The 144179-nt window shown below is 38.3% G+C and overlaps 1 protein-coding gene across 1 annotated transcript; it reads right to left on the bottom strand.

The window, feature by feature from the left end:
- Nucleotides 1-26537: 26537 nt before the first annotated feature.
- On the bottom strand, nt 26538-97506 carry LOC149256996 (Divalent ion symporter). Its single transcript, XM_089413413.1, has 3 exons — nt 96007-97506; nt 94875-95064; nt 26538-26986 (listed from the first exon to the last, which is right to left on the bottom strand). Exons 1-3 carry the CDS (start codon nt 97183-97185, stop codon nt 26724-26726), a joined length of 1632 nt encoding a protein of 543 aa, XP_089269539.1. The 5' UTR covers nt 97186-97506; the 3' UTR covers nt 26538-26723.
- Between the last annotated feature and the right edge of the window lie 46673 nt (nt 97507-144179).

Here is a 144179-nt window from a genome sequence, read left to right as displayed (position 1 = left end):
CAGATCCATCTTTGCATGTTAAATAGTATGAGCAGAGCCCCCCGTTGCTAGTTCGAAACGTCAATTATAAATAAACCTAATGCGATGTATCTGGAAGATATGCTACAGAATCATTGATGTAATAAATTGATAAACTAATTGGTTCTAAAATTGTAAAATTTTAAATACTAAATTAGTAAATTACTAAATAAATACCATCACGATTCATATCTGTAGATGTTCTAATTTCTAAAAAATATGGATCAAGCACTATATTTCAGTGTTTTTTTAATATATATATATATATATATATATATATAAAACGTGTCCCCCGTGTCATATTTCCGACGTTGTGTGTCTCGTGTTGAATACTCATATTTACTTTTCCTCTGTGTCCCATATCCTCATGTCATGTGACTTAGCCTCCTAAGGGTTGGCCCTTAGGTCTTTGTTAATGCTCCTCTATGGATCCCAATTTTCATCTTAGGGCACAAAAATGGTCTCATAGGTATCTGGGTGGTCAAAATGTCTGTCTCTGCTCTAACGTTGGGGGCTTTCAAGGTGTTGCTAGCCCTCATATGTCCCAAGGTATGAGACCATCCTCCTATGGGCCCTAGATCAACTACCCTCCATCTAAGAGTGCTAAGCCAACCAGGGGCATTCTAGGTCGAGGTGCATCATCCCATAAAAGTCATCAATGTAGGGAAAAGTACTAAAACATTGTGGGTGATTGAGGTGCCCATGGGTAAGTGTGATGCTCTGCTAATACTTGGAGTCCCATGGCTCTCAATTCTCCACCTGTGGGTGTCAATATGCTCCTCTAAAAGACTTGGGCCTCGGTTAAGTTGCCCAAGTCATTGTTATGGAACTACCTGACAATTACACACAATATCCAATGCTAACAACTACATCATTAGGTACAATTAATTATTTTTGCATCAAGTGAACCAAGCTTGAAAGTAATGGGAAATTTGACACTTCAAATAAGGCTTCCTTCCAAAATTAAGGCTTTGAATTCATAATGGTGTTACCTCTCTAGGTAGGAGTGGTTAATATACCACCTTATTAGGCGTTTCTAGCTCCCAAGGGGAAGTGACATGTCCTTGGTCCACCTTTCAATATATAGGTGTCATGTGAATAATTATGGAACAAAGGGGAGAAGTCTTCATGGACAAATGTCATGGTCAAAGGGACTATCTACGATGGACTCCTCATCCTGAGAGTACAAATGTGGGGAGGGAGTAATTGTGGATGCATGAGTTACCAACTCGATCTTTGTTTTTCCACCCGTCTTGTGCGCCTTTTACTTTTTTCTTGATTTTTATTTGTATTACTACTCGTAGCTCAAAGGGGTAGAGCTTGTTTTGTATATGTATAGAAGTTATTACCCCCTTAATGACAAGGAAGCTCATTGCCCGCCAGGGATTGGGAAATGCAATGGTTCCTTCTCATAATATGAAGAGCAAAATGTGCTCAGGAACCAGGTGATGGACATAATGAGTGAGGTAGAGCTCATGTTAGGCTTTTTCCCACGTGTTAATGTGCATGTCCCAACCATCTTTTTCATTTTGATCTTCTTTCATTTTTGATTATGGCCATCATATGATTTTTTTAGTTCTTTTAGCTACATGAAACTCCCAAGGCCAAATTCTGAGCCTTACCTAGGTATGAGGATGTATGGTGCCAAATCCCAAAGAACCAATTGTTAGTTGAACTCGATGAAGGGAGGTGGAATATGGGGCTTGTAATGTAAAATGGACAGTACTAAGTATGGAATAGGGGAAATGGGACTATGCATCTTGATCAAGGTTTCCCAACTAGTGTCCCTACTATACCCATTGGGCCATTAGGGGTGGTCCCATTGGACTAGGATGAAATATTAACCCCCCATTTAAGGTGAGGGAACAATATCATGGTCAAAACCCCTCTTCCTTCTAGGTTACCCCATAATCCATTTCAAATGCCCAAAATACAAACAAACATAAGAACCCAATTGCAAAATGACTAAAGTACTTTTTGATTAGATGACCACCTTCCAACATGTGCTCTTTCTAGATGGGCGAGGAAACATATGATTGATGCAGATGGAGGAGATATGAATGACACATTGTCATTGGCTATTAGTGGTTGTTGGCTAGTCGACTGGAAGAGATGATATGAGCAGAATTTCTCATATGGGGTCACCCACTTTTGGTGGGTAACATCTAGCTCCAACTGGGACATGAGCTCACTGTAGAGCGCATGATCCATGTACATGAATGGGGATTTCATGAGAGCTCCAGCAATCTCTTGGGACCGTAGGCCTGTAACCTGCACCAACAAACCCATTTGGGAGCATGTGCACCGGACGTAGGGTATCACCCATGTTTTATATCAAAGCAATAAATCCATATAGAAAGTCTAAACTAAATGCATTCTAATCTACATGAGAACATAAAATCAATGATATTAGCATGTGAAACGAATATGAAATGCACCTACACTACCATGCATAGCATGTGAATGTCAATCTCCCATGAATGAGGTGAGGCAACTCCCTTTCACCAGTGAAGGTAAAAGTTCACCATCAAGCTTGGCAATATAAAAGTATCCTACACCCACTTTCCCATGGATCTTGATGGGGACAAGGTCTTTGTCAACCAAGACAAGTTCTCCTATTTGGAAATCCTTCTTTGGTTTTTGGACCCATTGCTTCTTAGTAATGGTCGAACTTGGAATTGACTTCTTAATATGGTAGACATCCTGAGAAGGGGGAGGCTCAGCTAGCTTGGATGACTTGCTCGAATGGTTTTGGTTCATGGTCTCATGTTGATGATTTGGAAATGGAAAGGGGTCAATATCCTCCACATGGTTTGCGAGTTGGGACTCCCTATAGAGAATGAATGGGGCCCCATTATGCTTGGGAATAGTGGCATATGATAGATCCATTTGTAACTAGCCACCAACCGAGGCACTCCATTTCCTTGATAGTAACATCCCCTAAACATCAGGCACATAAATGACAACATCCAAGAGCATTGAAATGTCTTTGTTATCAGCCAAAGAAACCTTAAGATCTTTGATAAGACCATAAACGAGGATTGACCTAGAATCAAAACCACACACATTCTTATATGGCCTAGTGATATCCAATTCCAATTGATGCATGACTTTTAATGGCATGACATTAGCAGAAGCTCCCGAGTCAAGCATACAATTGTGAAGTATAAGTCTATCGATCAATAGGGATAATAAGAATGGCTCATTACCTATGTTTCCTGTGTCGAAGTTCATGTTTTGCAATATAACAGAAGGGTTATCAAGCTCATCATCGAGACTTAAAGCCTTCTTGATTTGCCTCCTATGAGGAGGGAGTTTAGCCATCTCTTTTATGGGGACCTGCATAGTGGCTTTAGCCACCACATTACCTGCATCTACATCCAACTCAATTTCATCATTTCTAGGCTTGGGTTTTGGCTTGCTTTGAGGTGACCCTTGGGAAGTGTTCTTCCATTAAGATGGATTTCATGAGATACAACATTCTTGGGCTTGATCATTGTTCTTCATAGAGTATTATAGACCTTTAAACCTCCCACTATTCTCCACAACTAGGACAAGCTCAGTTTGATTAGTGTTGATTTGGGCTTGGCTAGGTTGTGGGTGAACATAAGAGTCCCCAAGCAGGATATCTAAAGGGTGAGTATCACCTATGACATTTAAATGCTCGAGATCATCCTCCTCTTCATATTTCTCATAAGGACTATCCTCTTAAGGATCCTCAGAAGGTTTCTCCCAAGGTGACCCTCCCGGCCCTACCAAATTGATTGGAGCAAGAGTGTTGGGAACATTCAATTGCACAATGTGGTCCCCTTTGGTGACCTTCTTAGGAAATAATTTGTCCTTGAATTGATTTATGGGAGGAAAATTTGACCTAGACCCTCTCTCTCTCTAAAGCAGTCATTCTATTCATGAGATCCTTTTGGCCTTGAGTGACCTCAGTGGTAAATTTCTCTAATTTTTGAGCAAAGTTTTTTATAACCTCATCGAGATGAGACTTTGACTTCAAGTTAGATTCAAGTTTAATCCTAGGATAGTTGAACATGTCAATTTGTGCAACATTAAAGTTTTTCTCAACTTCCATCACTATCTTCTTGGCTTTGGGCAAGGAGTTAGTGGCCTTGTCTCTAAGGACATAAGTCATGTGCCCTCGACAACATTTAATGAATCTATCAAGGATAATGGCATTGGAAGGCTTGAGTCTGTCAGGAATTTCGTTAAGGTGATTGTCAAACTTTTGGATGAATTCTTTAATATTCTCTTTATGATTTTTTTTCATAGTTAGGAATCTATCAAGAGCCATACTCACATCCAACTCAAATGCCCATCTCTTCTTGAATGCATTGTGAAATTGATCCCAGTTAGTGATGCTTCCTTGAGGTAGGCTAAAATACCAGTCCCTGGCATAACCATCTAATGATAGGGCAAAGAACATCATGATGCCATCCTCATGGTCAATATGCTTAAGACCCACAGCCCAGTAGGAATTGTGAACATGTCTTTCTGCGGTGGTGACATCATTACCATTAAATTTAGGTATCCATTCATGGGACTTATCACGCAAAGGATGAGGAGCATCAGAAAATTTACTAAAGTCTAGAGGCTAGTTCCCAAGGCCTATCCATGGTTGGAGGAGGATTATTAGGGGAAAGTTTCCTAGCTACAGGGGTAGGTTGTCTAATAGGGGAGGGGCTAAACTCAACACCCATCCTAGTAGAAACTCTAATTATTGGATCTATGGTTATTTTAGGACTCTCTGGGGATTCAGACCAATTGATATAGGAGTCAGCAGAAGAGGATCTATCAATACACGTGAGACAATTGTAGAGCTAGTTGCAGTGCCACATACAGTGCGAATTTCCCAGTTGCAGTTGCAGATGCAGTTCTAGCCAGACGATTCCCAGTGCAGAGCTATGCAATTTAGTTTCCAATGCAAGAGGATAGTGTGAGTTGCTATGTGGGAGCAGAGTGATTTCCCATAGGGAGATCGAGACTCAGAGGGAATCTAGCTTCAAAGGGAACAACACTATGGAAGCTAGGGCTTCAGGATCTAGGGAGATCAGACTCATTATTACAGTAGTTGCAACAACAATAGCGACAATAATATGAGTAGATTAGAGTTCAAAGTTGCAGATTTGGGCAGGGTCCAAGGAGGATAGCATCGAACAGGTATTTCCTCATGGATCATTACCTCAACTATGGGGGGGCCACAATTTTCAATAGCAGATGGATCAATGTTAGCATGGTGCAGTGAAATCTTGAGGGACAGTTGTAGAACTAGTTGCAGTCAATTACTGAGGGGCACAAAACAAGTCAGAGTGCAGACAAATACTCATAAGACAATGCAGGGGCTAGTTGCAGTTAGAGACTCAGGAGACAGTTGCATAGCCAGTACAAGGACATAATTGATTCAAATTTTTGTTCTTAGTTATAACAGTAGCAACAACATGAGATCAGTTGTAGCGTAAAGAAGTGTTGGCACCAATACAAAATGGTACAGTCTAGTGTCAACAACAACACAAATGCAGGATGGTTATGCTATAGAGTGGTGGATGAATCAGAGTACGCGTAGTGGGTTGGTGGGCAGTGGTAGATTGTCATAGTTGTCAGACATTAGCAATGTGAGGGAAGATGTTACAGGAGAAAGACAATAGAATATCTTCCTCGCTAAGAGAGAGTGGTAATTTTTGTAGCATCAAATAGGTGTTCTAGTCTCGACTTTGGTCAGAGAGGCTAAGAAACAAAAGATCTCCAAAACCCAAAAAATGTTTCGGGAGAAAACACCCAGAGATAACTCAATTAAATTAATTGATCAATAACTAAAAAATGCCTAACTTAGGGAAATCGATTAATTAAAGGGAATAAATTGAGAAAATTGAGATTGCTCTAGAAACTCACAGGGATTGAGTTAGAGATGATTTTATTTGTTGATGGAGATTAAATCAATCCCGTGTTGAAAAATGTGTAACTAGGTTCAGTCTTCATTAGTATAAAATGTATCCTTGTAAATATAAAATGAAAAAGAAATTATTATTATTATTGAAGCATGGGTTTCATGCTCAAGTTCTTTTATTTTATAGGTCAAGCACCCATTGACTGCTTCTCGGGTTTGTCCTAGGTATAAGAGTCATTGTCATATATGGAAGACCCTATGGGCACATTGTATAATGTAAAGGAAAAAATATTTTTTCTTAAAAGTTTCAAAATACCTCCAAGATCAAGTCAGCCTAATGAGCTGTCAAGTCAGCGTACATGAAGAGAAACACCCACCCTTGAAGAAGCCTATATATAAGAGGAACTTGTCCTCCATTTGGATCATTCTATCACTCATATCTCATACAAAGAAGAGAGCAGTAGAAGGTCGAAGAAGTGCGAAGAAGAGAAGGACAAGGAAAGTTGAAGTGTTTGGGTCTCTCTACATTCTTCTAGGAATGCAAAGTTAGGGTTTCTGCATTGGGGAAGTCTAAGGTTTGCTTTTGAAAGCAATAAGAGAAAGAAGGCAAGCGAAGGTCTCTTAGGGTTTCCTACTAGCCCTAAGATCCATATCAAGGCAAGCGAATTCAAGGGAAAAGTAGTTAGAGGGAGATTGAAGCCTCCTAGAGAGGAAGCGACAATTGTTGGGCAACAAAATTTCAGATTTATTGGGAGGTCGAAGATATTGCCATTGGAGGTTGAGGAAGACTTGATATTGGAGGGAATTTTTCCGAGTCTAGGTCATGGTATTCGTCAATTGAAAGATTTGAAATATAAGAAGATATTTTCGGGTTTTCCCCTCAAGAGGAGGGGTTTGGCCCTGACTTGTAGCCTATGTTTATTTTTGGGTAGCATCAAATGTGCTCTAGCTCCGAAATTTTGTGGAGGGGCTAGAACGCGTGAGATCTCCAAGACCCAGAAATCGTTTGGAGAAATTCCATCCGAATTGTATTTTATTAAAATAATTGATACTTTTAATGGGGTTCCTAAGTCTAAACTTAGGAAAATTAAAATATTAATGGGTATTAATGAAAATATGGGTGAGAAGCTCAAGTGTAATTTAATCTTAGCTGTTAATTAGAGACTTAATCTTGGTCGTTGATTTATCAACAGGAAAAGTATAAATGGAGGCTTGGGGTTAGTTGGAGAGGAAACACAAAGAGATTGAGGAAATAGATTTTCTAAGGAAGAAAATCGATTGGGGAAATCTTGCAGCTGAGGGGCAGAGATAGTTCGGGAATATTGACAGAGAGAAGCTTGTGGAGGCATCACACTAGCCAGGAGAGCTAACATTGGGACAGTATGGGCCCATGCATCCTTTACGCAGAGACAGAAGGGCCAGCACAGAGGGAGAAAGCTGCCTTCCACGTAGAAAGCCAAAACTGCCAAGAACTGCTGGAACAGCAGGGAAAGATGACGTAGTGGGCAGAAGAGTTGACGTAGAGCCGACACAGAGACTTAGAGAGCTCCACGTAGGCCCATGCAGTTACTGCAAAGGGATACCACAGTTGTAGCTGGGGCTAGCCGGTTTTGCTGCCGAATCAATCGGAATCTGCCGGGTGAAGTGAGGTAAAATTCACTCGGTTTTCCGCCATTGTATTTCTCTGTCATTGGTTTGCTGGAGGGAAACCAAAATTTGTATTCATAACTATTTCTTAATAATAGAAAACCCTAAGGGCTGTTGCACCGGTTTTCCCGCATTGAGTTTTTCCAGGGACGTTTAATCCAAAAATAAGTGTCCTTTGTGTGATTGTCTCATTTATTTTTCAGTACTTGATCAGTATATTGGTGTAGGCTGCAGTGTATTTGCATTAATATTTTATGAATACTTTTGAAAATAACTTGTTAAATGAAGAACACAAGTAGGTAATGCAAACCAGTTTACTGCAGTAGAATTTCTGGTTTATTAGATTCAAAAATTTTCACATGGTATCAAAGCGATTGCAAATCAAGGAGGACTAAAGCCACCAATGAAAGGACAAAAGAAAATCTATGTGAAGGCAGCTGTCCCAAGAGACAACACAGTTTCTGGCCGAGAGAGCAGAGGATGGGTGATGCAATCACCAAGGGAGGCTCACATAGAGCATGCGTCAGCCTGATTAGGTGACGTTGTCGTTGTAGAAGGCAACGTAGTGGTTACTGGGCTAGCATAGAGATTATTGAGTCTCATTTTTCCAGTTGCCATGGATAGAGGTGCAGCGCAAATTTCATATGGAGTTGCTGGTGGGGTACTGATTCTGTTGGTGCAGAACAGTACCTAGTGGGGCAGAAGCAAAGTAGAGGGAATTATTTCCTCAGAAGATTTCTTGCCAAGAAATCTAGATCCAGTGCTGAGCAACAACAAAGAGAGATCATAGAGGGGTGGTTCAACAGTGGTTGGAAGAAGGATTTCCATGAAGGAAACCGAAATTCAGAGGGAGCTTGTTCCTTAGATGATTTCTAGTGCCAAAGAAATCTAGATCCGAGTTTTGATGGGGCTGCAACGAAAGAGGGAGAAGAGAACCAGTTCAACATTCATTTGAGAAGAGATGGCCATGAACGGACTGAGGGATCAGGACAGGTTGGATGGAGCATTCAACTTTGTCATTTGGAAGGCCAAGATCCTAACAGTTTTGTATAAAAATCGCATCAAGGATTATGCCTTGAGGACGGTTGCTATTCCGGTGGATGTTGATCCTCTCAAGAAGTATGGGGAGGCTCAGGAAAAATCAAAGTGCATGATCTTGGATAGGTTCAAGGATCATGTGATCCCATATATTGTTGAGAAGAACACAACAAGGGGAATGTGGGAAGCCTTGACCACATTGTACAAGGGAACTTCTGTTCAACGGAAGATGTTGCTTGGGAGTCAGCTGAGACAATTTCAGATGCAGAAGGGAGAAGAAATTGACCCCTTCCTTCTCAGGTTACAAAGGATCCATGACCAACTAACTTCCGTAGGGGCTACACCAGATCCTAAATTTATGGTCAGGACTGCCCTGAATGCAGTCACTGAGGACTGGGAAACCTTTGTCCAAAGCATCTTGGGCAGGGCTTCTCTTTCCGGTTGGGAGGAGATGTGGGAAACTCTTTGATAGGAAGAGATCAGACAGTTGACCAAGGCGGGAATCAACAGCAAAGGGATCAAAGTCAAGGAGGAGGAAGTGGAGGATGCGGCTCTCGCATCAGCGGGACTATAAGGGAAACATAAGAGAAAGAAAAGGGACATATCCAAAGTCAAATGTTTCAGATGTGCAGAAATGGGTCATTTTACCACACAGTGCCCTAGGAAGAAGGGAAAAGAAGAGAACTCTGAATCAAAGGTTGTTCCAACGCAAGATGACAAAAAAGATGATGATGATTGCGCCATGAGTGCTCATGCACCTCTAGAGAAGAGGTGGGGCAATATTGACCTGTAGTCGAGAGGACATGTGGGACAAGATCCTTGAGGTGCCCAAACTCTTGGATCACATACGTCTACATGAGCCGTTAATGACAGTAGCAAAATGACAGGAGTCAGTTGGTGTGAGGGATGATGGAGAAACAATGGCATAGCTAGAGTGCCAAATTCTGAAGCGATGCAGTGGAATGTTGCAGTGGTACGGGAGGCACAGAGAAGATACAACAATAGCACAATAGCATTAGAGGGTCAGCACATATTAGCAACAGAGGTAGCTTCAGCGACCAGGGACATCTAGACTAACGAACATGTCAGCTTTTTGGTGGATTTTTTCAGTTGCTTACTTCTTAGCAACTGAGTTGCAGTGCAACAGTTAGTAGTGGCAGTGCTATGGGCAGCATGATGCAACATATTGAGAGGGAGTTGCAGTACAGATGTAGCAGTGACAGTGGCAGTGTCATGGGAAACAATACAGATTGTAGCAGCGCAGTGGATGAGGGGCAGCAGGCCGAGCATCAACAACGCAGAGGACCGATGTCGTGGATCAGTGTGATACTTCTGCTGGGAAGTATTGCTAGAGCACATTCCTCGCTAAGAGGGAGTGTTGATTTTTGGGTAGCATCAGATGTGCTCTAGCTTCGAAATTTTGTGGAGGGGCTAGAACACATGAGATCTTTAAGACCCAAAAATCGTTTGTAGAAATTCCACTCGGATTGTATTTTATTAAAATAATTAATATTTTTAATGGGGTTCCTAAGTCTAATCTTAGAAAATTAAAATATGAATGGGTATTAATGAAAATATGGGTGAGAATCTTCTAAGAGACGAAGATCAAGTCTAATTTAATCTTAGCCGTTGATTAGAGACCTAATCTCGGTTGTTGATTTATCAACAGGAAAAGTATAAATGAAGGCTTGGGGTCAGTTGGAGAGGACACACAGAGAGATTGAAGAAATCGATTTTCTGAGGAGGAAATCGATTGGGGAGATCTTGTAGTTGAGGGGCAGGGATAGTTCGTGAATACTAACAGAGAGCTAGATAGAAGCTTGTGGAGGCAACGCAGTAGCCAGGAGAGTTGACATTGGGCGAGTCTGGGCCCATGCAACCTTGACGTAGAGTCAGGAGGGCCAACGTAGAGGGAGAAAGTTGCCTTCCATGCAAAAAGTTAGAACTGCCGGAACAGCCGGGAAAGCTAACGCAGTGGAAAGAAGAGTTGACGCAAAGCTGAGATAGAGCCTTAGAGAGCTCCACACAGGCCCACACAATTACTGCGAAGGGGCAAAGCAGTTGTAGCCGGGGCTAGCCAGTTTTGCTGCCGAATTAGTCAGAATCCGCTGGGTGAAGTGAGATAAAACTCACTCAGGTTTTCCGCCATTGTATTTCTCTGTCACTGGTTCACTGAAAGGGCAACCAACATTTGTATTCAAAACTACTGCTTAATAATAGAAAACCCTCAAAGCTGCTACACTGGTTTTCCCGCGTTGGGTTTTTCCGGGGACGTTTAGTCCAAAAATAAGTGTGTCCTTTGTGTGATTGTCTCATTTATTTTCCAGTACTTGATCTGTATATTGGTGTAGGTTGCAGTGTATTTGCATTAATATTTTATGAATACTTATGAAAATAACTTGTTAAATGAAAAACACAAGTAGGTAATGCAAATCAGTTTACTGCAGTAGGATTTCTGGTTTATTAGATTCATAAATTTTCACAGCCTATATACTATGTCACTATTCTTACTGTTTTGGTAGCTGTTTGATGTATTGCACATTGGAATAATAAAGATCAAAGCTAATAAGTAAAAAGGTAACACAAATAGTTATCAAGTTAAGAGAATTAACATATACATTGCCCTATTGAATTCTCAACATGGTATTAGAGGCTAGGTTCTCTAAGGGCATCATGAAGATCTCCTCTACAATGAAGAAGGTCATCAAAAGGATTGCAAGCCATCTCAAGCGAGGTATCAAAGAAGTATAGAGTCTCATATTCTCTTCAAAGAAGGTATCTCAAAGAAAAGGATGAAGGAATTTTCTTGGACATTCCAAAACGAAGATATCTAGGTGACTGATATCGGTGCATCAACACACATGACTGGTCACCCACACCAATTGAAGACCTTGTCAAAAGGAAAATCTGCATACTTTGTGGAACTTGGAGACAAAAAAAGCTATCCAGTGAAAGGCATCGGAACATCATTTATAAAGCTTGAAGATGGAAGCAACATCCACTTCAACAACATTCTATTTGTTCCAGGTTTGCACAGAAATCTACTTTCTATTTCGATCTTAGAAGATAAAGGAGATAAAGTAGCTTTCATTGATGGAAAATTAGTTGTATGGGCTAAAGGCACAAGCATAGAACAAGCAAAAGTAATTGGCATCCAAGAAGGAAGGCTCTACAAATTAATATCTCTCATAAATCATGCCCTAGTCCACACTGAGATTAGTCCATGTGAACTTTGGCACCGAAGGTTCGGTCATTTACATTTCAAGATTCTACCAACTCTAAATTCCATAGTAGATGGAATACCAAATCTAAAGGAGGATCATGAAGGTGTCTGCAAAGGATGTGCATTAGGCAAGAATACCAAGAGACCATTTGGAAGCAGTGCTTCATGGTCGAAAGAAATCTTGGATCTTATTCACTTTGATGTATGTGGCCCTATGTCTCCCAAATCACTTGGAGGTCATCTTTATTATGTCACATTCATAGATGATCATTCAAGAAATACCTGGGTTTACTTAATGAAAACCAAGGATGAAGTATTTACTAAATTTCAAGAATTCAAAGCAGAAGTGGAGAACCTTACAAAAAGAAGAATCAAGATACTAAGATTTGATAACAGAGGAGAATATACATCCAAAGAGATTATAACATTCTGTAAAGAATCTAGGATTAAGAGGGAGCTGATAGTTCCATATAGTCCCAAACAAAATGGAGTTGCAGAAAGAAAGAACCGACCCATTGAACAAAGTGTAAAAGCAATGTTACACTATCAATATCTACCAAAGTTTATGTGGGGTGAGTCAAAAAAGACAACAATGTACATACAAAATCGATGTCCTCACAGATCTCTAGACAACAAGACTCAGGAAGAAGCGTTCACTGGGAAGAAACCATATGTAGATTATCTCCAAATCTTTGGGTGTCCTGTGTATATACATATACCTAAAGACAAAAGAAAGAAGCTAGATCCTTCCGATGTGAAAGGTACATTTGTCGGATATAGTAACTCATCTAAAGCCTATAGAATCTACATGAAAGATGGACATCACATTGAAGTTAGTCATGATGTCATATTTGATGAAAGCATAGCATTCAAGAAATCAAAAAAACTTTCTATAGATTCTAATGACGAAGAACTTCCTATATTTGAGGAAGAAGCTAACAAGGAAGAAGAAGGATCTCACCATGAGGAAGAAGGACCTAGTGAACCTGTTCAACTTGTGGTCATTCAAGAAACAAGGAAAAGACCTAATTGGTTGAAGTCTACACTAATTGATGCAGAAGGTCATGGGGTAACTCAAGGATCATTTAGAGAAAGTAAAAGACCCAAGAGATATTATGGGTATGTTGCATACATGACGAAGTTAATAGAAGCAGAACCATCAACATTTGAGGAGGCTACAAAACATCGAGAATGGAAAGATGCCATGAATGAGGAATATCAATATATAATGAAGAATGGAGTCTAGGAGATCATATCTAGGTCCAAAGACAAGTTTGTGGTTACTTCCAAATGGATCTATAAGATCAAGCATACAGTTGATGGAAGTATGGATAAATATAAAGCAAGATTTGTGGCCAAAGTTTTCTCTGAACTCGAAGGCATCGACTATGAAGAAACATTTGCTCCAATAGCAAGATATACTACAATTCGATCATTAGTCTCTCTGGCAGCATCAATGGGATGGAAAATCCACCAAATGGATGTCAAGGATACATTTCTGAATGGCACAATAGATGAAGAAGTGTATATAGAACAACCCTTGGGATTTGAAGCAAAGGACAGGAAGGCATATGTTTTCATATCGAAGAAGGCACTATATGGCCTCAAGCAAGCACCGAGGGCGTGGCATGCTAGGATGGATGCGTAACTACAGAGATTAGGCTTCACAAAAAGCTTTGCTGACTCAAACCTCTACATCAAGGTTGTCAACAATGAACTTGTAATCATTCTTCTATATGTAGATGATCTTCTCTTGAAAAGTGTAGGTCCAATTGAAGAATGTAAGAAGTAATTGGCAGCAAAATTTGACATGAAGGACCTTGGGTTGATGCATTACTATTTGGACTGGAAGTTTGGCAAAAACCTAATGAAGTATATTTAAGTCAAGGAAAGTATGTGATCGAGATATTGAAGAAGTTTGACATGATGGACTGTAAAAAAATGACCACTCCAATGATCACTAACTTGAAGAAACTAAGAAGTTCTGAATCAAGCCCTATGGATCCCTCCAGATACAGACAACTCATTGGCTCACTAATGTACTTAGTGAATACTAGACCAGACATATGTTTTGCAGTAAATGTACTTAGTCAGTTCCAAGTGGAGCCAAAGCATGACCATTGGATAGCAACAAAACATATTCTGAGATATCTACGAGGAACCATCAACTATTGCTTGAAGTATGATAGAAGGAATGATGTTCAACTAACTGATTATACAGATTCCGACTGGGGAGGTAGTGAACAGGATGGGAGAAGCACTACAGGAGGATGTTTCAGCTTAGGATCCTCTATGGTCTCATGGATAAGCAGAAAACAAGACACTGTTGCGTTAAGTAGTGCTGAAGCTGAGTATGTTGCAACATGCGAAGTCAGCAGGGAAGCAATTTGGTTAAGGAAGCTGCTATCTAACTTGTTTGAAGGACCGATGAACCCTACAATGATACATTGTGATAACACTAGTTGTATTCGTTTGTCTGAGAACCCAATGTTCCATGGGAAGACAAAGAATATCAACAAGAAGTATCACTATATACGAGAGCTAGTACAAAATAATGTGGTGCAACTACAATATATTTCCACTAATGAGCAAGTAGTTGAGATATTGACGAAATCACTTCCAAACAAGAAGCTTGTATACTTAAGGGACAAGCTTGGTTTGGTGGATTTGTCTTCCCTAATTGAGAGGGAGAGATAGATACAACATTCTTGTCTTCACTTGGGAAGAAAAATGGAGGATTGGGTAACCATCTGGCATTCGATACTTTTTGAGAATATGGTAGGGCATTCAAAATAAGAGTAGTTGTGGATCGATATTCATTGACAATTAGCTAACCAAGATAATAATAGTCCAATGGAAGATCATACTCTGTGAACACTCGGGTGGGGTATATACCTTGGAGAGACAGTGATGATGGTGTCTATACATCATTGGTCTCACCAGAATTGTGCTCTGATCTTGTGGAGAGATAGAGTTGTTAGTCAGGGCCTTGCTATATGACAATGCCAATTATTATGATGCTAGATAGATGGGTTACCAATCCGACTCTTCTTATGAGATCTCTTCAGATTGAGAATGACCATGTACCAATAATGAATACCTCCCTAGTTAAGAGGGAGTGTTGAAAAATGTGTAACTAGGTGTTTCATGCTCAAGTTCTTTTATTTAATAGGTCAAGCATCCATTGAGTGCTTCTAGAGTTTGTCCTAGGTATAAGAGTCATTGTCACATATGGAAGACCCTATGGGCACATTGTATATTGTAAAGAAAAAATTATTTTTTCTTGAAAGTGTCAAAATACCCCCAAGATCAAGTCGGTCTAATGCGTTGTTGAGTCGGTCTACATGAAGAGCAACTTGAAGAAGCTTATATATAAGACGAACCCGTCCTCCATTTGGATCATTCTCTCACTCATATCTCATACGAAGAAGAGAGCAGCAGAAGGTCGAAGAAGGAAGTGCGAAGAAGAGAAGGACAAGGAAAGTCGAAGTGTTTGGGTCTCTCTACATTCTTCTGGGAATGCGAAGTTAGGGTTTCCGCACTGGGGAAGTCTAAGGTTTGATTTTGGAAGTAAGAAAGCAAGAAAAGGTCTCTTAGGGTTTCCTACTAGCCCTAAGATCCATATCAAGGAAAGCAAACTCAAGGGAAGAGCAGTTAGAGAGAGATCGAAGTATCCTAGAGAGGAAGAAGCAGTTGTTGGGCAACAAAATTTCAGATTCACTAGGAAGTCGAAGATATTGTAGCTGGAGGCCGAGGAAGACTTGATCTTGGAGGGTATTTCTCTGAGTCTAAGTCATGGTATTCGTCAATTGAAAGATCTGAAAGATAAGAAGAGATTTGTGGGTTTTCCCCTCAGGAGGAGGGTTTTGGCCCTAGCTTGGAGCCTATATACTGTGTCACTGTTCTTATTGTTTTGGTAGTTGTTTAATGTATTACACATTGGGATAATACATATTAATAATAAGTAAAATGCTAACACAAACAATTATCAAGTTAAGGGAATTAACATATATATTTCCCTATTGCATTCTCAACAGGTTGTTGGTTCACCAACAAGAGATTATAAGAGCAACTCGATGGGTAGAGGGGAAGACACATTGAACATCAAAGGAAGAGGGATTTCCTTGGCATATCAAGCTATTCAGCTGCAGAGGTTGAGCAGGGAAGAAGAGTTCGATCTAGAAGGAACATAGAGGCAAAAGGGAGAAGAGACAATGATTCTGGTGGAGATTTCCAGTGTCAAAGAGTCAACAACAAGAGGGTCGAGTCTTCCTCAATGAGGTTGCGCAGGAATTACGCCGGAAGCTTTTGACGAGGGTTCGATTTAGTTGGAAAGACAGTTGATTCAGTTGCTAGTGGTCGAGAAACATTCCAGAAGGCCAAGCAAGTCATTCTCAAAGGTTGAGTCGAGCATAATGACAACGTTAGAGCAGTTCTAGAGATAGTACAAATTGGCCTACACAGAGACTACATAGAGGCTGATGCAAGGGTGTTCAAGTAACCAGTTTGACCCTGTTTTAGAGCTGAGATCAGTGTTGGGTGAAACAAAAATTGTCTCACTTATTTTTGGCCAAATTATTTTGCTGAGGATTGCTAGGTTGGCATCCAATTTTTTGTACTCAGAATTTTTGTTGTTGAAGAATAATAATAAAGCCCTTATCTGTTGCAATGATTTTCCCACATTGGGTTTTTCCGTGGACATTTGTCCAAAAATAACGATGTCATTTTTATTCTATGTGCTCTATTTTTTCAGTGCCAATTTTTTAGTTTCCGCAATATTTTTATCATGAAGAAATTGCAGTGCGATTTATTTGTTATTTTGTCGTAACAAAATAAACTACATAATTAATCAGTTAGAAGAATAAAATTCCAAGCGATGCATTTCAAGGAATTTTCACATTATGGCCCCATGGCATGGAAGAACTTGACAAGTTTTTCCACCACCTTAACATCTCCAAGGACATCAAATTCACTATGGAACTGAAAGATAGCGGAAAAATCGCCTTTCTTGATGTTCAGATCATCAGAAAATATGATCGATCTCTTGGGCATAAAGTATATATGAAAAAGAATCACACTGAAAACTAACTTAACTTCGAATCCCATCATCATCCTTCCCAAAAGAATGGCATTCTTCATACCCCAGAAAATAGGGCCATTAGGATGATCTCTGATAAATAACATCTTGACAATGAATTAAATCACTTCTTCAAAAACAATGGATACGGGAGCAAAGACATTATGAGTGCCATAAGATATAAGAAGAAGCTAGCAAATAATGTTGATCCAATGATAATAACAACTATGGTAAGACCATTTATTTGCCATACATCCAAGGGGTCACCAATAAGATTGCTAGAGTCCTGAAAAAAAGAAATATTGGAGCCTCGTTCAAACCAATGAACACCATCAAATAGAAAATGAGATCGATCAAAGATGACTTGGACCAACTCCAAAACAAGAGGGTATAAATGGTCGAATTTTCTTGTGGAAATGCTACATTGGTGAAACTAGGCGTTCATTTCAAGTTAAAATTAAAGAACACAGTGTTGACATTAGATATGAGCAAGCCTAGAACTTGGTACTTGCAAAACACTCCCTTAACACCAAACATCAAATGTGCCTTGAAAACATGAGGATTCTGGCCATAGAAAACCATTATTTTAAACATAGGATCAGAGAAGCTTTGGAGATCAAAAATCACCCTAATAACATAAACAAAGATGGGGATTTAGACATTAATGAGAATTGGCTCCCTCTTATCTTACCCAAGAAAAAGAATTGACCTAAAATTTACCTTCCTCCTCTTACCCTTTGTCCTAGTTATTCACCTTCATTGGTTTCTCTTTTCTTCCTCAACGTTTTGCCTTTTTTTTTGGCTTGTGTTCCCCTTTCTCCCTGCTATAATTTTTCTTTTCCTTTCTTCATTTTCCTTACACTATACACACATTACTATTATATAATATAACAATATAGCATCAATATCATCATGTTAATAGTACCATAATATAATCACAATGCTAACATTACAATACTATTATAATATATTGTTATTATTACCCATGCTTTTAAAGTTTCCATCTATTTATTATTTATTAGTATCATCACTTTATTAGCATTACAATATTACTACACTATTATATTAATATGATTATTAATTATTACTATTTTCTAATTCTGGTGTCTTTAATGATTATGTTTCTATGGTTTCTATCCATTTTACTAATACTATCCATTCTTATATATCTATTTAATAATATTATCATTACATGAGAACATTATATATTATTACAATATTATCAATTACTATTATGGATACTTTATATATAATCATTACCATTCATAGCTTTATCCAGTTACTTCTATTATTTATTTTTTAGATTCTTTCTCCCCTTAGGGTTTTTGACTTTAGGTTTTTCTCTTTTTCATCTTCTCTTTTGTTGTTTTTCACCTTGTGCCTTATCTTGCCTCTTGAACTAGGTGACTTTACCCTCTTCTTCTCAGTCTCTCCATTATTATTAATTGGTTCTACATCCCTTCTATCATTGACTAGGTCTTGAAGATGGACTTGACTTTGTGCTCAATAACTTCTGTGATTGTCGCTCTTTTGACCTTGAATATGAATCAACACCATATAAGTCTTGCTGCTATTACATGTTGTAAATATACTTATCATTAAAACCTTAACTTATAACAACCTTCTTTTACTTTACTACAGTTGGTGGAAAGTGTAGTTGAACATCTGTAAATCTTATCTTGGCCTTCTAGGCTTTGGTGGTAACTTTTGCCATAACCATTAAACTCCCATCACCCCTAAGCCTTCTTTTATTGAAGATCATTCTAGGTGATTTTATCTACAAGATTTCTAGAATGCCATTGGGCTTGGAAACCTTAGATCATCTAACCTCTAAGTTCTACCAAGGAAGCCTCATGTCTTGGGATAACATCCAATCAAAAACAACACAAGAGAGGCCACTAAGGCTACACTGGTCGTTGATCTCTTTGTTGCCATAAGACCTAGATTGTCTAGTGAAACAAACAAGAGGACGATGAAAAAGAATGAGAGGTGGAGCTATAAAAGAATGTTGTTGAACAGTCACAATGCAAGGAAGTGCTTCTAGCATGGTTAGATAAAAATTTGGATCTCAAAGCTTTCCTATGACTGCCTCTACTCGGTATTGGCCCACGAGCGATCTAATCATCATCCAACGATAGTGAGGATATTGTGGTTGAGAAATCTTCCTAATATGCCAAAGCAAATGTTTTGGATTGGATCAATATCATGCAAAACCTCTCACAACTCAACAATTAGTGCCTAGTCATTTGCCACAATATGCATAATAATTTTATATATCATCTCAATCTATTCTACATGGTATTATTCTGTTATTTGGGCCAATGTCAAAGGCTCAAATGGGTTGTTTGCAACTAACCTCATTCAAAAATTAAAAGGGCCCTCTTTTGAAGAGCCAATACCTCTCCAGATGCCTTATTTCTTGCTTCCACACCAGGTTGATGATAAGCATCGACATTGATTAAGCTAGCATATCGCTGTACAACATGTTCATAAATTTGACCAAAACTTGCTTCAACTCTTGTGATTGTTGTCTCAAAGAGTGGAGGCACTTCAAAAACTAGAAATGGATTGTCGGAAGTGAAAAAATCATTCTATGAAGGCAGCTTTGATTTCTCCAAGCAAAGACAATAATATAATGCAATATGAAATAAGTTGGTTACAACAAATGGTGGGCCCTCCGAATGGGGGTTCCATAGATTTTGATACCCAATGTGGTTACTAAGAGACAAAGGCATCCCAATGTTCATTTGAATGACACTGACAACTAATTTTAGACTATTACTTGAAAAGTACTAGTGGAAAACCTTTAGGAAAATTGAGGTTGAGGATTTTTGGCCTTTCTTGGAAGTTGAGTCAAGGAGAGACAATTTGTTGCCACTATCTTGACATGAGACAAGTTGTGTGCAAACTCCAAGGCTAGTTGTGGAGTGAACTCATATCGACAACCTCAAGGTGCCCAATGATCACTGACAGAGCCTAGGCTAGGAAACCATATGCATGATATGCCGAGTGATAGAAATAACACACCACATAAGAGGAGACAAACTTATGGTATTAGATAGAGGGAATAAATAGAGGCAAATCAAACCTAGGTTAAGATGTGCAAACACAGACGTGCACAGAGAAATGTTGAGGAGAGCACACGAGTTTCTTCAAGCCAAAAAAATGTGTGGAGGTAGCATACAAATTTGAGATGGGGACACAAATAGGTAGAACAACATGTAGAGAAAGGGCACAATAATGGTGAAAGCATCAAGGTCGAGGGCCACAAAACCAATGGCTCAAAATATCAAGCACAGTAAGAATATGTTGGCTCTGATACCACTCTTACAGTCACGGAAATGGAAGAATTGATTAATGATAAAAGTGAGATACATTATCATTGATATGATACTCATAAATACAATATTTTACAACCCTTGGTTTCATGTTCCAAGAGGTATCTTGGCTCCTCACATTTACTTGTGGCATTTTGCCTTCATCACAAGTGAATACTCCAATTTTTCATAATAATCTGTAAGGATTACATTTCCAACAACAAATAACAATCAACCCAAATATTGCGACAAGAAACCAAGGATAAGATGGAAAATGGTAAGTATGGATTACCATGGGCAATCAACATCAATCAATACGTCCTACTCATGTCCCTACTAGACAATGGAAAGAAATGCCTCAAAAAAGGTCACACTGGACTAGGATCAAGGGATAACCACTAAGGTGAAGCATGGGAACAAGAATACAACCAAAAACAATCAATTATCCAATTCAACATGTGATTCATGCCAATATGCTCTTAACATTAAAGGAAAGCACTTGATCACAAGCATGAATAATGTAGCTTACAATGAACGACCCACCTTCATTTGATAAGTAGGCTAGGTGTCACAAATCATTTACCACAGAATAGGTAGAGGGCCTTTGAAGTTGGCTATCTGTAGATCACATAAGGTTGTTCGCTAGAAAGTTGCATAGAATGGGAAAAAAGTTTTCTCCCAAGGGTCATCCACTTGGGGGTTAGTAGTAACCACCTATTATCACATAATCTTGCACCCCAAAGTAAAGCCTTCACAAGGTACAAAAGATGAGTGTAACAAGAAATTGTTTCCAAGATGAGTGTAACAACAAAGTGTTTCCATTGTCACCTAGGCAATTGCTTCCCTCTTTTTAATGTGAGACAAACACAACACAATGGAGGATTCCCTAATAGCGCCTAGGATTCCTAATGCAAGACAAGTCAAATCTAAAGTCACCTATGTTACTACCCAATCGCAACCAACTTATCATGATATGAGAGTTCAGAATTAAGTTGGTTTTCTAATGTAAATTCCAGATTTATGATATGAGTCTTCTAGGGTAGTTTTAGGGGGTTTATTAAATGATTATTGAGTGTGACTCACTCCCCAAACATTATACTTTTGAAATTTACTATTGGATGTTATAAAACTTGCTTAAAACATGTGGAAATTGCAGCAAGCGACAAGTAATAACAGTAGCAAGTTTTATCCCCTTAGATTTAAAAGTGATGATTTCTAGGGCTAAGACCACAAATAAGCCTAAAATTTATGCAACTTGTTGAATCTGAAAATTTAGAGGAACATAACAACAGCAAAAGCAAATTGTTTCACTTTTAAAATGCAGAAATATGGACCAGCAAGACAAGTTTACAAGATAGAATATTTACACCAAAAACACATGCAAAACTAGCCAAGATGTCTAGGTTTTTTCTGGCTGAAAATTTAAATGCAAGCAATAAAATTCATGTTTACTCTAAAGCAAAAGTAAAAATTTGGATTTTGAATTTATAATTGACTAAATAATGAATCTACTAGTGCATACTTGATTTACTGGGCATATGCGGTAAACTAAGGCTTTTCAGAATATGTAAGTGAAACTAGGGTGATAGTTAGGGCTGTCCACTACAAACCCTGGCAAATAGTCCTAGCGCCTTGCAAGCTTCAAGATGATCAAAGGGAAGATCCTCCACTAAAAATCCTCTAATAGATTTGAGAAGGGACCTATCAAGAAGAGAGACAAAGGGTGTGCCACCAACACTAGAGAAGCACAACCACATTTGCAACAATTCAAAATAAAAAATCTACTATGATTTAAAGATACCATCAAATCAACTCTGAAAACCATTTCATCCATGAACATCCACAAATTGCACAGCATCCACAAGACTGAATCTCCAAAAGAGCTCCATAGCTAACCATCCATATAGCATAATCCAAGTAGACAAAGTTTTCTCCACAAGTTCTAGCAATGAATTACAATGAGAGGTGCTTCTCTTTTTATAGGCAAGAGATCTAACAACCCTCACGATATAAGAATAATATTCTCCTAGATATAGTTTAGAAAAATGCAAAATACCATTATCTCCACACAAACCATGGAGATATGGTCAACAATGAGTAAACTATGAGGTGCTTATGCCACTTACGTAATAATATCCATAATACATGAGTAAATGAGCCAAAAGATCCTCAAGATGTCCCCCAAATCAAGGAAAGTAAGCTCAAAGTCATCCTCCTTAAATGCATGAAAGAAGTCCCATGTGTGACACATGTGGGCTCTAGAAGTGGACAGCTCACTTAACAAGCACATAATAGGGCATGAAATAGTTTCCAAACTGCAACAGTCCCCTCAACATGAGCAACGGTCCTCTCAAAAGATGGAACAACTTCTTAAAAAGCCTCAACGATCTCCTCCAAAGGTGCAAATGGTCCCATCCAAGTGTGCAACGACCCTATCATCATCTCCCATGCAAGCACAATGTTCCATGTAATGTATAACATCCAAGGCAAGGGCTCACAAGACACAAGGTAGTCACAAATCCTAAGGCATGTTTCATAGATCCAAAGCAATCACATATACCAATGTAGTGCACAGATCTCAAGGCACGCACACAAATTCCAATGCAACATAAATAATGAGTCATGTTAAAATGCAAATGCCATTAGGTAGAGAAACATTCAATATCATCCTGTAACTTCCCAATAGCTCATAGAAATTATATCATTTGCCAAGTTAATATTTGTTAGGGGCAACATCAACCGCTATTACATGTACCTACCCCTAGGATAATAAGTAGTTCCTAGGACACTAGGCAAGGAGCATGTGTAGTGATAACTTGACTATGTATGACTTGGTGGGTAACTTCATGAACTATATTGAATAGTCAAGCAAGGTCTGTTAAAGATATTCATCCACATAAATGGCTTTAAAATATGAGGCTCTGCTTTTGCATTGAGCTACCCTTTCTTTTGCATTGTTTTTTTTTTTTAATGGAAATGAGAATTTCTGGAGAATCACTGATTTTGATTTGAAAAATCGGCTGCCGCTATTACACCTGATACAACTATTTCATAAAAGCCACAAATGGGCCAGTTACAACATGTCTCTGGTGACTTGAACCCACGTAGCTAGGGAAACAAATTGTTCACCAAACCACTTGAGCTAAGATCCTTTGACTCTTTTATATTGTTTCTTACTATTCTTACTACACATTATTTGCATTTTTTCTTTATTTCAATTAGTAATTTTCTATAATTATGCATTGTTAAGCATGGGACTTAGGATAATGTCCTGATAGCAAGGGGGCATTGCTCAAGCTTTATTTTGGCTTTGAATTTTTTTTTTTTCACTACGTCAACCTCGACTTGATTGCTCATTTTAAGATGAGGATTTTATCATGGGACTATGAAGCACTAACCTTTTATAACATATGATAACCAACCATGAGCATAAGAACGGAAAGAGAGAAATGCAAAGAGATAGCAAGGGGGCATTGCTCAAGCTTTATTTTGGCTTTGAATTTTTTTTTTTTCCCTACATCAACCTTGACTTGATTGCTCATTTTAAGATGAGGATTTTCTCATGGGACTATGAAGCACTAACCTTTTATAACATATGATAACCAACCATGAGCATAAGAACGGAAAGAGAGAAATGGAAAGTGTTAGGTATGGATTGAAATTTGGAATATGGCCACACTACAATTCTCCAAGCACCTAGTAGTACAACTCAACCCAAGAGTGACAATCACTTATCTAAAGGATGATTATGATCCACCATGGCAAAACAAGGCAAAAAGCATAAATTTAGAGCAATATGATTCATTATCAAACTTAAACAATGGTCACTACTTTCATAACAAGTATATAAGACATTAACAGCATATACGAGCAATGAAATGAAACATGACAATGTAAATTGTAAACATGCATATCAAGCCTTGTAAGACTAATCATCAATGAGAGTGAGCTGAGCAAATATAGGGAAAATCTCTGGCCAAACGTCCATGGAAAACCATAGATCTCATAGTGCCAACTGTGATAAAAATCACAAGCAAAAAATATCCTCTAGTTACTCCTACATGTGCGGGGTAACATCACCAATAGTTGAAACATTATCATGTGGTAGAGATCGATTACAAGTATATAGAGAAAGAAAATGAAAAGGTTTTTGGTCAGAGGATAAATGAGGAAGATAGAGTTATTGGGATTTCGATCAACACCAGGGAAAAAGGAGATCCGCTGGTCTTCAAAGGGGTTGGCGTTTTTCCCAAGCAAAGAATCCAAGGAGAGATAGTTGGGAAGAAGACAAAGTGAGCCCCTACATGAAATTGGTTGACCTTTTTGTTGATGGAATCATTTTGGTTGAAAACAACAAATGGTCATTATGGACATAGTCTTAAACACGTTGAATTGGGAAATTTTCTTGAACAGAGAAGAATCTACAATGGTTGGTGGAAATAGTTGGCCATTGGAAGGAATCAACTTGCCTCAACAGAGGTATATTTGCATTCCTAGAGAGAGATCAATTTCGGGGAATCCAATTATGCTGTGAGAGGAAGAGGACAGGAGTGAGTATTCTCTTGGTTTGGCAATAAACAAAGAAGGCCCCGGCACTAGGAAGGGTAACAGAGAGAGAGCCAATTCAAGCTATCAGAGAGCTTGAATTCTGGAATTACATAAAGACACAATTCATTGAGGCACTAAAGGTCATTTTGGCAAGCTTCCCATTCTGCTGTAGTGAAGGAAACAACCATTGGATTGACTGTGAAGGAGATCTAGTATTCGTGTACAAAGGGAGAGGGTTGTCCCAACTTTTGTAGTTTCTGCTACGGTGAAATTCCAGAGCATAAGAACATTGTGCCTACAACAAAACATCTCCTACAGTTTGGATGGTAAGTCTTTCTTCTGGGTATGAGAAAGCCATTGCGGATTGGTTGGTCATAATCCATGGAAAATAAGAATCTCTGTTGTACACCAGGGTTTGCCTAGCTAAGTGTATGAAGAGTAGATTAAGGGTGTTACCCCTTTCATTTTTCCTTAAGCCATTGGCACAAGAATCAATAGCTCTAACTACTCCTGATTTGTAATCCATTGTCCCATGAGAATTTTTTAAACCAAGCAAGCCTCCTCTCAAATGCCAGTTTATTTATTTGGGTTTTCAAGGTAAATCGTCTGTGTTTTATATTGGGTGATTGCATGAGTTTGTTGTTTCAGACTCTTGTTTAAAAGCATAGTAAATTCTACGCAGCTACGGATAGTAACAGCGCAGTGACTATCTAATTACGCAGCTGTAATTGACAGAAATAGTGCACCGCAAGATTAAATAAACCAGAATAGTAAAGATCATCTAATTTCTGCATTTAAAAAGTTAAAGTGTCCATATTGGTGAATTGGCTTGGTCAAAGGCTAAGAGATTCTGGATCACCTTACAAGTAATTGTTTAGAACAGATCTAAAACAGAAACCAGTTACCTATACAATTCTGCAATACGAAGTCAGCTCCTGTTAAGTGTCTATTCTTTTCAAAAACAAGTTAATGCTCAGGAAGAGAGGTTGATCTCCAAGGGACAAATAAGACCCACCATAAAAGCACAAGAAAAGTGAATTGCACTAATTCACTGTTGATGCCAGCAGTGGTTAACTGTAGGCATAACTTGAAGCATCTTGCTTCCAGTTGACCCCTTTTTATTTGAAAAATGTTCTAGAAATGTCCTTCAGCTTTGTTTCTAGAACCCAAAACCTACTACATAAAGCTATTGCAAGCATCCATTCAATCAAACTGGCCTAATCCAATTCATGGAAAACATTCAAAAGCCTCCTCAGTAAAGAATATTATGGAAACCAGCTAGAATGAGCAGACCCTTCAGATATAAAACAAAATGAGCTGGTTCTATTTCTCTCAATTGTTGTAAGAGCCCCAAAGCATGGCCCAAAATAAATATGCACGATTTAACTAGGGACAATTTATAGCGATCAAATATTCACCTGCAAGCATTGCTGTCTTTCCCACCTTTCATCTCTTTTGGAAGTTAAAACTTTGTTTAGTTCGAGAAAGGTGGGAAAGACGGCAACACTTGCAGGTGAATATATCCTTTGGAAGTTAAAATTTTGTTTAGTTTGCAAAAGGCCTTCAACCTTCATCACTCAATCAAGCACTTGAAATCACTATAATCAAATATTTATTTTGGCAAAGGCCATGATGGATGTGATTGCCTCATGATATTTAATTTTTAATTTGACGAGGCAATGATGGGTCATAGTGCGCCCCATGATATCATAAATGTCTTGAAGCCTATTAAACCATACTACAATCTCTGCTTTGGATCACAAGAAAAAAGGTTCAAAGGAAAACAAATATATATTGCATCCATTTCATTTAGACGGAAGTTTGGATATCCCTACCTGATATCATTACCTTGAAACAAATCATTTGTGGAGCAACATCAAAACCTTCTTTATTCAGTGCATGCTAACAATACACATATGGTTAAAAACAACCATAGTAAGAACACTTGTTCAATTTCTTTAGCTTTCAACTCCTTATAAGGGGTAAACCAATAAACACAACAATTAATGTTGCCAGAAGTCCAAATCGCAAATGACTCCAAAAAGAGAGATTATAGCCAAAGAACTGTGCTCTTCTGGCTTGCTCACAGACAATTAGGTTTGCAGCTGAACCTACTAATGTTAAATTGCCTGCAACAGTGCTAACCCATGCCAAGATGAGCCATGCTTTAGTCACACTTGCTCCAGATGCAGCTGCGGATGCTGCTACTCTACTGCCCAACAAAAGCACTGATACAAACAGAGTAACCCATCAAAAAATCCATAAGAAATATAGAAATTGAGCATAAAAGAAATTTTTACCGTTATAAGTTATTGTCAAAATATAGTGGAAACAGTTCCTGCCTAAATATTATTCATACTCAGAACCTGAAAAATGAAGAGATCAAAGGAATTATATGTCATAAACATATGCATATTTTCCAGGTTGACAATATCAATCTTAGACTTGTCAAAAGATTCTATAGCATTAAGAAAAATCTATAGCAGTCAATTATACAGTACACTATTTTTTAAAGTTGAACAGCACAGGAAAGCAATTCAGAAGATTACAAACTGAATCGTGTGCGCTTTTCTGGCCAAAATCAGCATCAGGGCAAGCAATTCATCCTGGACCCCAATTTACAAGAAGAATATGCAACGTTGAGCATTATTTTCACTCATTCCAGGTGATCAAATATCACCAACGTGCTCAAAAGGATGAACAAGAAAGAACAAAGGGGTTGGGATAACTATTCTTATTCCTTTCTTATGTAAGGATGCCCTGAACACATTTATAAACTAAGGACCAGGGAATGCCCATGTTTGCCTCATCAGAGAGGCAATTGGAAAGAAAATAACAATATAAGAAGTGGAAAGGGCTAATCATGTATTTTAACTAAAGTGGCCCAGAATGCAGAAGAAATGCATCTCAAATGCTTGGTGTCTAGACTAGGGAACTTACAGAAGCAAGTTCATTTGCAACAGGTATTTGATGAGATATTCTCTGAGAACAACTCAATCTTGACGATAATAGGCTAACACTTAAAAAATATTATGTCTGAGGATTCATTTGTCTGCATGGTCTACAGCTTACCTTCATGGGTAATAGGAAATTTGTACAATGGGAAATCCCAATATCAAAATGTATGATAGACAGATAACAAATAGATTAACAATACATATATACATTTTATGTCATGAAGATAACCTAAGCTAATTTTAATAATGTTCACTAATGACCAAGAAACAGGTCAACAGGACTAGAGACTATAATCAGTGGCTACTAAACAGCAGGAGTGCCTAGAACATCCTAGAGCTAAAATGTTATAAATGTACATGAGATCCAAATAACAATAAAAGAAAGAAAAGAGCAAGAGCCAGGTAATCCTTAATACGTGGGAGGCCCTAGCTCAACATCAACATCATAACTGGAACTAAAAGAATACGAAGAGGAAGGATGTAATATCCCTTATCAGGAATATACCTCAAACACAAGCAAAATCCAACCAGAGATGGACTGGGAGGGCATTTACCAGATATGTCGCCTCTAAAAAGAGGACGAGATCCGGAGGCTACCTGGCCCTTTCCAGACTCTGTCTAAGAGTATAATAAAAACACACAAGTGGTATAATAGCCGAGAATGCTCAAAGAGATACAAATAACAATAATATGATATATATCAAATAAACCATAAGCAGATACACAAGAAATGCAGAGAGAATGCTAAGCCATTTTATTATACTGAGTAATAAAATGAGTACAGGAGGTGATCAGGAAGATGACACCTCTACTTGCACAAGGCAAGTGAAGATATACACTCAGAATAGCAAAGGAATTGCCCTTATCTGATCTGCGTCCAAGTTGTTGGGAAACTGCTGTGCTACTGCTGTTAGAAATCAAATGAGAATTTGGGGCTGCTCCCCTCCTCAAAAAAAGCTGAAACTCTGGAATCGGACTCTACTCGAGAAACCCAGAAAACCCAAAAAGCTCTCATGGAATGGCCAACCCCCAAAAATCACCCCCTTGGGGTTCTGCGCAGTTCCTCACTGCTCTGTGCTGACACTAAATGAGATACTCCAGAAACCTGCCTGAAATCCCTGCCAAAACTCCCCAATATGCAAGGGCTGATCCCCTGCTCTACCTCTCAGCACCAAACCTCCTGCAAATCCTCAACCCAGAACTGCGTCCCTCTCACAGTACTGCGTGGTCCTTCAAAAATGCGTCCCTCTCCTAGTGCTGCAAAGTCCTCCAAAACACTACCACTACTGCTGCAAAAAGGCTGATGAAACTACTGTTGAAATGCCAATGGGAATACCTTGCCCGAGCAGGAACTCGAAGTCCCTCGGGCCTAAAGGTGAGATCTCTGAACAGAGACACTCAATGCACTAAACAGTGCTGCAGACTAGCTAAACAACCAGCGTGCTCCATATCAAAATGACTATCACAAATGCTCATAACCGAATGATCAAAATGAGGGGGCTCCTCTCTCATTTATAGCCTTTGCCTCTCTCAATCCCAAGGCTCACCTCCTCTTCTGTGATTCCCCTCTTGCCACGTGTGTCTTCCCTCCTGCACAGTCTCTCCATGTGTCTGCATGGGCTCCATTTCTGCGTCCCCCTTTGGCCCCCTTGGCTCCCCTTTAAGTCACAACGTTGTGCTACTAGGAAGTGACTTTTTATTCTAAAAGTGGGTTATGTCCCCCTTCCTCACCTCTTTTTTTTTTTTTTTTTTTTTTACAAATAACTATATAAGGCAAAATTTGGACAAAATCGAATATTCCTATTAGCCATGGCTAATTAGGAATACTATAGTCTCCCTCAGCAAAATGTTGCTTGTCCTTAAGCAACTGAAGTGATGGATGCTATAAAATCTTCTCACTCTCCCAAGTGGCATCCTCATCCGGCAAATTCTTCCACCTCACCAAGAATTCCCGGACTGTCCTGTTCCGCAGTTGCCTCTCCCTGATATCAATGATAGCCTCCAGCTATAAAATACCAAATGCCCCTCGTCATCCATGGGTGGTAGCTCATCTGTCACCATCACCTGCTGCCCCAATGCCTTTTTCAGGCACGATATATGAAAAATGTTATGAATCTTGCTGCCTTGGGGCAGCTCCAACTCATATGCAACCTGTCCAACCCTGCGTATCACCCTGTATGGCCCATAAAAGCGGGGCTTGAGCTTCTCAGCCCCCTTCTGCTTCAGTGTCGACTGTCGGTATGGCTGTAATCGTAGGTAGACCATGTCCCCTACCTCGAACTGTCTCTCCACCCGACCCTTGTCGGCATACAGCTTCCACTGATTCCGCACTGTAGCCATGTTATCCTTGAGAGCTCGGAGGATATCCTGACTTTCTTGGATCCAAATCTTGGCTTTAGGAGCCCTATTATCACCAAACATCATGTCAACAAAAGATAAAGGATGATACCCATACAAGGCATAGAATGGTGACATACCAATGGACATGTGATGTGAAGTATTGTAGCAGTACTCCCCCAGATGCAGCCACTTCAACCATGCTCGCTGCTGCCCGCTGACATAGTTACGCAAGTAGCCCTCCAACCACTTGTTAACTATCTCTGTCTGCCCATCCGTCTGTGGGTGATAACTGGTACTCGGTGTCAACTCCGTCCCTACCAATCGGAAATGCTCCTGCCAAAACCCACCCATAAAACGGCTATCCCTATCACTGACGATGGTCTTAGGAAGACCATGTAGCCTGAAGATCTCCTTGAAGCACATCTCGGCCCCCTGTGCTGTTGTATAATGTGCGGATATGGCAAAGAAATGTGTGTACTTCGTCAGCCGATCAACGACGACAAAGATACAATCCTTGCCCTGTACCGTGGGCAATCCCGTGATGAAGTCCATCGAAATGCTCTCCCATTTCCCCTCCGGAATGGGAAGAGGCTGCAATAATCCCGCGAGATGGCTCATCTCCCCCTTGTTCCTTTGGCAAACATCGCACTCCCTGATATGCTGGAGTACGTCCTCCTTGAGGCCCTTCCATGAGAACCTCTCTCTAATGGGCCTGTAGGTTTTGGTAAACCCCTGATGGCCTGCCAATGGTGAGTCATGTGATGCCTGGAGTATCTTCTTCTTGAGCTGAGACCCCTCAGTCAAGAAGATTCGATCCCTGTAATCCGATCCCTGTAATAGATGATCTCATCGATCACCCTGTACCTGTTCCCCACCAAATACTGTCGGTACTTAGTCAATGCATGCATGACAACCAACATCTCCTTGTCGTATATAGAATACAACCTCTCGTGCGGAAGGAGCTTCTAGCTCTCAAAAGCTATAGGGTGACCTCCCTGCATCAATACTGCGCCGATCCCTTCTCCCGACGCATCACACTCCAAAACAAATGGTTGCGTAAAATTTGGCAATGCAAGCACTGGGCAGCTGCTTATAACCTCCTTGAGCCTGTCAAAGGCTCGCTGTGCTGTATCCGACCAACTAAATGCCCCCTTCCTCGTCAAATCTGTCAGGGGTGCAGCAAGCTGTGAGAAACCTTTGACGAACTTCAGGTAGTAAGTACAAATGCCAATGAATCCTCGAAGTTCCGTCAAGTTTCTCGGCTCCAGCCAATCTCTGATGGCTCTAATCTTCTCCTCGTCAACCCTCACTCCGTCCACTCCAATGATGTGTCCCAAGTATAACATCTCTGTCAACCCGAACTCACATTTGGAGATCTTGGCATAGAATTGTTGCTCCTCCAAGATGCGGAACACTGTCTCAATATGCTGGAGATGCTCCTCCCACGTCCCGCTGTAAATGAGTATATCATCAAAGAACACCAACACAAACTTCCTCAAGTGACTACAGAAGATGTGATTCATGCAAGATTGGAATGTAGCTGGGGCATTAGTTAGCCCAAAGGGCATCACCAAAAACTCAAAGTGCCCATAGTGACATCTGAAGGCAGCCTTGGGAATGTCCTACTCCCTCACACGAATCTGATGGTACCCTAATCTCAAATCAATCTTTGAGAAGAGCCGTGCTCCTCTCAACTCATCGATCCTGGGCATGGGGTACCTGTTCTTCAGTGTCCTCTTGTTTAGGGCCCTGTAGTCAATGCACATCCTCAATGTACTATCCTTCTTCTTCACCAACACCACAGGAGAAGCAAAAGGACTCGTACTCGGTCGGATGTGCCCAAGAGCTAGCAACTCCTGAATGGCCCGCTCTATCTCGTCCCGATAGGCCTTGGGATGCCTATAGGGGGTAGTAATCACTGCCTGTATACCCTGTTCAAGCTCAATAATGTGCTCAAACCCCCGGTCCGGTGGTTGACCCAGCGGAATCTCCCCAAATACTATGGCATACCGGTCAAGGATGGACTATATCTTCGGGTGCACTGTTTGCCCTGTAGTCCCTGCCTCCGATGCACGCAGCTCTACTGCCCACTCTATGTCTCCCTTCCAGAAGACTGCCTCCATCCGATGAGCCGAAACAGTCTGAGGCAGTTACGTATGCTATCCCCGTATCTTCTCATGCCTCCCTGTCTTCTCATCATCCCACTCCATCTCTAGGGTCTTCCAACCGTCGTGACCTTCCCTAGAGTGATGAGCCATTGAACACCTAGTATCATGTTGGTGTCCAGAATATCGACCACGAAAAAGTGGTCAGTCAATGTGTAGGTGCCCATCGTCACTGAAAGCTCTGGAACATATCGAGCACACGTCATGGTCTGATCTCCTGGGACCAAGATTGAAAACCCATCGAAGCTCTCTGTCTGTATACCTCTCCGCTCAACCATCTGTGCATCGATGAAGTTGTGGGTTGCCCCACTGTCAACCAAAACTGATACTCGCTAGCCACGTAATGTCCCTCGTACGCGTAGCGTCAGATACTTGGGAACTCCTCGCAATGCTGCAAGGGCCCCTCCGGTGGGTGCAAATGATGCACCTCCTGCTGGTGGTGGTGGAGGTGGTAAAGGTCCCTGTACGGCATGGCTATCTCCGGCCTCCCCATCATCCTCGTCATCCTCTTCTCCACTGCTCTCAGAGAAGACCTCAATAAAATGTGCTTTGGCAAAAGCACATCTATGTCCCGGAGCCCACGGCTCCTGATATGTGAAGCACAACCGCTTCTTCTTCAGCTCCCTCCTGGCATCATCATCAAGTTGTACTCGTCCTGGATTCCCCTTTGGAGGTGGAATCCTCACGTCCTTCCCCTTACACTGGAAAGTCTGTCTCTGGGGGTAAGGTGTCCGGGTCCTGGGTAAGACATCCTGTAAGTCCCGGGTCCTGCTGATAGCGTCCTGGAGTGTGGCTGGTCTAGTGGATCAGACTAAACCCCGAAGTGGCTCTGCTAACCCCTCAACATACATATAGACCCTCTACGCCGTGGATAGGTCTGGCACCATCATGGAGACCCTCAAGAAATCTGCAATGTAGATCTCTAGGCTCCTCGTTTGTTTGAGCCTCGTCAACTCAACAAAATGCTGCTCTGGATCCCTCCGGTCAAATCGCTCCATCAATCTCCTGGTAAACTCAGCATATGTCGTCATTGTAGAATGCCCAAGTGTATCCATCCCATGAAACCACCAATCCTGGGCCTCACCATCCAAATGCAATGTTGCCACCTTGATGGCCTCTGTCTCTGACATCTGGTTAAGCTGGAAATAAATGTCCAGCTTCTCCACCCAAGACTTTGCCGAACTTTTTGATGAACCATCAAATGTAGGCAAGTGGAATCTACTCGCTGCACGGTGGGTGTCACCATCATGGTAATACCGGTACCCTCTGTGATGGTCACGGGGTCTGCTATCCTGCTGGAGCTAAACAAAATCTCTGAATGAGAGGGCGTCCCTGAACTCCTGCCCATAGGCTTGGTACTTTGCAAAATAATCACCCATGTGTCCGAGCTCTGCCTCCTTCTGGGCTATGGCCCCCGTGTCTGCTCCTAAGAAAGTGGGCATGGTAGAGCGTGTGGGGGCATGTGAGGCCACCTACTGCGCAGTATCACACTGCTCTGGCAAATGGTGGGATGCGCCCGATCCCTCACCAACCTGGAAAACCCATGGGCTCTCACGCTGTCTAGCCTCTACTGCCGTGAATCTCTGCCCCATCACCTCAATCTGCCTCGACAGATCCTGCACTGATTTGAGGAGCATATCTGCAAATTTCTTCCCATCATCATCTACCATCGGAGCTTCCTGCTCTGCGTCCACCATAGGCTCCCTCTGCTCTGTGTCCACTATAGGCTCCTCCTGTTCTGCGTCTACTACCGGAACACAGTCTCCCTCTCCGTAAGTGTTCTCCAACCTATGCCCAGAGTCTCTGTATCTCCGACCTCTGTAACAGATATAGGGTTTTTCCCCCGGTGTCATAGATTGCTAGCTCCACAGGCTGAGCCAGATCTATGCTCTGATACCACTGTAATATCCCTTATTAGGAATATACCTCAAACACAAGCAAACTCCAACCAGAGATGGACTGGGAGGGCATTTACCAGATATGTCGCCTCTAAAAAGAGGACGAGATCCGGAGGCTACCTGGCCCTTTCCAGACTCTGTCTAAGAGTATAATAAAAACACACAAGTGGTATAATAGCCGAGAATGCTCAAAGAGATACAAATAACAATGATACGATATATATCAAATAAACCATAAGCAAATACACAAGAAATGCAGAGAGAATGCTAAGCCATTTTATTATTTTGAGTAATAAAATGAGTACAGGAGGTGATCAAGAAGATGGCACTTCTACTTGCATAAGGCAATTGAAGATATACACTCAGAATAGCAAAGGAATGGCCCTTCTCTGATCTGCGTCCAAGCTGCTGGGAAACTGTTGTGCTGCTAAAAATCAAACGAGGATTTGGCGCTGCTCCCCTCCTTAGAAAAAGTTGAAACTCTGGAATTGGACTCTACTCGAGAAACCCAGAAAAACCTAGAAAGCTCTCGTGGAATGGCCAACCCCTGAAAATCACCCCCTTGGGGTTCTGCGCAGTTCCTCACTGCTCCGTGTTGCCACTGAATGAGATACTCCAGAAACCTTCCTGAAACCCCTGCCAAAACTCCCCAATATGCAAGGGCTGATCCCCTGCTCTACCTCTCAGCACCAAACCTCCTGCAAATCCTCAACCCAGAACTGCGTCCCTCTCATAGTACTGCGCAGTCCTTCAGAACTGCGTCCCTCTCCTAGTGCTGTGCAGTCCTCCAAAACGCTACCACTACTGCTGCAAAAAGGCTGATGAAACTACTACTGAAATGCCAATGGGAATACCTTGCCTGAGCAGGCACTCGAAGTCCCCCAGGGCTAAGGGTGAGATCTCCGAACGGAGACACTCAATGCGCTAAACAATGTTGTAGACTAGCTAAACAGCCAGCGTGCTCCAAGTCGAAATGACTATCACAAATGCTCATAATCGAATGATCAAAATGAGGGGGCTCCTCTCTCATTTATAGCCTTTGCCTCTCTCAATCCCAAGGCTCACCTCCTCCTGCGTGATTCCTCTCTTGCCACGTGTGTCTTCCCTCCTGCGCAGTCTCTCCATGTGTCTGCATGGGCTCCATTTCTGCGTCCCCCTTTGGCCCCCTTGGCTCCCCTTTAAGTCACAACATTGTGCTACTAGGAAGTGACTTTTTATTCTAAAAGTGAGTTATGTCCCCCTTCCTCACTTTTTTTTTTTTTTTTTAAATTTACAAATAACTATAAAAGGAAAAATTTGGACAAAATCGAATATTCCAATTAGCCATGGCTAATTAGGAATATTACAAAGGAGAAGAGGGATCCTTGTCCTCATCAATCACTGTGATGTGTGACGTAACTGATGCAAATGTTGATGGTGTTGCCCAGACAGTGCTCAAGTTATTCCAAGCAAACCAATGTGCCCAAATTCCCAAATCGTGCAAGGCATTGGAGACCTAGCATTTGGCTCATCTAAATTGAGGGGTTGGCCTGCATATGTGAAGTCCTTTGAGCCATTTGAAGGGACAAATCTAGTTGTTGGGCTAAGTCAATATTTAAATGGTCAATTACTCAAATAAATTTAAGTTTCCAAGCAAAAGGAAGTAAAAGATTTGCAAGGAAAGGCAAATAGATCAAGTCGGCCTACTTAAGGTAGTGGTTTGACATCTCAAGGGAATGATGAAAGGTGCAAAGGTCGCTCCAAGTGAACAATGGACCCCAAGTGGACAAGGTATAGTTGTTGGAGGATTGAGGGAGCATCTTTCCAAGCAAAGTGAGACTCATCTTTACAATAATAGAAACATCAATTTCATCTAAGAAACTGCTAAAAGAATAAAACTAGCAACAGCTAAAAGAATGAGCATTAATAGAAATATTCTAATACCCTCCCTTAATGCTCAATCTATTTACAACACCAATAGACCCTCGAAATTTTACAAATTTATCAGGGCCAAGACGCTTGGTGAAAATGTCGGCGGGCTGCTCTGTTGTGGGAACATATTGCAACTGAACTGAGCAGTCTTCAACCAGCTGGCGAATGTAGTGGCAATGAGTTTCCACATGCTTTGTTCGTTCATGAAAGACTGGATTCTTGGCAAGTTTGAGCACTCCCTGATTATCACAAAACAAAGAAGTAGGCCCTGTCTGGAAAACATGCATATCTGCAAGCATACGTCGAAGCCAAACTGCCTCACAGGATGCCTTAACTGCTCCCCGATACTCGGCTTCTGTTGAGGAGAGAGCCACTGCCTGTTGCTTCTTACTAGTCCAAGTAACAGCACCAGATCCTAGACTAAACACATACCCAGCTGTAGATTTACGGTCATCAACCGAACCTGCCCAGTTAGAGTCAGTGTAGCCATTGAGAATAGGATTGGAACTGCGAGTATATAAGAGGCCATAATCAGAAGTACCACACACATATCGTAGCACCCGCTTTGCTGCTATCCAATGATCAGCTTTAGGAGCTGACATGAAGCGGGAAATGTAGCTTACTGCAAAACTGATGTCAGGTCTGGTAGCAGTAAGATAGATGAGACTGCCCACTAATTGCCTGAATAAAGTTTCATCCACAAGGGGAGAGGATGACTGTGCTGAAAGTTTGAGCCCTGGTTCCATAGGAGTCGTGGCTGGTTTGCAATCCTGCATTCTGAACCGTTCCACAAGATTTTTGGCATACTTGCACTGAGAGAGAAAGATCTGATTTTCAGTCTGCCAAACTTCAACCCCCAGACAGTAATGAAGAAGTCCCAAGTCTGTCATCTCAAAAGTGCTGCATAGATCTTGTTTGATCCCAGGGATCAAATGTGCAGAGCTGCCAGTAATGATAAGGTCATCCACATAGACAACCACAAACAAGATATCATTACCAGTATGCTTGATATACAGGTTTGCATCAGATGGGCTCCGCTGAAAACCCTGATCTGTCAGGTACTGATCAATTTTCATGTACCAAGCCCGAGGAGCTTGTTTCAATCCATAGATTGCTTTAGCTAACCGACACACTTTCTGTTCTTGACCAGCAACTTTGAATCCTGGAGGCTGCATCATGTAGACTTCTTCTTGGAGATCACCATTTAGGAAAGCACTCTTTACATCCATTTGATGAACTTTCCAATTGAACTGAGCTGCTAGGGCAAGGACAAGCCTTATGGTACTCATCTTGGCTGTAGAAGCAAAAGTCTCCTCATAGTCGATGCCTTCCTTCTGTGAGAACCCTCGAGCCACAAGACGAGCTTTATACTTGTCTATGGTTCCATCAGCGTTGTATTTCACTTTATACACCCATTTGCAGCCTATGGGCTTTTTTCGGCAGGAAGATCAGAGAGTGTCCAGGTGTGATTCTTCTGAAGACTCTGGAATTCGGCTTCCATAGCCTGTTCCCACTCAGATGTACCCTTAGCCTCTGAATAGGTTTGAGGCTCAAAAATACTGTGTAGGTTAGCCATAAGAGCAAAATTGACTGTAGACTGTTGTCTGTTCTTATGTCTAGAAGTTCTACCTTCAAGGAGCTCATCATCCCGGAGATCACCAATGGTTTTAGCCCACCATTTAGGCCGAAGAGTAGAAGAACCAATATCAGGAATAGAGGAACCAATATCAGGAGGAGGTGGAGAAGACTCAAGAGCAATAGGGGCAGCAAGGGGAGGGTTAGTTGCTGTAGGAAGCTCAGATAGAGTATTATCAAATACTGATGCTACATCATCCCTCCCATCAAGTGGACCGACCGAAAGAAGAACACTGTGAGGCTGATCCTCAGAACGCTGCTCAGAAGAAGAAGACTGAAAGAATCCTCTGTCTTCATCAAATACTACATCTCTACTGAAGCTAAGACGACCAATGGTTATATCTATCAGCCTATAGGCCTTGTGATGATCACTGTAACCTGTCATCATGAGTTTCTGGCTTTTGGAATCCAACTTAGAGCGCTTAGCAGGTGGAATCCAAACATATGCAACTGAGCCAAATACTTTGAGGTGACTGATCTTAGGCTTACGACCAGACCAAACTTCTTCAGGAGTCTTCCCTTTAACAGCCTGAGTAGGTGATCGGTTAAGAAGGTAAACAGCAGTAAATACTGCTTCAGCCCAGAATTTGTTTGGAACACTCCTGTGTTGTAACATGGAACGAGCCATTTCAACAACCGTGCGGTTGCGACACTCGACAACACTGTTCTGCTGGGGAGTGTAAGGAGTGGTTAATTGACGTTTGATGCCATGAATATCACAGAAGTTGGCAAAAGCTGAGGAACAAAATTCCCCCCCATTGTCGGTCCTAAGGGTCATGATATTATAACCAGATTCTTTTTCAACTAAGGTTTTAAACTTCTGAAAGGTACTAAGAGCATCAGATTTATTTTTTAAAAAATACACCCACATCTTTCTACTGAAGTCATCTACAATAAGTAAAAAATATTTGCTAGCAGTGATAGAAGGTGTATTCATAGGACCACAAATATCAGCATGAAGTAACTGAAGTACCTTAGATGCTCGCCAAGATTCTCCATTTTTGAATGAAGACCGATGTTGCTTTCCCACTTGACAGGCGCTGCATACCCCCAACTGCTGAGTCTGAATATCAGGTAATCCTGACACAAGTCCCTCCCGAGAGAGCTGAGCGAGATACTGCATATTTAGATGCCCATATCGCTGATGCCATAGAGTGCTGATGGGAGAGATACGTGCTGCTAGAGCCACTTCTGGAGAGTCACCGGTGTCAAGTAGCCTGTATAGACCATGGTCCTCTAGGCCAACAGCAACTGTTAGACTGGTCTCCCTGTCAATGATGGAGCACTTGTGTGCACTGAACACAACATCAAGCTGAGGAGAATTCCTCATAATCTGGCTGACAGATAGCAGATTAATCTCCATACCAGGAACATAGTATACATTCAGAAATATGAGTGTGCGTCCACCAGACTGAATTTGAACTGTACCCCTGCCAGCTATAGTGTACTTTTCACCTCCACCAAATACCACGGAATCAATGAAAGGTGAGAAGTCAATAAACCAGTCACGCCTGTGAGAAAAGTGACGTGATGCACCAGAATCAATGTACCATGCAGAGGAAGGAACATGTTCTGAAGACCTTTTAGCCATAAAGGCGTAAAAGGCAGAATCTGTCTGCTCGGAATGTTCTGCAACATTTGTTGTCTGATGTGGCCCTCCCTGTTTCTTCTGTTCAAAAGCAATCCTCTGTCGGCAATCTTTCTTCATGTGACCGAACCTGTGACAGTAATTACACTGCACACTTTTCTTCCTAGCAGGATCAAAAGGCTGAGAAGAGCCTTTCTGCTGAAAGGACTGAGAGGACTGGTATTTTGCAGCAAATGCATTTTCCGAGGGCACTGATGAAGCACCACTACCAAACTGCTGTTTCCACCGATCCTGCTGCAGAAGTTTGGTACATAAATCTGGAAACTTCAGATCAACATTTGTGGTCGTAATGTTGAGTGTTTCTATGAAGTGTTCATAAGATTTCGGTAGACTTTTCAGAGTAATGACTACCATATCTTCTTCCTCCATGGTCCGACCAATGGCTTCGAGCTGATCTCGAATGTCTTTAATTCTGTTGAGATGTTCCTGTAAAGACATATGTTCATCCATCATGATGGAGAACAACTGATTTTTGAGAAAAAATGCTTTGCTTTTGTCAGATGTCTCGTGCAGTTCTTTCAACTGTTGTCAGATTTCGGCAGCGGTCTTGCCAGAAGGAATCTGTGGTAACTGATCATTAGCGACAGAGAGCTTGAGAAGCATAACAGCCTCTCGATTTCGATCATCAAATTTATCTTGATCGGTACCAGCTATACCGGGACGAGGCTCTTTGCCCAAAATGAGCTGATCAAGACGCCTGTATTCAAAAATGGTCAGCATTCTTTGTTTCCAAATGTTATAGTTGCTGCCATTAAAGCGTTGATTTCCTTCTAACATCAGATTGGTGAGCGTGGCCATTTTCCTAAAGACAATACAGAAGTCTGACACAAAAAAATGTAGCTGCCTGCTTAAAATTCCTCTTTCAGGATGACTGTACCAAACCTTAACAAATTTTGCTTTGAAAGAAATAGGCTTGCACAAAAAAATAACTCAGATCTGTACCAGATCAAAACACCAAACCAAAACACCAGATCAAAACACCAGACAAGAGGTCACATGTATCTTTATAAAATTAAAGCTGATGTGAAGAGAAAAAAATACGTAGACTGACGCTGTCCACGCTGTTCTGGTCCCACCGCTTTAATGGAAAATGCCGTCACTAAAACTGATTTGAAGAGAAAAAAAATACGTAGACTGAAGCTGTCCACGCTGTTCTGGTCCCACCGCTTCAATGGAAAATGCCGTCACTATAATCTGGAAAATGGCGTCCGTGGAAAGTAATACACGGGAGGTAATCCCTCCATCACCTGTCCGCTGCGGAGGGCGTCGAGAAACGGAGCTTCGAGGTCGGAGAACGTGTTGACGAGAATACCCGAAGCCTTGGGGAGATTGGTGCCGCTGGAAAGTGCCTTCACGTGGTGCAAGCGGGGCTCAAATTTCTGGAGGATCTCGATCTGTCGAATACGTGAGCGAAAATACGTGAGCAAACAAAAACGATTTAACTTTGATTTCCGCTACCGCTTCCGGTTCTGATTCAAGCTCTCGATCTGGTAGAGGAGACGGATGCCAAGTCAATAGATTGATATTACTGAACTTGATATGTTTCGGGCGTGCGATTCCAAGTATCGTGACGGAAGAAGACTGTGATGCCACGTTCCCGTGTGGCGAAGCAAATCCTCAGCTGAGACGTTAAATGAAGGATTCACCGTGAAAACGAGGGTTGAAGCCAGGCCACGCCTCGCAGCGAACACTGATATGCTCAGTGGCTAGGCTTCACGGGCCACGAAATAAACAAGACTTCAAAACAGATAAACTGTTCAACCGACAAATCGACTGCTGCCCCCGGATTCGAAATGCCGAATTTTAATTTCAAGACAGTTTCACGATTCCGAGCACCGCCACAAAGTTAATTCCTCATAAAATGATACTGCAGGAGAAGAATCCCTTTCTGTATCGAGATTGACGACTGTAAGCTTTTATCACAGTGAGCAAAGCCGAGGCTAAGACTCAGTGAAGGCTACCTGGCTTACAGAGGGCTCGACCTTAGAAAGGAATGAAGGAACTCAAGAGATTAGAATACGAAGAGGATAGCTGATCAAGAAATCTACAGACCCTGAGAGCAGTTTCGAAATGAACAACCGAATTTTTCAAACTATGAAAAATTATTTCGAAAAAAAATCCCTGTGCTCCGATACCATAAAACAGTGCGAAACACGCATGTAAAAGAATATCGAATGAATTGATTAGGAATGAGCCAACAGCTCAATGATAATACAGAGATATTTACAATAATAGAAACATCAGTTTCATCTAAGAAACTGCTAAAAGAATAAAACTAGCAACAACTAAAAGAATGAGCATTAATAGAAATATTCTAATACTTTCAAGCAAATCAAGTCAAATCAATATAAATCGAGCCTCCTTTAAGCGAATTCAACCCTCCTACAGGAGCTGTTTTCACCCTGGAAACAAGTCGATGCCACTCTTGAGGGTTATGTCTCATGTAAAAAATAATTTTCATTGTAGATATTTAGTTTTCGAGTTGTGGATGACAAGTCTAATCATTATTTTTGGGAGAGGGTTTCAAACTAGCCGTTAAAAAAATTATATAAGACTAGTCTCTCATCCCATTTCGGTTGTTGTATTGTGAGATCATCATGCCATAATAATAACTTTTTGGTGCAAACACTTGTCTTGTGGATTGATTTTTCTATTCTTCTTCTTCTTGATAAGAATTTTGCATTTTTTCCAACTTATACAATGCTTTTGAATTGATCCATTGAGGGCCTACATAGTCATATGGAAGAGGAAGGTTAGGACACTAGTCGTCCCTTTCTTTGTTGGATTAGAAATTATCAAAATCTGATTATTGGACTAACCCTTATCGGGGGTTTCCTCTTCAAGGACAAAATCCCTCCTAATATCATAATTGATCAATTGGCGGGAGGTATTTCAAGAGGAAATTGCTCCTAGTTGGATTTGGGCATTGTTACACACCAAAAGTGGGTGACCCCTAGGAGAAAATTTTCTCCTATTCATCTCTTCCAGTTGGCAGCTAGCAACCCCTGGCAGCCACCTCGTAGCTGATGTATCGTGTCATTCATAACTCTACCACCTGCATCAGTCAGCGTCTCCTTGCCCATTTGTCAAGAGCACATGTTGGAAGGTGGGATTCTGATCAAAAGGTACTTTAATCATTTTTCAATTGGGTGCTTATGCTTGTTTGTATTTGGTCATTTGACACAGATTATTGGGTAATATGGAAGAAAGCAGGGTCATGGCCATAGTCTTGTTCCCTCACATTAAATAGAGGGTTAATCTCCGATCCTAGTCTAGTGGGACCTCTCCTAATGGCCCATGGATTTAGGAAGGGTCATTACATGGGAAACCATGATTGAGATAGTGTAGCCCCATTTATCCCTATTCCATACTTACCACTTTCCATCTTACATTACAAGCGCTTATTCCACCTCCCTTTTTCGGGTCAAATGGCCATTGGTTCACTGAGATTTGGCATTTGCACATCCTTATACCTGGGTAGGGCCTGGAAATGCACCCTGGGAGGTTGATCACGTAAAAGAAAAAGAAAGAGCATATGATGGCCACAAGGGCAAACAAAAGAAAAATCAAAATGCAAAAGATGTTCGGGACTTATAAATTAGCATGTGGGAAAAAAGCCAAGCATGAGCTTTACCTCTATCATATGGCCATCACCTCGTTTCTCGACCAATGTTGCCCTGTCTCAGTGAAAACAAGGAACCCTTACATGTCCCAATCCCTGATGGGCAATGAACTACCCGATCCTAAAGGGGGTAATAACTGCTATACATCATACAAAGCAAGCTCTCTTTCCTCAAACTACAAGCAGTAATATAAGGAAAAATCAAGAAAAAGTAAATGACAAGATAATAAGGGTGGAAAAACAAAGGCCGAGGTAACTCATGCATCCATGATTGCTCCCTCCTCACATCTATATACCCAAGATGAGTTATTCCATCATAGCTAGTCCTTTTGACCAATACACTTGGCCATGAAGTATTTTCTCCTTCGTTCCAACATTATTCACATGGCACCTATGGATTGAAGGGTGGAACAAGGACATGTCACTTCCCCTAGGGGGTTAAGAACACCTAATAGGGTCATCGGTTAACCACTTCTACCTAGGGAGGTAACACCATTATGTGACCAAGGCCCCAATTTTGGAAGAGAAGCCTCATATGAAGCATAACTTTGCCCGTTTCTTTCAAGCTTGGTTCACTTAGATGAAATAATGATTAATGTACCTAATGATGAAAGTTGCAACACTGGATATTGTGTGTAATTGGCGGGTGGTTCCATCTATAGGTCTAGGCAACTTGACTAGGGTCCAAGTCTTCCATAGGGACATATTGAAACCCATAGGTGATACGTTGAGAGCCATGGGACTTCAGGTAGTTGTAGAGCATCATTCACAACCATGGGCACCTTCAGCACCCACAATGTTCCTACATTTGCTTTATTATTCATGGGATGATGCACTTGGACCACCTTGACACAATTGGCTTAGCAATGATCACATGGTTTGGCAATTGATCCAGGGCCCATATGAGGTTTGTCTCATGCCTTGAGACATGGGAGGGCTAGCACCATCTTCAATACCCTCAACATTGGAGCAAAATCAAGCTTATTCATCACTTGGAGACCCATGAGACCCAATTTTGTGCCCCAAACCCACATTTGGGGGCTACAAGATGATTTTTAGAGAGATCTAGGGGCCAATCCCTAGACCTTGATTTTAGGAGCCCTCTACACTTGTCATGGCACCAAAGGAGCTCAACGCAAGCCCTAGAAGGGCCTATGGTAGGATGATGTCAGCTTTTTGGTCCTGTTGTTGGAGATTTTATTATATTTCACATTAGCTACAAGGTCGGCTTGTGACCTTGATTAGTGCTTGCCCATTATTTTAATGTCTTGGGGGATTTTAGGCATAATTAGACATTAGTAGCACACATATATATTATAGATCATTCATTTGTGATCTCTCATCACTTGGAATTTCAAGCCTATTGAGCCATTCACTCTTCTCTTGTGGAAAATTTGGAGTAATCTCAATGCACTTTGACATTTGGAGCTATTTTGTCTATCTTTAGAGCTATTCTTTTGATTCATGGAATGGATTATTTGCATGTTGCCTTGTAAGTGTAACTAGATGTTGAAAATTTATCTCTTACATGTCTAATGTATGAAATTTTGTTGATTCTAGTAATTGCAATTGTGCCCTAATTTGTTGAATATTTATTGAATGCTAGTCTAGATGATCCATTGCATGCATTGCTCATAGATAATGTGTAAATGAATGTCCTTCATGGTGAACTCTTTCGTAGTTCGCTCATGAAAAATCCATCTTCCATTGCATAGGTAATTATTGGAATTTTGCTTGCTAGGGCATCAAACTTTTGGCCTCCTTAGAATCTCTTTGGTTGATCTAACGCATTAAGGACTCTGTACTCCCAAGAAACAAGGGACTTGTCCATTTAGTTGGTGCTCACATCTTAATTTTATCCATATTTTATCTCTCTCAATTCGGCCCTTTCAAGGCTAAGTTAGGAAACTAGGGCTTCGTGTGAATCCCTAGGCAAGAGGAGTTTTGGTGATTGGAGAGCCTAAACATCAAGAGGATAGTATTTTCCACTAAATCTATCATTTTGTGGGCGTCCACTTCAATTTCATCCATAAATTTCCTTGCCTTAGTTGCTTGCCCAAAAGGGAAACCCTACTTCTCCTTCCTTCAACTTAAGGGCTTCCTTGAAGGTTTCATGAGCCTTGGCCTAGCTCGTATACATTGTATGACACTCTAAAAATTTCTTTGACTTTGCAGCAACTAGAAATTTATTATTCTCACTGATTAATTATGCAGTTTATTCGCTACAACAAACAACGAATAAATCACACTGCAATTCTTCACAATAAAATTACGCTACGGAAAATAAACTGGAACTGAGAAAATTGATGCACACACAATAAAATTAACACCAATATTTTTGGACAAAAGTCCCAGGAAAAACCCAACTGGGAAAACCGGTGCAACAAATGAGGGTTTATTTTAGTATATGCAGCAGCAAAATCTGAGTACAATATTTGGATGCCAATCTGGAAATTCTCTAGCACGATAATCTGGCCAAAATATCTATGAGACAATTTGTCTCACTCCACACCTTATTCAACTCCAGAAACTAGCTCTACTGGGCCACTCAAAATACCCCTGTGTGAGCCTTTGCGCAGTACTTACGCAGGCCTACTCGTGCTCCTCCTGGAATTGCTCGGAATCTAACGTCATGGCTAATTCTGCATCTGGAAGTGGCTTGCTTGGCCTTCTGGAAATTTTCTCGGTCTCTACCACTTGAATCACCCTGCTCCTCCGTTGAATCAAACTGCCTCCTTGAGGCTTCTGCGCAACCCCTATGCAGCCTCTGAATGAAATAACTCGGTCTCTTTGTTGCTACCTCTTTGGAACTAGAAAGGTCCTTCGAAATCTCTTTGCTGCTTCTCCTCAATCTCTGCTACCTTCCTTTGGCTCGAACTCTTCTTACTGCACTGTGTCACAACAACTCGATAGCTTGATCTGCCCAAGGAACTCGCTCTCCTTCTCACTCGATGTTTTAGTGTATCTTCTTCATCCCAATTGCCCTACTCTTATAATCTCTCGTTGGATTACCAATGAACATGATTAAATCGTTATCAATAGCTAGGATCATCTCAAACTCAATCCACGTAAGTTTATAGAGCTTTCTCACCTTTCCTTAATTAATAACTATTAATTAACCAATTTTCCTAAGTTAGACTTGGGAAAATTTAAATGATGGTTAATTAATTCAATTAAGGCATTTCACAAACTTATCTCACAAAACCTTTTTTGGGTTTTGGAGATCTCATGTTCCTTAGTCTCTTAAACACAAATCGAGACTAGAACACTTGTCTGATGCTACAAAAACTAACATTCCCTCTTAGCGAGGAAGGTGTTTTGTCTTCTCTTATAACATCTTCCCTCACGCTATTGATGTCAGACATTTGTAACAACTTGTCACTGTCCATCAAGCCACTGCGCATACTCTGATTCATCTACTAACCTTGTAGCTAAACCACCCTGTGCATCTGCATTATTGCCAACTCTACTCTGCGCTGCAACTAATCTCATGCTACTACTGTTGCAACTACTGCAATTGAGAAATAATCTATTGATCCACTGTGTCCTCATACTGGCTCTGCAACTGTCTCCCGAGTCTCTAACTACAACTAGTAATTGCACTATCTACTGAATAACTGTCTGTGCCCAACTATCTCTGCGCCCCTCTTATAGCTCCCTGCAACTAGTTGTTGATTTGGGGTAGCATCGGATGTGCTCTAGCCATGAAAATTGGTGGAGAGGCTAAAGCACATGAAATCTCCAAGACCCATAAATGGTTTGGGGAAATTCCACCCGGTTAGAGAGATATTAAAATAATTAATATTTTTAATGGATTCCTAAGTCTAAACTTAGGAAAATAAAAATATTAACGAGTATTAATATAAAACTGGGTGAGAAGGTTCCAAATGACATGGATCAAGTCAAATCTAATCTTAGCTGTTGATTAGAGATTTAATCTCGGCTGTTGAAGACTCAACAGAAAAAGTGTAAGAGGAGGCTTGAGGGTCAGTTGGAGATAAACACCAAGTTGATCAGTCAGTTCGATTTTCTAGAGAAAGGTTTGCTGAGAGAAATCGAACCAGTGATCAGAGTTGCAATGAGTGCATAGTAGAGAGGCAGAGATGGTGCCGGAAGACCAATGCAAAGGCAGAGAAAGCTACGCAGAGCCAACAGGAGCCACGCAGAGGGCCATAGTGACTGCAGAGGGCCAGAGGGCCTGCGTGGGTGACACAGAAGGCCAAAGAGCCAGTGCAGAGCATCAGTGGACTGACGCAGAGGGTTCTAGGCTGATGTAGAGGCCAGGAGGGCTGACATAGAGCCTCAGAGAGGCATTGGAGAGACTTTCGTGGAACAGACTTGCCAAATATCTACTGTCGAAGAGAGATATTACTACCAGATTGATTTCTCTGTTAGGTGAGCCAGTTTGGCACCCAGTTGTACTTAAGAACGCTGCTTAATAATAAAACCCTCAGAACTGTTGCACCGGTTTTCCCAAGTTGGGTTTTTTCGGGGACAATTGTCCAAAAATAACGACATCCCTTGTGTGTTTGTCTATTTCTTTCAGCTGATGATCTGTAGATGGTTGAGACTGCATTTGTGTTTATTTTCAGTATTTATATGGTTAAACAACTTGTTAAAGAATAAAACAAGTAGGTGAATTAAACCAAATAGTGCAGGAAAATTTCTAACGGGTTAGACTTAGAAATTTCAACACTTGTCTTTGCAACTATCTCTCAAGAACTGACTGTGTCCTTTGCCATTGATCCTCCCGCTACTGAACACTGTGGGCCCCTATAGCAAGGGTAATGATCCATGAGGAAACACCTATCTGATGTTGTCCTCCTTGGACCCTGCCCAAACCTACAACTCTGAAGCCTCATGCTCCTCCTCCATCTAGAGGTATAGCTACTATCAATGCAAACTCCTCCAACCTGGAGGTCAACTCATCTATCTCTGTCAAAGCTGCTATCTGCTGCTCCCCCTTCTTGTCCTTCTTCTTCTTGGGACACTGGGTGTTGTAGTGACCAAACTCACCACACCTGAAGCATTTGATCTTCGATAGATCTTTCTTCTTCTTCTCTCCTCCCTTTGAGCCTTGTCCCTGACTAGGACCTTTCTTCGCCTTCCCTTTGGTTGCAAGGGCCATGTTTTCCTCATCCTTCTCTTCTTTCGGTGTCTTGTTGTTGTTGCTTGTACCATTTACAAGACTAAGTCTCATCTCTTCCTAAGTGAAATCACTCCACAAATGATCCCAACTAGGTAGTGTATCTCACCCAAAAATAACTTGGACGAAAGTATGCCACTCCTTGGTGAAACCATTGAGAGTTGTTTTGACTAGCTCACTATCTAATGGTTTTTCTCCAACGGTTGCAAGCTCATCTCTGACACTCTAAATCCTGAAGAGATAGGATGTAATGCCTTCACCCTTGTGCATTTTTGTAGCCCTCAGCTTCTCCTTCAGAAACATCTTCTGGTTCTCGGAAGTATCCTGATAAAGCTTTGCGATGGCATCCTACATTTCCTTTGCTGTAATCTTATCTGCAACATGTGGAATGATATGATCTCAAACCCCATCGAGAATCATCCTCTTAGCTTTGGCCATCTCCCTGTTATAGTTCGCTAGCTATTTCTGATCTGTCGATACGGCTATAGTGTTTTCTGCATACATCTTTAAACCATACTCATCTAGCAGGGAGGTCATCTTGGCCTTCTAGATGCCATAGTTAGAGGCTCCATCAAGCCTATCCTGATCACAGAGCCCTGTTGTGGCCATCCCTACCAACCTCAAAACTCAGGAAATAAACCTAGAAGCTCCCTCTCTTCCTTGCGGCCCTATTGTTGTTGCTCGCACTCCTTGAGAAATGTGCAAATCTGCTTCTGCTTGCCTCTGGATGTCCTTTGGCCAATGTTCTGCCTTCAGCTACTCACCAAGACCACTCGCTCAACCATTCAAATATCCTTCTCTGGGAATTGGCACATGATCTGCAATCTCAACAACTCATACTAGCTACTCTCACAAATTCGTACGGCTTGTTGCAACTGGAATTTGTGGATTTCCTCCTAAACCTGGATTTGGAAACCCTCTAAGAAAACTGGAAGTTTCCTTCTGTGTGCGCTTTTCTCATCCACCCAGCGCTAATCTACTGCTGCAAATCAATTGTGCCTAGATCTGCTCAACGACCTCACTGATTTGCTCACTAGAACCCTCTATTTGAAAAATCCACACCTGCGAATCTTTGCAACTGAGGCTGATCGAATTTTCTGTCGGCTGCAAATTGAAAGTCAAACCTCTGCCTCTGCAATTTGCACTTCTTGGTGACCTGCACAAATCTAGGAAGAAATTCGCTCAGAACTCCCTCTAAACTACGAAATTTCTCTCTCTTCACTACTGAGCTCCTAATTTGATCAACAATGCTCTGATACCATGTGAAAATTTCCTTGAATTTGCAACAACTAAAAATTTATTCCTCTAACTGATTAATTATGAAATTTATTTGCTATGCCAAACAATGAATAAATCACATTGCAATCCTTCACAATAAAATTACGTTGCGGAAAATAAACTAGAACTGAGAACAATGAAAACGACACTAATATTTTGGGACAAAAGTCCCCGAAAAAACCCAACTGGGAAAACATTGCAGCAGATGATAATCTGGCAATCCTCCAACAAGATAATCTGGCCAAAATATATGTGAGACAATTTGTCTCACTCCACACCTGATCTGACTCAAGAAACTAGCTGTACTGGGCCACTCGAAATACCCCTGCATGAGTGTTACTGCTCAAACTAGCAGGGGTCTTAAAAGGGATCCTTGGAGGGCTACTACTAGGCTAAGGGCAATAATGGAACAATAGCCCATGGTCACCTCGGCTAAGGCTCCCTACTCTTTATGAACTTTCACTGATGGGAGGAGACCCGTTATGATGAGGATCACGAAATGGATAGACCAATGATAGGGTGAGGGGTGACCCTGGAAGCCTATTCACAAGAGAAGCTCAAATATGTGGCTTGATTGCTTTGGAGGCAAGGTTTATAGCGCTCAAGGAAGGGCTTAAGGGGAACTTCAAGGTTTAGGTTTAGGGTATATATCTTATTATGGAAATTCCTAGGCTTTGAAATTCTCGTGAAAGCTTGGATTCCAAGTGATCCTTGAAGAATTACCCTTACTAGTGTATGGGACCACACGAGACCAAGTGGACCCAAGGGGTAGGTCAAGGGGGTAGGGTTTAGCGACCAATGATATGCTTGACCTATTCCGGAGGGAGAAAGGGACCAAAGAAAGAATTTTTAATGCAAGACAATGTGAGGGTCCCATTGAGGCTTTTAGCTTTTAAGGAACTAAGGGCAAGATTCAATCTCAAGGCTAGGGCTTGACATATCTCAAAATCTCACTGTCGGAATTTCTTCAAAATTGGAGGGCACCTAGGAGACACACCAACACAATAAGGGCCAAGAGATCGAATTTTTTTATGGGTGGTTTGCAAGATAAATGATGCCCTAGGGGACCTAATGGGCTAGGCCTAGAAAGGATAGGAAGTAGGATGAATAAGGTTTAAGGTGATCACCTTTGGGGATATTGAAGTCAGGTAGAATTATCACTATGGACATTTGAATTTTCTAGGTCAGGAGGCCTCAAAGACAACTTAGTTTAGCACTAGTGCAACGACAAAAGCAACTTCAAAGACTTTATACTTCATTTTGCAAGATAGATGGCTTATCAAGATGAATTTCAGTAATGAAACATCCCTAGGAACATTCATTCATTATACATGGCCCATACATGAAGCATTCACTATCTAGAAACAAAATTTCCACAACTTCACATAAAGAGATGCAGCAAATAAGCCCTAGTATAGCGAAATCCCAACAACAATGTATGTGACAAAAATAGAAAGAAAGAATAGCATTAAATTGTACTTACATGTATAAGAATATATCCAACCATCCAAAATTTGTCATTCAAGAAGCTCCAAGACATGAGAAAATAATCCAAACATCAAAATTCATTCCATGCTCCAAAAATTTGTCCTCCAAGAAGGATAGCAAAGATATCTAAAGAGATACAAGTTTCAAATCCCAGTGATGATGCTAAAATGAATCGTCATCACTTCTATTTATACACCTCTAATGAATTCGATTTAGCTAATTAGGCCTACATTAGCCCCTAAAATAAAATAATGTGCAAAATAACTAACTTTTGGTGACAAATCCACCTAACTCGCTCATAAACAAAAGAATAAGGCTCTTCAGAGGTCGAATGATCAATAATACATGTCATTGGGCCTTCTAAGAAGCCTGATGATGTCCATAAGTGCCATAATGATAAATATGACTCCCAAAAGTAGTGGACAAGGGGTTGGTCCCTTGTTCTCCAAATAATAAACCTGTGGTGCTCTCAATGAGTGTGGGGGCACACAAGTAACCTCATGGGTCTCCAAGTAGGTCGAAGATGCCTGCAGACCATCTGTGAGGGCTCAAATGATGGTGTAAGTGATGCCACATCAGCATACAAGTCCTGGACCATCTGCCAAGTGCATGGTACAACTGTGGGGTTGGTTGGGCATAGTGAACCAGGTGCATCTTCCTCGTCCAATAGGTGAATCTCGAGCAATCTCTGAACATCTCTGGGGATCCATGGAGTGTTGTCTATTGTTGTGAAGGTCCATGGCTCTCTACACACACCCTACATGTGCCAATGTAGCCCTCTGAAGGGTTAGGACCCCGTATAGGCCAAACACAAAATGGAGATCATCTGCAATCCTGCATAAGATCCAATGTGTCCCATAGCCTTCTGGCACACAAGTAATTTAAAGTAATCGAGCTAAAGAGCTTACAAACCATGGACAACAGGTGGGTACTTCATAATAGCATGCCCTTCCATACTGGGCTTTGGCATGTGCTAATGTCTCCAAGCTCCAAAGGGGTTTAACCAAGTACCCTATTAGGTGGTTTCTACCTTTAGGGGGGATAGTATGTCCAAGGTACATCCTTCAAATGGTGGTGGCATGTGATAAAGAGATAAATGGAATAGGGAATGAAAGGGGCAATCTTGGGCCACATGTCAGGGTACAAGGGTAGCTAGTAAAATGGAAGCCCACACTTGGGTATATAATGTATAGGAGGGAGCAATCGTGGTACATGAGGTGCCCCAATCTTGATTTTTCCACCCTTCTTTATATGCCTTTTTCCTTTTATGATTTTTATTTGATTAACTACTCGGGGTTCAAAGGATAAGAGCATGATGTGTAAGGTATAGCAGTGGATACCCCCTTTAAAGTAGGGTGGCTCATTGCCCACCAGGGGTTGGGACAATCATGTTGATTTGGGGTAGCATCGGATGTGCTCTAGCCATGAAAATTGGTGGAGAGACTAAAGAGCATGAGATCTCCAATACCCAGAGATTGTTTTAGAAAATTCCATCTGGATGAAAAGTTATTAAAATAATTAATATTTTTTGAGGTCCTAAGTCTAAACCAATGTTGCGAACATCTCGATAGCACCCCGATTTTATCTCGAAATCACAATTTTTTGGCCTAGATGATGTTTGCCGATTTTTACTAATATTTTGATGGTATCTTGATTTTGTCGATTTTTACCAATATTTTCCCGATTTTTACAATTTTTTGGTTTTCCAGAACCTTGCCGATTTTATCCCAATGCCGATGTTCATAACATTGGTCTAAACTTAGGAAAACAAAAATATTAATGGGTATTAATAAAGATACGGATGGGAAGCTTCTAAGAGATGAAGATCAAGTCTATTTTAATCTTAGTCGTTGATTAGGGACTTAATCTCGGCTGTTGATTCATCAACAGGAAAAGTATAAGAGAAGGCTTGAGGGTTAGTTGGAGATATACTGAGGGAGACCAGTTAGTTCGATCTTTGGAGTGGGGTTTGTTGAGAAATTCGAACTAGAGGTCTGGATTACAGCAAGAGGTAGCGAGTATGCAGCAGAGAAGCAAGGACAGTGCCAGAGGATCAGTGCAGCGGTCAGAAAGGCAGAAGCAGAGCCACTCAGGAAGACGCAGAGGCAGCAGTACTGCGCAGTCACTGGAGGGCCTGCGTGGGTGAAGCAAAGAGGTCCAATGTTGACATAGAGAGGCAGAGTGCTGACGCAAAGGGTCTAGGAGCTGCAAAAAGGCTAGCTGGTCTGACGTTGAGCCTAGGAGAGGTGCCGGAGAATTTATCTCAGTTGGGTGAGCCAGTTTGGCACCCAATGTACTCAGAAAAGCTGTTTAATAATAAAATCCTCCTCTGCTGCACCGGTTTTCCCACATTGGGTTTTTCCGGGGACAATTGTCCAAAAATATCTGTTGATGTGTTTGATTCTTGTGCATGTATTTGTTTCTGTATTATGGTGTGATATTTGCAGTAGAATTTATTTTAATATTTACTGAAGGGTTTTTGTAAATAACTTATTGGAAAATAAGTAGACAAAATAAATCAGTTGCTGCAGTAATAGAATTTTCACAAATCACGGGTTCCTGAATGATAAAGGAGGCTCATCTAGGGCCTATGGAACTAGGGTGATGGCCATGGGTATGGGGTAGAGCTCATGCATTGGCTTTTTCCCATGTGCTTAATATGTTTGTCCCAACCATCTTTTGAATCTTGTGGTACATTTTCCTGTTAGATGTGGCCAATTATGCTTTTACTTTTTCTTTTCAGCTGCATCAACCTCCGGGGCATCATTCCAAGCCCGACCCAAGGTGTGGGCAAGGGGAAAGGGAAACTAACCCTATGTGGACCCAGGTGGGAAAGATGATGGATGAGGTTATAATAAAAGGAATGAGAGTGATATGTGTGGATGGGGAAGCAAGACCACGCAACCAGAATTGGGGTTTCTCATGTAGTACCACCCCAAAACCAATCGTCAATATGGGACTAACATCCAAAAGAGGTCTAGGGGACAAAAGCACAGACCTAGCCCACTCTTTCCACTGAATCACCCCATTAATCCATGCTAGAAGTATCCATGATAAGCAAACCACAATACTCAGTTACCAAATGACAAGGAAAACCTTTAGGTTCAAGAGGCCCACCTTCAAACATATGATCATGACAAATGTTTGAGGGACCACATGGTTGGCTCAGGTGGTAGAGAAATGGCACAACAAGCTAGTTGGTGGCTGCAAGGGGCTGTTGGTTGCCCGCTGAGGACCATCTTGGAGAAGATTTTCTCCTAGGCATATCACCCACAAAGTGGTGGGTAACATCTAGCTCCGACTGGGATGTGGACTCCCGAAAAAGTGGGTGAAGCTACTCGAACGGGAGGTCACAAGAACTCCAAGAATCTCTTGGTTACTGTAGACCTGTTACCTGCACATATCAAAGACTAAACCCACAAGGCAGAATGTTTTTACGGTGTCTTATGGTCACCCATGCTTAATGTTAGGCCGTAGAATCAACAAATAATAAAAATATGCAAAGTTTAATCTAAATACAGCTAATCTATCATGAGAAATATCATATGACATTAGCTCTATTGCAAAAATCATCATGCGATGCATGCTACTCTAACATGCATATAGTACAATGTCAAGTATGAAGGAAAGGGGTGATATGACTTAACTTGACCGACTGTGGCCATAGTTCGTCTTTGAGTTTAGCAATATAGTAATATTCCTCACCAACTTTCTCATGGATCTTGACAGGCATCAACTCTTTATCAACCAAGACCAAGTCCCCAACCTTGTATTCTTTCTTAGGCTTCCACTTTTTGCTCGTTTTGTGGTTTAGTCGTTTGAGGATGCGGACTTCCATTGAAGGGAGAATGGGAGAAGTCTTTTCAACCTCACATGTTTCATAATAGGGGATTGCTCCAGGCTTGATCACATGAGATAGATAAGTCGACTCTCTATAGAGGATAAAAGGGGTTCCATCGGATTGCGGGATAGTAGCATATGACAAGTCCATTTGAACATGACCCCCAACAGTGGCTCCCCACTTCCTAGACAAGAGCATTCCCCATACATCAGGAATATCTATGATGACAACATCCATGAGAAGGGATATATCAGGGTTCCTAGCCAAAGAGACCTTAAGATCCTTTATGAGGCCTTCCACCTCTACAGGCTTAGAATTAAAACCACATACCTTCTTATATGGCCGAGTGATGCTGAGACCTAGTTGCTTCATAACCTTTAAAGACATAATGTTGGCGGAGGGTCATTGATAGCCAAAGTGAGCATAACTGGTTCATGTCTGGGGTTACGATCAGGAATATGAATGTTTTGTAAGTCTTTAGGTAATTCTTCCTCTTCAAAACCTAGGGACTTCTTAATTTGTTGTTGTTGCTCAGGAAGTTTTGCAATTTCCTTTAAAGGAACGGGTATAATTATTTTCCCTATGGTAGTCTCCAAGTCAATGTTAAGTCCAACCTGTTTGCCCTTCTCCTTTTTAATGTTCTCTTTCTTTGAGGGATCCTTTTTAGGGTTAACCTTTGTTTGGGGATCCTTTTTAGAAGGATTTTTAGAGGGGACATCCTTTGGAGGGGCTTGCTTGGGAGGCAATTCGTCTATGTTGGTTTCCTCAGAGGTTGTGGGATCCTTATGGTTATCCTTTCGTGAATATTGCTAGCCCTTTGAATCTCCCACTATTGTCAGCATTAAGAATAGGCTCCTCCTTTTCTTCTTGGATTGTAACCTCACTAATGGGAGGATGAGTGTATGAGCCTCCCAACAAAATGTTGAAGACATCAGATTCTACAAGGTTGGCCTGCTCATCTGTCTTTTATCATCACTCTCACTTTGCTCGTCCTCGGAGGATGAATCCTGCTCTATAGCATTGGTTGGAGCCAAATTATTCGGGACTTGAGATGAGCTTGGTTTCTCTTCATCACTTCGCTTTTTAGGAAAAGGTTTGGCCCTTGGAATGTAACTAGACTTTTGGGCCTTTTTTAATGCAGTGCCTTTGTTCATAACTACCCTATCCCGTGAATGGAATTCTTCACTAAGTTTTTCGTCAAAAGGGCTTCTTCATGTTGATCTTTAGTCTTTTCCTTCTTGATCTCGACTTTGGCTTTATGAATGTCATTGGCATCCATTCTTGAAATACGCAGGTTCTCTTCAACCTCAATTACTATTTCTTTGGCTTTGGCCAATGTGGAAGGTTTATTGTCTCTCAATGTATAGGTGACGTGCCCCCCAACAACTTTTATGAATTTGTGAAGGATGTTAGCATCATAGGGTGTTAGGATATTCCGACACATAGGAAATAGTTAAGTATAACTTGGTCTAGTATAGAGTTAGGTAAAGTGTGTTTCTTTACTATGTACATTTTGTAACTTACAATTCGACGGTCACGATATGTATTGATCCGACGGTTCATTCTTATTACCGACACTTGATCCGTGGCTTAACACCCGATTGGTCCATGATCTCTATTTAAAGAGCATGGAAGGTCATTTGTAGGTTAACCGTCCATGAGAGAAGCTTATGTAAATTTTCATTCTTTTATTAATAAATTGCCTGAAGTGGCCGTGTTGGCTCAGTTCGTGGACTGTTTCCCTCTTTGAGGGTTTTAACCACGTCAAAATACTGGTGTATTGATCTGTGATCTGTGTGTGAGCGGTGTCCTTTGGTGTTCTGTCTGAGGAACTTACCCTGTAAATTCCTACATGGTATCAGGGCTATTTGAGGGCCGCGTCTGTTGGTGATCCAAATCTGAAGCCGGTAGAACTGCATCCGAATGCAGTTTCCTAGATCTACTGTTTCTGACCGCTTTCGGGCCGAGAGGACTGCTCTGTTGTGTTGGGAGCATCTGTTCCAGTGAGGAACCCCTTTCGTTCCATGCGAAAAGGTTTCCGGTAGCCCTAGCTACGTCATTTTCAAGATCTGGAGGTATACAGTGTTTATTTGCAGTTTACAGTTATTTTCTCTCTGCTTATTTCGGTTTCGGTTTATTTAGCTTTTTGCCTTTTTTATTTTACCGAATCTATACCTTTCATTTCTGCATATGCTCTTTGCCCCGCGACTCTATGCGATCTGGGCAAATCAGAAACAGAAAGGAAGGATTTTTCTCATGCGTATGCTCTTTTCCGCTGCGCCTTAGTGTGATCTCGGAAAATCAGAAACATTAAGGAAAATATTTAGTTTCAGGCTAAAGCTAACTTCGAGCCGCAAGATTCGTTTTTTTTTTGTATATCCGTGTTGGTTTTTTTTTTGTTTTGTAGGGAAAAAGAGCTCTCTCAAAGCAAGCACGCAACCCAAAGCTTCAACCCCCCCCCCCCCCCCTCTCTCTCTCTCAAACTTTTAGTTTAGCTCACTTGGTCCAAAGCTAATTTATGGGAGTAGAGGTCTTGAGTTCAAGTCTCCTTTTTGAGGGGGCGGATTTTTCATTTCCGCACATTCCCGCACTTCGTCGGCATCTTCATCAATTTTTCTTCAAAAAGCCATAACTTCTTCATCTGGAAGCCGTTTTCAAAGCCGTTTTTTTTGAACCAGCCTAATTTTTCGAGATCTTTCCATTGGAACACTTAGTTTCAGCATCTATAGTTTCAATTTCTGTTAAAATAGAAAATCCATGCCAAGTTATTCTTGATAGCACCAACTACTTCCAATGGTGGTCCTACATTGTGGATTTACTTAGAAGTAAAGGTCTCTACAGAATAGCCTCAGGCCAAGAGACCAAACCGAAAGATGAAGATAAGGCAGCTAAATGGGAAAATATGCAAGATCAAGCACGTGGGTTGATAGGGATGTCTATTTCTCCAGATCTTAGATTCCATATTGCAGAACTTGATACTCCTGAGGAAGCAATGAAACAAATCACTAAAGTTTTTGGAATTAAAAATGAACTTAAAGCCCATCAACTTGAAAATGAGTTGCTTACATTGGACCCCAATAATTTTTTATTTTTCTTGCATTGAAGATTTTTTGTCCAAGTTCAAGACCCTTAGACTTCTCTTGGAAGGTGTTATGATTAAGAAAGAAGATAGTAGCCTTATCTACTCCATTCTTACTAAGTTGGGACCAGCCTATTCTATGTTTGTTTCCACCTTCCATTCTACAAGAGAAGCCTTCATTTCTCAAGGACAAGCCTACAAGTCCCCTTCCTTTGATTCCTTTTGTGATTCTTTAATAAGAGAACAAGAAAAACTCTTACACCTTGGTCTTCTTCATCTTGGAAACTCTTCTAAGAAAGTGTTAGCCGCCCAACAGCAATCAAATTCAAAGAATCCTAAGAAGTTGTATCCTAAAAGGAATGGTCCTAAACCAAACAAGGGTCCTAAGCAATTTCAGCCTCAAAATGAAAAATCATTTCAACAAAATGATAAGACAAATAAAAACAACGGGAAGAAGACTGATAGACATTGCAACTTTTGTAATCGAGATGGCCACTTAGAATCCAAATGCTTTAAGAAGATGGAAGCCTTGGAAGCAGCAATGAAGAAGCATAACATCCATCTCGAGCAATCTTCAACTTCAACTTCATCTTTAGGAATGGCACTTTCTGCATGTGGTTGTCAAGCATCTCGGTCTGGCTATGCACTAAATGTATCTTCTTCTTCTCATTCTCATGAGTGGCTCATTGATTCTGGAGCTTATCACATGGCCAAAAACAAAGCCATGTTTTCTTCTTTAAATGATTGTAACACCAAAAATATATATGTTGGTGATGATAGATCTCTCAGTGTTGTAGGGACTGGAACTGTTCATATAGACAATGGTCAATTTAATGATGTATTATGTGTTCCAACCTTATCCTGCAGCCTTCTATCTGTATATCAGATAACTCATTCAGGTGAAGGTAAAATCGTTGAATTTTCACCTCACAATGTTGTAATTAAGGACCTAAGAGATCCTAGACAAATTTTAGCTATTGGCATTGCTGATGATTCTACAAGGTTGTATAAGTTTCACAACTTTGGGTCATCAAATCTTCCCTCAGTATTTGTTGCTCATAACGATGAAGTGAGCAAACTTTGGCATGAGCGATTTGGTCACTTAAACTATCGCTCCCTTCAGAATCTATGTAAAGAAAATATGGTGACAGGTCTTCCAATGGTATCTTGCAGAGATGGAGTTTGTTCCGGATGTGTACTCGGAAAACATCATCGGGATAGTTTTGAAAAACGTGCCTCTTGGCACGCCCCAACCCCTTTACAGCTCGTGCATAGTGATTTATGTGGTCCACTTCCAGTTGTTTCATTCTCTGGCTACAAGTATTTCTTAACTTTCATTGATGATTTCTCCAGACACGCTTGGGTATACTTCTTAAAACTCAAGAGTGAAGTATTTAACATGTTCTTGGCCTTTAAGGCCTTTGTTGAAAAACAATCTGGACATCAAATTCTTAAGCTAAGATCTGATAATGGCGGAGAATATGTTAACAACAAATTCATCAACTTTTGCACTGAGAATGGAATTCAAATGCAACACACTGTTCCATATACTCCACAACAAAATGGTGTAGCTGAAAGGAAGAATCACACCTTGAAGGAAATGGCTAATTGTATGCTTCAATCTAAAGGACTTAGTCTTAATTATTGGGCAGAAGCAATTAACTGTGCAAATTACATAATAAATCGCACTCCTACTAAGGTTTTAAAGAATATCACTCCAGAAGAAGCATGGAGCTCAATTAAACCAGATGTAAGTCACTTTCATGTTTTTGGAAGTGAAGCATGGGCCCATATTCCAGATGAGAAACATAAAGCTTTAGAACCTAAGAGTGAAAAATGTATTTTTGTTGGATATTCTGAAGATGTCAAAAGATATAGACTTATTCCACTTAAGTCCAAGAATGTTATCATTAGAAGAGATGTAAAGTTTGTTGAAAATATATCGGCCTACGAGCCTAGTTCGGCGGATGTGCCACCTCTTCCTATCTCTTCTACTTTTGAAAATATTTCTTCTTCAGATGATGAAAGCGAGGATGACAATCCTCCCCCACCTTCTCAGGATCCTCCTTCAGCTCCTCAGCTTCCAAAATGGGTCTGTGCTACTCGGGATGCAGCAAGTGATCTTGCCAGTGATCCTACAAATCAGCGACGTACACGTTCTCAGTTTGATAGAGCCTCTTCTTTACTGGCTCAAGCTTCAGTGAATTATGATCCTGACACCTTTACAGAAGGTTCAAGCCATCCAGATTGGGAAGCAGCTATGAATGAAGAATATCATTCATTATTGGCAAATGATACATGGGATCTTGTTCCTCTACCAAAGGGACGAAAACTTGTTAGATGCAAATGGGTTTATAGAACCAAGTATGGACCAGATGGGAAAGTTGATAAACATAAAGCTCGTCTTGTTGCTAAGGGTTTTTCACAAGTTGAAGGCATTGACTATACTGAAACCTTCTCCCCTGTTGCCAAAATGAACTCTATCCGCCTTGTTCTTTCCCTTGCTGCCTCTTTCAAATGGGAAGTCCATCAGATGGATGTTAAATCTGCCTTCTTGCATGGGGACTTGCATGAAGAAATCTATATGGAACAACCTATTGGCTTTATACAAACAGACTCCAGTCTTGTATGTCGACTTAAGAAATCCCTTTATGGTCTCAAGCAAGCTCCTCGGGCTTGGTATACCAAAATGCATAGCTTTCTTTTAGAATCTGGCTTTTCTAGGTGTCATTCTGACAATACTGTCTACACCAAGAAAGTGGTCAAGTCTCTTATCATTCTTGTTCTTTATGTTGATGATCTTATCCTCACTGGTAGTGATCCCAACCTTATCAACCATGTGAAGTCAAGCCTTAAAAAGAAGTTTGAAATGACAGACTTAGGACACTTACATTATTTTCTTGGTCTTCAGGTCTTGCAATCCAAGGAAGGTATTTTCCTTTCCCAGTCCAAGTATCCCTGTGATATTCTACTCCATTTTCACATGGAAGACTGTAAGCCAGCCCCTTCTCCCTTTCAGTCTGGAGTCAAACTTTCAGTGACTTGTACTTCTCCTGAAGTTGATGCTACCTTATACCGTCAACTTGTAGGAAAATTTTTGTATCTAACCCATACTCGTCCTGACCTTTCCTTTGTTGTTGGCCTTGTTGCTCGGTTTATGCAAAACCCACGTGAAAGTCATTGGAAAGCAGCTAAAAGAATACTTCGTTATGTTCGAGGTACAGTTCAGTTTGGGATTCATTACAGTGCCGAAGCATCTCCTCTATTGGTTGGTTTCACTGATTCCGATTGCGCTAGTGACCCTGATGATCGAAAGTCTACTGCAGGTTATGTGTTCACTCTTGGTTCAGGACCTATTACATGAGCTTGCAAGAAACAAGGTGCCATTTCTCTTTCTTCAGCAGAAGCAGAGTATCGTGGTGCCGTAGAAGCCAGTAAGGAAGCCTTGTGGCTTCGTCAGATCCTGTCAGAGTTTGGCTTTCAACAGCAGCATCCGACTACACTTTGGTGTGATAATCAAAGTGCCATTCAACTATGAAAAGATCCAGTCCAACATCAGCGCAGCAAACACATTGAACTACACATGCACTTCATCAGAAAGCTCATTCACGACCATGTTCTTGAAGTGCAATATTGTTCAACAGATGATCAAGTTGCAGACATCTTTACAAAGGCTCTCACAGAGGCGAAGTTTACTAAACTTCGATTTATGGTTGGAGTTCAGGAAGTTGTCACTAAGGGGGGATAGGCTCTAGTGCCTCCTTCCTTCTCCTATTGTGCCATATTTGTAAATCCTTCAATCCTATCCCAAGTTGTTCTTAAGGGGGGATGTTAGGATATTCCTACACATAGGAAATAGTTAAGTATAACTTGGTCTAGTATAGAGTTAGGTAAAGTGTGTTTCTTTACTATGTACATTTTGTAACTTACAATCCGACGGTCACGATATGTATTGATCCGACGGTTCATTCTCTCCTCGGTATTACCGACACTTGATCCGTGGCTTAACACCTGATTGGTCCATGATCTCTATTTAAAGAGCATGGAGGGTCATTTGTAGGTTAACCGTCCATGAGAGAAGCTTATGTAAATTTTCATTCTTTTATTAATAAATTGCCTGAAGTGGCCGCGTTGGCTCAGGCCGTGGACTGTTTCCCTCTTTCAGGGTTTTAACCACGTCAAAATACTGGTTTATTGATCTGTGATCTATGTGTGAGCGGTGTCCTTTGGTGTTCTGTCTGAGGAACTTACCCTGTAAATTCCTACATAGGGTTTCGAGTGACCAGGGATATCTCAGACTACCCTATCAAACTTTTGAATGAATTCTCGGATGTCTTCCCTCCCCCCATTTATTTGATAGAAATTTTAAATGTTAAAGGTTCCTTGGGCATTGCATGACCACCTTTTCATGGATAGGTCTTCAAAATCATCAAAATCCTCAATGCATGCCGGGGGAAGACTAAGGTACTATTCGCTTGCTTGTACCTCAAGTGATAAAGCAAAAAGCATCATGAGCCTATCTTCATCAAAGATCATTCAAGGGGACATGTGCTAATAGAATTCTTCAACACGGTCACGGGCACTCATAGTAGCATCCCCTTTGAATTTGGGTAACCAAAGGTTATACTTTTCAGGGAATGGTTTGCGATCATCAATCAACTTCAAAGGGGCAAAGACACTAACCAAGTGTCTTTCACTCTTGGTCATCTTAGGACAGTCAATGGTAGAACTAGTTGCCATCTTTGGGGTAGGATCACTGACCTCCTCAAATTCAGGGAGGAGCATGTTGCAATTTGTAACTAGGTTTGGTCTTCATAAATGTATTTGAGATGTACTTATCAAAAGAATGAAGAAAATATTTTTATTATTATTATTATAACTTATTAAAGCATCGGTTTCATGCTTCAGTGATCATGTTTTAGGTCAAAGTCCCCATTGAGGACTTCTAGTTTATTCTGAGTCATTAGAGTCATTGTACATTAGAAGAGACCCTTCTTGGGCTTTCAAACCATGTAAAAAGAATTCTTTTTGAGTCGAAAATTAATTTAGTCTCCTCCGCACCAAGTCGACCTAAAGAAGATCAAGTCGACCTCAAGACAAATAATTCAACCCCCCTGGAAGGCTATAAATATAAGACAGTTCGAATTCATTTGGAGCATCTCATTCTCTCACACATAGTTCGATCTTTTAAGCTGGAAGCTGGAAAAGTGCGAAGTTGCTTAAGGGCTAGAAAGGAGATGGAAAGAAGTGCGAGTTTTTGGAGGAAGTTAGAAGACCTCAGGATCGAAATTTTGGGACAACGCTCACTCTATTTTGAGATGTATCAAGGGAGATCAAAGTCTCCAAGGTTGGTCGAAGTTGATGCTGCTGCTGCTGCTAGGTCGACGCTGCTACTGGATCAAAGCTACTGCTGATGCTGCCAGGTCGAAGTTGCTTGTGAAGGGTTGCCATCTACAAGAAGGATTGAGGGTTGATTTGGTGTGGAGGGAGTCCCTGTCTAGGTCTAGAGTCTTGGATTATCTCGAGAAACTATTGAAGGAAGAATTGTTGACTGGGTTTTCCCCTAGATAGGGGTTTTCCCTAGCTGTCCGCCTACATTTGTTGTCCTTGTGTTATTGTTTTGGTAATTGCTTGATAAACTAAAAGATAAAAGAATCACAACTAATTATCTACAGAGGAAAATATTTCTGCCTTTCTAATTTTCTAACATGGTATCAGAGGTAAGGTGAAGAAGGAAAAACGCAGTTTTGAGTATCTACTAGAAGGGATCTAAAGGATTGATCTAGGGATCATATAAGGCGCCGTTATAAGAGATGACGCTCACTATCTTCAAGGACAATGTCTAAAACATTAAAGAGTAAGAACAAATTGGAAGGAGCAATAAACTACAAATCTTGGAAGAAGAGAATTGACCTCATTATTGAAAAGAATAAGATCTTGGATGTGGTCAGAGGAAAGGTAAAGAAACCTACCGAAGAATCTAGTGATGCAAACAAGGTGAAGTATAGAGAATTGGAGATATTGGCTATGACTCTGATGGTAGAAATCATAAAGAACAATCTTGTCCCATACATTTCCAATATAGACCATGCTCAAGAAATGTATGAAGCATTGACAAAATTATTCACTATCAAAAACATCGGTCAAGTAGCAAGCTTGAAGAATGAGTTAAGGACTACAAAGATGACAAAGGATGATATTGTGGCTTCCTTCTTTGTAAGGATATCAAGGATTAGAGATGAACTTCAAGCCATAGATGAAATAGTACTGGAGAAGGAGCTAGTAATCACTGCACTATTGGGATTACCACCTACTTGGAGTTCTTTTGCTTCAGGTCTCAATAGTTGGAAAGAAGCTCCTACCTTTGAACAATTATGGAATGCTTGCACCCAAGAAGAAATGAGAATTTCTTTAGTATCCAACAACGAAGAAGAAAAGGTCTCAAATGCATACTCTACTTCTCACAAGAAAGGACACTCCAAGAAGTCAAGAGGGCCAAGAAGGAAGGTTGATATGTCCAAGATAGAATGCTACCAATGCCACAAGATGGGTCACTATAGAAGTGATTGTCCTGACAATCCAAAGAACAAGAAAAGAAGCAGGGATCAAGCCAATGTAGCTGAAGAAGGATCTCCAAAGAAAACTAAGCCCGAAGAATTGGATATAAAGGACTTACACTACTAAAGTCCTTTGACCTAAACTTTAGTTGTTTTATTTTTTGATTTCTAGTTTTTAGGTTTAACATATTTTGGAAAAACATTTTTTATTTTTCTTAAGGTTATAGGTATCCCTCAAGCTTGGAGGGAGCCCTCATCAATCTCCAAAGATAAGGATCCTATTACCAATTTCATTTTTAGTTACTTATCTAGCTTTTTTTGCATTAAATACTAATCACGTTTCTACTCTTATTTTCCTCATTTAGGAAAACCTGTTGAAGACACAAGTAAGGAGGCTTCACAAAACAAAGCATTGGAATTACAAGGTTTGTTAAGAAACAAAAGGTATGTTTTGAATTACAAGTTTTGCTCTCTCCATATCACTCTTGATAAACTATTACTAAAATCACTTTGTCTAGATTTCTTGAATCTTAAAGATTCTTGACTGGGTGATTCATCATTAGATAAATCTACCCTCCTCATATCTTTGATTACTCTTGTGTAACCCTAGAAAGGTTCACTGTGAAAACCCTAAATTAAGGGTATGTTGATGATTATGTGTGAAACCCTAACCTATTTAGGGTTATTAGAAAATGTCTGATGTTTTGATGAAGTCATGTTTGGGGTTTTTGGTATGGTTATGGAAAGCCTAACTTGTTAGGGTTGAATAGCGATGTCTAAAATCCTGAACCTTTGAAGTATTGGTAATTTAGGGTTTGCTATGTTTTGTATTGAAACCCTGGATCATTAGGGTTTGGTAGGGTGTATAAGCAAGACCCTTGTGATGTCCTAGAAATGAAATTCTTGGCATGTGCATATTTGTCCGATCAAACCCTAGTCTAATCAAGTTTGTTATATGTCTAACTCTTATTGATATTTATGTAGTTGGGTTTGACAATCACATGTTATGATATGCTTGTGCATGATGATGGAATCCTAAATGTATGAGTTGACCTAATTGTTGATGGTCATGAGTCCTAGGGTGTGGAACTAAGCCCTATTCGAAGCTTGATTCTCTAGGATGATAGTATTTGTGAATTCTAGGGTTTTGTAAACAAACCTTAGTAGAAGTCCAAATCTCTAATATATGATGACAATGTTATAATTTGAGATTTGTATAAGATTGTTGAAATCTGAATTTGAGTTATTACGATTTAGTAAAATATGGGTTTGCAACAAACCCTAGCAAAAGCTAGTCATGTTGTTGACTAAGTTGTGATTGGTTTTTTGTTGTTGAATCTCATGTATGAAATCTAGGGTTTGTATCGAATCCTATTAGGAATTCTAACATATGAATTCTAAAAGTTGTTAGATACATTGTAGATCTATATTTGTTTGAAATTGTTTCTAGGGTTTGCAATATGTTGTAATAGGGTATGCCATACCTCTGGAAGATACATTGAAACCCTAGATGTAATAGAAGTTGTTATGAAATGCTCAAAGTCTTGTTGAAGTAGTATAGGGTTTATGACAAAAACCCTAGCAAAGAAGTTGAAGTGTATGTGTTTCTGGTGTGTAACTAAGTATAAGTATTTTGATGTGTAAAGTTGAATGCTTCCATGACTTTGATATGGTTAACTTCATGCTTCTATAGATTAGGTTGTACTTGCTATCTAAGTTGTGCAGGAACATAATCTTCAAATATGGTGAAGATGTTCGTAAAGCTAAGTTGATATAATAAGCATGGCAAAGAGAGTTATGTGAAAGGTGATGGTCATGAACTCTGATGAAAAATGATGGAAGCCATGAAAGATTCTCTGATGTCATAGAAAAGAAGTAGAACTACCTAAGTTAAGAGGGAGCCTGGATGAAATCTCCCTAGGTTAAGAGGGAGCTTGAATGAAAGAAATCTCCCTAAGTTAAGAGGGAGGTCATATCATGGTCATGATGGACACCTTGAAAGAAGAAATTAGAGAATGTGTTTTGAAGGGTTGCTGAGATAAGAAGAGCCAAATCTATTTGTAGAATATGTCTCTGCATGAAAAGTAGGAGAGGAAGTTGTATGGTTGAGGAATCTTCTGTCAAGATTCATCTAGAAAGCTCTAAGTCCTACTGTAGAAAGTTGAGGAGCAATATCAAGTTGTTTGGAAGACCCCTTAGGTTTGCATCTATTTATGTACATTTGAAAGTCTGTTACTAATTGGGGTTGTGTTTGTGCAGGTAAATCTCTCAAAAGTTTGATAGCATGTTTTTACATACTTCTTGTTGATTATTTTGATTGGAGAGATTTGTTGCCGATCTATTTGATTGGGGAGGATTTGTTACTGATTGAAATAATTGGGAAGTTGAGGCTTTGTGTGTAAGACATTGCCTGGGAGGACATTTGGCTGACACTCGGTGTTGATGTCTAGTTCTCGAAGTAGGGAGGGTGGCGTTAGTCGTAGAGCTCTGACCTCAGATACGCACCTAGATCCCTAGATTGATGGTTAGCAAGTAAGCTTGATGGTACCTAGAGAGGTTGAAAGCTTTAGTCCATCTTAGTCCCACCTAGATAGATTGCCTTGGTCAAGAATCTAGTCCATGGCATTGCGATGCCTAAAAATTCTTCATGGTTCATGTGTTCTCGGATCTTCCTTGTACATGTACTGATGAATACCTCCCTAGTTAAGAGTGAGTGTTGAAATTTGTAACTAGGTTTGGTCTTCATAAATGTATTTGAGATGTAATTATCAGAAGAATGCAGAAAATATTATTATTATGACTTATTAAAGCATGGGTTTAATGCTTGGGTCATCATGTTTTCAATCAAATTCCCCATTGAGGACTTCTAGGATTTATTCTAAGTCATTAGAGTCATTGTACATTAAAAGAGACCCTTCTTGGGCTTTCGAACCATGTAGAAAGAATTATTTTTGAGTCAAAAATGAATTTAGTCTTCTCTACACCAAGTCGGTCTAAAGAAGATCAAGTCGGCCTCAAGACAAGTAATTCAACCTCTCTTGAAGGCTATAAATACAAGGCAGTTCAAATTCATTTGGAGCATCTCATTCTCTCACACATAGTTTGATCTTTGAAGCTAGAAGCTGGAAAAGTGCGAAGTTGGTTAAGGGATGGAAAAGGAGTTGGAAATAAATGCGAGTTTCGGGAGGAAGTTAGAAGACCTCAAGATTGAAATTTTGGGACAACTCTCACTCTGTTCGGAGGTGTATCAAGGGTGATCGAAGTTCTCCACTGTTGGTCGACGCTGCTACTGGATCGACTACTGCTAATTCTACCAGGTCGAAGTTGCTTGTGAATGGTTGTCATCTGCAAGAAGGATTGAAGGTTGACTTGGTGTGGCGAGAGTCTCTGTTTGGGTCTAGAGTCTTGGATTATCTCAAGAAACTATTGAAGGAAGAATTGTTGACTGGGTTTTGCCGTAGATAAGGGTTTTGCCCTGCCTGTCCGCCTACATATGTTGTCCCTGTGTTATTGTTTTGGTAATTGCTTGATGAACTAAAAGATAAAAGAAGAACATAAAGATGGAAGAATCACAAGTAATTATCTATATAAGAAAAAAAATTCTGCCTTTTTTTTATTTTCTAACAGAGCAGTTCAACCAAGTGATGGGGCTCTTTCCTTGTTTTTTGCAGCAGCCCTAGTTACCGGAGGAATGTTGTCACTTTCAAGTAAACTAGGGTTTTAAGAATGAGTGGATTTGCCAGAGGAATACTTGAATTGTCATCAATGAATCAGTTCCTCAATGATTCATTAGGGAGGCAGAACTGCTTCCTCCGCGGCAACAACGCCAGAAATGTTACCGCTCAAACTAGTAGGGGTCCTAAAAGGGGATCCTTGAAGGGCTACTACTAGGCTAAGGGAAACAATGGAGCAATAACCCACTGCCACCTCGGCCGAGGCTCCTTGCTTGTTATGAACTTTCACCGATGGGAGGAGACCTGTTATGATGAGGGTCACAAAATGGATAGATCAATGATAGGGTGATGGGTGATTTTAGAAGCCTATTCACAAGAGAGGCTCAAATATGTGGCTTGCTTGCTTTGGAGCTATGTTGCAGGAAACGTGGTACAAAGGTCTGTTTCCGTACGGGAACTAGTACGAAACGCAGAAACGCACGCGTTTCACGGCCGTACGACCCACGTTTCCTCATTAACTTGTGTTTTTTTTTTTTTTAGGGTATGTTAGTGACTTCTAGTTGCTTCTAGATGCGTGTCTAAAGTTATAAAAATGAATTTTTGCCCTAGTGTTGATATGCAGTTCATCAGGAAGTTTGAGGCATATGTAGTTCATGGTAATGCTAAATTCTTAAAGTAAAAGTGATATTCTCCTTTATTTTTCATTTTCATCCTTTTATTTAAATTTTTAACATTACCATGAAATGACTCAGGATGTTTGAAAGTGGTTTTTGCCCTCATTGGATTTCATATGGAGAAAGTAGAATTTTAGATCTCACTCAAAATCCAACAGATTTATCTGTTTTTCAGGATTTCAAGATTGGGGGGATTGCAATGTTTCCATTGGATTTTATCATGTACTAGGGTATGGAACTTGTATTTAATCAAGAGAACCAAGCCCTCTATGCAGGGGAAACTCCCAATAATCAAGATCATGTAGGGTACTAGCATATGAAACTTGTATTTAATCAAGAGCACGAAGGTCGTTCGACTACGTAGGAGGAGACTCCCAATACAACACTGGTCCTTCTAAAAAATGCGATGTGAATGCAGAAAATCCTGATTTGGATCTCTCTCTTGCAGCCTTATAGTTTTTATTGTACTTGCAGCCTCATATATTAATATGAATAAAGGCTGATTTTGAGATTTGGATATATAATAAAAGTTGCTTTTGGATATTCCGATATTTTTATTTTCATTATGTGATCATTCATGAGTAAATGTGATGTAAATTAAATCTTAATGTTTAAGTGTAATAAATTATAATGTATCATTTATGCTTTATGATTGCACAAAACACACACACACACACACACATATATATATATATATATTTTCAATATATATATATATATATATATATTGAAAATATATCAATATATATATATATATATATATATATATATATATATTCGTGTTTCCCCGTTTCCAAAATTTGGGGAGGTTGCGTTTCGTATCGCTTCCCGTTTCGGAAACTCGTACCCATTTCCTCGTTTCGTGCAACCTAGCTTTGGAGGCAAGGTTTAAAGCTCTCAAGGGCGGGCTTAAGGGGAACTTCAAGATTTAGGTTTATGGTATATATCTTATAATGGAGGTTCCTAGGCCTTGAAATTCTTGTGAAAGCTTGGATTCCAAGTGATCCTTGAAGAATTACTTTTGATAGTGTATGGGACCACATGAGACCAAGTGGACTCGGGGGGTAGGTCAAGGGGGTAGGGTTTAGCAACCAATGATATGCTTGACCTATTCCGAAGGGAGGAAGGGACCAAAGAAATAATTTTTAATGTAAGACAATATGAGGGTCCCAATGAGGCTTTTAGCCTAAGGAAACCAAGGTCAAGATTCAATCTCGAGGCTAGGGATTGACATATCTCAAAATCCCACCATCGGAGTTTCTTCAAAATTAGAGGGCACCTAGGAGACACACCAGTGTAGTAGGGGCCAAAAGATCAAATGTTTTTGATCGGTGGTTTGCAAGATAAATGATGCCCTGGGGGACCTAATGGGCTAGGCCTAGAAAATGAAAGGAAGTAGGATGAATAAGGTTTAAGGTGATCACCTTTAGGTGGACCAATGCCTAATCCTTTGGGGAGATTGGATTCAGGTACAATTATGATTGTGGACTTTTGAATTTTCTAGGTCAAGGAGGCCTTAAAGACAACTTCACTTAGCACTAGGGCAACAACAAAAGCAGCTTCAAAGACTTTATACTTCATTTTGCAAGATAGATGGCTTATCAAGATGAATTTCGATAATGAAACATCCCTAGGAACATTCATTCATTATACATGGCCCATACATGAAGCATTCACTATATAGAAACAAAATTTCCACATCTTCTCATAAAGAGATGCAACAAATAAGCCCTAGTATAGCAAAATCCCAACGACAATGTATGTGACAAAAATAGAAAGAAAGAATAGCATTAAATTGTACTTACACGTATAAGAATATATCCAACAAAATTTCCACATCTTATCATAAAGAGATTCAACAAATAAACCCTAGTATAGCAAAATCCTAGCAACAATGTATGTGACAAAAATAGAAAGAAAGAATAGCATTAAATTGAACTTACATGTATAAGAATATATCCAAACATCCAAAATTTGCCATTCAAAAAGCTCCAAGACATAAGAAAATAATCCAAACATCAAAATTCATTCCATGCTCCAAAAGTTCGTCCTCCAAGAAGGATAGTGAATATCTTTAAAGAGACATAAGTTCCAAATCCAAGTGATGATGCTAAAATTAATCCTCATCACTTCTATTCATACACCTCTAATGAGTTTGATTTAGCTAATTAAGCCTACATTAGCCCCTAAAATAAAATAATGTGCAAAATAACTAACTTTTGGTGACAAACCCACCAAACTAGCTCATAAACAAAAGAATAACCCTCTTAAGAGGTCGAATGATCAATAATACATGTCATTGGGCCTTCTAAGAAGCCTGATGATGTCCATAAGTGCCATAATGATGAATATGACTCCCAAAAGTAGTGGACAAGGGGTTGGCCCCCTGTTCTCCAAATAATAAACCTATGGTGATCTCAATGGGTGTGGGGGCACACAAGTAACCTCATGGGTCTCCAAGTAGGTCGAAGATGCTTGCAGGCCATCTGTGGGGGCTCAGATGATGGTGTAAGTGATGCCACATCAGCATACAAGTACTGGACCCTCTGTCAAGTGCATGGTGCAACTGGGCATGGTGAACCAGGTGTATCTTCCTCGTCCAATAGGTGAATCTCGAGCAATCTCTAAACATCTCTGGGGATCCATGGAGTGTTGTCTATTGTTGTGGAGGCCCATGGCTCTCTACACACACCCTACATGTGCCAATGTAGCCCTCTGAAGGGTAGGACCCCATATAGGGTGGCCAAACCCAAAATGGAGACCATCTGCAATCCTGCATAAGATCTAATGCATCCCCTAGCCTTCCAGCACAACAAGTCATTTAAAGTGATCGAGTTAAAGAGCTTACAAACCATGGGCAACAAGTGGGTACTTCATAATGGCATGCCCTTCCATTGTGGCCTTTGGCATGTGCTAATGTCTCCAAGCTCCAAAGGGGTTTAACCAAGTACCCTATTAGGTGGTTTCTACCTTTAGGGGGGATAGTATGTCCAAGGTACATCCTTCAAATGGCGGTGGCGTGTGATAAAGAGATAAATGGAATAGGGAATGAAGGGGGCAATCTTGGGCCACATGTTGGGGTACAAGGGTAGCTAGTAAAAGGGAAGCCCACACTTGTGCATGTAATGTATTGAATGGAGCAATCGTGGTGCATGAGGTACCCCGATCTTGATTTTTCCACCCTTCTTTATATACCTTTTTCCTTTTATGATTTTTCTTTGATTAACTGCTCGGGGCTCAAAGGATAAGAGCATGTTGTGTAAGGTATAACAGTGGATACCCCTTTTAAGGTAGGGTAGTTCATTGCCCATCAGGGGTTGGGACAATCATGGGTTCCCGAATGATAAAGGAGGCTCATGTAGGGCCTATAGAACCAAGGTGATGGCCATGGTTATGGGGCAGGGCTCATGATTGGCTTTTGCCCACATGTTAAATATGTTTGTCCCGACCATCTTTTGCATCTTGTGGGACCTTTTTCTGTTGAATGTGGCCAATTATGCTTTTACTTTTTCTTTTCAACTGCATCAACCTCCAGCACATCGTTCCAAGCTTGACCCAAGGTGTTGGCAAGGGGAAGGGGATGCTAACCCTATGTGGACCCAGAGGAGAAATGTGGACCCAGGTAGTAAAGATGATGGATGGGGTTATAATAAATGGAAGGGAAGTGATATGTGTGGATGGGGAAGTGGGACCACACAACCAAAATCGGGGTTTCTCATGTAGTACCACCCCAAAACCAATGGGCAGTGCGGGACTAAGATCCAAAGGTAACATCCAAAAGAGGTCTAGAGGACAGAAGCACAAACCTAGCCCACTCTTTCCGCCAAATCCCCCCAGTAATCCATGCCCAAAAATATCCATGATAAGGAAACCACACTACTCAATTACCAAATGACAAGGCATACCTTTAGGTTCGGGAGGCCCACCTTTAAACATACAATCATAACAGATGGGTGATGGACCACATGGTTGGCTCAAGTGGTAGAGAAATGGCACAACGAGCTAGTTGGTGGCTGCAAAGTGTTGTTGGCTATCAGTTGAGGAACATCTTGGAGAAAATTTTCTCCTAGGGATATCACCCACAAATGGTGGTTAACAGTGAGCCTTTACACAGTGCTTGCGGATGCCCTACTCGCACTCCTCCTGGAACTGCTCATAATCTAACGTCATGGCTGATTCTATGGGTGGGTAACAGTGAGCCTTTGCACAGTGCTTGCACATGCCCTACTCGGAATCTAACGTCATGGCTGATTCTATCTCTGGAAGTGACTCGCTTGGCCTTCTGAAAAATTTCCTGACCTCTAGCACCTGAATCACCCTGCTCCTCAACTGACTCAAACTGCCTCCTTGAGGCTTCTGCGCAACCCCTGTGCAACATTTAAGTGGAATACCTCAACCTCTCTGTTGTTGCCTCTTCGGAACTGGAAAGATCCTCCAAAATCTCTTTGCTTCTTCTCCTCAATCGTTGTTACCTTTGCCTCTAACTCTTCTTCCTGCACTGAGTCATGGCCACTAAATAGCTCGATCTGCCCAAGGAACTCTCTCTCCTTCTCACTCATTCTAGTGTATCTTCTTCATCCCCATCGACTTGCTCTTATAATCTCTCATTAGATCACCATCGACTATGATTAAATCATTATCAACGACTAAGATCATCTCATACTCAATTCATGTAAGTTTCTAGATCTTTCTCACCTTTACTTAATTAATTACTATTAATTAACCAATTTTCCAAAGTTAAACTTAAGAAAATTTAAATGATGTTTAATTAATTTAATTAATACGTTTCACAAGCTTATCTTGTGAAACCTTTCTAGGTTTTGGAGATCTTGTGTTCCTTAGTCTCTTAGACACAAATCTAGACTAGAACGTCGGTCTGATGCTACAAAAACTAACAAAAACCTTTTCTCCTAGCCTTGACCTTTAGTTGCTCCAACACTCATCAGATTTATCAAACCCTCAATCATGAGCCCTTATTTCTAAGTCTCTTCATAGAAAGCAAATTGCTTCCTTGTGAAACCTTGAACCCAAATTGTGTCTTTCTTGAAGAATTCCTAGTGAGGTCACTTCACATATTAAACCCTAGAATACCTTATTGTAAGTGATGTCTCTCCTACCGAGACTTCCCATCAGTGAAAGTCTATAAAGAGCAGGGGTTTTTAGCTGTGGTCACAGTGGGTCACTACCCCATTGTTGCTTCTTGCTCTAGCATATGCTTTGTAGGGTTTTCCTCTCCAAGGCCCATTAGATTTTGTAGCAACAGGCACCTATATGTCATCTTTAGACTAGAGTGATGGTGACTAGTCTTTCATCTCCAAACTCATTTCTTAGTCCAAAAACACAAGACCGATTTAGAAGGGTTGTGATCACAATCAATTTGCAAGGCCAAGGTAAGCCACACCTTCCCAAACACCTATTTAAAAAATCCCAAACCTTTTCCAAATTTCTATTTTATAAAATACAAATATATACAAATTCAAAAAAATAGAGATATACAATAGCATTTCACTAGCCTCAACTTCTAGCTTATGCTTTGTAGGGTTTCCCTCTCCAAGGCCCGTTGGATTTTGCAGCAATAGGTACGTATACGCCATCTTTAGACTAGAGTTATGGTGACTAGTCTTTCAACTCCAAAGTCATTTCTTAGTCCAACAACACAAGATCGATTTAGAAGGGTTGTGATCACAATCAATTTGCAAGGCCAAGGTAAGCCTCACCTCCCCAAACAACTATTTAAAAGATCCCAAACCTTTTCCAAATTTCTATTTTATAAAATACAAATATATACAAATTCAAAAAAATAGAGATACAAAAGCATTTCACTAGCCTCAACTTAACTTTTGTCTCGTGGGACGCATGTTAGTTTTTGGTAGCATCGGAAGTGCTCTAGCCTTGAAAATTGGTGGACAGGCTAAGGCACATGAGTTCTAAAGAACTCAGAAACCGTTTGGTGAAATTCCACCCAGATTGTATTTTAATAAAATAATTAATATTTTTAATAGAGTTCCTAAGTCTAAACTTAGGAAAATTAAAATATTAATGGGTATTAATCAAAATATGGGTGAGAATGATCTAGAAGGCGGATCAAGTCATGTTTTAATCTTAGTCGTTGATTAGAGGCTTAATCTCGGCTGTTGAAGACTCAACAAAAAAAGTATAAAATGGAGGCTTGGGGTTCATTTGGAAATACACACAGAGAGATTGAGGAAATCGATTTTCTGAGGTGAGAAGTTCTTAAGAGGAAAATCGATTGGGGAGATCTTGCCGTTGAGGGGTAGAGAGAATCTGGGAGGACTTTCCAGAGAACATTGACAGAGAGGTGGAGAGAGCTTGCAGAGAGGTAGCGCAGTAGCCGGGAGAGCTGACACGGAAAAGTTGCTTGTCATGCAGAATCCAAAAATGTCGAAACTAACGGGAACTGTCGAAACTAACGAGAACTGCCGGGAAATTCTAGAATAGCTGGGAGCGCTGATGTAGAGGCAGTGCAGTAGCCGAGAGAGCTAACACAAAAAAGTTGCTTGTCACGCAAAATCCAAAATTGTCGAGGTTAGCCAATCTTGTGCCGGATCAATGAGAATTCTGTCGGGTGAAGTGAGGTAAAACTCACTCAGATTTTCCGCCAGTATTCTTTGTAAAGGATTACTAGATGAGCATCCTAAATTTGTATTCAAATATTTCTCCTGCATAATAATAAATCCTCAAAGCTGTTGCACTAGTTTTCCTGCATTGGGTTTTTCCAAGGACTATTGTGTCAAAAAATAAGTGTGTCCTACGTATCTTGTTCTTTGCTCTGTTTTCTGTTTCATGAGATCAAATATTTAATTGGTGTAGGCTACAGAAGTAGATTGCTTCAATATTCGGAAGAATAACTTGATCAATGTATTAAAAATCAAGTAGGTGAAGTAGATTCTTATTTGCTGCAGTAGGGGTTCCTTCAAGTCTAGGAACTTTCACATGGTATCAGAGCATTGATTTTGAAACAGAAAGAGCAGATCCAGTGTTGAGCAATGAGGCCAAAAGCTACACTTGGCAGTAATTCGAATCCCCTTGAAGGGATTGCGCAGTCCTTGCCGAGAAGTGGATCCGAGGAAATCTCTCTCTAAGTGACACGACAGGGATTTCCAGTTCGTGAGTTTGCAGAAGCAGAGGGAGTGATGCAAATCCTCAGCACAATGCTTGATGGGCACAGTTTTTGCCGGGGCAAAAATTTGCTGGAAAAGAACGAAGACACATAGAAGGGGAATTTTCTCCTCAGAGGACTTCCAGCCAAGGACTCTGAATCTTCACTTGCTAAACAATAGCAGAGAGAGGCAGATCTACAAGCTCTAGCAGGGAGTGCGTAGGCCGATCTAGTGCTATGCAAAGGAGAGAGGAGGTCGTTCGACATTTGGCAGAGATGGAAACCACATCTCCAGGAGGGAGATGGAGTGATATTGAGCTATAGTCGGGAGGATTACATGTGGGCAAGATCCTTGAGGAGTCCACCTCTTGGATCAATTCCTTGCTACGGGAGCCCAAGATTCAGCAATAACAAGATGGGCTTAGTGTCAGATGATGCAGGGGATTGTTTGGAGGACAAATGCAATGGCTTGGGACCAGAGACTGATCAACGCAGAGCAAGCTTGGCAGCAATACAATTGGCACAGTGCAAGAGTTAGCAACAACGCAAAAGGTTCAGAGCGTCAGAAACTGGACCAGTTAGATTTCAACATTCACTATATTATGCTAAACACAGTTAAGTTCAACTAATTTTGGATGTTTTTCAGTTGCTTCTCTCAACAATTGAGTTGCAGTACAGATGCGGTGCTAGCAGATGCAACGTTTGAGAGGGAGTTGTAGTATAGATGCAGCAGTGGGAGTGTCATGGGCAACAGTACAGTAGCAGCAACAACACAGTGTTGGTGGCAGCGGCAATGCAGAAAAGAGGTGCTTCAGAAACAGAGCAGCATGCAGGTAGACATTGTTGCACGAGTACTTCCCTTGCTAAGAGGGAGTGTTAGTTTTTGGTAGCATAGAAAGTGCTCTAGCCTTGAAAATTGGTGGAGAGGCTAAGGCACATGAGTTCTAAAGAACACAGAAACCGTTTAGTGCAATTCCACCCGAATTGTATTTTATTAAAATTATTAATATTTTTAATAGAGTTCCTAAGTCTAAACTCAAGAAAATTAAAATATTAATGGGTATTAATCAAAATATGGGTGAGAATGATCTAGAAGGTGGATCAAGTCATGTTTTAATCTTAGTCATTGATTAGAGGCTTAATCTCGGTCGTTGAAGACTCAATAGAAAAAGTATAAAATTGGAGGCTTGGGGTTCATTTGGAAATACACACAAAGAGATTGAGGAAATCGATTTTCTAAGGTGAGAAGTTCTCAAGAGGAAAATCGATTAGGGAGATCTTGACGTTGAGGGGCAGAGAGAATCCGAGAGAAATTTCCGGAGAATACTGACAGAGAGGCAGAGAGAGCTCGCAGAGAGGCAGCACAGTAGCCGAAAGAGCTGATGCATAAAAGTTGCTTGTCACGTAGAATCTAGAACTATCGGAACCACTGAAACTATTGGGAACTGCTAGGAGAGTTGACGCAAAGGCAGCGCAGTAGCCGAGAGAGCTGACGCAAAAAAGTTGTCTGCCACGTAGAATCCAGAACTGCCGGAACAACGGGCAACTGTCGGGAACTGCCGAGAGAGCTGATGCAAAGGGCAGAGAAGGTGATGCAGAGCCAGCACAAAAATAGTTGAGGTTAGCCAGTCTTGTGTCAAATCAACCGGAATTCGGCCAAGTGAAGTGAGGCAAAACTCACTCAGATTTTCCGCCAGTATTTTCTCTGTAAAGGATTGTTAGATGAGCATCCTAGATTTGTATTCAGATATTTCTCTTGCATAATAATAAGCCCTCAAAGTTGTTGCACCAATTTTCCCGCATTGGGTTTTTCCAGGGACTATTGTGTCCAGAGATAAGTGTGTCCTATGTATCTTGTTCTTTGCTCTGTTTTCTGTTTCATGAGATCAAATATTTTATTGGTGTAGGCTGCAAAAGTAATTTGCTTCAATATTCGGAAGAATAACTTGATGAATGTATTAAAAATCAAGTAGGTGAAGTAGATTCAAATTCACTGCAATAGAGGTTCCTTCGAGTCTAGGAATTTTCACAACGAAAAGCCTCAACACAGTGCTTGAAGGGCGCAGTTTCTACCGAGGCAAAAATCTGTTGGAAAAGAACGAAGACACGTAGAAGGGGAATTTTCTCCTCAGAGAACTTTCCGCCAAAAAGTTCTAATTTCTCACTTGTTGAGCAGCTGAGCAGTACTAAGCAGTGACTAGAGGAGTCTGTTCGACAGTTGGGTGAAATGGGATCGCATGGGCTCAGAGATCAGGACAGGTTGGAAGGAGCTTCCAACTATGTCATATGGAAGACCAGAATCTTAGCTGTTCTAGAGGAATATGATCTTGAGGCCTATGTCAATAGTGTTGTAGTTGTTCCAGCTGACAACAATCAAAAGAAGAGGTACAAGACTGAGCAGGGGAAGGCAAAGAGGCTCATTCTCGATGGAGTTCGAGATCATGTGGTCTCACACTTGCAGGGCAAGGATATAGCCCAGGAGATGTGGGAAGCCTTGTCTTCTCTGAATGAAGGCTCTTCCAAACAACGGAAGATGTATTGGAGCAGAAGTTGCAGCGGACTTTGATGCAGAAAGGAGAAGGGGTGAACCCCTATCTTAAGTGTCTTTAGGACACTAGAGACTAGCTTGTTGCAGTGGGGTCCACTCCTCAGCCAACCACGATAGTGAGGATAGCCCTGAATAGAGTCTCGGATGAATGGCAAGTTTTCGTCCAAAGCATATTGGGCAGAGAAAAACTACCTTCATGAGAGGAGATGTGGTCAGCTCTTCAACAGGAGGAGTTAAGGAGGGACCTAATGAAGGTCAACCTCGGTGGCAACAGTGGAAGTGGCACAAAGACAAAGGAGGAGGAGAATGCAGCTTTGGCATCAAAGGGACAGCAGAAGCCGAAGCGAAAGGACATTTCAAAGGTGAAATGTTTCAGTTGTGGCGAGTTGGGCCAGTATGCATCCCAGTGTCCTTTGAAGAAAAAGGACAAGGATGAGAAACATGATCCTAAGGCTACTTCAGCAAAGATTGACGAGGATGAGTTTGCCATGAATGCCCACGCATCTCTAGGTGGGAGATGGGACGATATTGAGCTGTAGTCGGGAAGGCTACATGTGGGCAGGATCCTTAAGGAATCCACCTCTTGGATCAATTCCTTGCTACGGGAGCCTAAGATTCAGCAGTAGCAAGATGGACTTAGTGTCAGCTGATGCAGTGGAGTGTTTGGAGGACAGATGCAGTAGCTTGGGACCAGAGACTGATTAGCCCAGAGCAAGATTGGCAACAGTGCAGTTGGCACAGTGTAGGAGTCAGCAGTAGCACAGAAGATTCAAAGGGTCAGAATCAACAGCAGTCAGATTCCAACATTCGTTGTATTATGCTGAACACAATTAAGTTCTGTTAATTTTGGATGTTATTCAGTTGCTTCTCTCAGCAACCGAGTTGCAGTACGAATGCAGTGTTAGCGGTGGCAGTGCTAGCACCATAGTAGATGCAGCATTTGAGAGGGAGTTGTAGTACAGATGCAACAGTGGCAGTCGCAGAGTCATGGGCAACAATACAGTTGCAGTAGTATCACAGTGTTTGTGGCAACAACAATGCAGAAAGGAGGTGCTTCAGAAACAGAGCAACATGCAGGTGGACATTGTTGCTAGAGCACTTTCCTTGCTAAGAGGGAGTGTTAATTTTTGGTAGCATCAGAAGTGCTCTAGCCTTGAAAATTGGTGGAGAGGCTAAGGCACATGAGTTCTAAAGAACCCAGAAACCATTTGTTGAAATTCCACCTGAATTGTATTTTATTAAAATAATTAATATTTTTAGTGGGGTCCCTAAATCTAAACGTAGGGAAATTAAAATATTAATGGGTATTAATCAAAATATGGGTGAGAACGATCTAGAAGGAGGATCAACTCATGTTTTAATCTTAGTAGTTGATTAAAGACTTAATATCGGCCGTTGAAGACTCAACAAGAAAAGTATAAATTGGAGGCTTGGGGTTCATTTGTAATCACACACAGAGAGATTGAGGAAATCGATTTTCTGAAGTGAGAAGTTCTCAGGAGGAAAATCGATTGGGGAGATCTTGCAGTAGAGGGCCAGAGAGAATTTGAAAGGAGGACTTTTTAGAGAATACTGACAGAGCGGCGGAGAGAGCTTGCAAAGAGGCAGCGGAATAGTCCAGAGAGCTAATGTAGAGTCTGAAGATTGCCCTACCATGACATCCTTTTTGCCCAATAATCCTCTCTTTTTCATATATATTTACCACTTAATAAAGCCATATCTCCAAGGTTTTGATGAAGGTATGCATTAGTATGTTTTCTTGTTCATATTCAACTATATACCCTATTGTTTTAATTAAAGTTGTAATTAGCTACCAAATCGACCTGTTTCCGCAGCTAGTCCAAGATTCCGTAGCTGCCTTCATTGTTCACAAGGTTCCAGAGCTCCAGTTCAGCAACGAAAGGTGCGGATGGATAGAAGGTGACTCCCTCATGGATACCTTCCTATCCACTCGAAACCGTTTTCCAAAGGTGGCACAGGAGATCGCGGTCAAACCCCGAGTCAACTGCCAGATTAACGCAGAACAGAGTCGAGATCAACTGAAACCTTATCGTTTTGCTCGAAATAGCAAAACAACGGTTTGACGATATATAGGGTTAAGAGATATTAGGCTTAGAATTCTCATACAGTTATGCAAGAGACATGTTATAAATTTAATGGCCACACTGTTATTTGGGTGCGCACTGAATGAAATGTTTTCTGAACAATTTGTGACTTTCGTGTGAATGAATTTGGTTTCTGTGTGCAAGTATTGTACTGGTTTAAAGCTCTGAACTGCTATGTGGAGGGTCCCTGCAATCAGTGTTAGGTTTTGATCAAATAAATATGATTTCCTTCAATTATTCAATTGCTCCGTTTTGTGTGATCATGTTGTATAATGATTTCAAATTGTTATCTGCATAAGAATTCTACTTTGCTTTATACCTAGATTAGGCTGTTGTTTACTTTGCTTTATACCTAGTACTGCACAATCATTTCCTTTGCTTATTATCCAGCATAATTGAAGTGTGTTTAATTCAGAAGTGTTGCTTGGATTACATTGTTTGAGTAGAAATTGAACAAGCAAGAAGACTTCTCCTAAAACAATTGAGTTCAATAGTATTCCTTCATAGATGCTAGAGTAAGATTCTATTTTACACTTAGAGGATTAGGAGCTGTAGCAAAGAGATTTAAAATCAAATTCTAACAACCTAACATAAGTAAAATCACCCTCACATCATCCACAAACTGATTGAATAGCGATTAATTCCTAGGAAACTTATCCTTAAGAATGACAACATTAGTACAACTAACAACATCACCTCCATCCTAGGACTAGACTTTGACAAATACATAACGACATACTAAAATAACTTCTAAGCACATATTGTGCACCTATACTTCGTCAGTCTACGCACCCTGGTTGACAATTTATGATTGCCAATTCAAGGACATTGAATTGACCAAAAAGACGACGTTGGGCCAATCTGGACCCACACAGTTCTGACGCAGAGCTAGAAGGGCCAGCCCATAGCAGAAGAATGGCCTGTCACGCAGAATCCATAACTGTCGAAATAGCTGGAACTGTCAGGAACTATTGAACCTACCAGGAACTGCCAGAACTGCTGGGAGAGCTGACGCAAAGGGCTTAGAAGATGATGCAAGGCTGACACAAAGCCTGAAACACTGACTCAGGGCCAACGCAAAAATAGCCAAGGTTAGCCAGTCTTGTGCCGGATCAGCCAAAATTCTGTTGGGTGAAGTGAGGTAAAACTCACTCAAATTTTCTGCCAATATTTTTTCTATAAAGGATTGCTAGATGAGCATCCTAGATATGTATTCAGATATTTCTCCTGCATAATAATAAACCGTCTGAACTGTTGCACCGATTTTCCCGCATTGGGTTTTTCCGAGGACTATTGTGTCCAAAAATAAGTGTCCTATGTATCTTGTTCTTTGCTCTATTTTTTGTTTCATGGGATTGAATATTTAATTAGTGTAGGCTATAGAAGTAATTTGCTTCGGTATTCAAAAGAATAACTTGATGAAAGTAATTTGAAAATCAAGTCGGTGAAGTAGATTCAAATTTGTTGCAGTAGGGGTTCCTTCAGACTAGGAATTTTCACACCTATGACTTATGTTTTTTATTGAAGCTTGACTTGTCTACATGGGAGGATGACTTGGTGGAGTGGAGGATGTCTACGTCTTAGTCAAAAGGTCCAATTTGTCTCATTTAATTTGATTCTTGAAGAAGAGAAGAAGTTTTTCGATTTTCCCCTAGGAGAGGGGTTTTGCCCTGGTTGAGTGCATACAAATGGTATCCATTTGTCTTTGGTGATCTTCGTGTTTTTGTTAGTTGTTTGATGATAAAGAACATAATAATAATAAGTAGAAGAATAATCTAATTAAAGAAGTAAAAGAACATCACAAGCACCTATCAAGTTAAGAACAATCATTTTAATTAGCTTCCCTAAGGATTTCTCAACATGGTATCAGAGCTAAGGTCAATGGCATAACACGCAGCCAAAAGATCACTGTTGGTTGGAAAACAAAAGTTTCATGTCTAGCGCTCAAGTCCGAGCTACCTAGGAGGACCAAATTAAAACAACTCATTTCTGGGCATTACTATAAGACTATACCTCAGTGATTAGGCCGCTAAAGACCAAATTAATAAAGGAAGCCATGAAGCATTAGTTGGGGAACCCAAAGGGCTGACACTTTGAGAGCCTAAACTAGGCTGAGATCTCTGTTTGGAAAAGAGAAGTTCTGTGCATGGTGTGTGGGATCTGAAATCACTTTAGTAGTCCAAAATCAAAGAGACTTATAAAATTTCTTTAGGTAATTGAATTACATTCTCAGGACATCTTTTGTGGATTAGAGTTAGTCCTTATCACCTACAAAGAAAAGGACCAAGACCGAACTATTTAAAAGCATTATAAGACTTTTACAAAGGTACAGTCACCCCAAAACTAAAGGAGTCAAGACCCTTGTGGAAAAAGGACGAGAATTTGTGCATATATATATATATATATAAGGTCTAAGCCTCAATAATAACATAAAAGACGACTTGGAAGGATCACAGTGCCAGACATAATCAAACCTATTTTGAAGTCTAATTTAGTGGGACATAATCTCAATCTTTTGAATTTGTGGAACGATGAAAAGGATCAAGGTCTACATTCCTTGTGGAATAGGTGTCTAGCCCTATTGAAGAAAGTGAAAGAAGACCTTTGTGCATATTCTATCGTTGTATTATCTCTGTCTCAAAAGGAAGTAGTCTATATTAGTGTGAGGAGAAGTCTATTTGAAGACTTGTAGCAACTCATTCTTCAAAAGCCTCTACTACAGTGAAGAAAAAGCATCTAGCATTTTGGACCAGCTTGAAGTCCTCATCTAACTCAAGTAAGTATTGATATTACTCTTTATGTTTTAGTCATCTAACAATGTGTCTTCAATTTGCAAGAAAAAGCAACAAGCTCAATGGAACATCAATCTTTCAATCATGAAAGACAAAGGTATGTAACCTTGAGGTATGTATAGCATGTTCATTTGTTAAAAATGTTTTAGGGTTTAGTTGCTTGTATAATTCTAGGGTTTGCAAACTCTCATTGTGTTAAAATTGTTAATATCTAGGATTGTAAACCCTAGATAGTACATATGAAAACCTCATTCGCTTGTTCTTTTTTAGAAACCCTAACTCATGATATCTAGGGTTTGAAGATATATGAGAATCCTTTGCGAAAATAGAATTAAATAATGTCTAATTGCTCTTTAGTGCGAGTCAGGGTTTGTACTCAAAATCCCTAGGAATTCATTCTCTAAAAGGAAATGGAAACCCTAGAAAATCATCTGACTCTTGTACTTGTATATTTTGGTTGTGCTTGTCAATGAATATTGCAAGTATATTCTAAAAGAAAAGATTGTGGCTAGATTCAGAGGGAGCCCTTCAATAAGGAAACCCTACAAGGTTTGTAAAAGGAGCCACTCAAGGTATGTTTAAGACCACGTGATTTGTAGCTAGTTAAAAGGTATGAACAATTTTGAAATTTGCTTTGTATTACTAACTCTCTCATGTCTAGGGTTTGAATCATAAAGATTCTTATGGTTAGGGTGATTAATCTCTAGATTAAATCAACCGTTATCATACTATCTATCGTTTGTTCACTTGGAAAGACCCCAACCTTTAGGGTTCACTATAAAAATCCTAGCCTTTTTGATGTTTATAGGGTTTGTTGATGTTATGATGAAACCCTAGATTTTTAGGGTTTTATGAATTACAATTTATGACAAAACCCTTGCAATAGGCAATGTAAAATCCTAGTAATGAAACCCTAGGTGAATATGCTTCTATTTGATTGAAACCCTAGCTTGGTCGAGTTGTTGTATATCTAACATTAAAATGTTGATGTTTGCGTCTAGGGTATACGACAAAAACCTAGTAGAGATTGATATAAGTTTCTAGGCCATGATAATGAAACCTTAGATGTAATAATGCTTTCGCTATGATTGAAATCAATTGTTAATATCTAACGCTTTAGTCTTAGTGATGGAATCTAGGGTTTGTTACAAAAACCCTAACAAAGATGGTTGTGTAAGTTTAAGGCATGAAAATGTAACCTTAGTCGATTGTTTCTCTCTTGATTACTATCTAGGTTTAGAATTTGATATTTAAAGTTCAAGTTCTTGCTTGAATTTTCTGATAACCTTAGATACACTATGATAATATGCTAACCCTAGGTTGATCAAATTTATTTCATGCTCCTGTATCTGTGCTTGGTTGTACTTACAATTGAAGGTTTGCAAGTACATAGCCTTCAAGATGTTGAAGATGCCTCATATTTGATGATAACTTAATGACGACGAGCATGATGGAAAGAGGGAGTTGTAAGAATCTTGATATAATAGATGAACTTCTTGCCATGTGACGATAGAAGGAATGATGTTCCGGAAGGTTGAAGTTCTCCGATGATATGATGATAAACCCTGTGTGGCTGAGTTGTTGATGGATTTATCCCCTAGAAGAAAAGAAGCTTGGATAAAGAAAGTGTATAACTCCCCAGTTAAGAGGGAGGTCATATTGTGACAGCTATAGTAAAGACCTTGAAGAAAGAGTAAGATCGGAGAATGGCTAAAGCACTATAGATGGTTATTCGTGATTAATAAAGTTGTGTTCGTGATTAAGAATTGGATGTTGTGAAAAGTGTTGAGGTTGAGTTTGGTCTGCTAGAGAAGATGAAGGAAGTTTCCATCAAAATGTGTTTGGATATTGTGATGACTTCAGCGATATCAGAATGGTTGAAGACCCCGAAGTCTTGTGCTAGCATACAAGAACATATACATTAGAAGTTTGATACAGGTTGGGGTCATGAAGCTACATTACGTGCCAATAGATGAACAAATAGTTGATGTATTGACGAAATCTCTTCCCAAAAAGAAGTTAGTTTTAAAAGCATGTTCGGATTGATGGATGTGTTTGTATGTTAGTAATTGTCTCTGATTTGGTTGAGAGGGAGAGATGAAGTTAGAATGTCAAGATACAAATCAGCTTGACCCTTCCAAACGGAGGTTGCCACATTACTAGAATCAGGAAAGAATGTAATGTGGTCCCGAGGGGGCTGAAATGACACCCAACCACACGGCTGTCCAAATGAGTTAAACTGTACAGGAGGATATGGAGGCTCTCCATCAAGGCGTAGGATACAGATTCACGGATGACGTTAGGGGGCCAAGGTTAATGCTCTGCTTGCCTAAATGGGAGGTTTACCACACGGGGGGTTACTACCCGTGTGGACCTGAAGGGGGAGACATGACTCTCAACCTCACTGTTGCATTAGAGGCTGTCCATCATTTGGTTAGGGAGCAAGGCAGCTTACTGGAGGTATAAGGTTACCACTGGCTGTAGTGGGCCTACAGGGCTACTAGGCGTTACCTCCCAGCCTCCTAGTGTTGGTAGTGGTTGTCCCTTTGCCGATCATCTATTTATCCATCCTGCCTATCTATCTGGCCTACCATCCTGTGCCACATCTGACTTGTTGGATCAAACCTTATATCATCCCAATAATTATTTGATTTGGCTAAGGCACAAAGCCCTGTTTGGCTAACCCTGGTACCTAGTCCACTGTATTCACGATGAGCTAGGAAAGAGAACCATCATTAATGATAGCCCCACATGAGTCTCAGTGCCTTAGTGATTCTAGGACAAGGCATAGGGGTGTTGATGCCCTTTTTAAAGGTGTGACGTACTATTATTTGCACCCAATGGCTTACGGCTCAGTGTTGCTTCAAGCTCAATATTGCCTGCACGGAGTGAGCCGCATACGAGTATGGTCAATTTCATTCCTGAGATGGCGTCAAACCCAGGAACACCATGCCTTGTAGGAATCATCATTCTGGTATATTGGTTGTACAGATCTATGTTGGTATCTGACTTCCTTGTTGGTTGCTTCCTTGTTGGTTGCTTCCTTAGAATTAGTTCTAAAGGGGTGTAACAACACCCTTGTACTTTTTTTACCCCTTGAGCCCCGAGCAGTTAATCAAAGAAAAATATAAAAGGTGAAAGGCATATAAAGAAGGCTGGAAAAATCAAGTTCGGGGCACCTCATGTACCATAATTGCTCCCTCCTATACATTATAAATCCAAGTGTGGGCTTCCCTTTTATTAGCTACCCTTGTACCCCAGCGTGTGGCCCAGGGATGCCCCTTCTCATTCCCTACTTCATTCACCTATCTGTCACATGCCACTGCCTTTTGAAGGATGTACCTTGTGCAAATTATCCCCTTTAGAAGTAGAAACCACCTAATAGGATACTTGGCTAACCCCATTTGGAGTTTAGGAGACATTGGTACATCCCGAAGCCCATTATGGAAAGGCAAGCCATTATGAAGTCCCCACCTGTGGTCCACGGTCGGTAAGCTCATTTACTAGATTTCTCTAGCGACTTGTTGTACTAGAAGGTTAGGGGATGCATTGGATCTTATGCAGGATTGAAGATGGTCTCCATCTTGGGTTTGGTCTCCCTATACGAGGACCTAATCCTCCAGAGGGCTATATTGGCACATGTAGGGTGTGTGTTGAGAGCCATGTGCCTCCACAACAGTAGACAACACTCCATGGATCACCGAGGATGGTCAGAGATGCTCGAGATACTCCTATTGGATGAGGAAGATGCACCTAGTTCACCTTTTCCCAACCGGCCCACAGATGTACCATGCACTTGACAGCTGACCCAGAACTTGTAGGATGATGTGGCATCCCCTCCACCACCACCAGAGCCCTTTCAGATGATTTATAGGCATCTTTGACTCATTTGGAGACCCATGAGGTTATTATTGTGGCCCCACACCCATTGGGAACACCGTAGGTTTATTGTTTGGAGAACAAGGCGCCAACCCCTTGTCCATCACTTTTGAGGGTCCTACTCTTCATTATGGCACCCATGGACCTCATCAGGCCTCTTGGAGGGCCCTATGACATGTATTATTCATCATCTGACCTCTTAAGAGGCTTATTCTTTCATTTGTGAGCTAGTTTGGTGGGCTTGTCACCAAAAGTTAGATTATTAGCACATTATTTTATTTTTGGGGCTTATGTAGGCCAAGGAGACTAATTCAAACTCCTCATTAGTGTATAAATACAATTTAGATGAGTTCATTTGCTCATCATCACTTTGGATTGGATCTCTTCTCTCTCTTGAGAATTTCGCACTTTTTCTTGGAGGATGAATTGGAGCTTTATGGAAGAATTTTGTCGTGTGGATTTGGTTTATCTTATCTTGGAGCTTCTCTATTTTCAAATTGTGAATGGTTGGATATGTTCTATTACATGTAAGTACATGCTTTTAATGTTATTCTTGTTTTACTTTGTCATATACATTGGATTGGGATTTTCGCTATTTTTAGGGCTAATTGCTGCATGCATTTAATGCTTAAATTGTGGAATTTTGTTTCTATATAGCATCTCTCAATTTATGGGCCATATAATTTGAATGAAATCTCCTTGGGATAATTCTATGAACGAATTCATCTTGATAAGCCATCACCTTTTACACATCGAAGTATAAAAGCTACAAGATTGCTTCTCTTTGCCCTAGAAGGTTAGCGAGGTAGTCTTGAGGCCTCCTTGACTAAGAACCAAGGTCCTCATTCATATTTATCATAGACTCCATTCTCCCAAGACTAAGGCACTGATCTACCAAGAGGTGGTCACCTAAAATCAACTCTTTTTCACCTTTTCCTAGGTCTAGCCAAGTTGGGTCACCTAGGGCATCATTTTCCTGACAAAATAGCCCTCCAAAAAGTTTGATCTCCTAGCCTCTCCTGCGTTGGTGTCTCCTCAAGGCCTCCTCCAATTTTGAAGCCATTTCGATGGTGGATTTGTGAGAAAAGCCAAGCCCTAGCTCCAAGATCAAACTTTGCCCTAATATCCCCAAGGATAGTGCCTTATAGGATTAATTCAACACCTTTAAGTGAAAATTATTTCTTTGATCCTTTCCCCCAACTTGTCTGGGTTAAGAACATCATTGGTTGCTAAACTCTTACCCCATAACCTATGTTGAGTTCACTTGGTCCCGTGTGGTCCCATTCCTTTGAAAAGGTAATTCTTCAAGAACCATTCGAGGTACCAATTTCAACAAGGATTTTAGGAATTGGGAAACTCTTTCACAAGTCATATTCCCTAAACCTAACCCTCAAATCCTCCCATCCTTCTCCTAGAAGACATTATACCTTGCTTAGAAAGCAAGCAAGCTCTATTCTTCAACCTCTTCTGGAAAGGGATTATTTGGGTCACTCTATATCCACTTATTGATTTATCCTTCATCAATGACTCCATAATATATCGGGTCTCCTCCCACCGGTGAAAGTCTGTAAATAGTAGGGAGCCTTAGCTAAGGTGACAGTGGGCTAAGTCTCCATTTGTTGCCCTTGGTCTAGTATTTGCCCTTTAGGTCCCCTGCTAGTGTGAGTGGTAACAATGCTCATGGAGGATATCGATCCACACCTGTGGGCTTTTATGGCATAGTTTTATTGTTGTGAGCTATGGGGTTGGTTTGTAACCCCTTATCTTGAAGAACACTCAAAATTAAACTTTTTGTATGGCTTGTAGGCTAATTTTATGTTGCAAAAGTGAGGGATATACCTCATATATATAGAGAATCCCTCACTTCATTCTATTCATCATCAAACTTGAGTTTCTGCTTTTCTTCTAGGGCTCGACTTAGCCTTTATGTTGCTACTTGTGGAGATGTGATTTTTATGGAGCTTTTACTATTGGAGATTGGCTTATGTATTAGAGATGTCTTTTGGGGATTGAAAGAAGGTGTTTTCATGGAATAACTGTAAGTTTATTGCAGATTTTTCATTGTTTTACATGTAACAAAATTCTTGTTGTTGGAAATACTGAGAGGTGGGGTGAATCAATGTTTAGTTAATTAACCAATTTTCAACCATCAACAAATCACAATATTAACTATTCGAGATTGAACAAATGAACTCAAAAGATTTATAACAAAGAGAAAAACACTTTCAAGTTTTCTTAATATATAAAGAGTACTATCAAGTTTATCAGCTCCAACTAGAACTTTTGTAGGCACCAACCTATGGAAAACACCAATCCCCCAGTTGGGCACCAACTTAGTGAATACATGGGTACCGAGACACTAATCCCCTAGTTGAGCACCAACTTAGCAAAATTCATGGGCACCAACACATAGGGGACTTCAATCCCTAGGTGAGCACCAACTTAGCTCCAAGTTGTACTTTGGATTTGTCATTAATTGCTTCTTCCTTAGATGGTCATCACTTCGCCATGCAATCAACATATTTCCACTCTCAACTTTGATTACAACCACTTGGCTTGAGCACTCAATTTCCTGCACTTTAACTAACCATTTAGGGAACACCTTGCCTTGACCCAAAAAAAAGTGTCTCTACTCTATTTGCAAGATGGCCTAAGACTTGACTAAGGAAACATTTCCATAGGGTTGAGCCTTAGCAACAAAATTGTCCCTTGAAGAGGCTCGCTTTACCTCCTTTTCTGTGTGGTTTTTTCCCCTCTAGGCTACCTCCAAGCAACGAGCTATTAGAGCTCCTTTGACCATATAGGTGATTCAAACTACAAGCTTATGAATTTATACACTATAAGAAATGCAACTGTATAAGTGATTTTAACCACAGAGATGATATGTGTATATGTGATATAACCAAAAGATTTTACGCCAAGATTACATACCAAACCTAGATACAACCCAAGAACTTTGACAACAAAGGTGATTTAAACTGTAGAGCTGGTTTACATTCTCATTCAAAAATTACCGTATAGTTTACCATGAAATCCATATCTCCACAAGTATTCCCTAATCCTTGAATCACTATAGATATGCAAGCCTTTCTATGCCAAAATCTCTACCCCTGATCAACTATAGCAATATCATTTTAGGGTTCACATTTGCGCTGAGATCTTGATCTCAATCGACAAAGTTGATTTTCCAGAAACACCACTTGGCTTCTCCTTTCAGTTCTACTCCTCTCGCAACACTCTTTCTTTGTTGGATCTTGAAGATCAAATCTAAACTTGATGCAAGACTCCTCAATGCATTATTTACTTAAACAGTTGGGTAAGGAGACCAATGGTCACTCCCTTTCGGTTACCCATCAGGCCGACTTATATTGTTTATCTCATGCTACAAGTAGTGAGTCATTGTTGTTCCTTTTGAGCATTATACACCAAAGGGTGTGCAAATAATTCATCTCCAAACTGTGCATTTTGTTTGAGTACCTACAACCATCAATGTGGCCTATCCAAATCTCCCTTAGCTATGTCAAAGCGGTATATAGCCATGTGCTTATCTAAATGTTAATATATACATGTTAATTGTCTCACTGTGGTAGTCATCGCTATGACAGTGAAAAGTACTTGAATATTTCTTGCACAGAGGTTTGGTTCATTGAATGGTGTGTGTGCAAATTGAGAGGCACACTGCTGCTATGTATGTTGGCATATTCAAATCAGGGGAACATAACTGTAAGGGCAGATTTGGACTTGAATCCTCTGTTGGACTATGATCTTGGCACCATAAGCAAACAACCCCAACAGTCAGGTATTCAAACCAAATCTAAACTGAGGACAAGAAGCATGCCTCAACTTGTTCATGAATCACAAATACTTTACAATTTTGAAGCATGACCTCAACTTGTTCATGAATCACAAATACTTTACAATTTTGTTCCATATTGAAGATCTTTGTTGAATGGGCCATTTGATTATGTAACTTTTCCTTCCATTTCCACTACCTTTTGACCTTGGTGGGGTCAAGCAATTTGCTTCCTTGGAGGCTCACCTTTACTTGGTTTTGACATCATTAACAACTTCTTTCAACACTTGCTATATTTTTTCTATGACCCATGTCTAAATGCAAATTATCTACAGAAAAACTTGGTTAACGTTTGTAAGTTAAATACTTCTTCCTTGAAATCCATAGGAGAACTCCTAGTGTGCATCTCCTATTTAATTTCTCCCCTCACAAAATAGATGGTTATGGTTTATAAAATGGAAAAAAGAGTTTCCCCCCTTATTCCATTATTTGTCACTTATCTCTAAAAATTGCCCTAACACTCCATCACCCATGTAGGATTAGGCATTGGAAAATTTCGTGTGGATCAAAACCTTTAAAAATTAATTATTTCTAATTCTTCTCCTTTTATTTTCCTAATCTTTTTAAGGCAAGCCACTAGGGCTTTGTCCTAGGGCCAAATTGATTTAGGGCATTATGGATGAGTGTTCGTAGAAGAAAAACCTAAGATTTATCATTATAATTATTTTAAAATGCAAAATCAAGCCTTTTTCATGGTAAATCCTCCCTTAGGAGGGCTGATGTCATCCTTCTCTAGACAATTTGTGCCTTGGAAACCCTAACGCCAACCTAGCTTCAACTTGAGGCTATTTTAAGGGTTTTCTCTATCATTTGTTGACCTAGTCTTTTAGCAAACCCTTTCTTTAACTTTTGTGTCTAGGTAATCCTTTGTTGTTGCATTTCAAGAAAACCTAGATCATACAAGTCCTTATCTAATCTAGGTGCATGATACGTTACTCCTTATCAAGAAGAATTGAACCTTTTTCCGTCATAGAGTGTCTTCACCTAGCCTATACCTTCATCACCTTGAACCCTAGAACTTGTAATATCCTATACATGAGCACTAGGAAGTCTCCCTTGTGGTGAAATTCCACTAAAGAGCAGGAGGAAAATTGCCAAGGTGACAATGGCAATCTCCCTCATTGTCACTATAAGTTTTCACCCTTGCCTTGTGATTGCTCTCACAAGACTTGCCGATTTTGTGACAACATGTACCTTGAAGCATTGTTGTCCAAACATCTCAAGATTTTGTTCTTCCTACATTTTTTGATAATAAAGACACATAATTTCCTTGGTGACAACTACAAGGTTTTTCCTATGTAAAACTTCTATTTTCTTAGGGTTTCATTTGTTATCTTGTTCTTGACAAGGCTTGATTAAATAGGCTTCAGATTATCTTCTTCCCAATTTACATTGTATATTTTCCTTTCTTTGACTCTATAAAAGGCATTGGTTATTCATTCCAATCTCTTGCTTTTCACATTTTAAATGAATTTTTATATCAAAGAACAAACACTTTGCATCTTAGGCATATTAGAGTAAGCATACAAGTCACTTTTCATTCTATTTTAGGGACATTGTCATCAAAACTCATTAAAAACATTAAAAAAAAACTTGAAAAAACCAAAAAAGCCCTTAAATTCTTAAAAACAGTCATATTAGCTACTGTATTTTCCATTTTCACACTAGAAAAGTGTGTTTTTATCATCATAATTCCATTTGGTGGCATGTCCAATTTCATATTAATTTTTTGGATTGGTTTTTGTGCCATTTTCAGCTTAAAAAAATTTACTCTTGCTGTAAACTCTGCTTTGTTACTTTTTGGCACCTTTTTCAAAGCATAATTGCATTAGGTTTTGTCTTGTCAATCATATCTAAAGAGTGCATAATTTTCTGTGCATTTTTTCAGTGCTTAAATCATTTATTACTTTTTTTTGCAATTTTTGGGCAGATCTGTTTAGGGCAGCGAGTCATGATTTTGGTTTAAGTTTCACTAATCAGAATTGCATAATAGTTTCACTCCTAAAATCATTTGGGGATTCTCCCTTGTGGTTAACTAAAGAGCAAGGAAAAAATATGTGGTGACCAACTATTTCCAATTAACTTGGAACTGCACAGTTTAATGATAACAAGTTTTTTGGAGGATTGTCGGATATTCTAGGGTTACGGTTTCTACCCTAAGAAGGGAAGGAGTTAGGGCTTGGTGACAAACCCTAGGGTTGTAGTTGTTGAGGAGGAGGAGAAGAGGAAGTATCTCACGTGATGCCATGATGGACTTGCTAGTGGTGATTCCAGCTTGTTGGAATATCTTTGTTGTGGCTAGGCTTTTCATTTTCTTCCCTAGCTAGGGTTTTTGGAGACCTTGATGCTTGTGCGAACTTTATGATAAAGCTGTTGTACATGTACTTCAATCTTATATGTGTGTGTGTGAGTGAAATTTCCAGCTATCCAATACTTCTGTAATTGTAGATTTGATTTCCAGTTATCATTGTCTTCATGATTTGGTTATTTGCAGCTCTTTCGATGTTTTGTTGATTTGACATTAAGGCTGAAATTGTTAAGGGATTTATTATATAATTGGAAGATGATAAAAAAAAATATTGTTATAAATCTAAAATAACTATAGTGAATTCAGATATTGCTGATGCTTGGAAAAGTGTGCCCTAAGGGATGAAACTTGTTGGCATATGTTTGGTATCTTTTCTTCACATTGTCAAATTCTTTCCTTTCCCATTTGGTGCCATTTTCACATATGTCCATGACAGCAACTTGAAACACTCGTGAATATGTTAGTGCTAGTGGTAACTACCTCTTTGTAAATATGTCACAAAGTTGGGAACCATTGCTGGAGAGGGTAGTAGGTGTTAGGGAATGAAGATGCAGTCCGTGGAATATTGTCTAATATTGTGGTCATTTGTTGGACATTGACAAAATTATCTTAGCATATCTTATCTATAAAGGATTTTACACCCATGTGAGGGGGGAGCATTTGCATTGCCAGCTGATGTAGTTGAAGGATGCAAATCACATTTAACAACCTTAAAGACCCTAACGTAGATGCAGCCAACCTTTACTTGTTTAAGGGTATTTCAACCGCTGGAAATGAAGAGCCCTCTGCAAGTTTTCATATGCCAGCTAACTCTCACATCCATGAGACTATTGGCTATCAAATGTATGAAAATGTCAAGCATGATGATATTGACCCATCTGTTAGGTTGCATGGCCCTAATCTACTAAGAAATTATGTCTTTACCATTTCTGTGATCATTTTTCACTAATATATCAAGATAAATTTTGGTACTCAAATTGTCTTCTATGATCTCATTTCCATGGTGTTTTTTTATTGACTCAAGCTTCCAATCAACACAAGCAAGCAGCAACTCCTCTATTTTAAATTTAACACTGGGATATAAACATCCTGCCACACTACAGAAGTATTGTTCAGCTAAGAAGCCATGAGTGAGGGGTATCTATTCTGCCAGTCACCCAGAGCTTGCATTTGGGCCCACCCATTTCCACAAGCACTAATGCATGCAAGCATGAGCACGAGCACAAGCACAAACATGTCATTGTGATTGTATAGAACCGGGTTTTGAGAAAGAGGGGGGGAGGGTGTTAACAACACCCTGCTTTCACCAACTTGGTAAACTGCCATTGGCAATTCCATAGTATTTGAAAACTTGTATATATTGTTTCCCCATTTCCCAAGAATTTGCATTTGTTTCTCTGAAAATGGTATCTGTTTCGGAATCTCAAATCATTTTCAAGTTTCGAGCAACTTAGCTTCAACACATAAACAATCCATCCAGAGCAATTAGCTCACAAGTTACAAGTAGGAATCAATTACACTGTAGATACTTCAAAATCATTGCATTGGTCATTTCAAGTACGGTTCAAAATCATCATCTGCAAGTGGAAAGGACTCACCTGTAGGCACATTGGAGGCTACGTTTGAGAGAACAACCACAATCAAAGAGAAAATAGTCACTCCAAGAACATTATTTATTTGTGCATGAGGCTCCACAGCATTCCAGAGTGTACTAGGTATACCGGTCTCGTTGAAACCATCTACCGTGATAAACATACCCGAGAAAAAGACCAGAAGGGAATAAGAAACCTGTTCCAAAAAAAACCATTTCAGAAAATACCCAAGAAAAACTATGAGCCTTCTGATAAATCCTGAACAATCGCTCTTTTGATGCACTAGCATTCGAATAGCAATTAAACTTAACACTTAAAAAACAATTAAATTCAAAACCAATTACTGGCATAGCTAGGGAAATAGGATTTCTAATCTGGATATTCAGGTTCTAGATAAGGTATCTACGTTGCTGGGGTCTAGGTTTATTTCTGTAGTTTGATTATCTTCCTTTTTTGCCTGTAGTCTTATACTCTATAGCATATGCACAACTGTTGACCTTATATTCTACCAATCCGGCCACATAACATGCACATTCAAAAGACAGTAAATAATATTAAATAACATTAACCCATTTTCATTCAAATATTGTTAACCACGAAACAAGTACAATTAAAGAAATTACAGGATTTAACTGGGGAGAAATTCAAGTGGATATATGAACCCATCAAGCTGTGGTTAGCATTTTAAAGTGGGACTGAAATGAGTTCGACCACCAATAAGTGAATAAAAGTGATATTTAGAAAAGTGATCTTCCCGGTCCTATTTTGCTGTCCATGGTGGAATTCAGCTTTGATACTTGGGTTTTGTTTTGTAGGCAAGATGCTTTTGAAAACAGTTGTGCGGCAAGCAAACCTCTCCCTATTCAGGGAGAAGTTACAGTGAGCTCCTGCTTGCAACACTCTCTCGAAAGATCCCTTCAGCTAAGAAGCCAAAGGTGAGGCTATCTATTTTGTGAAATTTGCCCATGGCCTTCACCCAACCCAACCACATGAAACATCTCATTTGCGTAGGCATGACAACCCGACGAGTAAAACATGCTCCTGGGGATTTGAACCACCATTTACCATCGAACCAAAACTCGTAATAGACATATATATTCTATTGAAACTGGATTAAGAATTAGGGAAGGCATCATACCTTCTCCAGGGAGGGTCGAGCATCTGTAAAATCAAGAACAACAAGGGCAAGGGCTGCAGTAATAGCACTCCATGACATATTGAGGCCACATAGCATCGCAACTAGCATTCCAATGGTGACCAAGTAAACGCTGGCTTTCCATAAAATTCTTTTCCATACAATTTCCTCATCTGCAGACAAAAAAAGAGATGGGATTTCTCTTGCAGAAATAACACGGTTGCTGTTCACTCTCAGTGACCTCCTCGAGGAAACCCCGCCCTCATCACTGACATTTGAATGTCCTTCGTTCACCACCCCCGCCCCCGACGACTCCTCCTTCGCTTCCACCACACTGGTCTCAACTCGCTGTGAGTCACCGTCGCCGGGGTTTCTGTTTCTGAGGGAATCGGTCCTCTCAGCAACAATTTCACCGTGATGATTTTCTGAAAAACTTCGAGTCTCAGCGTTTGAATCCGGAGACCCCAAATGAGAAAGCAAAGTAGGGGAAAATCTATGCGAGTTGATGTCCTCTTCGCTTGCCGCCACATCAACAGCTTCTTCTTCGTCTTTCTCTGCAGAAAGCAGCTTCCAGTTGACGATTAACAATATTAAAGTATTCACAGCAACCCCAACCAGCATGGAAGGCAAAATTCCCAGCACGAATTTACCGAAGGAAATTTTGCTCTGTACTGCAATTACCAAATTCTGGGGATTCCCAATTGGAGTTGCTGCAGACCCAATGTTTGCACTGGTTGCCAGAGCCAATAAGAAGGGCTGAGGAGGCAGATTATTCTGCCTGCACAGCTTCAACACAAATTCTGTCAACACCACACAACAGGTGTCATTTGTGAACAGAGCACTTGCAATTGCTGTAAGAAAAGAAACTCTGCATAACAAATCCCTTCCACCTTTGCTATGCCATGAGAGGAGTTGGGTCAAATACTTGAACATGTCTGCCCTTTCCAAGTATATACTCACCACCATCGTCCCAAACAAGAGGCCCAAAATTGGAAGATCAACGGCTTCATAAGCCTGATCAGGTGAGACTACTCGAAATATGACCATGAGCATTGCCCCTAGAAGTGAGCCTGCTGTCCTCCCAATTGGAAGGAATGGCACAGCAGGAAATACTGCCAATATCCAAAACATCAAAAATCCAATACATCCTAACACCACCTTGGGGATCGAAGCCAATGCCATCTTTCAAACGCTGAATTTTGCAATTGCTTCTACCTCTTTGCAAATCGCGCAAATTTATGAGTGAATCTAATATAAGCTTCCGTAACAATGACATCACTACTCCTGGTTATTCGCTTGTATGGTCTTCCCATTTATTATCTTCTCAAGAAGGAAAACCCAACTTGCCAATCTACTCAAATGTAGCTTTCATCTGGCTCATTGATGCTGAATACTGCAACCAAAACAAAATGCCATACGATCCAGAGATATGGTATTATTGTAGCTATCACCTGGCTCAATTAATAAAATCGATGCCCCATGCTGAGATGACAACGAAATACCTAAGTACTTTTAAGTATATTTTTATTATATGATATATCCGAATGGAGTTCTTTAATCATCATATCTGAATGGAGTTCGTTCTTTCTTTAATCCTGTACCAATTTTGAATCTGTGAACATAAAAAAGTAGGTTTCTTATTCATTCTTAACTTTATTGATTCTCAACTTTAATGCAATTTTTGACTGTATGTACTTTTCACTCTTTAAAAGACAGTCATTTTAACTTTGTAAAAAGATATTTTTAACTACATGTCCTCCTTGTGAGCAATGTTAAAGAGATCTCTTTTGGACCATGTAAAAATATATTTCCAATAAGTTCAAAAATTTTAACTACATGTCCTCGTGACCAATGTTAAAGATATTTCTCTTTTCGACCTTATAAAAGGATATTTCCAATAAATTTTACATTATTTTTATAATCTGAAAATATAAATAAATTTTACATTATCTGAAAATATAGAAAAGTATAATTATAATTAGGAAATTATATATATATATATATTTTATATATTATTTTGTATTATATTTGAAATTTATTATTATAAAATACTGCATACTATATTACCGGATTATAATTTAAATGATTATATCATTACGTGTTATCATTTCTATTTAAATATTATTTTTAAATTTATATATAATTCAATTTATTTTAAATATTATTTTTTAAACCACCAATATTTTTTCCAAAATGTAATTAGTTAAAAATTAATATATATTTCAATATTTTTATGATTATGCAATGAGATGTTATTTCTTTTAATATTATTTTAAGTAATAGTGTAACTGTTATTGGCTTTAAATTTTGTAAGAAAAACATGGAAATTTCGACATGATTATACAATTATACACAATTTTTTGTAAATTTTAGTTGGAACTATCAAACTTCAAGATTTTGGGCCTCTTAAAAAATTTTAATGGGATGAATCCACTTTTACCATAAAAAAATATGATTCAAACATTACTATTGTGACATTTTTTAAATTACCATGATTTTTCACGGTCTCGACAAAGACAACACTTTACTTTTAAATTTATATAAAATTCATATATCTATATATATATATATATATGTAGATAGATAGGTAAACCAGTTTAAATATGTAAAGTTTTTGACTAAATTCACTGATATAATTTTAGGTTAAATTGTGAATTGTAATTGTTTAAAATGTATTATTAAATATATAAATTAATTCAGCGAAATGAAAAACCCATAAAACACTCAATTCCTATAATTATACAATTAGAATTTAAAATTCCAAAAGATCATGTCAACTTATAAAACACTCAATTTCTATAATTACACCATTAAAATTTAAAATTCCAAAAAATAATGCCAAATTTCAAGCAAAATTAACCTAAAAACACTAACTTTTTTTAAAACTTATTATTAATATTATCCAATTTTAAGATCATGGCCAAGGCAGACACCAAATTAGTGTATGAGACCCCTTATTTGTGGGACAAGAGACCCACCTCAGCCCGATTTCACTCTATGAAAGATACATATTTAACCCCTCTCTAATTTTGACCCTCTGACTTTTTAGAAGGAAACACATACTCTTAACCTCTAATTTTAAAAGACAAATGCTCTTAATCATTAAACCCAAATATAAAATTCCAAAAAATCATTCCAAATTTCAAACAAAATTAACATAAAAGCACTAAACTTATTATTATCACTTCTCCTAAAATATTTAAATCAGATATTCCAATAATATCATTTGATAGTTGATAATCAGATATTCCAATAATATCATTTGATAGTTGATCTGCCATTTGGCTATAAACTCGCTGTCCATTGAAACTAGATTATTTTAGATTGACAAAGTTTATAAAGATTGATATCGTCGAGCTCAATTTCGATGGACCATTTCTGAAGATGACAACGTTAAAATAGATTTGGACCATTTATGAAATAACTCCATTTTCAGCATGACAGAACTTATGAAAATGACGATGTTGATAACCAGAATCATTTGATAAATAAGGTTTATGCGTATAATTCGTATCTATGTTACACGCTTCAGATTCAAACCATTCAAATAGAATTTGAAATTCAATCAAGGGGTATGATTTTTTTTTTGTCTGTTTTGTTTTGTCATGCTTTCAGGAGTCGGCATCAATCTTGTTTAGAGAACCGACAGCTACATTTGGCGAAAACGTGAGTTTGGAAATTGTTTTCAAAGGACCAGAATACAAGTTTTACTCGTCATGTTATAAAATATGATGAACTGCTACATTTGGTGAAATCGTGAGTTGAGAATTGTGTAGAAAAACCAGACTACAATATCTAAAATGACAAGTTTACCTATCTTGTTACGATGAACTTTTCTTTGGTTTCTGTTTTTAAAATAAATTACGAACTGTGATGGCTATATGCAATGTTTTATGAAAAATATCAATGTGGGAGTCTATTTTTATGCACCGTCTGCTAAAAATGATAACATCAAAGTCCATTAAGATGGGACCATTTATGGAACTCAATTTTCGATGTAACGATTAATGAAATATGACATTGTTCAATCTCTGTACTCAATTTGGATGGCGCCATTTGTGAAATATATGACAGTGTTCCATCTCTGTACTCAATTTTGGATGGCACCATTTTTCGATTCTGTTCACATGGGCACTAAATGATTGACATCACTTGTTAGAGTACAAATGAGGTTAATATAGTTTGAATCGAATGCTTATAGTATTGGTAAAAAAACTAAAATCATAGTTTGATTTTTTCATAAAATTAGTGTTAATTGTGAAAAAAGAGTTATATTTAGTATGATTTTTTGGATTTTCCTATGTTAAAATCTGGTCTGAAAATTTGACGCGAAATTTTGATCTGTGTTATATAAACTGTATTTTTTTACTATATATAGATTCAACACACTGAAAAACTGTAATTATACAAGTATTACCCATTAGACCAAAAAAAATTAAAAAAAAACTCAAAAAAAAATTCACACGTCGATTTTTATTTCACACAAGTCGATTATAAAAATGATATCTGACCTAATTTGTTATACCATTAAAATGATATCTGACATAATTTGTTACACCATTAAGTCACTGAATTTCGTATCTTTGAATTGAATACGTACAGTATTGCAGAGGTTTCACGTGTCAGCTTTTTGCTGTTGAAACGTCGTCGACTTCGTTGTTGTTGAACTGCAAATCTCTGGTTGAAACTCATTTGTTGGAAAACGTGTGTTAATGAACGCGAGGGAATGTCTCAGAATCCATCCAATCCACGATGTTAAAATGTGTGGTGAGTTTAATTTATTTAAACACCTAATATTGTCCTCCACCTTGTCTATAATTTTATGATGCTTTAATAATTAAAGAAACCAATATAAAGACTGATTCATCTCATCTAAATGTTGGTTATTAATATACTGTGCAATATGTAATTAAGTTAATCTGAAAAGAAATGAACTTATTTATATGATGATTGATGTACAATTACAAACAGATATCATTATACTCATTATTGTAGTTTTTAAATATGGGTTATTAATATATAATGAAATATATAATTAAATTAATTTGAAAAAAAATATGAATTTATCTTATAGATAATTATAAAATAGATATTATTTTATGAGTTGTTATTTATATTGGTTGATGAGTAATGTCATTATGTATTATTGAGTAGTTAATAAGATGTCAATTTATAAAAATGTATTATAAATAGAAATCATGAAACGAATAAGAATTAATACAAAAACTGTTTTTTAATTAAAGTATTTTAATGGTATCGTTAGAAATTTCATATCTCACTTCAGTATGGTTTTAATTGTATTACCATCAAAGTTTTGTATTTTTGAAGGCTTGCAATTGTTGAGAGATTACATTGTGAAAGAGGTTATATTATTATTGTGTTCATGAATATCATTCATGGCTTTAAAGTACTTGGGCATTTATGATCATAAAAAGATTCTTATCATAAAATCATTTTTGTTTGTTTCTTATTTTAGATTTATCATGAAACGTGAATAAAGAGGCTAATGGATATTTTGCTCATGGGTGATGGCCAGGTTATTTTGTTAGATGCTTACAATGCTTTGTGCCTAGTTTTTTAACACTTGATTTTATTTTGGTGAGACTTGTAATTGTTGAGAGATTGCTTTATGAAAAAGGTCACATTTATTGTGCTCATGAATACCATTGATACCTATAAAAGTACTTGGGCATTGATATCACAGGAAGGATTCCTAGAATAAAATCAATTTTGTTTGCTTCTAGTCATAGACTTATCATGGAACGTGAATAAGGAGGCTTATGGACATTTGTGCTCATGGATGATAGTTAGGTTATTTTCTTAGATGCTTATAATGCTTTATGTCTAGATTTTTACACTTGATTTCACTTTGGTAAATAAATCCAAATGCCCACTCACTCATGAAGAGTAATAGTGATTACAATTGGGAATTAAGATACCATTGTTAACTATTTAATTGATTCAAATTAAAGACAACAACATTTTGAAGTATTAAATTATTATTAAATTGCACAAATTAAAGGATTAATGATTGAATCTGGTGCAGATCTAAACATACCTAAATTGGAATAAGGAGGCTATTTTCATCATAGTTAAATAATTGTAAAAAAACCACTTCGGGGTACAATCTTATTAGTACTCAACACCCTAAGTATGATTTAAGAATAAACAAACATAATATAAGATCAAGCAAGCATAAAATAAGAGCAAGTGCGAAGAGACAAGTACAAGCAAGTGTGACAAGTGCAAAACCACAAATGTGTAAAGAATATTTTTTTTGCACAACAACTATAAAGAAATCAACAAATGACATGAATTGCATAATTGGCTTATTGATCTTCACAATTAAATTGATTTGAATGATAGAGGGATTGAATCACTTAATTAAAATTAATTTAAAATGAGAAACAAATTGAGAACATGGTTGATGCAACATGTGCAACAAATGAACTTATACAAAAGGTTGATGCAATTTGTGACGTAGATGATCTCATACAAAATGGTTGTGCAACTTGTGGCATAGATGATCTAATAATGAATATTAACATCCACTGAGACTGATATGGTCTATCATACTTTAAGAAGGCAAGAATTTAGTTGGAATTCTTTAGCATTTTATTTCTATGCTAAAAAAAATTAAGAGAAATGTTCCAAAATCACTCTAGTTTTGATAAATCGAAAGGTCAAGAAGGTTGATAGTGTGAAAAATATTTTGAAATTAAATAAAATGTGAGTGTAAGATAGATAACATAAGAGAAAGTGTTTTTCGTATTAAACCATGTTAGAGACATAAATGTGACAAACCCTTTCATTCCATCGTATTTTGGGAATTAACAAGCACCCAGTTTCACTATGAAGCTCTTGAGAATTTGTTTTTATTTTAGTAATGTTCATTTTCTTCTTAACATTAGTTAAGTTGTAAGGATATTTTTGATATTGGATTTGATTACACAAATGGTTCATGTTACTTGTGATACACACGACTTAATAGTTGATAAAAAAGATAGTATTGATGACTTCCTAACTATTTGTGAGATAGAATCATATAGTAAAGATGACCCAAAAGCAAAAGCACAAAGTGATAACATTAGAAAGAATTGTTGAGAGATTATATTATGAACAGGATTACATTATCTATTATGCTCATGAATATCATTCATGACTCTAAAGTACTTGGCCATTAGGATCAAAAAATATTTCTAGAATAAAATCAATTTTGTTTGCTTCTTGTCTTAGACTTATCATGAAACATGAATAAGGAGGCCAATGGATATTTGTGCTCATGGACGATGGCTAGGCTATTTTGTTAGATGCTTACAATGATTTGTGCCTAATTTTTAAACACTTGATTTTACTTTGGTGAGGCTTGTAATTGTTGAGAGATTATTTTGTGAAAGAGATCACATTCATTATGCTCGTGAATACCATTGATACCTCTAAAAGTACCTCGACATTGTCATCGCAAGAAGGATTCCTAGAATAAAATCAATTTTATTTTCTTATGATCATAGGCTTATCATGAAACATGAATAAGGAGGCCTATGGACTTTTGTGTTCATGTGTGATAGCTAGGTTATTTTCTTAGATGCTTACAATGTTGTGTCTAGATTTTTAACACTTGATTTTGCTTTGGTAACAAATCCAAATGCTTGTGCACTCATGAAGGGTAATAGTGATTATAATTGGAATTAAACAACCATTGTTAACTATTTAATTGATTAAAATTAAAGAAAAAAACATTTTGAATCATTAAATTATTATTAAATTGTACGAAGGATTAATGATTGAATTTGATGGTGCAAATATAAAGCTAGCTGAATTGGAATAAGGAGGTCATTTTTGTCGTAGTCAAACCACTGTTAAAAAATCACTTTGGGGTGCATTCTTAGTAGTAATCAACACCCTAAGTGTGATTTAAGAATAAACAAGCATACTATAATATCAAGCGAACATAAAATAAGAGCAAATAAGAATAGAGTAGAAACAAGTACAAGCAAGTGTGACAAGTGAAAAACCATACATGTTATCTACAATTTAGCCAACTTCAAATCAATCTCATCAAATCAACGTGTTTTGGAAACTCAAGCATGGAACTTAGATTCCTTTGATTTCTCTCTATTCATTGGGATATTGTTTGACACCTAACTATGTCAAAATTCAAGGAGAACTTTAGTGATCCTATGTGTTCACTGATAGGAAAATGTTGATCATATTTGTCACCAATTACGAGGGGAATGTTTAGACGTGGTAGTTTTCCACTTTCAAAAACTATACTCTCTTTCAAATTTCATTTTTTATGGACCATTCAACAACCATATTGGTGTTTTTCAAGCATATATTCACCAAATTTCAATTTAGTAGTTTTAGAATGAAGATAGAGATCATCACAATCTATGCACTAGTTCATATCCCCTTATTAATATAATTATTTAGACTTGTGATTGAATGGTCCATTGTAAGACTATGAGTCCATAGATAATCACAAAGTTTCACATTGCATTCTTATGAATTTTCAAACATATCTACTAATAAGGTGTTATTATTATCAATTGGTGAGTTTTTACTGAGATCCATATCTAGAAATAATCAAATACATGTACTATAAATTGACATCATGAGATGAATACAAGTATTGAGAATGACTTAAAGTATTTTTTGCCAAGTTTTCTTGTGCCTTCCTTGTGTTCTATTTCTTATCATATATAGATATCTTCCAAGCGTAATGCAACCAAAATTTAATTTATTTTAGTTATTCCTTCTTCTTTTTTGTCACATATGTACATTATATTACATTACATGACAACATCTCCCTCATGCAAGGTTTTTGAGTGCCTCTTAGTGCAACAATATAAGGGGATACAAATTGATTAATTTCTCATATGTTTGTACTCTCTAATTTGTATAATTAGGAAGAGAATGGGACAAAGAAGGAAGATAATACATTGTGGTTTTCAAACTTTATGGCTCCTACATTGTTTGGGATCTTGTGTTTGCAATAATGGAGTATGTTTCAAGGTAGTGTAATGGTTTATAAATGTGATTGAACTTGTTAAATGTGAAACCGAACCATAACATTAGAATTGCATGATTAGAATATTAGTATGTTTCTAACATATCACTAATTCTCCACTCGTATTCAAGACAAAATTGTCTATTACAAGATACTTATCACATTAATGATTATACATGATTCTACCCCTCTAATATGATGGCCAAATTTGGGTGACCATATGAAAAATCTCAATGTGAAATCTTGTTATCATGACTCCTTAAGTTATGGAATTAATATGTCTATGCCTACTTATGACATCAAGCCCCTTGCTTAGGAGTTATTAATCCCTAATAACTATCTTGCCAATAAGAGAAAATTTACTTCGATCTACTCTAATGTGTTGCTTTAATCCCTAATAACTATCTTGCAAATTAGAGAAAATTTACTTCAATTTACTCTAATGCGTTGTCCATTTTTCCCCTAATGATTATTCATTTAGCTTCAAATAAACTTTGTTGAAATTAAATGAATATCCATATAGGTTCAAACATACAAATTAAAATGTGTTCTCCCTAATCTACTTATTCTCTCTAATCTACTTCATGATGAGGTAAATGTCATATGTGTGCATATTTATATTTTTGTCTTTCTCCTTAATAACCTTTTTGAAAGTAAACCTAAACCCTTTATTTTATATAAATATGTGAGGTGTGCAATGTTAATCATGATTGACTTTATGCTTTTTTTATTCTTGGGTACAAGATATAGAACTTAATCATAAATGCTTTAGATGTGGTAGATAAATTTCATAGCCTACCTACATGTAATATCATCAGCTAGCGTTCATCAGTCCAGGTAGCGTAGTTGCTGCCTCTCTCCCATCCATCCAGCAGAAGGAGCGTAGCTGCCTATCCCCAATGAATGAGGAAGTAGCGGCTTGAAGTCTCCCCCATACACAGCCTTCTTAGTGAGTGTATATTCCTTGCCTCTTCTTCTTTTATTAATGAGTAGTTCGGGGGACAAGGTATTAAACAAAAAAATATATATTTTTACAAAAATTGAAGACTAAATATAATCTTATTAGATGATTTACGTTATTTTTATAGTCTAAAAATATATAAAATATAATTATGATTAATTTTTTTTTTTTTAATTTATTATTATAAAATATTTGAACATAATTAGTGTTATTTTTCACTATTTAAATATTATCATTAAATTCATGTAAATTTAATCTACTTTAAATATATATCTTTTAAAATAAAAAATATTCAATAATTTTGTCTGAAAACTATATTTAACTGACAAAATAATATATAATAAAATTTCCTTCAAAACTATATTATCTAACACAATAATATATATTTAAAGCATTCAGTAGCTTTGCTTTCAACGTGAAATTTAATATATATTTAAAGCATTTTCTCGCTTAATTAATTATTATCAGTAGATACTTGTTCTCGTGAGATATTTGAATCGTTTGATAGATTATATGCCATTTGGCGTTAACGTCGATCAGCGGCGAAACAACTATATTATTTTCCTGTCATATGTAATTTAAATTGACAAAGTAATTCAGTTCTGGGGGGCTATTTTTTAAAATAACAACGTTAAAATATATTTGGACCAATAATGTTAGAACTCCATTTTATATAATGAAGTTGTTGATAACCAGAATAATTTGTTATAGCATATATTAGGTTTATATATTTGGAGCCTATACAAGTTTGAGATTCAAACCATTCAAATATCTTCTTATAATGAATTTCAAATTCAATGATGGCGTATGAATTTTTTTTTTGTTTTTGTCCTGGCGTATAAAGTTTTGTCCTGCTCTCACAGTTCAGCATCAATTTTATTTAATGAGCCGACATCTACATTAGGTGAGATTCAAACCATTCGAATATCTTATTATAATGAATTTCAAATTCAATGATGGCGTACGAATTATTTTTTGTTTTTGTCATGGCGTATAATGTTTTGTCCTGCTTTCACAGTTCAGCATCAATTTTATTTAATGAGCGAACATCTACCTAAGGTGAAAACGTGAGTTGGCAATTGTTTTTAAAGGACCAGAATTTTAGGTTTTGCTCATCTTATTCCGAAATATAATGAACTAATACATTTGGTGTAATACATTTGGTAACGTAAACGTGAGCTGAGAATCGTATTGAATAACCAGAATACAAGATTATTGAAAATGATAAGTTTATAGTTTGTGAGAAATTTGAGAGATTTTTTTGGCGAAAATCATATGGAATATTATTTGTCGACAGGTTTCTTCTATCTTCTTCTATCTTAATAAGATAGATTTTTTTTTGTTTCTGTTGTTTAAATAAATTATGAAAATGATAAGTTTATAGTTTGTGAGAGATTTGAGAGATTTTTTGACGAAAATCACATGGAATATTATTTGTCGACACTTTTCCTCTATCTTCCTCTATCTTAATAAGATAAACTTTTCTTTGGTTTCTGTTGTTTAAATAAATTATGTAACTGTGATGGCAATGCAATATCCATGCTTGTCATTTTAAAATGCTAAAACCGGATGATGAAAAAGAACAACGCTGAGCTCTATTTTGATCGACCGTTTCTTAGAAATGATAACGTTGAAATCCATTCAGTGCTCGATCTCTGTACTCAATTTTGGATTGGCAGCATTGATGAAATATGAGAGTGCTGGAACTCTATTTTCAAATTCGCACCATTTGTGAAAGTGATTCCGACATTACTTATTATGCCATAAATTCAGTTGTTAGAGTATAAATGAAGTTCATATCGTTTGAAATTTGAATTGAATGCCTGCAGTATTAGTTGATAATAAAATCACTGTTCGATCTCTAACTTCATTTGTTATACCATAAATTCACTGAAGCTCACATCGTTGAATTAAATATAGAATTACAATGGTTCCACGTGTCAGCATTGTGCTGTTCAAAGGTTTCACGTGTCATCAACTTCATATCGTTGTTGTTAGACTGCAAATTTCTCATCGAAACTCATTGTTGGAAAGCGCTACAGAAGGCACGTGTGTTGATCGGCCGCATGTGAATGTCTCCGGATCGTTGCAATCACACCCAGGTTAAAATAAGTGTGGTGAGTTTAATATAACACTAGTGTTATGCACTTTGTTTTAATTTGTATGGTGTTGTTTTTTAATAATTAAAAAAGCAATAGAGATTGATTCATTTAATTTAATTTGAAAACAAATAAATTTAATCACATGATGTGTTAATGGATAATACAAATAGAAATCATTGCTGCTATCTTTAAATGTTGGTTATTAATATGTAATGGAATATAAAGTTAGGTTAATTTTAAAAGAAATGAATTTATATGTATCATTACAAATAGATATTGTTGTTTTATGAGTTGTCGTTTTTATATATTCATCAAGTGATGTCATTATTCATTATAATTAATGAAATTTAAATTTAAAAAATGAATAGAAAATTAAGATTATGAAATGAATAAAAAAATTTTCAACTAAAATATTTTAATGGTATAGTTTTGATTTGATGTCATTAATAATAGGTGTTGATTGCATTACTATTATAATTAATGGTATAGTTCTGATTTGATGTCATTAATAATAGGTGTTGATTGTATTACCGTTATAAGTAAATTTTTTTAGTGCAAAAGCTTTTTGAAAGTATAGGTGAAAAGTTGAAAGCTTATAATTATTGAGGTATTATTTTGGGAAAGATATTATATTTATTATGGTCATGAACACCATTGATGATTTCTAAATATACTTAAACATTGCCATCACAAGAAGGATTTTCAGAATATTTGTTTGCTTTTTGACTTAGACTTATCATGAAATCTAAATAAAGAGGTTTATAGATATTTGTGCTCATGGGCTATTTTTTTGGATGCTTACAATGTTTACATAGCCATTGCCATCACAAGAATGATTTTTAGAATAAATAAATTTTGTTTGCTTTTTGTCTTAGATTTATCATGAAATAATAAAGATGTTTATGGATATTTGTGCTCATGGGTTATTTTCATGGATGCTTGCAATGTTTTATGTCTATATTTTTACACTTGATTTTACTTTGGTTAAAAAAATCCAAATGCCCATGCACTCATGAAGGATAATGGCCATTACAAATGGGAATTAAACTATCATTGTTAACTATATAATTGATTTAAATTAAAGACAACAACATTTTGAACTATTAAATTATTACTGAATTGTAAAAATTGAAGGATTAGTGATTGAATATGAGGATGTAATTCTAAACCTCCCTGAATTCGAATAAGAAGGTCATTTTCATCATAGTCAAAACATAACATAAGAGCAAGTGACTTAAGAACAAACAAGTGTAACATAATATCAAGCAAGCATAACATAAGAGAAAATGAGTGTTGTAGAGAAGAAACAAGTACAAGCAAGTGTGTCAAGTGCAAAATAATGAATTTGTAAAGAATACAAGTTTTTGCAAAACATCTATCAAGAAATTAAGGAATTACATGAATTGCATCACTTGGTTATTGATCTTCACAATCAAATTGATTTAAAGGATACATTGATTGAATCGCTTGAATTAAAATTAATTCAAAATGAGAAAGAACATGTGCAACAAATGACCCCATGCAAAAGATTGATGCAATATGTCGTGCAAATGATCTCATACAAAAAGTTTGTGCAACTTGTGAAGCCAATTATCTAATGATGATGATGATGATAAACATCCATTTAGACCGATATGATCTATCATAATTTAATAAGGTAAGAGATTATTTACAATTTTTCAACATTTTATTTCTATGCTCAAAAAATATTAATATATGTGTTTCAAGATCACCATAGTTTTACTAAGTCAAAAGGTCAAAAAAGTTAGAAGTGTGACAAATATTTTGAAATTAGATTGAATGAGAGTATAAGATGGACAATCTCAAAGAAGGTTATTTTCATCTTCAACCCTCTTAGTGTCGCAAAGGTGACATAACCTTTCATCCCATAGTGTTTTGGGAATTGACTAACATCTAGTTTCACCTTGAAGCACATGAGAATTGGTTTTTATTTTAGAAATGTTCATTTTATTCTTAATGTTAGAAAAAACAAAGAAATATATATATTTTTCGAGATTGGGGTTGATCACTCAAATAGTTCATGTTACTTGTGATACACAAGACCTGATAGTTTATAAACAAGCGACATAAGGTATTATTGTTGATGATTTCATAACTACAGTTCATAAGATAGAACCATATATTAAAGATGAGTCACAAGTAAAAGCACAAAGTGATAACATTAGTTGTAAATGTAGATTCAAAGATAACAAATGAAACATTTTTTGAAGAATATAAAAAATTATCAGGAGGAGGAGGGGGGATTTCAAAACACTTCTCACCTTGCACTTGACAGGGGGAAGTTTCATATATTAATGATGATAGTCATGATTCAATTTTTGAAATCTTATCAATCAAAATTCAATCAGCATTTGAGAATTTTTAGCATAGTAATTGGTCTCCTCAACAAGTTATCTTCAATTCAATCAACTTCATATCAATATCTTCAAATCAACATCTTTGGAAAAATCAATCATGTAGTTTAGAATCCTTTAGTCACTCCTCAACTATTCACTAAGATGTTGTTTGGCACCTAATTGTGTCTAAATTTAGAGAGAGCTTTGTAAAAATTCGCTTGAAATGCAACAACTAGAAATAATTCTTCTAACTGAAAAATTAATTATGCTATTTATTTTGTTTACAAAAAAATATTGAATTATTCACACTACAATTTCTTCACCAAATAAAATTACTACGGAAGCAAAAAAGGAACTGAGAAATGCTAGCACACACACATAAAATTTGACACAATTAATTTTGGACAAATGTCACCAGAAAAACCCAATGTGGGAAAACTAGTGCAACAACTGATGGTTTTATTATTATGCAGCTGTGAATTATGAGTATAATAAATTTGGATGCCCAACTGGCTATCTAATTATATGAGAAAAATACTGGCAAAATCACTTGAGGGAATTTACCCTTGTCTCCAAGCAATCCCATCTCAAACTGACAACTGAAAAGAAAGCCGTCCAAACCCTCTACGTAGGCTCTGTGACACCTCTACACAACTTGCCACGTGCTCAACCCGAAATAACTACTACTCAATCCGTCGTGCCTACTGTTGAGTGGGGAAGTGTCTCTCCTTCTTACTGGAAAATCCTCCCAGCTTCTAGAAACTAAAACGACCTCCTCTCCAACTAAATTAAACTACCTCTTTGAGGCTTTGTGTTACCTCGAGGAGAAAATAATTTGACCTCCTCTCTTTCCTCTCTGAAACTAGAAAATCTTCCTTTGTATCACTATATCTGCCCCTCTCTAGCCCTGCATCCTCTTTTTGGCTCGAACTTTGCTACTGGCTAGCTCAAATTCCCAAGGAACTCACATTGTTGGCTCTCTGTTGTGTTTTTCTCAATATACCCATCAAACTCTTCTTATAATCTTTAGTTGGGACTCTAATGACCAAGATTAAAACTTAATCAATTGCTGAGATCATCTCCAATTCGATCCATGTGAGTTTATAGAGAATTCTCACTTTTATAAGTTAATTACTATTAATTAATTAATTTCCCTAAGTTAGACTTAGACATTTTTTAATTATCAATCAATTAAATTAATTGAGTTGTCTCTAAGTGGAATTTATAGAAACAATTTCTAGATATTGGAGAAACCCTGTGTTTTAGCCTCTCAACCAAGTCTCGAGACTAGACACCATCCAATGCTACAAAAACTAACACTCTCTCTTAGCGAGGAAGGTGTTTTCTCTCTAGTACTACATAATCTGCCACAATACCCTATCTCTACAACATCCTCCATACACGTTGTGATGTTTGACAATTGTAGTTGTCTAATACTGTCCACCAACCACTGCGCTAATTGTGACTCATTTGCCACAAACTATAGTTGAACCATGCTACATCTGTTCTGCTTGATCCGAATGGAAATTGACATCCACCCATGGTATTCATCGACCCATGGTATATATCCACTCATGGAATATATCCATGGTATTGTAAGTGGCATCCACCCATGGTATTCATCCAACCAAGGTATTTATCCACCCATGGAATTTACCCATTGTATTGTAAGTGGCATCCACCCATGGTATTTACTCATGGTATTGTAAGTGAGATCCATCCATGGTATTCAATCACCCATGGTATCTACCCACCCATGGAATTTACATGTGGTATTATAACTAAAAAAAGACTATAAGTAACAAGTCACATTTTGTAAAAGGACATATTGTCCACCACAATGTAGCTGTTAGAATTATTCTCTATTTAAAAAAAAAAAATTGGTGGTTTTTTTTAATGTGTGTTCTCCTATTTTCTTCTAGCATTTCAATTTTTTAGATCTTGGGGGCCTCCCCTCAAGATCCGAATCACTATTACTGACACTGCATTGTACAACATGTACTACTGCCAACTCTGCATCTACACTGCAACTCAAATAACACTCCCTCTCAACTATTGTTGTTGCTACTGCAACTAAGAAGTATAAAAAATACTAAATCAACTATGTCTCTATGAAGAATAATCACAAAGCCATAAAACCATATGCACAACAAATTAACATACAAAAATTAAACTGGCGGAAAAGGCAGAGAGCCATCATGTGGTCTCTCATGCTCATGTAATTCACAATATTCAAAAAATTTAATAATACATTTAAATACATGAGTAAGTGGTCTTAAGATAGTGCGTCTATCTTAGACTCACTTGGTTGAGACAATTTCTCAACTTACACATTAATTTAGGAGAGCTAGTTGGAGAGAATCTCTCATCCAAACTAGACTCCTTAGTTTGAGGAATTTTCATGATTTTATTTCTTTAATTTAATAATTGGATTTATTATTTTTTTTTAAGAGAGTGAGGCTAACATTCCCCCCTCAATGATAAATCCAAAACAAACAAGGAACCATCTTCCAAGTTCTCAAGTTGATCCTCAAAAAACATTTGCCTGAAAAAACCGCCAAAGTTGGATGTTGAAGAGACTACAATATGAAGAGACCATGAGTCAGCTACATGACTGATTCATCTCTGAATGTCGCTTGACAACTCCATCATGTGCCAAGCCACAAAAGGATCCAACTATCCTTTGCTTGAAAACAACATTAGGTGCCCACTGACACAATTTGATGAATGCCCACAAGCATATTTGCTGTTGATGATCACCCACTCGCTGATGGAGATGCCCACTGGCTGCTTCACTGATGTTGTCGAGACTTTCAGTCTGAAAACCACTTGTCAATTTCATTGGCATTTCCCCCCCTTTGTTAGCTGAAAGGAGAGGCAATATTCTCCAAAATATATCTAAACTCCCCCCTGTAGGTGGAGGAGTATTTCACTGGTGTACTCCCCCGTTCAACTGCACGAGAGTACCATCTTCATTTGACTATTGGTTGCAATATGTGTGAGTGAATCCGATTGTAAAACTTGGACAATCTTCTAGCTATGGATGACCATTCCCAGGGATCAATCCATGAATAATTTATCTTCAATCTAGCTGACTGTTGTTGGTTGCAGAATTTCTCTGATGTATGATTTGACTTGCCGCAATGGCTATAAGGATGGAGATCAAAATGTCGATTTTCTAGATGACCCATTCTTTGACAATGAGAACATTTCAGTTTGTCTGCAATTTGAATTTGTGTGCATTTCTGTTTGTCTGCAACTTGAGTTTGTGTGCATTTCTGTTTGTCTGCAACTTTAGTTTGTGTGCATTGACGTCGGTCTACAAGTTGCTGAAAACTTGCTGAGGTGATTTGTTCAAGTAATCTAGCACTAACAAACTGAATGGGCTTTGAATAATCAGGGATATGTAAGTTGTCGTTATCTTTGACATATCCTAAGCCTCGTCGATTTATGTTACTTTGGATTTCTTCCCATGGCTTGATGATTGGTTTGGAAGAAGCAAGTTCAATTTGATCATGAACAACTTCTACACTTGAAGTTGTTTGGATGAGTGATTTGGAATCAACATTTTTATCTTCATCTGTATGGTGGAATGACTTGGAAGAAGCACTCTTCTGTTGCAGCTCAATCTATTTGTAGTTGCGACTCTAGTTGAAGGAACTCAATTGTTTCATGTGCATGTTGTAGATTCATTGAAATGTCAACAAGAGTTTCTTTGCTGATTTGCACCATGTCTTCAGCAGTTGAGAGGATCAAATTGTTAAGAATCTATAACAACTGAATGCTTGTCGCCATGTGAACTTGTTCGAACTCACGCTCGCTTGCTTTTAATACTTGCTAGATTTGTAGAAATCGCTCGCTTGCTTTTAATACTTGCTGGATATGTAGAACTCGCTCGCTTGATGTTTGATTGATTGTCGCACGCTCGCTTGAACTTGTTTTAACAATTGATTGTTTGAACTCACACTTGTTTGCTTTCACGCTCACTTGATGATCGCTTTGCTTGAATGCTTCACTGACACTTTGTGAATGCTTCAATCAACTTCACACTGGCTCATTTGTTGTAAATGTTGTGCTTTGAACTTTCACACTTGATTTTGACACGCTTGCTTGTTTGAATGACACGCTTGCTTTGATTGTTTGAATGACACCTTCACTTGATTTATTGCTTATTGCTCACTTGAAGAATAGAATACACTTGTTTGATGATGATTGCTTGTTAGATGGCTTGCTTGAACTTGCTTGATTGATCACTGACACTTTGTGCTTTCTTGAATGTACTCATTGAATGTGCTGATTTTAAAAAAGAAAGGGTGTCGATCACTGTCGAAAATGCACCCAAGTGACAAATGACAAGTTCAATCTTGATGACTAAGTTGAAGACTTACTTGACTTAATATATTCACCTTAACAATTCAAATTAGGGTGTCAGTTATAACCCGAGAATGCACCCGTATAATTCAGTTAAAAAATGTGTATTTGCAAGTGATACAAAAAGTATTGATGATGTGGACGTCGTCTTGGCTTGAAATGCTTGATTTTGGAGCGTCCTTAACTTGATTTCTTTGATTACATGATGTAAAATGTGCTTGCTTGGAAAATCATCTTATCAAGTTGATGATGTGACGCTTTGTGCTTGTGTACTTTAAGCTTGATTACAGGAGCTTGAATGGAATTGACTATGTGAATGCAATGCACTAATTTGTTGTGTGTACATGAAGGTTAGTGTCAAAATTAGACACAAAACAAACACAATATCAAGAATCATGCGTCATCACAAACATACACATGGTGTACCTAAGATCCCCTTATTCAATTTCGGGCAGATCTAGGACACATCAACACTGCAAAAAATATGTCTTTATTAAGTATTGAAGTACATCAATCTTCACCTTCACAACATCATGAATGAGATTTCTTAAACAATGAGAATGCCAATCTTACAAATTCTTGAAGCAACTTGTCTTCAAAAAATTGTTGCACTGAGTCAATCGCTCTCAAAGTAAAATATTACTTTGAATTACAATAATAACTTTCTCTAAAACAAATTCACTTATCACTCTAAATACAAAACACTTATCACTCCAAAAATACAAAAAATACTTTCACCTTATTATTCCACAAAATCACACCTTATCTCTCCAAAATAAACATTTTAATACACTTCTCTTAAAAATTACATTATTCTCCACTCAAAAATCACACTTTATAACCTTATTACTCCATTACATAAAGAATGCTCAAAATTTCAAAATAACTCCTTAAGTAACTTTTCAAACACAAAAAAAAAAAAAACTCTTTATGAAATCACGTGAAAAGTGATATAACGTTACTTTAAAAAAAAAAGGTGAATAAATTTTGGATTTTAATTTAAAACACATGCACCAGACCCTTTATAAAAAACTATACGTACTTTCAAAATAACTCCTTAAGTAACTTTTCAAACACAAAAAAAAAACTCTTTATGAAATCACGTGAAAAGTGATATAACGTTACTTTTAAAAAAAAAGGTGAATAAATTTTGGATTTTAATTTAAAACACATGCACCATACCCTTTAAAAAAAACTATACGTACCATACAATAAATTGGTTGGAGTGATGGTTAAAAAGTCTAGTTGAAAATTTGAATTGCTTCTACTTGATACGCTAACTTGGATGGAATGGATCTTCACAAAGCTTGGTCCAGCGTAAGTGTTTTCGCAGAGGTATTCTACGTAGGTGATTTAAAATTGCTTCACTGTATGTAATGGTCGATGGATTGTCATTCACCCACAATCCAAGCTGCCATGGATTCCGCTTGCAATGCTGGTGCTTTATTCATGTGCTTACGCTGGGCTCTCAACGTTTTTGCACAGCATTTAGCATTTCTTCAAGTTGCATTCACTAAACAATAACCAGCTCGCAGATTATGTCTGACATGGCGATGAAGGCTCGCTGGTTGAGTGAGCTCTCCAACGGGATCCTCAAGGTTAATGCTTTCAACGCATCCGAGCTGCGGTTGAAGATCAACAATTGGATCGAGAGGGCCTCTGCATTCTGAACATTCAGCTAGGAGAAAGAATGTGTTTGCAATTTGCAATTGCAGGTGAAGACTGCCCTTTAAGCTGGCTCAACATACTGAAAACCTCTGTGTTGGCTCAACGCACTCCATTTTGAAAACTAATTCATAAAATTACTAAAATTTTCAACGCTTCACTTGATCTTCAAACTAATGGCTTTAGCTTGTTGAGAAAATTGCGTAAGATCTGGACAGTGGTTACTGATATGTAGCTTCCATTGGTAATGCGGATCTTGCCAATCACATCAATTCCGTGGTCTCCTTAATGGTCCAATCTCATCTGCAGCAATTAAGTGGTCTCTTTGTAAAATAATTTGCATGATTCAATCACCTGTGACAGATCGATTCCGTGCTTGAGTTGCAGCTTCACAGGCTCAATCTAACAGTAATAAATCAACACAACCCAATGGAAAACCTGCGAAACTCTCTGGACATTCCATTGCCCACTCGATCCACTGAAGCCCTCCTATATTTTTCTTGTAATGGGTATAAACGCTATAGAAATAGAAACCCCTTAAAATCGCGTCCCCTTAAAAATATATAAGATTGAATGCCAAAACAGCATCAAACCAATCCTACGCAGGAAACCCTGAATTCCGAGAATGAGTTCAACAGAACACCAAAAGCGCTCATTCCTCGAATTTCTTCAGCTTTTTTTTACTGGAAGACACTGGATCAACACCCTCTTGGTAGAGGGCCAACCAGGAGCATCACACATATTGTTGCGGCCGGTGGAGTTGCTTTGGCAGATTCAATCGATGACTGCTTGGGTGCTGCGGCTTCGTGCTCAACAAATCTTCAAGCTTTATCATCCTTTCCACAATGAATTGTTGCCATTATGTTCTTCGATCCACAATCCAAAGTATCATACACATCACTTATTTCTAAAAGCATTTTCATCAGCGCATAGATTCCTCATTGATGTTCATTAACAACAGTGCAACTCTCTATTTAATTCCAAATATAAAATATTCGACTATCAAATCTTAAGCTCATGCTGGGCTCTCACAAATCTCACCATTGCTCCGATACCACATGAAGAAGAATCACAAAGCCATATAACCATATGCACAACAAATTAACACACAAAAATTAAACTGGCGGAAAACACAGAGAGCCATCATGTGGTCTCTCATACTCATGTAATTCACATTATTCAAAAAAATTAATAATACATTTAAATACATGAGCAAGTGGTCTCAAAATAGTGCATCTATCTTAGACTCACTTGGTTGAGACAATTTCTCAACTTACACACTAATTTAGAAGAGCTAGTTGGAGAGAATCTCTCATCCAAACTAGACTCCTTAGTTTGAGGAATTCTCATGATTTTATTTATTTAATTTAATAATTGGATTTATTATTGATTTTTAAGAGAGTGAGGCTAACACTACAACTGTCTCCTGAGCTTCTGACTACTACTAGCCTTTGCACTGTCTACCAAGAAATCTGTGGTACTACTCATTTTTGCATTGTGTCTCCTTCACTAATGGAACTAGTCTGCAAATGTCACTCTCGAACTGAATGCACCAACTGATATTGATCCTCCTAGCATTGAATACTGTGGGCCCCTATAGCAAGGTAATGATCCATGATGAAACACCATTTGATGCTCACCTTAATGAATCCTGCCAAAATCTCTGTGCAACTCCAGGACTAAATCTCCATATCGCCCCACCTCATTCTTGGAGGTATAGCTACATACAAAGCGAACTCTAGTCTACTCATATTGCTACTGCTATTGAACTGATACTGCAATTACTGCAATAATGAGTATAATATCCCCAGATCCTGAAGTGCTAGCTTCCATAAGATTGCTCCCTTTGAAGCTAGACTCCCTCTTAGTCTCGATATCCTTATGGTAAATCTCTCTTCTCCCTCCCGGCAACTTGCACTATGCTCCTGTACTAGAAATTGGGCTGCATAGCTCTACATTGGGAATCTTCTGGCTAGAACCGCACCTACATCCTGCAACTGGGAAATTCACACTGTCTATGTCATTGCAACTGTCTCTCGAGTACTGACTGCAACTAGATATGCAGTTGTCATTTGAATAACTGACTGCACATGCTGACACTAAACCTACTACTATGATACTATGGGATCTTGTATCAAAAGTGATGGTCTCGCTGCAACAAACTAGAACTGATCTGCCTTGTTGCAACTGCGTTGGACCTTGCCCAGCTGGCACATTGGAGTCTCATAATCCTCCTCCACCAGGATCTGGTGCCCCACTACCTCTTTTCGAGCTTTGTTCCTTATTAGGACCTTTCTTCACTTTGCAACTTGCCTTGGATAAATCCTACTTCCTCGACACCTTTCTCCAACAACTATGAGTTTATCTGTTGCCTAGATCTTCATTCTAACTAACTCGCACATACTGCTCTGGCAATCTCGTACGACCATATCTAGAAAGATGCAAAATCTGCGAAACTCAAAAACTAGGACATAAATCTCTCTTTTTCACTTGCTTGGTTGCTAGCTCTATTATTCACACTCTCTTCTGGAGTGAGAAAATATGCATATTGTTACTGCCTGCTGCAACTCGAAATCTAGATTTTTGAAGTTAGAAACCCTCTGAGAGAAATTCCCTCTGTGTATACACTTTCTCTTCCACCCAACATTGATTCTGCTCTAACAAACTGCTACAAAACCCTTATGTGCCCAGACCATGGTATTTACTCATGGTATTGTAAGTGAGATCCACCCATGCTATCTACCCACCCATGGAATTTACCTGTGGTATTATAACTAAAAAAAGACTATAAGTAACAAGTCACATTTTGTAAAAGGACATATTGTCCACCACAATGTAGCTGTTAAAATTATTCTTTATTTTAATAAAAAAAATCTTGGTGGTTTTTTTAAATGTGTGTTCTCCTATTTTCTTTGAGCATTTCAATTTTTCAGATCTTGGGGGCCTCCCCCCTAAGATCCATTTCAATTTTTTAGATCTCGGGGCCTCCCCTCAAGATACAGATCACTGCTGCTAACACTACATTGTACAACATGTACTACTGCCAACTCAGTGTCTACACTGCAACTCAAATAACACTCCCTCTCAACTATTTTTGTTGCTAATACAACTGAGAAGCATAAAAAATACTAAATCAACTATGTCTCTACACTGCAACTGTCTCCTGAGCCTTTGCACTGTCTACTGAGAAATCTGTGTTGCTACCGACTTTACATTGTGCCTCCTACACTACTATCAACATTGCTCTGTGCTTCTTAGCATCGAATTGCAACTAGTCTGCAAATGTCACTTTGGAACTGAATGCACCAACTCGCATTGATCCTCCTGGCACTGAATACTATGGGCCCCTGTAGCAAGGTAATGATCCATGATCAAATGCCATTTGATGCTCACCTTAATGAATCCTTGCCAAAATATCTGTGCAACTCCAAGACTAAATCTCCATATCGCCCCATCTCACTCCTGGAGGTATAGCTACATACAAAGCGAACTCTGGTCTACTCATTTTGCTACTTCTACTGCACTGATACTGTAACTACTGCAATAATGAGTCTAATCTCCCTAGATCTTGAAGTGTTAGCTTCCATATGATTGCTCCCTCTGAACCTAGGCTCCCTCTTAGTCTCAATCTCCCTATAGGAAATCTCTCTTCCCCCTCCTGGCAACTTGCACTATCCTCCTGTACTAGAAATTGGACTGTGTAGCTCTGCAATGGGAATCTTCTGGCTGCAACCACATCTACATCTTGCAACTAGGCAATTCACATTGTCTATGTCATTGCGACTGTCTCTTGAGTACTAACTGCAACTAGATATGTAGTTGTCATCTGAATAACTGACTGCACGTGTTGACACTAAACCTACTACTATGATACTGTGGGATCTTGTAGCAAAAGTGATGGTCCCACTGCAACAAATTAGAACTGATCTGCCTTGTTGCAATTGCGTTGGACCTTTCCCAGCTGGCACATTGGAGTCTCATACTCCTCCTCCACTAGGATCTCGTGCCCCACTACCTCTTTTCGACCCTTACTCCTTACTAGGACCTTTCTTCACTTTGGAACTCGCACTCGATAATGCATACTTCCTCCGATACCTTTCTCCAACAACTGGGAGTTTATCTGCTGCCTAGATATTCATTCTGACTAACTCGCACGAACTACTCTGGCAATCTCATATGACCATATGTAGAAAGCTGCAAAATCTATGAAACTCAAAAACTAGGACATCAATCTCCCTCTTTTACCTGCTTGGTTTCTAGCTCTGTTATTTACACTCCCTTCCGGAGTGAGAAAATATGTCTGTTGCTACTGCTTGTTGCAACTGGAATTTTTTATTTTTGAAGCTAGAAACCCTCTGAGAGAAATTTGTTCTGTGTATACACTTTCTCTTCCACCTGACATTGATTCTACTCTAGCAAACTGCTACAAAACCCTTATGTGCCCATATTTTCTCTACGAAAATACTGAGTTGTTGCTCCCTCTACTTTCTAGAATCGCTATCATGGACAAGTCAAATTTTTATGCACCCTACAAATAAAAATCAAACCCTTTCCCAACAATTCATACTGCATGACTAGGCACTGCACACCCTCTAAAAATTTTGGCCTACTAGTCCCTTTGAACAATGAAATTTTCTCTCTTCCACCTTTGAGCCTCTTTTCTGTCAATTATGCTCTGATACCATGTGAAAAATCGCTTGAAATGCAACAATTACAAATAATTCTTCTAACTGAAAAATTAAGTATGTAATTTATTTTGTTTACAAAAAAATAACGAATTATTCTCGGTGTAATTTATTCACCAAATAAAATTATTGTGTAAATAAAAATGATCTTAGAAATGTTAGCACACACACATAAAATTTGACACGATTATTTTTGGACAAATGTCCCTAGAAAAACCCAATCCGGGAAAATCGATGCATCTGCTGAGGGTTTTATTATTATGCAACAATGAATTTTGAGTACAATAAATTTGGATGCCCAACTGGCTATCCAATCTGAGAGAAATACTAGCAAAATCACCTGAGGGAATTTACCCTCGTCTCCAAGCAATCATGACTCAAACTGACAATTGAAAAGCAAGCCATCCAAACCCTCTACACAGGCTCTGTGTCACCTCTGTTGAACTTGCCACACGCTCAACCCATAATAACTTCTACCCAAGTTGTCCTGTCTACTATTAACTGGGGAAGTGTCTCTCTTGCCTACTAGAAAATCCTCCCGGCTTCTGGAAATTGAAATGACCTCCTCTCCAGCTAAATTGAACTGCCTCTTTGAGCCTCTACGCAAGCCCTGCGTTGCCTCCTAAAGAAAATAATTCAGTCTCCTCTCTTGCCTCTCTAGAACTGGAAAATATTTATCTTGATCACTGTCTTTGCCCCTCTCTAGCCATGTGTCCTCTCTCTGGCTCGAACTCTGTTGCTAGCTAGCTCGAACTACATAAGGAACTCGCACTGCTGGCTCTTTGTTGTGTGTTTCTTCCTCTATACATCGACCTCCTCTTATAATCTCTAGTTGGGACTCCAATGACCAAGATTAAAACTTAATCGATGGATGAGATCATCTCCAAGTCGATCTGTGTGAGTTTATAGAGAATTATCACCTTTATCAATAAATAATAATTAATTAATTGATTTCCCTAAGTTAGGCATTTTTTAATTATCGATCAATTAAATTGAACTATCTCTAGGTGGAATTTCCTGAAATGATTTTTGGGTTTTGGAGAAATGTTGTGTTTTAGCCTCTCCACAAAATCTCCAGACTATAACCATTCAATTAATTGATTTCCCTAAGTTAGACTTAAGCATTTTTTAATTATCGATCAATTAAATTGAACTATCTCTAGATGGAATTTCCTGAAATGATTTTTGGGTTTTGGAGAAATGTTGTGTTTTAGCCTCTCCACAAAATCTCAAGACTATAAAACCATCTGATGATACAAAAAATAACAAGATTCAATGATCTTATTTGTTCATTGATAAGAAAATGGTTATCCTATTTCTTCACCAATTGTCGGGGGAATGTTTAAACATGGTGGCTCTTAACTTCCAAAATTTCTACTATATTTCAAAGTTCATTTTTGATGGACCATTCAACATCCATATTGGCATTTTTCAGGTGCATGTGATAGAAGATTAATTTAGTAGTTTAAGGTTGAAGATAAAGATCATACTAGTTTATGCTCTAGTTCATTGTCCACTTACTAGTATAATTATTTAGACTTGTGATTAAAGGGGGCATTGTTAAACTATGAGTCCCTAAATAATCACAAATTTTGACACTTCATTCTTATGAGTTGTCAAACTTATATACTAATGAGGTGTTATTATTATCAATTGATGAATTGTTAATGAGATCTAGATCTAGGAATAGTCAAATACATATACTATAAATCGACATCATGAGATGAATGCAATTATTGAAAATGAATTAAAGTCTTTTCTACCAAGTTTTCTTGTGTCTTACCCGTGTTCTATTTCTTATCATATACCAGATATATTCTAAGTGTAAGGAATAATATTTACAATAGTATATAGGTAGGATTGGGTTGCTGATTGTTGGAGTTTTGTTGAGAGATTTTCTCAGCATTATTCTCCTTGTTTAGAACTTGTTGGATCTCATGAGAACTATTTATGTGGCATGTATATGGGCTTTGTAAATGAATAATACAAATTGTTTTGAGTGAATCTGTGCACCATGTTTGCTCCTTCATTTTCTAATTTTGCAGTAGAGCATATATGGGCTTGACTCGCTCAAGGGAAAGCCGAGGAAGATGGAAGAAATATGAAGAGTTAATCCTTTGTACGTGTGTATAGAATTATAATAGCGTCATGTTTGTTTTATGTTATGTGTATGACTGCATGTGGCAAAAATGATTGTGTCCAGTGCAAAAAAAATTGCCCGTCTCTTCTTTGCCTTTTTGACTAGTGCTTTATCGAATGCTCATTCAAGCATCCCAACTAGAGAATAAAAGGAAATATGTTGATATTGGCATGGGTTTGTGCATGAGGCCTATTGAGAGAGAAGATATTCAATGGAGTTTATATCTGTGTGAGTACATGGCTGGGATACAATCGTTGTGCAAAGAATTGCCATCTAGAGAAGTGTGGCTTCACAGGTCTATCTCGATCTCCAAGTTTTCGTTCGACATCACTTGTTGGAATGGACTCATATTTGATCCCATGTCTCTTCTCCCCAATCTCCCACGAGTTCCTTCCCAGGTGATTTAACATATTTAAAGGGAGGCCTGTAATGAATGACTTTGACAACCATTGCAACGAGGAGCACCTGAATAAGTCAAGATCTCACAATTATTTTTTTTCGTAATTTTGTTGTAATGATGCTCGATCTCTCCATCAATCATCCATTCAAAATTTGCCTAAAATGTGCAAGTAGGGAAGTAGGTTACTTGCTAATGCATTTCTAACTAAGACTATTGTTGAGTTTGATGCTGATGAGAAGTAAGTTTTCCAAGTGCTCACTTTTAGAGCATGTTCATGCTCTTGGAAGGACTTAGTGCAAAGCCCCAAATATTTTAGAGTTGTGAAGATGTCATTGTCGCAATATTATTTTGGAAGTAGGTGCAAAGATTGTGTGTGAAGCATGTGACGAATCATATTTTCGAGAACAACATATTTGCACTGGTGTGGGTTTCAATTATATTTTGTTTTGTAAAACATGCAAAACCAATTAATGAACAAAAGAATATAATTAACTTAGTGGTTCTCAATGTTCTTTGGTGCTAAGAGAACCATCGCTAGATTAATTGTGTGAATATGTTATGTGTTGATGCATCTTGTTATGCTTCAGGTTCCAAGAGTATCGGTTACACGTTATGTTATGAGATCCATGTGCGTAGAAAGGTCAGTTGCATAATTAACTATTGAATATGCCCAATAATCAAACAACTTACCTATACAACTATCAAAAGTGTAGTTTGTTGCATTTTGATAGATGTGAGTTTGTCCATAGGGTGGTCCAGTATCAAGATTTTCCTTCGAGAGATTGAGAAGCATGAATTATACAAAGTTCATCAAAGATGGTCAGAGGCGGTTATGTCTTAAATGAGTTGAATGGAAAGCTCAAAGATTGTGGTGGTGAAAAGAGCGTCATTCGGGAGACTTCAGAGTGGGGGATAAGTGTCGAGAAAGACCAATCAAACATATGTGACATGCGAATTGTAATTTGTCATTTTTGTATTAATCTTTGTAATAATGTAATGTAACCATTAAAGGGGGGACTTGGAATAATGCTTACAATAATATATAGGTAGGATTTGGTTGTTGGTTGTTGGAGTTTTGTTGAGAGATTTTCTCAACAATATTCTCCTTGTTTAGAACCTGTTGGATCTCATGAGCATTATTTATGTGGCATGTATATGGGTTTTTTAGTTGAATAATACAAATTGTTTTGAGTGAATCTGTGCACCATGTTTGCTCCTCCATTTTCTAATTAATGCAACCAACATTTACTTTCTTTTAGTTATTCCTTCTTATTTTTTGTCACATATGTACATTATGTTACATTATATGATAATGTTTCTCTCATATTAGGTTTTTCCAGCGGAACGTGTGGACGACGCAGATCTGGGGACGGTCGTATCTCTTCAGATCTGCGGTTTGAGCTGCGGCTCGTATCTCTTTAGTATATGCGGTTGAGTGGGACGTTCGTACCTCTTCAGATCTGCGGTTTGGCTTTCAATCTGGTGCAGATCTGCGTAAAATATGGCTCCGAGCTTCGCAAAAATAACTGGTGGATCATCCGCCTCTGGAGGGCAATCTCCTGCCCATATCGTGAGTGAAGCGCCAGCTCCCACTATCCAAGTGGTCGAGGACTCACTCGATGAAGCTTTGAAGTTCTCCGAAAGTGCCCTAATTTGCCGGTTCAATGGTTTTTGGCCGCGGCTGATAGCACTCCACAATTGGATCTCGGAGGTATGGAAGCCTATCATTTCTGATGAAATTAATATCTATCCCTGTGCTAGAGGTTTCTTTATAGTAGATTTTGAAAATCCTGAAAGCAGACAATGTATTCTAGATTCCGGCCCTTGGTTTTGGGAAAAATCAGGCCTATTCATGAAGCCATGGAACCCATCATTCGATCCCTCTACAGCAGTGATAACCTCAGCACCAGTTTGGGTGAGATTGCCAAGCCTACCCTTGCATCTCTGGAATCTCTCCTCGCTAAAAGCCATCGGAAATGCAATTGGGAAATTTTACTGCAGGTGCCCAGAAACAGAGGAATATGCCAGAACCACCTATGCACGCATCTGTGTGGAAATGGATTTCAGCGCCAGATTCCCAGCTGAAATAAACCTAACAAGTAAAGACTATGTGTGGAACCAGAAGCTTGATTATGAAAGTGTCCTCTTCAGATGTCGATCGTGCTTTGAGACGGGGCATCTAGCCAAAAATTGCCCAAAAGCCTCTGAGAAAAATTTTGCTAGAAAAAACCACCACAGATCTACATGGTGGGAAGGAGCACAAAAAGAACACTACACTGTCATCAAAGAAGAATATTCTAGAGAAAACTCTGAGTCACAAGAAATCAAGGAAGAAGGAAACAACTCTCAAAGCAAGCAAGGAGAAAGCCCGCCCCAACAAATCAACAGTTATGAGGATTTGAATACCGCAGAAAATAAATCTTCATTTAACAGCAAAGCAGATCTCTTAAACCAAACTTCTCCGACTATAGATCGCGAAGCTAAGACACCAATGTCCCAAGAACCAGAAGAGATGAAGGAGATGCAAGACAAAGGAAGTTGGAAGACTGTAGAGAAAAGAAAGAAAGCTACAACACCAATCTCGCCAAGAAAGACGAGGAGCCAGACAAGTAAAAATTAAGAAAATTGTAGGTCCGATAGACCAATCTGGTCTCAGTGGACGTTAACCATCATCATCATCATCATCATCATGGTGTCTCTCAATGCAATCTAAGTGAATACAAATTGATTCATTTCTCATATGTTTGTACTATCTAATTTACATAATTGGGAATTGAAAGGGGAAAAGATAGGAAGATGATGCATTGTGATTGTTATGCTTCCTTGTGTGACAATGTGTCATGTTGTTTATTCATGTTATTGCTCCTACATTATGTTGAGATGTCGTGTTTGCAATGAGGGAGCATGTGTCAAGGTAGTGAAATGGTGTATCAATGTGATTGTACTTGTTGAATGTGCAACCGAGCCATAACGTTAGAATTGCGAGATTAAAATATTAGTATGTTTTCAACCATCAATAATTTTCCATTTTGATTCATGTTAAAGTTTTTTGCTGCAACATATTATTAGATTAATGACTATAAATGATTCTACCCCTCTAATATGATTACCAAATTTGTTTGGATATACTTGCAAAAATCTCAATGTGAATTATTGTTATCGTGACCCCTTCAGTTAGAGAATTAATGTCTATGCTTAATTATGACATATGTAATGTGTGCAATGTTGATCATGGATGACGTTATACTTTTTTTATTCTTGCTTACAACATCTAGAACTTAATTATAAATATTTTAGATGTGGTGTATGTAATGACATCCTTCATTGCCATTATCTTCGTAAGGAATATTATTTTTATAAAAAAAGAAACTAAGCTTAGCTTTATTGGATGATTTATATTATTTTTATAATGTAAAAAAGTATAAAATAAAATTATAAGTGTATTTTGTTATTATTTTATATTAAAAAATTGTTATTATAAAATATTTGAAATTGATATGATTCCGTAATGCAGTGTTATCTTTCACTATTTAAATATTATTTTTAAATTTATGTAAATTCAATCTACTTTAAACATTCAATATTTTTTTTCTTCTGAAAACTATATTTAACTAACAAAATAATATATATTTAAAGCATTCTACCGATTTGGTTTCAATGTGAAATTTATTATTATCAATAGATACTTATTCTCGTGAGATATTTGAATTGTTTGATTGCTTCTATGCCAATCTCGATCATATGTGAAACAACTATATTATTTTCCTATAATAACGTTAAAATATATTTGGACCAATAATGTTAGAACTCCATTTCTATAAGGAAGATGTTGATAACCAGAATAATTTGTTACAACATAAATTAGGTTTATATATATATATATATATATATATATATATATATATATATATATTTTGTGTGTGAAAAAACATTGGTATTGCAGTCATGGAAATGCACAAGTTCTTTACTCTGATGAATGGCTGCTTGAAATCAGAAATAAGTTCTAAATGGATGAAAGCCATGTTGAACTGGGACTTATTTACCAATCTAGAAGCAGAGCAGTTTGGCCTTAGTCATACTATTGAGGAGAAGGTTAAATTATCTGAAGATTGGAAACATTATATGGAAGTCACAAATTCTTGGATTTCCTTTTATGAATGGAAGAAAAATGTTTCCCCTGAAGTTGTGTTGACAGGATCATCCTCTTCATCATCCACCAAACATGCTTGGACTGCTTTAGATGGCAGTAGAATAGAGACTCCATCTACTTTTCCTCCATACAGAGGAATTATCATCGGAGAAAATCAAAATGCAGCAAAGGCAATTCCTTTGGTTCAAAAAGATGATAATGCATTGGGGATAGATGGAAGGATTCAAAAGGCCAGTGAACAAATCAACTGGACTAATACAACAATAAAGGGTCTGGAGATAAATACAACAAAGACTGTAGAAATAAAGGAACAGTTTGATACTGTTCAAGTCTCACTGAATGAGGTTAACAGAAACCTCAATGATGTACAATATACTTCATCTGTTGTTAGATCTTATGCCAAAGAATCTTTAAATAAAATAGAGGAAGTGGAAGAGAAAATAGTAGATCATCTTGATACTACTAAAAATCTGATATCTGGTTTGACTGAGAGAGTTGAAAAAATAAGTCTGTCAAAAACTGACAAACCAGTTCCTACCTCTTTTCTCTACAAAATAAATATAAAGATTCAAGATCCTGTTAAACCAATCAACAGGTTCCTGGCACTATTTCCCAAAGAAGTAGCCACATCTTCAACAGAAAAACCAGAGGCTACAGAAAAAGTCACCATTACTTCCTTATTCAAGGAAGAAGAAGATGAAAAGAAAGAATCCGAGTCTCAAATCCTTCCCATATATGAACCACTTGAAAGTAGGTTCAATAAATATCTTGCACCTGATCTTGAAGGCAAAGGCAAGCTTCCTGAAGCTCATACATTTTTCCCTGAATCACACAGAGAGTGGAATATTGATAATCTGAGTGTTGGTCAGATTAGACAATTAATTGATATGATATTCACAGAATATAAACTCATGTTTTTTAGAGGAAAAAGTGAAATAGAAGCATGCAAGACTATTATTTAGTGTTTTACAGGAACACTGCTCAGGTGGTGGGATACTGAATCATCTCCAACACTATTAATAAAAATGGAAGCGGAAGTGCTTAAAGATGAAGCAAGAGATGTAATTCACAATTCAGATGGCTCAACTACAAGCAACATGATAGGAGCTCTGACGTCTATGATCTTGGAGCACTGGTGTGGCAGTGAAACAGAGATTGCAGATAAGAATGAAGTTATTCTCATGAATCTCAAGTGTCACAAAATGTCCCAATATGAAGACTTTCACAGGGATTGGATGCAAAGAATCTATGAAGTGAAAGATTCAAAAAATCTGCTATGGAAACAGGTTTATCTTGTTGCTCTTCCATCCAGGTTTGTTGATTATATTAGGTTGCAAGAGATTTTTCAGTTGCCATTTGAATCATATACTTGGGGTGATATTTATTCTCACATTACAAAAACATAAGTGAGCTTATGCACAAGTTCCAAAGTAAACAAATCTTTAGAAAAACTTTCAAAGCTCCCAGACAAGAAGTCCATTTGCAGCAAATATGGACTCACAGTCAATGACCCTTTGGTCAAGAGAAGAAAAGCAAAGAAAATGGCTAAAAAGGAGTATAAACAAAATGCTAAAGGCTATAAAGACAGAAGAAAGCATTCCCAGTGATCTAAAGGTCACTCCTCCAAAGCCAAAAAATGCTACTACAGGTATGTCCCCAGGACACATTATTATAAACCCTCTGACATTCATCTGCATACATCCAAACAAGAGAAATGGAATAATCTAACTCGTTGGTTGTGTGGCAAAACTGGACATACATCCTCAAGATGTCCAGAAGGAGAAGAATCTAAGAAAAATAGAGGGAAGAAGTCCCAAGCCTCTTTTCAAAGAGGTAAAAATATCAAGCAAGAGGGACATATACAATGCATGAAGTGTGGTGCCCACTCTCATACAACAGAATGCTGCCCAAATGTGGTAATTAAAGAACAAATTCAGCAGCAACAACTTGAAGAATCATCTTTTGATTCTTTTAGTTCTTCGTCTCAAGAAGAATTACAAGCACATATGCAAGACTGTTCAAATTCTGAAACAACATCTTGTTCTTGTCTTGAATTGGAAGAATGTGCTTGTCAGATGCATTATGATTCTGATTCAGAATCATACAATGATTCCAACTCTGAAGAAATATCCTTCAGACTATAGAAAGAAATTTTTTTAATGGCTGCCACAAAAGAAGATGAGATAAAAATTCTTTCTCAGATTCGAGCAATGGAAGATGGAGAAATGAAGAATCGGCTAACAGAGGCATTCATGGACTAGCTCAATCCAGTTCTTCTAGAAATACAAGTAAAAAGCTATTATTTGTTGATGCTTCTTTTGAAAGGAATACAAGATCCTTCCAGCGACATCAAGAGAAGCCAGACAAGGTGCGTTCACTTACCTTGGGAGAAGTAAGTAGAGAGATCCATAATATTAAATCTGAAATCTCTGCCTTGAAATCCCAAATTGCTGAAATAAAGAAAGGTAAGCAAGTTGTAGAAGAAAATTCTCATTCATGGGACACAACAGAATATGCCAAAAATCTTAATCCAAATCTTGAAATTGTTGAAGGAAAGAAAGACCTTGTCTTTGGATTTCAAGAAATGAGAATTCTCGCCATCTCCTAACAGCAACATCATGCAAAAGTGAACAACTGCATAAAGGGAGAAATGTTTGAACTCACAACACTCCTTGACTCAGGAGCTGATGTGAACATTTTAAATAAGAAAGTGATACCAAAAAAATATTGGGTTTCTGCAAAAAGAAATGTTGTAGGATTGGCTAATAAAACACTCAAGTATGAAGTTTCTAAGGCTTCTATTTGTTTTGAACATCACTGCATCAATTTGAAATTTGCAGTAGCAGACATCCCAGTTGACTGTATTCTAGGAAATATATTCCTAGCAGCTACTGAGCCACATGGGTCAACCAGATTAAAAGAAAACAAAGCTGGTTATTTTATGTATGTTCCTACTTCGAAAGGAATAACAAAAAGGATTGAGTTTCCTTATATCTCAAATCCTAGAGTCTTTACAATGGTCCAGACTGTCCAAGATTTGGACAAAGCAGAAACCAAACCGATAGATCTGAAAGATCTAAAATCTACACTTAAGATAGAAGAACAGCTGAAGGATCCTCAAGTTAAGAGGAAAATTGGGGAAGTGAAGAAACAAATTGAAGATGAATGTTGCTCAGAAGAACCAAATGCATTCTGGCACCGAAAGCAGCATAATATTGAGCTCCCATACAAAGAAGGATATACAGGTAAGCCCTGTAAAAGTAGAGTTATTCCTATGAACAAGGAATATAAAGATCTCTGTGAAAAATAGATCAAACAACTCTTAGACAGAAAGATCATCAGAGAATCCGACAGTCCCTAGAACTGTTATGGATTCTATGTCAACAAAAGAGAAAAACAAATCAGAGGTATCCCAAGGCTGGTCATAAATTTCAAATCTCTAAATTTTGTTCTTGCAGATGACACCTATCCGATTCCTCACAAAGGAGATCTAATGAGTAGGATAGTTGGAGCTAAAATATTTTCAAAGTTTGATTTGAAGGCATGATTCTAGCAAGTTGCCATTTCAGAAAAAGATAAGTTCAAAACTGCTTTCAGTGTTCCGACAGGCCACTATGAGTGGAATGTCATGCCTTTTGGTTTAAAGAATGCTCCATCAAAATTCCAGAAGGTAATGGATAAAATTTTTAAGCCATATTTTGATTGGCTTATAGTATACATCGATGATGTTCTAATCTTCTCCAAGAACATCCAGGACCATTTTAAGCATGTTCATACATTTAAACAACTGGTAAAACATAATGGTCTAGTTTTGAGTTAGAACAAAATAGAAGTCTTTCAGACTGCTATCAAATTTCTTGGCCATACCATATTCAATGGCCAAATCTCTCTGCAGAAGCATGCGCTTGAGTTCGCTGACAAATTCCCAAATGTTATTATAAACCAAAATCAGTGTAAGAGATTCTTGGGGTGTTTGAATTATGTCAGTAATTTTTACAAAGATTGTGCCGCAGACAGAAGTGTGCTAAATCAAAGACTCAGAAAGAAGCCACCTCAGTGGACAGAAGAACACACCAAGGCTGTTCAAAACATCAAAGCCAAGGTAAAGTCTCTTCCCATTTTATATGTCTCTGATGATAGTGCATTCAAGATTGTTGAAACAGATGCCAGTAATATAGGATGGGGAGGCATCCTAAAACAAAGAAAAGATGACACTGAACAAGTCGTCCAGTTTGCATCAGGCACCTGGAATCCTGCTGAACAGAATTATTCCACGATTGAGAAAGAAGTAAAAGTTGTGTGGAACTGTATCAGCAAATTTGATATTCATTTAATAAACAAATAGTTCTTGCTTCGAACTGATGCTTCAACCTTGCTGAAAGTTTTAACTAAGGTCATCAAGAAGCCAGGAGAGGCAAAATTTGCCAGATGGCAAGCACTCTTTGCTAACTTCGACTTTCAAGTCGAACATATAAAGGGCACAAAGAACTGTCTCCCAGATTTTCTCAGCAGGGAGTTTATCTAGCCACAAGAACATATCATGGTCATAGTCATAGAATGGGACCAAAATCAGAAACAAGAAGTCTTGCGCACCATACCAGACAATCAGGATTGGGAAGAATACAGGGACAAGTGGAAGCCAACATGGTAGTTGATAAATACCAAGGTGTTAGATGCTAATCTACAAGCACATACTAACATTCAACATCTTGTACTAGAAAGAAGGGTGTATCCAAAAGGGAGTAAATGGATACATGACATGATCTACACAAAAGCCAAAAGGGATGCATTATATGCAGAAGATGCTCTTCAAAGAGACTTTCATGATATTTCAGGAATTTGGTGTCATGGAGGTATCTGCTGAGGAATTTATGAAAAACATTTCTGCATCAACCAAACTAGGAATCTGGCATGGCCTATGCCTACTCAGACTTCTGCATTATGGCCAGGAGGAGATCCTAAGCTAATCTTTCCAGACACAGTGTATGATTTTGCAACATATAAAAAGCTATGGTGGGATTTTCTGACTGTAGATGACAAGGAAGAAACCCATTATACTAAATTAAAATTTAGTACAACGAGAATAATGCAAAGAAATCAACAATGTGAATGGCTGCAAAATTGGTGCACTGATTTCGGCGTTAACAGGACAGTGATGGATCCACTCTATCATGAGTCACGCTATAGATTCCATTGTGACATATGTTTCGAACATAACATCCCAGATTGCTTCGACATCCCATACAAAACTGTCAAAGAAATGACAACGGGAGAATGGTCACCTTTTCATGATGACAATAAAACTCTAAGAGAATATATGACTTGTCATTATGAATGGTTAGTTTTAACCAAGGTTAAGCATCAAATCATTTTGGGGAAACCGATGATTGTTCGGAGAATTTTTACCAAAACATGGGACGAATTATTGTACAAAAAGCATAGATTCCCTAAAATCATTCTGACGGTTCTCATGGGCTTGACTGGCAAAATCACCCATTATTGTAATAATGTTGTCCAGTCACAAGGACTTAATTGTGGCCAGCTTTTCTCGTGGGCTTTGCTGTACAAAAGCATCCACTATGTAAACAATACAACATCATATTTTCCCGTAAGATTTACTTTTCCGTACTAGAATCTTTGTGCGATTGTCATCTCGATATTACCTGAAAGCAATATATATGTGCATATGTGTGTATTGAGAGCACCATTAAACGATATGTCAAAAAAACAGCATCCCCATATAATTGGAATCTACGTTACATGCTTGAGATTCCAACCATTCAAATATCTTATTATAATGAATTTCAAATTCAATAATGGCGTATGAATTATTTTTCTGTATTTGTCATGGCTTATAATGTTTTGTCTTGCTTTCACAGTTCAGCGTCAATTTTATTTAATGAGCGGACATCTAGATTAGGTGAAAACGTGAGTTGGGAATTGTTTTTAAAGGACCAGAATTTTAGGTTTTGCTCATCTTATTCCGAAATATAATGAACTAATACATTTGGTGAAAACGTGAGCTGAGACTTGTATTGAATAACCAGAATACAAGATTATTGAAAATGATAGGTTTACCTATCTTGGTAGGATGGTCTATTTTGATCTACCGTTTCTTAGAAATCATAACGTTGAAGTCCTTCAGTGCTCGATCTCTGTACTCAATTTTGGATTGGCAGCATTGATGAAATATGAGTGTTGGAAAATGATTCCGACATCACTTATTATGCCATAAATTCACTTGTTAGAGCATCACTGAAGTTCATATCGTTTGATAATAAAATCACTGTTCGATCTCTAACTTCATTTGTTATACCATAAATTCACTGAAGTTCACTTCGTTTGAATTGAATATAGTATTACACTGGTTCCACGTGTCAGCATTGTGCTGTTCAAAGGTTTCACGTGTCATCAGCTTCATATCGTTGTTGTTAGACTGCAAATTTCTCATTGAAACTCATTGTTGGAAAGCGCTACGGAAGGCACGTGTGTTGATCAACCACATGTGAATGTCACCCAGGTTAAAATAAGTGGGGTGAGTTTAATATAATAACATTGTTATGCAACTTGTTTATAATTTGTATGGTGTTTGTTTTTTAATAATTAAAAAACCAATATTATAAATTGATCCATTTAATGTAAATGTGGGTTATTAATATAGGGAAAAAATAATTAATTTAATTTGAAAACAAATCAATTTAATCATATGATTGTTAATGGATAATATAAATAGAAATCATTGCTTTATGAGCTGTTAACTTTAAATGTGGGTTATTAATATGCAGTGGAATATAAAATTAGGTTAATTTTAAGAGAAATGAATTTATATGTATCATGATTTATGGATCCTTACAAATAAATATTGTTGTTTTATGAGTTGCCATCTTGATGTCATTATGCATTATAGTTAATGAAATTTAAATTTAAAAAATGAATAGAAAAATTAAGATTATGAAATGAATAAAAAACACATTTTTAATTAAAATATTTGTATGGCATAGTTCTGATTTGATGCCATTAATAATAGGTGTTGATTGTATTACCATTATATTTAATGACATAGTTCTGATTTGATGTCATTAAGAATAGGTGTTGATTGTATTACCATTAATAATATGTATTGATTGTATTACCATTATATATATAGGTAATTTTTTTTAGTGCAAAAGCTTTTTGAAAATATAGTTGAAAAGTTGAAAGCTTATAATTATTGAGGTAATATTTTGGGAAAGGTATTATATTTATTATGGTCATGAATACCATTGATGACTTCTAAATATACTTAAGCATTGTCATCACAAGAAGGATTTTTAGAATAAAATCAAATTTGTTTGCTTTTTGACTTAGACTTATCATGAAATCTAAATAAATACGTTTATATACGTTTATAGATATTTGTGTTCATGGGCTATTTTTTTTGGATGCTTGCAATGTTTACATAGCCATTGTCATCACAAGAATGATTTTTAGAATAAGTAAATTTTGTTTGCTTTTTGTCTTAGATTTATCATGAAATAATAAAGATGTTTATGGATATTTTTGCTCATGGGTTATTTTCTTGGATGCTTGCAATGTTTTATGTCTGTATTTTTACACTTGATTTTACTTTGGTAAAAAAATCTAAATGCCCATGCACTCATGAAGGATAATGGCCATTACAAATGGGAATTAAACTATCATTGTTAACTATATAATTGATTCAAATTAAAGACAACAACATTTTGAACTATTAAATTATTATTGAATTATAAAAATTGAAGGATTAGTGATTGAATCTGAGGATGTAGTTCTAAACCTCCCTGTATTGGAATAAGAAGATCATTTTCATCATAGTCAAAACATAACATAATATCAAGAAAACATAACATAAGAGCAAGTGACTTAAGAACAAACAAGTGTAACATAATATCAAGCAAGCATAACATAAGAGAAAATGAGTGCTGTAGAGAAGAAACAAGTACAAGCAAGTGTGTCAAGTGCAAAATAATGAATTTGTAAAGAATACAAGTTTTTGCAAAACCCCTATCAAGAAATTAAGGAATTACATGAATTGCATCACTTGGTTTTTGATCTTCACAATCAAATTGATTTAAAGGATAAATTGATTGAATCACTTGAATTAAAATTAATTCAAAATGAGAAATAAAATGAGAAAGAACATGTGTAACGAATGACCCCATAAAAAAGATTGATGCAATCTGTCGTGCAAATGATCTCATACAAAAAGTTTATGCAACTTGTGAAACAAATTATCTAATGACGATGATGATGATAAACATCCATTTAGACCGATATGATCTATCGTAATTTAAGAAGGTAAGAGATTATTTACCATTTTTCGAACTTTTATTTCTATGCTCGAAAAATATTAATATATGTGTTTCAGGATCACCATAGTTTTACTAACTCAAAAGGTCAAAAATGTTAGAAGTGTGACAAATACTTTGAAATTAGATTGAATGAGAGTATAAGATGGACAATCTCAAAGAAGGTTATTTTCATCTTCAACCCTCTTAGTGTCACAAAGGTGACATAATCTTTCATCCCATTGTGTTTTGGGAATTGACTAACATCTAATTTCACCATGAAGCACATGAGAATTCGTTTTTATTTTAGCAATGTTCATTTTATTCTTAATGTTAGAAAAAACAAATTTTTTATTTTTGATATTGGGGTTGATCACCCAAATGGTTCATGTTACTTGTGATACACAAGACCTCATAGTTTATAAACAAGCGACATAAGGTATTATTGTTGATGATTTCATAACTACTCATAAGATAGAACCATATAGTAAAGATGAATCACAAGTAAAAGCACAAAGTGATAACATTAGTTGTAAATGTAGATTCAAAGATAACAAATGAAACATTTTTTGAAGAATATAAAAATTGATCAGGAGGAGGAGGGGGAATTTCGACATACTTCTCACCTTGCACTTGACAGGGGTAAGTTTCATGTATTAATGATGATAGTCATGATTCAATTTTTGAAATCTTATCAATCGAAATTCAATCAGCATTTGAGCATTTTTAGCATAGTAATTGGTCTCCTCAACAAGTTATCTACAATTCAATCAACTTCATATCAATATCTTCAAATCAACATTTGGAAAAATGAAGCTTGTAATTTAGAATCCTTTAGTTACTCCTCAACTATTCATTGAGATGTTGTTTGGCACCTCATTGTGTCTAAATTCAGAGAGAGCTTTGTAAAAATTCGCTTGAAAGGCAACAACTAGAAATAATTCTTCTAACTAAAAAAAAATTATGCTATTTATTTTGTTTAAAATATCGAATTATCCACACTACAATTTCTTCTCCAAATAAAATTACTGCGGAAGCAAAAAAGGAACTGAGAAATTCTAGCACACACACATAAAATTTGACAATTAATTTTGGACAAATGTCACCGGAAAAACCCAATGTGGGAAAACTGGTGCAACTGTTGATGGTTTTATTAATATGTAGCTAGGAATTATGAGTATAATAAATAGGGATGCCCAACTGGCTATCTAATATGAGAAAAATACTGGCAAAATCACTTGAGGGAATTTACCCTCGTCTCCAAGCAATCCCATCTCAAACTCACAACTGAAAAGAAAGTTGTCCAAACCCTCTGCGTAGGCTCTATGACACCTCTACACAACTTGGCACATGCTCAAATCCTGAATAACTGCTACTCAATCCGTCCTGCCTACTGCTAACTGGGGAAGTGTCTCTCCTTCCTACTGGAAAATCCTTCCAGCTTCTAGAAACTAAAACGACCTCCTATCCAACTAAATCAAACTACCTCTTTGAGGCTCTGTGTTACCTCGAGGAGAAAATAATTCGACCTCCTCTCTTGCCTCTCTGAAACTAGAAAATCTTCCTTTGTATCATTGTTTATGCTCCTCTCTAGCCCTGCGTCCTCTTTTTGGCTCGAACTTTGCTACTGGCTAGCTCAAATTTCCCAAGGAACTCACATTGTTGGCTCTCTGTTGTGTTTTTCTCAATCTACCCATCAAACTCTTCTTATAATATTTAGTTGGGACTCTAACGACTAAGATTAAAACTTAATCAATTGCTGAGATCATCTCCAATTCGATCCATGTGAGTTTATTGAAAATTCTCACTTTATCAGTTAATTACTATTAATTGATCAATTTCCCTAAGTTAGACTTAGACATTTTTTAATTATCAATCAATTAAATAATTTGAGTTATCTCTAAGTGGAATTTATAGAAACGATTTCTAGGTTTTGGAGAAACCCTGTGTTTTAGCCTCTCAACCAAATCTTGAGACTAGAACACCATCCAATGCTACAGCAACTAACACTCTCTCTTAGCGAGGAAGGTGTTTTCTATCTAGTGCTGCACAATCTGCCACAATACCCTATCTCTACAACATCCTCCGTACACGTTGTGATGTTTGACAACTGTAGTTGTCTCTACTGTCCACCAACCACTGCGTTAACCATGACTCATTTGCCACAAACTATAGTTGAACCATGCTACATCTGTTATGATTTATACGAATGGAAATTGGCATCCACCCATGGTATTCATCGACCCATGGTATATATCCACTCATCGAATATACCCATGGTATTGTAAGTGGCATCCACCCATGGTATTCATCCAACCAAGGTATTTATCCACCCATGGACTTTACCCATTGTATTGTAAGTGGCATCCACCCATGGTATTCATTCACCCATGGTATTTACTCATGGTATTGTAAGTGAGATCCATCGATGGTATTCAGTCAGCCATGGTATCTACCCACCCATGGAATTTACATGTGGTATTATAACTAAAAAAAGACTATAAGTAACAAGTCACATTTTGTAAAAGGACATATTGTCCACCAAAATGTAGCTGTTACAATTATTCTCTATTTTAATAAAAAAAATCTTGGTGGTTTTTTTTAATATGTGTTCTCCTATTTTCTTCTAACATTTAAATTTTTTAGATCTTGGGGGCCTCCCGTCAACATCCGGATCACTATTGATGACACTACATTGTACAACATGTACTACTGCCAACTATGCATCTACACTACAACTCAAATAACACTCCCTCTCAACTATTGTTGTTGCTACTGCAACTAAGAAGCATAAAAAATACTAAATCAACTATGTCTCTACGCTGCAACTGTCTCCTGAGCTTCTGACTACTACTAGCCTTTGCACTGTCTATCGAGAAATCAGTGATACTATTCACTTTGCATTGTGCCTCTTGCACTACTATCAACATTGCTCTGCTCTTCTCAACATCTAATGGAACTATTATGCAAATGTCACTCTGGAACTGAATGCACCAACTGACATTGATCCTTCTGGCACTGAATACTGTGGGCCCCTATAGCAAGGTAATGATCCATGATGAAACACCATTTGATGTTCACCTTAATGAATCCTGCCAAAATCTATGTGCAACTTAAGGACTAAATCTCCATATCGCCCCACCTCACTCTTGGAGGTATAGTTGCATACAAGCGAACTCTGGTTTACTCATATTCTTACTGATATTGCACTAATACTGCAACTTCTGCAATAATGAGTATAATCTCCCAAGATCTTGAAGTGCTAGCTTCCATAAGATTGCTCCCTCTGAAGCTAGACTCCCTCTTAGTCTCGATCTCCTTATGGTAAATCTCTCTTCTCCCTCATGGCAACTTGCACTGTCCTCCTGTACTAGAAATTGGACTGCGTAGCTCTGTGTTGGGAATCTTCTGGCTAGAACCACACCTACATCCTGCAACTGGGAAATTCACACTGTCTATGTCATTGCAATTGTCTCTCGAGTCCTGACTGCAACTAGATATGCAGTTGTCATTTGAATAAATGACTGCACATGCTGACACTAAACTTGTTACTATAATACTATGGAATTTTGTATCAAAAGTGATGGTCCCGTTGCAACAAACTGGAACTGATCTTCCTTGTTGCAACTACGCTAGACCTTTCCCAGCTGGCACATTAGAGTCCCATACTCCTCCTCCACCAGAATCTGGTGCCCCAATACCTCTTTTTGAGCCTTGTTCCTTACTAGGACACTTCTTCACTTTGAAACTTGCACTGGATAAATCATACTTACTTGACACCTTTCTCCAACAACTGGGAGTTTATCTGTTGCCTAGATATTCATTTTGACTAACTCGCACAGACTACTCTGGCAATCTCGTATGACCATATCTAGAAAGATGCAAAATCTGCGAAACTCAAAAACTAGGACATAAATCTCCCTTTTTCACCTACTCGGTTGCTAGCTCTATTATTCACACTGCCTTTTGGAGTGAGAAAATATGCCTGTTGATATTGCCCGTTGCAACTGGAAATTTGGATTTTTGAAGCTAGAAACCCACTGAGAGAAATTCCCTCTATGTATACACTTTCTCTTCCACCCAACATTGATTCTTCTCTAACAAACTGCTACAAAACCCTTATGTGCCCATACCATGGTATTTACTCATGGTATTGTAAGTGAGATCCACCCATGGTATTCAATCACCCACGGTATCTACCCACCCATGGAATTTACCTGTCGTATTATAACTAAAAAAAGACTATAAGCAACAAGTCACATTTTGTAAAAGGACATATTGTCCACCACAATGTAGCTGTTACAATTATTCTCTATTTTAATAAAAAAAATCTTGGTGGTTTTTTTAAATGTGTGTTCTCCTATTTTCTTCGAGCATTTCAATTTTTCACATCTTGGGGGCCTCCCCCCCAAAAATCAATTCAATGTTTTAGATCTTGGGGGCCTCCCCTCAAGATACGGATCACTGCTGCTGACACTGCATTGTACAACATGTACTACTGCCAACTCAACATCTACACTGCAACTCAAATAACAGTCCCTCTCAACTATTTTTGTTGCTACTGCAACTGAGAAGCATAAAAAGTACTAAATCAATTATGTCTTTACGCTGCAACTGTGTCCTGAGCCTTTTCACTGTCTACCGAGAAATCTGTGTTGCTACTAACTTTGCATTGGCCTCCTGCACTACTATCAACATTGCTTTGTGCTTCTCAACATCTAATTGCAACTAGTCTACAAATGTCACTCTGGAACTGAATGCACCAACTAACATTGATCCTCCTGGAACTGAATAATGTGGGCCCCTGTAGCAAGGTAATGATCCATGATCAAACGCCATTTGATGCTCACCTTAATGAATCCTTACCAATATCTCTGTGCAGCTCCAGGAATAAATCTCCATATTGCCCCACCTCACTCTTGGAGGTATAGCTACATACAAAGAGAACTCTGATCTACTCATACTACTACTGCTACTGCATTGATACTGTAACTACTGGAATAATGAGTCTAATCTCCCCAGATCCTAAAGTGTTAGTTTCCATAGGATTGCTCCCCCTGAAGCTAGACTCCCTCTTAGTCTCAATCTCCCTGTGGGAAATCTCTCTTCTCCCTCTTAGCAACTTGCACTATCCTCTTGTACTAGAAATTGGACTATGTAGCTCTGCGATGGGAATCTTTTGGCTGAAACCACACCTACATCTTGCAACTGGGCAATTCACATTATCTATGTGATTGAAACTATCTCTTGAGTACTGACTGTAACTAGATATGCAATTGTCATCTGAATAACTGACTGCACGTGCTGACACTAAACCTTCTACTATGATACTGTGGGATCTTATAGCAAAATTGATGGTCCCAATGCAACAAACTGGAACTGATCTGCCTTGTTGTAATTGCGTTAGACCTTGCCCAACTGGCACATTGGAGTCTCATACTCCTCCTCCACTAGGATCTGGTGCCCCACTACCTCTTTTCGACCCTTCTTCCTTACTAGGACCTTTCTTCACTTTGGAACTCGCACTGGATAAAATCATACTTCCTTCGACACCTTTCTCCAACAACTGGGAGTTTATCTACTGCCTAGATCTTCATTCTAACTAACTCGCACGAACTGCTTCGGAAATCTCATATGACCATATCTAGAAAGCTGCAAAATCTATGAAACTCAAAAACTAGGACATAAATCTCCCTCTTTTACCTGCTCGGTTTCTAGCTCTGTTATTAACACTCCCTTCTGGAGTGGGAAAATATGCTTGTTGCTACTGCGTGTTGCAATTGGAAATTTTGATTTTTGAAGCTAGAAACCCTCTAAGAGAAATTTGTTCTGTGTATACACTTTCTCTTCCACCTGACATTGATTCTGCTTTAGAAAACTGCTACAAAACCCTTATGTGCCCATACAAGAAATTTTCTCCACAAAAATACTAAGTTGTTGCTCCCTCTACTTGTTGGAATCGCTATTATGGACATGTCGAATTTTTATGCACCCTACAACTAAAAATCAAACCCTTTCCCAACAATTCATACTGCCTGGCTAGGCACTGCACAACCTCTAAAATTTTTGGCCTGCTACTCCCTTTGAACAATGAAATTTTCTCTCTTCCGCCTTTGATCCTCTTGTCCGTCAACTATGATCTGATACCATGTGTAAAATCACTTGAAATGCAACAGTTACAAATAATTCTTCTAACTAAAAAATTAAGTATGCAATTTATTTTGTTTACAACAAAATAACGAATTATTCTGAGTGCAATTTATTCACCAAATAAAATTATTGTGTAAATAAAAAGGAGCTAAGAAATGTTAGCGCACACACATAAAATTTGACACGATTATTTTTGGACAAACGTCCCTAGAAAAACCCAATCCAGGAAAATCGGTGCATCAACTGAGGGTTTTATTATTATGCAACAATGAATTCTAAGTAAAATAAATTTGGATGTCCAACTGGCTATCCAATCTGAGAGAAATACTAGTAAAATCACCTAAGGGAATTTACCCTCATCTCCAAGCAATCATGACTCAAACTAACAATTGAAAAGCAAGCCGTCCAAACCCTCTACGCAGGCTCTGTGCCACTTCTGCGCAACCTGTCACACGCTCAACCCAAAATAACTTCTACTCAAGTTTTCCTATCTACTATTGACTGCGGAAGTGTCTCTCTTGCGTACTGGAAAATCCTCCCGGCTTCTAGAAACTGAAATGACCTCCTCTCTGTAGCCCTACTTAATCTTATCATGCAAATTTTATTAGTGTTTAAATTACCTGAAAATATTGACTAATAATTATCAAGAAATATTGGTACATACCTACATTTGTGAAACTGTAAATTTATTTACTGATATAAATTTTATTATTGTTATTATTCAATTCCCAACTTGTCTTCTCAAATTTAATTTTGGATAGGAAATGGTCTCCTTCCATTATTCCAATTTAAATATCCATATCCCCAAAATGTCCTCTCAAATTTACTTGGGAGAAGATATGGTCTTCCCCAATTAATTTCCAAATTAAATATCCATATCTTATCCCCAAAATGTCCTCTCAAATTTACTTGGGAGAAGATATGGTCTTCCCCAATTAATTTCCAAATTAAATATCCATATCTTATCCCCAAAATGTCCTCTCAAATTTACTTGGGAGAAGATATGGTAAGAAAAGTCAAATGAAAGGATGAGGGGGTAGTCATGACATTAATGATAGGTGGTTGAGGTGGATGGGAGGAAGAGGCATAAAAGGGGAAGGATGATGAGAGGAGAGGGGGATCCTTGGTCTTGGTTTTGGTTTGGTTCAATTTTGGAGGATTTTGTTTTGGAGGAGGGATGTGGAGAAAGAGGAGGGAGATGAAACTTGGATATGGAGAGTGTTGGTTAAACTTGGACACACTACATCTGGTTGGACTTGGGCTTGGAGGGCTAGGGAATCCTATGGAGGTTCCCTGGCTTATGAATTACTTCCTAGTTGACTGGGAGGTAAATCCAGTTGGATATTAAAGAGGAGCATCCCAACAGAGTTAGGAGCTCAAGAGAATCTCAACTAAGCTATTGGAACAGGTATTATCAGTAATTTATTTAGTTATGTAAAGTTATACATGTTGCAGATAAATTGTTACAAGTTATACATGTTGTAGATTAAATTAATTTATGTTCATGCTTATGATGTTTTATAAACCTGAAATTTTCCTTGTTATGAAAATTAGTGAAATTTATCTGAATGAGTGTAGTAGTAGTTAGAGGACCTATAGTTGGGTCCTCACACATGGTATCAGAGCCCAGATTCAAAATCTGGACCCAAAACCCACTAAACCCAAATTTTCGCTATAAAAGCTTATAACCCTCATAATTACTTGTAATCTTAATATTAATATATATATATATATATGTGGCCCTATATATATAACCATTTGGTTTTAGATTGAAAATGATATGTCTCTTTATTGCCTTAGTCCTTCATTTTCTTACATGGCGCATCCGAAGAATTAGAAGATGAGTGTCCCTATCGCTCATAAAGCCTCGGTGGATATA

The sequence above is a fragment of the Pinus tabuliformis genome, chromosome 6 (genome assembly GCF_031772625.1).
Source record: "Pinus tabuliformis cultivar Carrire ecotype Pingquan chromosome 6, CPIR1, whole genome shotgun sequence".
NCBI lineage: Eukaryota > Viridiplantae > Streptophyta > Pinopsida > Pinales > Pinaceae > Pinus > Pinus tabuliformis.
This window is presented reverse-complemented; position numbering and strand designations above follow the sequence as displayed.

What these genes read in the sequence shown, in the direction of transcription:
- LOC149256996 (XM_089413413.1), bottom strand. Translation starts at nt 97,185, where the DNA reads ATGGCATTGGCTTCGATCCCCAAGGTGGTGTTAGGATGTATTGGATTT. An exon ending in CTCGACCCTCCCTGGAGAAG is followed by an intron (nt 95,065 to 96,006) that starts GTATGATGCCTT and finishes TTTTTGGAACAG; the next exon opens with GTTTCTTATTCCCTTCTGGT. An exon ending in AGCCTCCAATGTGCCTACAG is followed by an intron (nt 26,987 to 94,874) that starts GTGAGTCCTTTC and finishes TGTTTGTATCAG; the next exon opens with TGCTTTTGTTGGGCAGTAGA.